This window comes from Odocoileus virginianus, chromosome 33, assembly GCF_023699985.2.
Source record: "Odocoileus virginianus isolate 20LAN1187 ecotype Illinois chromosome 33, Ovbor_1.2, whole genome shotgun sequence".
Taxonomy (NCBI): domain Eukaryota; kingdom Metazoa; phylum Chordata; class Mammalia; order Artiodactyla; family Cervidae; genus Odocoileus; species Odocoileus virginianus.
In genome coordinates this window covers 25563917-25703875 of record NC_069706.1, presented here as the reverse complement: position 1 = coordinate 25703875, position 139959 = coordinate 25563917, and the positions used below count along the sequence as shown (strand labels likewise).

Here is a 139959-nt window from a genome sequence, read left to right as displayed (position 1 = left end):
GCAACAAAAACTAAATTCTGACTTTTCCCACTCAGCTCTCAGAGCGGTGGAGAAAAGGGAAGAGGGCTCTTCTCTAAATCACTGAAATCCAGCTAGTGTGTCAGGGACTTTATGCCAAGGCTGTCAAGAAATTGACACCCTCAGGGCCAAGATGTCTCAGAAGGAAAAGCCCTAGTGATTAGGTCAGAAAGAGCACTGGACTTGGAGCCAGATAAACCTGGACACCAGTCACCCAGTCTCAATGTTCTTCTTCTTCTTTTTTAAATTTTCTTATTCTTAAATAGAGCTTCCGTGGTGGCTCAGATGGTAAAGCGTCCACCTGCAATGCAGGAGACCTGGGTTCGATCCCTGGGTTGGGAAGATCCCCTGGAGAAGGAAATGGCAACCCACTCCAGTACTCATGCCTGGAAAATCCCATGGACTGAGGGGCCTGGCAGGCTACAGTCCATGGGGTTGCGAAGAGTCTTTAAGAGGGACCACACTCCCTGCCTTCACATGGAGCGTTGCTCAGGGTTAGATGATTCCAATGAGAAGGCTGTTTTGCACCTGGATCAATGAAGAAATTCCATAAAGGTGCTCAGTTCCACAAAACTGGCATCTCTCAGGACAGGAACCGAGTTAATTTTGCTGTCAGGACGCACTCTCTGAGGCCTTGTGGGTCAGCAGAACAGAAAGAGTCGACGTAGAATCTCCCAGAGGGCGCTGACCAGTGCGGACTCCCTGCATAGTAACCTCCTGGGGACTCCTGCTGCTGATCTGAGAACGCGGCCCTCTGTCAGGCGTTACCTAGCAACAGCGTCCTGGAATCTGGCCCAAGAGGCCAATCAGCGTGGACTTCGTTATTTCAGTGATGTAAACAGTCCAATCACTGGGCGTTGTCAGAAGACAAGTCCTCTAGCTAATCTCCGCAAGCACCAATGAGGGGTAAGGAATTTTAAGAGCTGGAGCTAAATATTTGGAGCTAGCTCTTATTTGATAAGATCATCTGAAGGAAACGAATGGCTAGCTTCCGACTGCTTTTGAATGATAGTTGTGAAGGCAGTCGCCGCCATATTATCTTAGGGCATTTTCCAATACCTTTGTTCACTCTTGAGTCCGAGACCGCGACGCTATGAGTACTCTGTTTTGGCCGCAGCGTGGGCCCACGCGTAGCCAGATCCGAGCCAGCTCAGACACCGGGTCTAGCAGGGCAGTGCTCCTTGGCTCGGAAAAGAGAGTGGCCCTTGGATTGGGGATCCAGGACTTGGGGACTGGAAGAATCCAAGCGCCGCACCAGCACCGTTCCGCACTTGAAGCCCAGAGCCTGGATCCAGCCGAGGAGGCTGTGAGCTGTGAAGCTTTACCGCCGCAGCCGAGTATTTCTTCTCGGAGAAGTGAAATCGGAGGCGCAGAAGGCTCTTTACCGAAAGTGATGTAGAGACCTACGGCCACCTGGGGGCGCTCTGTGAGGGCCTTTCGTGGTCTCCTCCCTATGCATATTTTTGCTTTTTATTCGTCTATTCACAGCGTACCTAATTAAGTGAGTTCTTAGACGAGAGCCGCAGAAGAGGATTACTCAAACCCGGCAAAATGCCTGAAGGGGAGGGGAACAGAGGGCGTAGTGAGCTGAAGCTTGGGAGGGGCTGTCCTACAGTCTCTAGGAAGCCTTTTAAATTATTTACCACGATCATCTTGCTATGTCTATGACTAGGACATAGTTTTGTTTCTTTTTTAAAAGGCTTTTTTGAAATATTATTCACACACCATATAATTCACCCGTTTAAACTGTACAATTCAATGGTGTTTTTGTGTGTGTGTGTTTATTTTTAGTATATTTAGAGTTATGACTCATTGGAAAAGACCCTGATGCTGGGAAAAATTGAGGGCAGGAGGAGAAGGGGACGACGGAAGATGAGATGGTTGGATGGCATCATCGACTCGATGGACATGGGTTTGGGTGGACTCCAGGAGTTGGTGATGGACAGGGAGGCCTGGCATGCTGCGGTTCATGGAGTCGCAGAGTAGGACACGACTGAGCGACTGAACTGAACTGAGAGTTATGAAACCATCACCACAATCAACTAAGCACATTGTCATAACCCCAGAAACTCCTCAGCCATCACTCATTTTCCCCTCCCTCAGCTCCTGGCAACCACTAATCTGCTTTCGGTCTCTGTAGATGGGCCTTTTCTCGACACTGCATGTAAATGAAATTATAAGACATGGTCTTTTGTATTCAGCTTATTTCTCTTGGCATCTTTTTAAAATTCTTCCATGTTGTAGCATGAATCTTTATTTAACATTTTGAAAATAGATTTTATTTTTAAAGTAGTTTAGGGTTCACAGTAGAATTGAGCAGAATGCCCAGAGAGTTCCTATATCCCTCTGCCCTCCCCCCAGCCTCCCCCACAATCAACATCCCATACCAGACGGGTAGATTTTCTACAATCTATGAACCTACATTGGGCTTCACCACTCGCTCAGTGGTAAAGAATTCACCTGCAATGCAGGCGATGCGGGTTCAATCCTTTGGTTGGGAAGATCCCCTGGAGGAGAGCATGGCAACTCACTCCAGTATTCTGGCCTGGAGAGTCCTATAGACTGAGGAGTCTGGCAGGCTATATAGTCTATAGGGTTGCAAAGAGTCGAACACGACTGAAGTGACTGAGCACCACACTGCATGAAACTTCATTGGTTCATCATTATCACTCAAAGTTCACAGTTTATATTAACATTCACTTTTCATGTGCTTCAGAGTTTTGACAAATGCATAATGACATGTATCCACTATTATTATAGTATGTGCAATAGTTTCATTACCCTAAAAATCCTCTGTGTTCCAACTGTTTATTTCTCCTTTCCCAACCCATGGAAACCACTGATCTTTTTATTGTCTCCATGGTTTTCCTTTTTCCAGAATGTCATATAGTTGGAATCATACAGTAATCACTTAGGAACTTGCATTTAAGGTTACTATATCTTTGTACATCTTGATTGCTCATTTTTTTTAAACATTTATTTATTTGGCTGCACTGGGTCTTAGTTGTGGCATGGGAGATCTTCATTCTTTGTTGCAGGAGGCAGGATGTTTAGTTGTGGCATGTGGGATCTAGTTTCCTGACCAATGATTGAACCTGAGACCCCTGCATTGGGAGTGCAGAGTCTTAGCCACTGGACCACAAGGCAAGTCCCAATAGCTCATTTCTTTTCACTGGTAATATTTAACTGTATGAATATACCACAGGTTATTTATCCATTCACTTACTGAAGGACATCTTGGTTGCCCTAAAGCTTTGACAATTATGAATAAAATTGTTGTGAACATTCATGTGCAAATTTTTTTATGTGAACAGATGTTATCAACTCCTTTGGGTAAATACCTAAGAGCATAATTGCTGAATCATATGGTAAGAATATGTTTAGTTTTGTAAGAAATTGACAGTCATGCAAAATGACTACGAATTTTTTTTTGATGGATTTCTTAGGAGTTTTCATATTATGTAACCTACATATAACAAGTTTTACATCTTTCCAATCTGGATGCCTTTTATTTCATATTCTTGCCTAATTCTGCCTAGAACAATAGAAGTGATGAGAATAATATATTATTTATGTATATTATGTATGATATATATAAGTATATATAAATTATAAAGGGTGTTAGATTTTGTCAAATTCTTTTTGCACATCTGTTAAGATGATCCTGTGGTCTTTGTCTTTATTTTATTGACACATGATGTATTACATGAATTAATTTTCAGATGTCATGCCCACCTTGCACCCCTGGGCTAACTCCCATCCAATCATGGTATATAATCCTTTCTATAAACCCACTAGAATAACAACAAAAAAGAAAACAAGAGGAAAAAAAGAATAAAAAAACCTTTCATATTCCCCTCTCCTCAGCCCATGATAATCACCCAACAACCATTCTACTTTGTTTCTATGAAACTGGCTACTTTAGATACTTCATATAAGTGCAACTGTTGCAGGAAGGGGGACCCTTCCAGGGCCCGAAACTGGGCTGTCTAACACTTGGAAATGAATTGTCCGAGGAGACACATGTGCTGACAAAGCAAGAGATTTTATTGGGAGAGGGCACCTGGGTGGAGAGCAGGAGGGTAAGGGAACCCAGGAGAACAGCTCTGCCACGTGGCAGTCTCGGGTTTTATGGTGATGGAATTAGTTTCCAGGTTGTCTTTAGCCAATCATTCTGACTCAGAGTCCTTCCTGGTGGTGCACGCCTTGTTCAGCCAAGATGGACGCCAGAGAGAAGGATTCTGGGAGGTGGTCGGACCTGTGGTGTCTCCTTTCGACCTTTCCCGAACTCTTTCCGTTGGTGCAGGCTTATTAGTTCTGTGTTCCTTACCAGGACCTCCTGTTGTAAATCAACTAATGCAAATGGTTATTATGGTGCCTGGCCAGGGTGGAAGATTTCAGTGAGTGTGCTTCCCCTAACACAACCATACAGTATTTATCATTTTGTGATTGGTTTATTTCACTTAGTATAATGTCCTCAAGTTTCATCCAAGTTGTAGCATGTTGCAGAATTTCTTAGTTTTTTAAGACTGGTTAATATTCCATTGTTTGTAAACACCACATTTTCATTATCCATTCATTGGTCCACAGATACTTGGGTTGCTACCACCTCCTGGCTATTGTGGATAATGCTGCTATAAACACTTGTGTGCATAAATAGCTCAAGACCCTGCTTTGAATTCTTTGGAGTACATACTCAAAGTGGAGTGGCTAGGTAATAAATTCTATTTTTCAATTTCTGAGGAACTGCTATACTGTTTTTGGTGGCACAGTGGTTAAGAATCTGCCTGCCAATGCAGGAGATGCACAAGATGGGGGCTTGATCCCTGGGTCAGGAAGATCCCCTGGAATAGGAAATGGCAACCCACTCCAGTATTCTTGCTTGGAGAATTCCATGAACAGAGGAGCCTGTCGGGCTGCATGCAGTCCATGGGGTCACAAGAGTTGGACACAACTGAGTGACTGAGCATAGCTGGTTCACCTCTGGACTTGATGGCTTCTTATAACCAAGTTACAACTAGCTATACTAATCATTGAAATTTGTTCTCTTTTTGTTCTTTTCAAATTATGTATGCTTTGTGTCTCTCTGCTGTGCTGTGCTTAGTCGCTCAGTCGTGTTCAACTCTTTGCAATCCCATGGACCGTAGCCCATCATGCTCCTCTGTCCATGGGGATTCTCCAGGCAAGAATACTGGAGTGGGTTGCCATGCCCTCTTCAAGTAGATCTTCCCAACCCAGGGATCGAATCTAGGTCTCTTTCACTGCAGGCGATTCTTTCTGGAAAGATCCACAAGGGAAGCCCTGTGTCTCTCTGCTGTATTATAATCTTATTAATATTACTAGCTGTATTACTTATAGTCTATCTATTTTATAAGATTGTTGCCTCTTGCATTACCTAATGTATAATCAGGCCTCCAACAAAATTCAGTCAGTCAGTTCGGTTGCTCAGTCGTGTCCGACTCTTTGCAACCCCATGAATCACAGCACACCAGGCCTCCCTGTCCATCACCAACTCCTGGAGTTTACTCAAACTCATATCCATTGAGTCAGTGATGCTATCCAGCCATCTCATCCCCTGTCGTCCCCTTCTCCTCCTGCCCCCAATCCCTCCCAACAAAATTAATGGTGGCTAAATGTCTTGAGGCAATTGATCATATATATAACTCTATATTAAATAATTGTAACAGTGTGACTCTAGGTACAAAGAAGCAACAGAGGAAAACATTTCCTGGGCCTAATCCAAAAATAGCACATTGGGTGGCTGATCAATAAAATCCTCCCTCTGACCTAGGAACGAAAATTCCTGGTGCCATGGGACAAATTGATCATGAAATGCCTCTTAAACCTTACTTGAATTTATGACCAAGAGGGGGCCCTGTATGGGAGTTCCCCAGTGGCCAAGCGGTTAGGATTCCAGGCTCTCACTTCTGTGGCTAGGGTTCAATCCCTGATGGGGGAACTGAGTTGTCACAAGACTGGCAGGGGGGATAGCCCCCCCACCAAGAGGGGGGGGCCTATGGAAAGGGAAGATATTCTGCTATTAATGCCATAATGTTGGCATGAATAAATGAATGAATGAATAAACCACAAATGTTGCCCACCATCAAGCCAGCAGCCACTAAAACTGCCACGTCCCCCTGCCCCTGTCCTAAGGGGCACCCTGAGGGGAATTCAAGATGGAAAAATAGAGGAAACATTCTATTCTTTAATAGATACTGGGCTAGATAGTTACAATAAGTTGCATATCTAAAGAACAATTTTAACAAGTTGCGACACTTCCAACAGAGAAAAGCACAATATCATTAACTTGAAATGTTTTTTTTTTTTTTTTTGCGATCAGCAATAATCTTTTTATTTTATTATAAATAAATATATATATATATATATATATATATATATATATAGTGTGTATATTTCCAACAAGTATATTTTTTTGTGGCAATATTATTTCCAAAAATATTTCCAACAAAATCTGCTATATATACTGGCTCCTTCCTCGGAGCAGTTCCTCAGAGCTATCGGAGAGAATATAGCCCTCAGTTAAGGTCCCTGAATAAAACTCAACTCGCAAATTTTAGGCTGGTGCGTACCACAAAATCTTTGTTCCTTCTGCTTACTAGCAAGTACCCTCTGAGTTTTTCCTCATTGGTAGAACCAGGATGATAACCATCACTTCACACAGAAGTAGCAAAAAATAAATAAGTTGAAATGTGTAATATGTTGGGCGTGGTACCTGCGCAAAGGAAACGCTAACATTAATTCCCTTCCCCAAAGGGCAATAAGGAGCTAACCCACAGACCATCGGAAGAGAAAGCCAGGAAAGACAGCCCAGGGAAATCTCGGCCCCCGGTTGGCCAGAGTGACTCCGTCGCTGAAATCCTTCCCTCCCTCGGCTAGGCTGCACCTCTAGGGAACTGGGGACCGTTCCTGACCCCGGCGGGTTCGCCCCTTTCCGCCTCAAGACTCCTGGCAGTCACCCGACCCGAGGGTCCAGCTTTTCTGCCCTTATGCTTCCGTTGGCTTCGTTCAAACAGGCCGCTTTGGGCATCACCCAATCAGAATGCTCGATCTTCGGCCGCCGCCCAATGAGCGCGTGGAACGGGGGAAAAAAGGGCGTGAAGCCCAATCGCAGCGCCATCACACTTGAGGGCAAAGAGGTTAGGCAGCCGGCATGGCGCTCCGGTCAATAAAATCGATAGCTGGAAGCTGCCTGTGTTTCAGGCAAAGGCGGTGCAGTAGCGGCGCCGCCATTTTCGCCGAAGGCATCTTCCGGTGCCTTTCACCCAAGTTCGGGCAGGAGTTTCCTGAATAACAGCGAAAGGTTTCCGTTAGCCCCGCAGGCGGCTGATTCCGGTTCCCGCCGGGCCTCCCCGGCACGCTCCGCACGGGTCCGGCGGGGGCTCCCAAATCCCCGGCCCCTCCAGCGCCCAGGGGCCGAGGCTGGGAGGGGGAAGGCCGTGGTGCCGGCTTCTCGGGTCCAATGGCGCGGCCTTCGGCTCTGCTCCCTGCGCGGGGACCAGGAGAGGCCAGACCCGGCCGGAGAAGGGGAAGGAGACCGAGGGCGGTGAAGTTCGGGGACGTGGCCTTGTACTTCTCCCGGGAGGAATGGGGGTGTCTGCGGCCCGCGCAGAGGGCCCTATACCGGGACGTGATGCAGGAGACCTACGGCCACCTGGGCGCGCTCGGTGAGGCCCGGCCCAACCTGCTTCCGCGGGCCCAAAGGGATGGAGGAGCTGGGGGTGGGAGGAGGCAGGGACTCTAGAGGTCCAGGGTCGTGGCCTGCGACCAGGTTGTGTCAGGGGAGGAGGACGGGCGCTGGGCAGATGATGCCACCGGCATAGATCAATCTACCTAGCATTGTGTATGAGCTGGGCCTGACTGGTTCTCCTTCCCCCAGGGTGCGCAGGTCCCAAACCAGCCCTCATCTCCTGGTTGGAACGAAATACCGATGATTGGGAACCGGCTGCCCTGGATCCACAGGAGTGCCCAAAAGGGGTAGCAGTCCAAAGAAGTGAGTGAAAAATGCCTCTGGAGGGCTTGCAGCCTCTAATGACTCAGTCCAGAATTTTTCGGTGCCGAGGGGTAGCTATGACCCAAGCTGGAACGCTCCATTTACTGTGTTTATGTTCACCACTTCAGGATATTTGTCTCTTTGATTGGTGTCCAGTCCCTGTTGCCAATTTCTGAACTGACCACATGCAGTTGTCTGTTGTGTAAATGGATCAGTGAACTTCTAAAAAGAGTTACCACCCTCTTGGGGCTCCCCAGGTGGCTCAGTGGTAAAGAATCCACTGCCAATGCAGGAGACCCTGGTTGGATCCCTGGGTCAGGAAGATCCCCTGGAGAAGAAAATGACTCTCCATTCCAGTATTCTTGCCTGGGGAATCCTATGGACAGAGGAGCCTGGTGGGCTACAGTCCATGGGGTCGCAGAGTCAGACATGACTGAGCAACTAAACTTCCACCTCCACCACCCTCTTGCCTCCTTCCCAGGACTCTGCCTCCAGCCTGTTTTAAATTGGGCTCTAAGAGAGCCTACAGCGCTTCCCTGGAAGCTCTGAAGGTAAAGAATCTGCCTGCAATGCAGGAGACCCAGGTTCAATCCCTGGGTCAGGAAGATTCCATGGGGAAGGGCATCGCACCCCACTCCAGTATTTTTGCCTGGTGAATTCGGTGAATAGAAGAGCCTGGTGGACTGCAGTTCATGGAGTCATAGCGTCAGACAGGACTGAGCAGCTAACATTGAGAGAGCCTATACCTCTGAGTTTTCAGATTTGGATTGAAAGGCTCCAATGGGGCAGAGTGGTCTGGCGTGCACTGGCCTCTTTGCCCTTCTGGCCAGGTGACCCTGATCAGTGCAGGAATCTTTAGCCTTCAGGATGAAGCAAGGCTCTGATTAAGGCCATTCAGGTAGAAGGACCCCAGATCCACCTACAGGGGCAGATGCAACTCTGGGCTGGAGTTTCTTTGCCAGGTTCTCTAAAAGCAGGGATTTTTCTAAGTTTTGACATACTTCTTGCTTAAAACTTTTCAGTGTTTGCCCAGGCAGTTGTCAAATGGTTGGTGGTTAAATGTAAGTCAATTGGGGAATTTGGTGAAAAGACACATTTCTGGACCCTATCCCAGAACTATTCATTTACTCATATAAATGTGTGTGTGTGTGTGTGTGTATTTTCAATAGCCCCAGTTGATTTTGCTGTATGTTTAGGTTTGGTTCTCAGAGTGTGGTGTCAGACAACCACCAGCAGCAGCAGCATCGCTTGAGAGTGTATTAGAAAATGCAGAATCCCAGGCCCCACCTTAGACCTGCTGAATCCAAAACTGGGAGTAGGGCCCAGCAGTCTGTTTCATGCATGCATGCTCAGTCACTGAGTCGTGTCCAACTCTGGACTGTAGCCCACTAGGCTACTCTGTCCATAGGGTCCTCCAGACAAGAATACTGGATTCGGTTGCCATTTCCTCCTCTAAGGGATTCTTCCCAACCCAGGAATTGAACCTTCATCTCCTGAGTTTCCTGCATTGGCAGGCAGCTTTACCGCTGCATCACCTGCGAAGCCTCAGTGTGTTTCATTAAACCCTCCAAATGATCAGGATCACAATAAAATTTGAGAAGCATGGACTTAGAGGGCCTTATGATCTAGTTACTGCCAGATCATACCTCATTTGTTTTCATTTCCTGCCTTAAATTTAACCTCTTCAAAAACTTCTTAGTCTGCTTAATCTTTCCAAGAAACCTTCCCTGACTTCTCCAAGCTGGATTAGGGGCTTCGGTAATACCCTCCATATTCTGGAGCAGTATGTCTCACTTGGTTGGTTGTCTGTGTCATTAACACTCCTTGAAGATGGCGTTGAGTGTGATTGTTTTATAACCTGTAACACTAATAGGAAAGAGTAGAAGCGCAGTATTTGTTAATTTCTCCTTTGTGTCCCTGTAGAAACCAGAAAGAAAAATGAAGAGAAGGAAGTATTCCCACCTAAGGAGGCGCCCCGAAAGGGGAAGCGTGGCCGGCGGCCCAGCAAACCCCGTCTGATCCCCCGGCAGACCTCAGGAGGTCCCATCTGCCCTGACTGTGGTTGTACCTTTCCTGATCACCTGGCCCTGCAGAGCCACAAGTGTGCCCAGAATCTGAAAAAGCCTTACCCTTGCCCAGACTGTGGGCGCCGCTTTTCCTACCCGTCCCTGCTGGTCAGTCATCGGCGGGCACACTCTGGGGAGTGTCCCTACGTTTGTGACCAGTGTGGCAAGCGGTTCTCCCAGCGCAAGAACCTCTCCCAGCACCAGGTCATCCACACAGGCGAGAAGCCCTACCACTGTCCTGACTGTGGCCGCTGCTTCCGGAGGAGTCGGTCCTTGGCCAATCACCGGACCACGCACACGGGTGAGAAACCCCACCAGTGCGCCAGCTGCGGGCGTCGCTTTGCCTACCCCTCCCTGCTCGCCATCCACCAGCGCACACACACCGGAGAGAAGCCCTACACCTGCCTGGAATGCAACCGGCGCTTCCGCCAGCGCACCGCCCTGGTCATCCACCAGCGCATCCACACGGGCGAGAAGCCCTACCCGTGCCCGGACTGCGAGCGGCGCTTCTCCTCCTCCTCTCGCCTGGTCAGTCACCGGCGGGTGCACTCCGGGGAGCGCCCCTACGCCTGCGAGCACTGCGAAGCCCGCTTCTCCCAGCGCAGCACGCTGCTCCAGCACCAGCTCTTGCACACGGGGGAGAAGCCGTACCCCTGCCCGGACTGCGGCCGCGCCTTCCGACGGAGCGGCTCCCTCGCCATCCACCGCAGCACGCACACTGAGGAGAAGCTGCACGCCTGTGATGACTGTGGGCGCCGATTCGCCTACCCCTCACTGCTGGCCAGTCACCGGCGCGTCCACTCGGGCGAGCGGCCCTACGCCTGTGACCTGTGCTCCAAGCGCTTTGCCCAGTGGAGCCACTTGGCTCAGCATCAGCTCCTGCACACGGGGGAGAAGCCCTTCCCCTGCCTGGAGTGTGGCCGCTGCTTCCGCCAGAGGTGGTCTCTGGCGGTCCACAAGTGTAGCCCTGGGGTCCAGAACTGTGGCCCTCGATCTGCCATAGGGGCGCCTAGCCAGAAAGGCCAGGCCCTTTAGAAGGGGAGGGACTGTGTAAGTCCATTTCACTTCATGGAGGGGACCCAGAAAAGGGAAGGAGCCCCCTGATCATGTAGGGCAGAGTCAGAACTAAAACCCACCTCTCTTGCTCCACAGAGCTGAACTTTAGTGTATTCTACCATGCTGGCTGCCTTAATACATGTGTCTAGAACAGACAGTCCCAGTTAGGAGAGGGGACATTATGCGGTAAAAACTTTCCAACCTGCCCTGCCCTAAAGGACTTGCTGTGTGTGGGGTATCAGGCTAAAGGTTCTCCCCATCTAATTTAGGGACTGTGTTTTCTAGTTTGTGCATGCAGTCAGGAGGACGCAATTCATGGGGTGCAAGATCTTCCCCCTCCTCTGCCTCTTCTTCCTTGCTAGGTTTGAAACAAACTTGGTTTAGCCCCCTTTTGACAGTATTCCTTCCGAGTGGTCTTCTGCCCTTTAAAACCTCCCTTGACGCAGCTCACTACCTCACAGGCGGGTCCTTTCGCTCTGACCTTTAGAAGGCCCTTAAGCACTACATTCTCCTTCCCTGGAAGCCTCGCCCCGAGTGTGTTTCAAACTTGATCTACACTGCAGCCCTTCAGAAAACTTAAGTCACAGATACGTTGTCTCCATGTTTTCAGGTTAAGCAGCCTTAATTTGGTCAACCATTCCTAAAAGACAGGCTTTTGGTTCCCACACGTGATCTTTGCCCAGGCAGGTGCTGGTTTTTCAATGTCTTTTTTAAAGAGTCATACAAAATAAGCCAGCATCACAGTGTGCACTATATCCCCTTGGTCTGTAATTGTTTGAACAGGTCTAGATTGCACTGGATTTGGGGGTGGTGACAGTGTACCAGGGCTTTATTTGGTTGCAGACACCTATATACCTAAGCTTTTTCTTTTTAAACCACATGCTAAGTCTTCTGCACCCTGAGTTTGGAAGTTTGGTTCAAGGTAGGTCTGGGACATAAGCACAGTGAGCTTTGGGAGACTGATTTTAAGGAAAAGCAGGGCGGGGGAGCTGTGGTGTAGCAGCAAGAAGTAAAACTAGGACCAGCTTGTACTTTATCTGGTGGATTTGACTTTCTTGGGAACTGGGTCTCACTCCTCCCTGATTCTCATGAGAACGAGGAGACACTAGTACAGAACCTTCCTTTGATTCTTGTCAGCATCTTTCATGAAATGAGGTGAGGCCATTCAGGGAAGTTAGAAAGTTAGGTAATTGAATATGAAGCAGAAGTCTAGTCATCAAATTGTGTTCACGCCTGCCTCACAGAAGCTCCATATGGCAGCAGCATGTTTTAACCTTTGATGTGCCTTCATGGCACCCATCCCTAAGTAGGTACTCAGTAAAGCTTTACTGAATTAAATAAACAAGGCCTGCCACTTGGCCTTGGGGAGCTGCACCAAATTGGAATTTCCAAACATGATGTATAGTCCAACCCTTGAAGTCAGTCATCCTTCTACCCGTTGCTTCTTCCCTCATTTCTTCTGCCATCAGCCCCAGGGGTGTGTGCCTGGGGCAGAGTGTTTGTAATTTCCTCTGTTCTGGTCTTTAGCAAGTTGCATTGTAACTGTTTCTTCTTGGATTGATGGGCTACCCCCAAAGCAGGGGTCATATCAGATTGGGATTCATTAAAATGTCTGATGAGTGACTATGTTCCTTGTGGAATTATTGTTTATAAAATGTAAATCTAGTTCCTTGACTGAGGAGACATTTTTATAGTTCTGATGGAAACCTTGCACTTCCCTGGCAGAGACCTATTAGAATTCTGCCTCATGTTCTATTGTAGAACTGGTTCTTTACCCTACTTTTATCACCAGGCTAACCCAACTATTTCCTTTCCTAGGAATTTTAGAAATTTCTTTGGACCTCCATTGTAACTCATAAAATTTTAGAGCTGTTGGTAGGCAATCCCAGTATGTGGTCTGTGGAGGGCTGAAATGAGACAAGTTCTTAGGTTTCCTCATTAGTCCCAGGATCCCAACTTCAGCTGGTTATCTTCAACCAACTGTAGCCAGTGGGAGAGTTTTTGTTTCTGGCTGTGCCATTTAGCTTTTGGGATCTTAGTTCCTTGACCAGGAACTGAACTCATGACCCTTGCAGTGGAAGCTTGGATTCTTAAATCACTGGACCATCAGGGAAGTTCCTATAGTCAGTTGTTGATCCCAGTATTCTTCCAAGTAATTCTCTCTTCTGCTTTTGGTAGTTAAAGAGTTTATGTTACTTGTGACCAAAAGAATGAACTAATCTACAGTGCCATTATGGGTCTATCTCCCATCTGTCTTTATGCCTGTGTGTGGGCTATGGAGGAAGACAATTACAATGCTGCTGAGAGGAGCCAGCCTTTCTGCTCCATCCTCAGCTGAACTTTCAACATTACTATCTTTCATTGGTCCCAAACCACTGACTGCCTTCTCTTTCACTAAGAAAACAGAGTGTCAAATAAGAACCCCCTTAACATTCCACTCTATATTGTCACTCTGAAAGTTCTGTGTGATCACTTGTTACGTGCTGTCAGGGGAGGCCCCTCATACAGTGCTTCCCAATACAGGTATGCCTGATTTCCTCTACTTCTGCCCCATCATGGACTTTGCTCCATCTATTATTCTCTTAAGTTTTATAGTTCAGAGTCTTTTTTTTTTTTAAAGGTACAAACATACCTGTAAAAGAAAAAATTCATTATTTGGCTATACCAGGTTTTAGTTGTGGCATGTAGGCTCTAGTTCCCTGACCAGGGATTGAACCTGGGACCCCAACACTGGGAGTGCAGAGTCTTGACCCCTGGACCACCAGGGAAGTCCTACTTTCAGAGTCTCTTTTCTGGAACATACATCCCAACCTATAAACATGCTAAAATCTGTCTTTAAAAACAATAAATTTCCCTTGGCCTCTGTCCTAATCTCCTATTTTCAGCTAAATTTCTTGAAACAGTAGTCTACATTCACTGTATCCACTCTGTTTATTCTTTGGCCCATTGCAATAGTATTCTAGCCACTTTGTTGAGCATCTACGATGTGTCACGTACTGTGTTAAGCACTTTATATACATTCCTATCTAGTTCGTACAAGAACTCCATAAGGCCAGTGTTAGGAAATGCTCCTCTTTGGGGATTTCATGTTGCTACACATCTTGTTGAGTATGCAAAAATGCAAGGCCCTGTCTTCAACAAATTCTCAGATTTGTGCCAATTCCAAAGCTAGAGCCTCTTGATAGGTTGGACCCCCATGATGAAGGACCTTGTTACATTGGCAAAGACATGCTGTAAGTCTTCCTGCTTCTGCTGCTAAGTTGCTTCAGTTGTGTCCGACTCTGTGAGACCCCACAGACGGCAGCCCACTAGGCTCCCCCGTCCCTGGGATTCTCCAGGCAAGAACACTGGAGTGGGTTGCCATTTCCTTCTCCAATGCATGAAAGTGAAAAGTGAAAGTGAAGTCGCTCAGTCGTGTCCGACTCTGTGACCCGGTGGACTGTAGCCCACCAGGCTCCTCCATCCATGGGATTCTCCAGGCAAGAGTACTGGAGTGGGTTGCCATTTCCTTCTCCAGGGGATCTTCCCGACCCAGGGATTGAACCCAGGTCTCCCGCACTGAAGGCAGACGCTTTAACCTCCGAGCCACCAGAGAAGCCCGATATACCTGCACCCATTTACCAGGGTGGCTGGGCATGGGAGAAGGAAAGTAACTAGAATTTTCAAGGTTCTAATTCTTAAGAGATCCAAATAAGAGAAATTTTATTAAATAAGAGAAAATGTTCTTCCAGAAATTAACCCTAACAGTTAATGATTAATTGATTTGCAGCAAAGGTGCCAAGACCATTCAAGTCTCAGTCTTTTCAACAAATGGTCCTGGGACATCTTAAGAAAGAAGTTAGACTTCTAATCATATACAAAAATTAACTCAAAATGAACCCCAGAACTAAATGTAAAAGCTATAAGATTTCAAAGGAAACATAAGCATGTTCGTGATCCTGGATTAGGCAATGGTTACTAAGCTATGACACCAAAAGCCCAAGTGATAAAAAAAAAACTGATCAAGTGATCTTCAAAATCAAAATTTTGGGAGTTTCCTGGTGGTCCAGTGGTTAGGACTTCAGTGCTTTCACAGCTGTGGCCTGGGTTCAATCACTGGTTAGGGAACTAAGATCCCGTAAGCCATGCAGTACAGCCAAAAAAACCCCCAAATTTTAAAAACCACTTTGTGCTTCAAAGGACACCTTGAAGAGAGTGAAAAGCCATAGAATGGGAGAAAGTATTTGCAAATCACATATCTGAAATGGAATTTGCATCCAGCATATATTTTGAAAACTTTTACACTGATACCAAAGACAGGCAAAGACACTACAAAAAAAATCACAAATATCCTTTATGAATACTGACATAGAAATCTTGAACAATAGATGAGCAAACCAAAGCAGTACATTAAAAGGTTTATACACCATGACCAAGTGGAATTTATTCCTGGAATTTGAGAATGTGTCAAGACAAAAATTAATCAATGTGATATGTCACCTTAATAGAATGAAGGGAAAAAAAACCAAATCATCTCGATGCAATAAAAGAATGACAAAATTCCACATCTTTGCACAATAAAAACACTTAATGAACAAGAAACAGAAGGAAACTCACTATGATAAAAGCCATACATGAAAAACCCACGGCTAATAACATACTCCATGGTGAAAGACAAAGTTTTCCCCTAGAATTAGGAACAATGTCCACTTTTGCCACTTCTAGTAAATATTATATTAGAGGTTCCAGGCAGAGCAAGTAGGCAAGAGGAAGAAATAGGCATTCAAATTAGGAAGAAGTAAAATTATCTCCATTCACGGACAACATGATCTTATATCTAGAAAACCCTAAAGATTACACACACTAAGGTAGAGCTAATAAATGAATTCAGCAAAGTTCCAAGATATAAAATCAACACATAAAAATCAGTTGCAATGGACAATCCAAAAAGATAATTAAGAAAACAACTCCATTTACAATAGCATAAAAAAGAATAAAATACTTAGGAATAAATGTAACCCCGAATCAAAGTCTCAGTGGTAAAGCTTTGAAACTAGAGAGGTGGTGGTTATACAGCACTGTGAATGCACCAAATGCTACCTAACTGTACACTTTAAGAACGGTTAATCATGTTTTGTCCAGGCAATACCCAGCTTGCTTCTCATTCTCTTTTCCTCCCAACATTTTACTTTTAGAATTTTTCAGCGAACACCCATATACTCATCACCTAGTTTCTATCCATTAGCATTTTACTCTTCTATTCTTTACTATTCTTTGTCACATAACTACCCATCTTTCTACCAGTCCATTTTATTTTCTGATGCATTTCAAAGACATTGTCATTATCAGTACACTTCGCCCCTAAACATTTCAGTATGCATGTCATCAACTAGAGCTCAGTATCTGTTTTACATATTTTTGAGTCAAACTTACATAAAATGCACAAATTTTAAGTATATTTTGCTGAGTGTTGACAAATGTACCCATCTGTCTAACCCAACCCCCTATCAAGATACAGAACATTACCATCATCCTAGAAATTTCCCTCAGGCCCTTTCTTAGTCAATCCCAACCACACCCCACAGAGACAACTACTGTTCTAATTTTGTCCTGACCATACATTCATTTTCCATTACATAAAGCTTCATATAGTTGGTATCACAGAACAAGTATTCTTTTGTCTAAGGCTTCTGTCATTCAGCATGATGTCTTTGAGAAGTGCTTCTCTTTTAGACCTCCAATTTTTGAATTCAGAACTAGGAGGATGCTCCCAGACCCATTTAAAAAAAAAAAAAAAAAGCAGAACTATATGCGCTGAAATTGAGCAATTCACAAGACATATAAAGTGAAAGGGGGAAATAAAGCAAAGTGAAGTGTGATTCATATGGTACTTGTGGAAAAAAAAAAAAAGATGTAAGCTTTAAGATGTATGCTTAAAATAACTCAGGAAGGACACAAGAAACTGGTTATAGAAGTTGCCTCAAGGGATGGGAAAAACACTAGAGAAGAGATTTTTTTGGCAAAAAACTGAAGCATAATACACATACAAATAAGTTCACATATCACAAGTGTACAGCTCAATTTTCACAAACTGAATACATCTGAGTAACCAGCACTTAAAGCAGGAATCAGAATCTGTCAGCACCCCAGAAACAGAAAAGATAACCCTCTATCACAATTCTTTTGGGGGGGCTATGCTGGGTCTTCCATGCTCGTGGGATTTCTCTAGTTGTGGAGTATAGGGCCAGATCTCTCACTGGAGTGGCCTCCCTTGCTGTGGAGCACAGGTTTCAGGGCACATGGGCTTCAGTAGTTGCAGCTCCCGGGCTCTGGAGCACAAGCTGAATAGTTGTGGCCTTAGATGCTCCAAGGTATGTGGGATCTTCCTGGCCCAGGGATTGAACCTGTGACTCTTGCACTGGAAGGCGGATTCTTTACACTGAGCCACCAGGAAGCCCACTTCTGTTGTTTACACTCTGGTTTTTTTGGCCATGAGGCATGTGGGATCTTCTGACATTTTAACTGTGTCTTGGTGTGGGTCTCTTTGGGGACATCTTGTTTGGGACTCACTGCTTTCTGGACCTGGTTGTCTGGTTTCTTTGCCAAACTAGGGAAGTTTTAAGCGATCATCTCTTCAAATAGGTTTTCTGTCCCTTTCTCTCTTCTCCTTCTGGGACCTCTATAATGCGAATGTTCGTCTGCTTGATGTTCCCTCAATGGTCCCTTAAACTATCCTCATTTTTGTTTTGTTTCCTTTTCTTCTATAACTGAGATTTTACTGCTGTTTTGAGGATCACTGCACAGATGTTTCAATTTGTACACAATTCTAAAGGTACATACTAAAAATCTAAAAAAATCATTTAGTTGTGATTCTTTTCTGAACAGTTATTCCAGTGACTTTCCAGCTTGAAATTTAGAGGCAAGTTTTCCTTAACAGGATGTGCTTAGTCACTCAGTTGTGTCCGATTCTTTGCAACCCCATGGCTCCTCTGTCCATGGGGGTTCTCCAGGCAGGAATACTGGAGTGGGTAGCCTATTGCTTCTCCAGGGGATCTTCCCAACCCAGGAATTGAACCAGGGTCTCCTGCATTGCAGGTGGATTCTTTCCCAACTGAGCTATCCGGGAGGCCCACTCTACACTCTCTCCACTCTTTAAGTTTCTCTAACACAAGTTTTCCTATCAGGGGAGTTTACTAATATCTAACCCTTGACATTTATAGAAGAAATGCCACATCCAAATTTGCCACTGTGCAAAAAATGTTCGTTGAATGGAATTTAATGCATTGAACTCATAAAATGACTTGCTCTCATTCTGTCACAAGAAAAATGCTATCACCAGTAAGAGCGTTCCTGACCTAGGAAGCCCAGCAAATGAGTCACCTTGGAACATGATTTGCCATACATGACAAGATACAATAACCATAAAACCCTATTATCACAGTGTATTTACATGTATACATGTACTGATGATATATAATATAAACAATATACTACATGCACAATATACTATAACTGAAGTCCTAAACTATCTCCACCAAGGGGAAAAACAATACCTCATCAACAATGGCAAAGAAAGAGCAAAGCAGAAGCACAATTACACTAAAAAAACCATTAAGGCTCCTTCCATCCTTATGCTCCATGAAAAATACAACCCAATGATACTGCAAAAATGATAAATATAACCTAAAACTAATCAAATTTTGATGAACAACATTCTCACACTAATTTTAAAGATAGGATTGCTTTTATCACTTAGATTTCTTAAGATTTCAAGAGGAATAAAGACACTACATGTAATGATCGAGAGTTCAATCCGAAAAGAATATATAACAATTTTTATAAATATATACGCACCAACATGGCTATGGACGGAGGTTCGTGACATTGTACTGGAGACAGGGATCAAGACCATCCCCAAGGAAAAGAAATGCAAAAAAGCAAAATGGCTGTCTGAGGAGGGCTTACAAAGAGCTGAGAAAAGAAGAGAAGCAAAAAGCAAAGGTGAAAAGGAAAGATATACCCATCTGAATGCAGAGTTCCAAAGAATAGCAAGGAGAGAGAATAAAGCCTTCCTCACCAATCAATTCAAAGAAATAGAGGAAAACAACAGAATGGGGAAGACTAGAGATCTCTTCAAGAAAACTGGAGATACCAAGGGAACATTTCATGCAAAGATGGGCTCAATAAAGGACAGAAATGGTATGGACCTAACAGAAGCAGAAGATATTAAGAAGAGGTGGCAAGAATACACAGAAAACTGTACAAAGAAGATCTTCAAGACCCAGATAATCACAATGGTGTGATCACTCACGTAGAGCCAGACATCCTGGAATGTGAAGTCAAGTGAGCCTAAGGAAGCATCACTAAGAACAAAGCTAGTGGAGGTGATGGAATTCCAGTTGAGCTACTTCAAATCCTAAAAGATGATGCTGTGAAAGTGCTGCAATAAATATGCCAGCAAATTTGGAAAACTCAGCACTGGCCACAGGACTGGAAAAGATCAGTTTTCATTCCAATCCCAAAGAAAGGCAATGCCAAAGAATGTTCAAACTACTGCACAATTACACTCATCTAACATGCTAGTAAATTAATGTTCAAAATTCTCCAAGCCAGGCTTCAGCAATACGTGAATTGTGAACTTCCAGATGTTCAAGTTGGTTTTAGAAAAGGCAGAGGAACCAGAGATCAAATTGCCAACATGCGCTGGATCATTGAAAAAGCAAGAGAGTTCCAGAAAAACATCTATTTCTACTTTATTGACTATGCCAAAGCCTTTGACTGTGTGGATCACAATAAACTGTAAAATTCTGAAAGAGATGGGAATACCAGACCACCTGACCTGCTTCTTGAAAAATCTGTATGCAGGTCAAGAAGCAACAGTTAGAACTGGGCATGAGACAACAGACTGGTTCCAAATAGGAAAAGGAGCACGTCAAGGCTGTATATTGTCACCCTGCTTATTTAGCTTATATGCAGAGTACATCATGAGAAACGCGGGGCTGGAAGAAGCACAAGCTGGGATCAAGATTGCAGGGAGAAATATCAATAACCTCAGATATGCAGATGACACCACCCTTAATGGCAGAAAGTGAAGAAGAATTAAAGAGATTCTTGATGAAAGTGAAAGAGGAGAGTGAAAAAGTTGGCTTAAAGATCATGGCATCTGGTCCCATCACTTTATGGCAAATAGATGGGAAACAGTGAAAACAGTGGCTGACTATTTTTGGGGGGCTCCAAAATCACTGCAGATGGTGACTGCAGCCATGAAATTAAAAGACACTTACTCCTTGGAAGGGAAGTTATGACCAATCTAGACAGCATATTAAAAAGCAGAGACATTACTTTGTCAACAAAGGTCCATCTAGTCAAGGTTATGGTTTTTCCAGTAGTCATGTATGGATGTGAGAGTTGGACTATAAAGAAAGCTGAGCGCTGAAGAATTGATGCTTTTGAACTGTGGTGTTGGAGAAGACTCTTGAGAGTCCCTTGGACTGCAAGGAGATCCAACCAGTCCATCCTAAAGGAGATCAGTCCTGGGTGTTCATTGGACGGACTTATGTTTAAGTTGAAACTCCAATACTTTGGCCACCTGATGCGAAGAGCTGACTCATCTGAAAAGACCCTGATACTGGGAAAGATTGAGGGCAGGAGGATAAGGGGATGACAGAGGATGAGATGGTTGGATGGCATCACTGACTCAATGGACATGAGTTTGGGTAAACTCCGGGGGTTGGTGATGGACAGGGAGGCCTGGCATGCTGCGGTTCATGGGGTTGCAAAGAGTTGGACATGACTGAGCGACTGAACTGAGTGGGTTTCCCACATGGTTTAGTGGGTAATGAACCTGCCTGCCAATGCAGGAGACACAGGAGATTCAGGTTTGATACCTGGGTCAGGAAGATTCCTGGGAGGAGGGCATGACAACTGACTTCAGTATTCTTGCCTGGAGAATGACATGGACAGAGGAGCCTGGCAGGGAGGTCAACGGGATCGCAAAGAGTCCGACACGACCAAAGTGACTGAGCACGCACGCATGTGTGCACCCAACAAAGGAACACCTCGGTGTGTAAGGCAAATACTAACAACCATAAAGGGAGAAATAGACAGCAACACAATTAATAGTGGGGGACTTGACTATCCCACTTTCACCAATGGACAGATCATCCAGACAAAAAATGAATAAGGAAACACAGGCCTTTTGTGACACTTCAGAAGAGCTGCACTTAAATGACATTTAAAGAGCATTTCATCCAAAAGCAGCAGACTACACATTCTTCCCAAGTGCACACGAAACATTCTCCAGGACTGACCACATGGTGCACCACAAGGCGAGCTTTGGTAAATTTAAGAAAATTGAAATCATACCGAGCATCTTTTCTGATCGCAATGCTATGAGATTAGATATAAACTATAAGAAAAAAACTAAAAAACACAAGCACATGGTGGCTAGTCAATATGCTACTAAACAACCAATGGATTTCACTGAAGAAATCAAAAAGGAAATTTAAAAAAATACCTAGAGATAAAGGAAAGTTAAAGTACAGAGATCTAAAACCTATGGGATGCAGCCAAAGCTGTTCTAAGAGGGAGGTTTGCAGCAGTACAACCTTACTTCAAGAAATAAAGAGAAATGTCAAATAAACAACCTAACCTTACAGCTAAAACAACTAGGGAAAGAAGAAAAAACAAAACCTAAAGTTAGTAGAAGTAAAGAAATAAAAAAGATCAGAGCAGAAATAAATGAAATAGAGACAAAGAAAACAACTGCAAAGATCAGGGAAACTAAAAGCTGGTTCTCTGAAATGATAAACAAAATTGATAAACCTTTAGCCAGACTCATCAAGAAGAAAAAGGAGAAGTTACAACTGACTCCACAGAAATACCACGGATCCTAAAAGACTACTACGAGCACCTATATGACCAAAAAGGGATTAATCTCCAAAATTTACAAACATCTTATGACATCTACAAGCAACTATATGACCAATAAGGGATTAGTCTCCAAAATTTACAAACATCTCATGACATCTAACAGTTAAAACGAACAACCAACTCAAAAAATGGGCAGAAGACCTAAGTAGATATTTCTCCAAAGATGACATACAGATGGGCAACAGGCACATGAAAAGATGCTCAACACTGCTAATTGTTAGAGAAATGCAAAAAGAAACTACAATGAGGTTATCACCTCACGTCAGCCAGAATGGCTATCATCAAAAAACGCACAAACAATAAAGGAGAGGGTATGGAGAGAAGGGAACCCTCCTACACTGTTGGTGGGAATGTAAATTGGTATAGCCACTATGGAGAACAGTATGGAGGTTCCTTAAAAAACTAAACACAGAACAACCATATGACCCTGCAATCCCACTCATGGGCATATCTCCAGAGAAAAACATGATCTGAAAAGACACATGCACTGCAGTGTTCACTGCAGCACTATTTACAACAGCTAAGACATGGAAGCAGAGGAAGCAACCTAAGTGTCCATGGACAGAGGGCTGGATAAAGTAGATGTGGTACATATATACAATAGAATATTACTTACCAGGATACACCTACCAATATCTTCAAATGTTGATATGTTGTTACATCATAAGTCCCACTAATTCACAATTTAGTATCATATACAATACATACTCAAGTTTTGCAAGTGTTCATAGCACACAACAAAGTTACTAGGAAAATTGGACTACCATGACCCAAGATGTTACAGAGTGCACAAAATTCTCACCAGAGAGCCAAGATCAAGGAGTGGTTTGCTTTGGGAAACAAGTATACCCAAAAACAACAGGGAAAGAGCAGAAATTTAGTATTCAATGAGACTGTCCTGGCAGTCCAGTGGCTAACTCCATGCTCCCAACACAGGGGGCATGGGTTTGATCCCTGGTCAGGGAACTAAGATCCTTCATGCTGTGTGTCAGAGCCAAAAGAAAAAACTGTTTAAGATATTAAATGCACTACTGACTCCAAACTGCCATTTAATATGCTTTGTATCATAGGATATAAAAGCTAACCCATCTATGGAATATTAAGACGACACCAAACACAATCGAAACTTCCCAAATTCAATATAATAGTATTTTCTGGTTGTACCAAAAACAAAAGCAACCAACCAGCAAATAATTTCAACTTTTTTTTTTTTTAACTTCAACTCTTAAATAAAAAGTATTTACAGCAGCAACATGGATGGACCTAGAGATTGTCAAACTGAGTAATGTCAAAGAAAGACAAGTATCATATGTCACTTACATGTGGAATCTTAAAAAATGGTACAAATAAACCTACAAAACAGAAATAGAGCCACAGATGTAGAAAATAACCTTATGATTACCGGTGGGGGCGGGGGGCGCACGGGAAGGGAGGGATACATTGGGATTGACAAAGACACATACTATCTATCATATACAGACCTACTGTATAGCACAGTATACACTATAGCACAGGGAACTCCACTCAATACTCTGGCTTAGGCCTATATAGAAAAAGAACCTAAAAAAAGTGTGGATATATGTATACCTAATTCACTTTGCTTTGCACCTGAAACTAACACAACAGTGTAAATCAACTATGCTCCAATTTTTAAAAAAGTACTTGCACTTTAAAAATGAAGTAGGATTTCTACTTTATTAAAAATACTACCAGAGCTACTAAAAAACTTCACATTTACAAAATAATTGATAAAAATATTCCTCTGGATTGTATGAGAAGGTAGACAGGGGCCACTGAGAGACTAGGGTGTGTGACATTAATCACACGTAACTTCTTTCTTTCCTTGTTTTCAGTTTCTCCATTTGATGCAAGTAAATCTTGCAGTCTCTGGGGTGGCCCTCCACCTGTTTTTCCTTTTGCTCCCTGTTTCCCTTTTGTATCTGAAGATTCATCCTTTCCTGTTGCCTTCTTTGGCTTTGTTTCCATTTTGGCAGGAGGTTTAGTTGACAACCTCCCAGGTTTCCTCTTGGGCTCCTCCTTCCCCACCCTCTATGAGGAGCTGACCTTCCTCTGGGCACCCTGGCAGCAGAGTGGGCACATGCTGGGAGTGGGGAGAGGAGTCTGGAAGCTGGTCTGCCTGCCCACGGCTGCTCCTTCCCCTGCCGGAGCAGCTGGAACACCTCATAGGCCCTATTCTTGTTTTTTTTGTTTCTCTTTCCTTTTTGCTGTTCTGATTGACTTTTACTACCCTTGTCACCCAGATCACTGGTCTGTTTTTTTCCCTTCTCTGACTTCCTGATGGTTTCCACTAGTGTATTTTTGGTGTCAGTAAATGAATTCAAAAGTTCTAAATCTTTCTTTTTTACAGTTTCTAGCCCTTTGCTGAAGGAGGCTTTTTAGTGATTCTCTCATTGAATTCATCCAGTTTTCTACTGAGTCTGATGAACATCTTTACAAGTGTTATTCTGAATTCTTTATCTGATAAGTTTATCTCCTCTTCATTCAGTTGTTTCTATTCTTTGAAAGACATTCTGTAGTTCCTCCATTTTGCCTAACTCTTGTGTTTTTTCCTACATATATCAGCTTCATCACCCAGCCTTGAAAGACATATGTATGAGGTGTCCTATAGGGTCCAGTGGTGCAATCTCCCCTGGTCAACAAAGTCAGGTGTCCCGGGGTATCCCCTGCGTGGGCTGTGTGTGCCTCCTGGGTGGATGGACAGCAGTTGTTGCAGCTGTGTTGGTGGGTGAGGATGGTCCCCAAGCAGACTTAGCTGTGACTGCTGCTGATGGCCTTAGTAGGTCCAGCTGGTCCCTGGCCCAAATGTCTACAGGCCCTAGATGAAACTGCTGCAGGGAGGGGGTGCTGGTGCGTAGGCCTGGCCTCTTGAGGTCTCAGGGGAAAGCAGGGGCAGGGCACGTGGTATTAGTTAAGCTGATGAAGACTGATAGAAATGGTGCTCACCAGCACCAGGCCAGCTACATGGAAAGAAAGTAAAAATGAATGACGTCTGCCAGCACTTCCGTCCCTAGAATTCCACTGGACTCTGGCCCCTCTGGTGCATACCCTGAAATTAGTCAATGAGTCAATGACTCTCCTTCTTGTATGGCCCAGGCGCTTTTCAAGCTGCTGCCTCTGTGATGGACTTTGGAGCAAGTGAGTTTCTGTGTAAGTCCTTTAAGAGTGGAGTCTCTTCCCTTTCCTACAGCCCCTGGGCTCCCCGAGATGGGAGCCCTGCTGATTTTCAAAGTCAGTTCTTATGGGCGCTCAGCTTCCCAGTGCAGGACCCCCAGGCTGGGAAGCCTGATGTGGGACCTGGACCCCTGCTTCTCAGGGGTACCTCTGCAGTTGTGATATCTCTCCTGTTTGTGGGTTGCCCCACAGGAGTGGGGGGGGGGGGCGCGTTGGGTCTCACTAGACCAGGACTCTATGCCTCCTACCTTTCTCAATGTGGCCTTTTCCTTATACCCTGAGTTATAGAAAATCTATCATGCTGCTCTTCAGGTCGGTTCTCAGAGGCAGCGGCTCTGTATGTGATTGTAGTTTTGGTGTGTCCCTGGGAGGAGGTGAGCACAGGATCTGCCTACTCCACCAGCTTGATATGAAACTGAAAAAAATTTTTAAGAGATGGTCTGCTTCATTCCCCAGTGTTATTAATCATTTATGAGCTGTAATTTGAACACAGGTTTTCAGATCGAGGCCTGTCCAGTTAATGTTATAATTACAATAACAACTATAAGCTCCTATTTATTGAGTACTTACTTTGTGCAAGGCGCTATCCTAAGCACTTGGCTAAACTTAAGTTCGACCTAAACAAGGGCTAGAAAAGGACTCTGGATCCAGCTCTGCTGGCCCTTGAGCAGTCATTTGCCCCGTCACTTAGTTTCAGCGTCTGTAAAAGGGGAGACATCTGAGACCCTGGAGCATGGGCCAGATCAACTACTGGTTAGGAACCTATTTCCATAGCCCAAGGAGCCAGCCCTGCCCGAGTACCAGGGCACAGCTTTGGGATAGGCCTCCCTCCACTCCCTTACCTCCAGAACCCGCCTCAATCTTGCCCTTGGGCTTTTACCCACCTCCAGTTCCCGGACACACTCAGGAGATCTCAAGAGAGTAGCAGAAAGGAGTACCTTTACTCCGTCAGAACCTCTCTCTTAGATGCCAGGCCCAGAAAAGTCAGATCAAGAGCTATCCTACGGCCTTTCAATGCCGACAACCTTCAGCTCTGCCGTTACTGTATTCGGCCTTTTAAACGAACCGCCGCAGAAAGCCCAATCCGAGTCCTTCTTCCCACGGCGACACTCGTTGTCCAATCAACGCAAGTTATCTATAGCCAGGGTTAAGCCTTCCGGTTTGTCGCCTGGTACGTAGATTGAAAAAGGCCCGGATGTTGACGTCGGAGAGGCGCCATCCTAGTTAAGGGCAAGCCTGTGGGCCCTTCTGGCCTTTTTCTGAGGCCGGGCGGAAACAGCTAACAGCATTTCCACATTTCCCAGAAGCCTCTCTGCGAAGCACAGGAGAGTTTCCCGTGGTGCCGCCCCCGGTCCCGTTGAAGGTGGCAGATTTGCCCTGGGAGGCCGGGATCCAGCGGACGAGGGAAATCAACCGAGGGTCCGGGAGGTTCGGCGGGTGTGGCGGGGTACTTCTCCCGGTAGGAGTTGGGGTGTCTTGCGGCCTGCGCAGAGGGCCGTGAACCTGGACATGATGCTGGAGACTTACAGCCTCCTGGCCGCGCTCCTTGCGGCCCCGGCAACCCAGCGAGGACGCAGTGCTTTGTGGGAGAGGAGGACTGATGGTGCCCAGAGGCCAGTGGGTTGGAAGTGTGGGGCACTGGTCAAGCGTCCTCAGCTCTCCTCTCGGGTTCTCAGCGGAGCCCGGAAGTGAAGTGAAAGTCGCTCAGTCGTGTCCAACTCTGCGACCCCATAGACAACTATACCGGCCATGGAATTATCCAGGCCAGAATACTGGAGTGCGTTGGGTAGCCGTTTCCTTCTCCAGGGGATCTTCCCAACCCAGGGATTGAATCCACATCTCCCGGATTGCAGGCAGATTCTTTACCAGCTGAGCCACAGGGACGCTTTTAGGAGGTAGTTAAGACCCAACACCTGCTTCTACCCCTTGATGGAAGGGGAGGTGACGGCTCAGGAGACAGATCTCAGCTGCTGTTAGCAGAGACGAGAGAAAGATAAATGCCTCGCCTACTCCGATCCCTTGCACACATTCCCTTGTCCAGAGTCCCTCCGTGTCTCCCTGAACCTCATCTCCAGAAAGCTTCCTTTCTCACTGCACAGTGGCCAAAGTGAGTGAAAGTCCTGTCATGTCCGACTCTTTGCAACCCTATAGACTGTGTCCATTGAATTCTCTAGGCCAGAATACTGGAATGGGTAGCCTTTCCCTTCTCCAGGGGATCTTCCCAACCCAGGGATTGAATCCACATCTCCCGGATTGCAGGCAGATTCTTTACCAGCTGAGCCACAGGGACGCTTTTAGGAGGTAGTTAAGACCCAACACCTGCTTCTACCCCTTGATGGAAGGGGAGGTGATGGCTCAGGAGACAGATCTCAGCTGCTGTTAGCAGAGACGAGAGAAAGATAAATGCCTCGCCTACTCCGATCCCTTGCACACATTCCCTTGTCCAGAGTCCCTCCGTGTCTCCCTGAACCTCATCTCCAGAAAGCTTCCTTTCTCACTGCACAGTGGCCAAAGTGAGTGAAAGTCCTGTCATGTCCGACTCTTTGCAACCCTATAGACTGTGTCCATTGAATTCTCTAGGCCAGAATACTGGAATGGGTAGCCTTTCCCTTCTCCAGGGGATCTTCCCAACCCAGGGATTGAACTCAGGTCTCCCAAGTTGCAGGCGGATTCTTTACCAGCTGAGCCACAAGGGAAGTCCAAGAATACTGGAGTGGGTAGCCTAGCTCTTCTCCAGGGGATCTTCCCGACCGAGGAATCGAACCGCGGTCTCCTGCATTGCAGGCGGATTCTTTACCAACTGAGCTATCAGGGAAGCCCTAATGTCACGGAAGCTATCAGGGAAGTACAGTGGCCCAACACAACACCTAAACTGGGACTAGCAGCACTCTTGGGATCGTGTTGCAGCCATCTCTTAGGAGGGCACCTAGTGTTCAGCCTGAAGGCTGCACGCATTTCCTTTTTTTGTTTAACTTTCTACTTTGTAGTGGCTCAGGTGGTAAAGAATCTGCCTGCAATGCAGGAGACCTGGGTTCGATCCCTGGGTCAAGAAGATGCTTGGAAAAAAAAAAAAGATGCCTGGAGAAGGGAATGGCTACTCACTCCAGTATTAATGCCTGGAGAATTCCATGGACTGAGGAGCCTGGCGGGCTACAGTCCAAGGGGTCACAAAGAGTGGGACACAATTGAGAGACTAACACTTTCAGTTTCATAGCATATTAACAATGTTGTGATATTTTCAGATGGACAGTAAAGGGACTGTACATGTACATGTATCCGTGAATGCCTGCTAAGTCGCTTCAGTCCTGTCTGATTCTTTGCGACCCTATGGACCATAGCCCCACCCCCAGGTTCCTCTGTCCAAGGGATTCTCAATGAATTGGGTTTCCATGCCCTCTTCCAGGGAATCGAACCAGTGTCTCTTACACCTCCTGCACTGGCAGGCAGGGTTCTTTACCACTAGCGCCACCTGGGAAGCCCCTAAGTGTATCCATTCTCCTCCAAACTTCCCTCCTGTCTAGGCAGCCACATAACCTGGAGGAGAGTTCCCTGTGCTACACAGTAGGTCTATCTTGGTTATCCATTTTAAATACAGCAGTTGAATCCATTTTCTGAGGCTCCTGCTCACACTTGGAAACTAATTCACCTAACCTGGCTTTTCTTTCTGGATTATTTCCTCAGAGTGTTCTGCTTTCTGAACTGCAGCTGGAAATATGCTGGGGATTTTTTTTTTTTAAGGAGGAGTATATTACTTGTGATTAGAGTTGAAATCATGGCATAGTTATCTTCCATCTTTATTTTTACTGTACTGTTTGTATGTGTCAACAGTGGAGAGGTCTTTCTGACCCATTGAGATCTGCTAGCCCTACTTTAGAACAGTAAACTCTTAAAAGAATAAACACAAGGTTGGTGGGACTAAGTATGTCTGCATGTAAGGAGTGGTGCTGGAGGCTCAAATATTGGTATCTCTTGACCAAAGACTTCTCTGAATATGTTTTCCAAAAATATTAATGGGAACTGAGGGTTACTTTTACTTTGCCACATAGCCTCTTCTGAATTGGTAGACCTGGATTCCAATTTCAACTCAGTCCCCACTAGCTGTGTAGCCGTAAGCATCTATTTTTTAAACAATTTATTTATTCTTGGCTGAGCTGGGTCTTCATTGCTACACGTGGGCTTTCTCTAGTTGCGGAGAGCAGGGGCTACTCTCTAGTTGCAGTGGGAGGCTTCTCATTGCTGTGGCTCCTTTTGTTGAGGAGCATGGATTCTAGGGCGTGAGGGCTTCAGTAGCTGCAGCACATGGACTCAGTAGTTGTGGCTTGAGGGCTTCATTGCTCCACAACTTGTGGAATCCTCTCAGACCAGGGATCAAACCACTTTCCCCTGCACTGGTAGGCGTGGATTCTTAACCACATCCAGGGACATCCTGCCTTAAGGAGATTACTCAACATTTCTGAGCCTTAGTTGTCTCACTTGCCAAGTAAGACCAATGTCAACTTCACAGAGTTGTCAGAGATAAAATGTGAAAGCATCTAGGCATATCTTTATGATTTGAAGAATGAATAGCAGCAGAGCTGCCTCCTCAACATTTTAATGTGAAATTTTTTCAACATTTCTAGAGTTTAAAGAATTTATAGTGAGACTTCTCTGGTGGTCCATTGATTAAGGATCCACTTTGCCATCCAGGGAACTCCCAGTTGATCCCTGGTTGAGGATGTAAGATCCCACATAGCCACAGAGCAACTAAGCCAGAGCGCTGCAACTACTGAGCCCAGGCGCCACAGCTAGAGAGGCTCTGCGCCTCAAAGAAAGATCCTGAATGACGCAATGAAGATCTCGCATGCCACAACCAAGACTCAACACAGACAAATAAATGAATTTTATGTTAAACACTCATATGTTCATCATGGTGTGGTTGCGCCAATGACACAGGCAGGATCTTAGTCTCCCAACCAGGGATCCAACCTGGGTCCCCTTGCATTAGGAGCAGCGAGTCTTAACCACTGGACCACCAGGGAAGTCACTGTATTAATTTTTAAAAGCCACGCACGTTAATTATTTTGGAAAAACTTAAACCGAAATTTAGGGTGGGAGGGCGCTCAAGAGGGAGACTATATATTTATGGTTGAAACCAACACATTATAAAGCAATTTTACACACACACACACAATTTAAAACTTCCTAATTCCAGCTTCACCAAGCACCTTCCTACGACGACTCCAGTCCAGAGATTAAGACAGCCGAGCCGCTGGTGCAAAGGGTCGGGTGGGCCCCGCGGCGGGGGAAAGAGAGTAAACCTGTACGTGGTCTCTACCTCGGCGACCCCCAGGGTTAGGACAGGTGTGTGCGTCTTTCCGCTGCAGCCAGGACCCGCTTCAGGATCCGCGGCCGGGAAGTGTGGAGCGGGGCCGTTGGGGACACAGTCCAGGGCTCCACAAACACCGAGGTCCTGGGTGGGTTCCACAGCCGGCTCACCGAAACTTCCGGGCGAAAACGCCCCCACAACCCCTGTCTCGCGGCGCAGCCGCTTCCTGCTGTCGCGGCCAATCACCCGCCGCCGTGAGACGCGGGCAGGGAGAGTGCTGGAAGGCCCGGGGATTTCCATCTTTCTTGAAGGCAAGAAAACTACCCTTTGCCTTCCAGTCCCTTAAAAGCCCACCTGCACAGCCATTGTATTTAAGGGAAAGTGGACGATGAGAAGCCACACGGGCGCCATGTTTGATACGGTCAAAGGACGCCGCCCTTAAGGGCAGACAGAATTGAAGCCACGGTGTCGCCATATTTTCTGGAGGCACCTTCCGGGTCCCTTAACTCTGGTGTCTGTCCAAGCTGCCATGAAGTGAATAAACACCGAGGAGGTCTATTTGTCCCCATCAGAATCCCGAATCCCAGCCCTGCTACTTCGGTTCCCTTGGCTGCGTACGGAAGCCGAGGCTGGGCGGGGCCTCGGGCTCGGGAGCCCTTCTTGTGGACGACGAGAGCTGAGGCCGGGCGCGGGGGCCAGGCGGCCGCTGCTCGGGGCTGGGAGGCCCCATGGCGCCGCCCCCGGCCCCACTCCTGGTGCTGAGACCGGGGGAGACCGGGCCCGGTTGCAAGAAGCCCTTGGCCGTGAGGTTCGCGGACGTGGCCGTGTACTTCTCCCCGGAGGAGTGGGGGTGTCTGCTGCCCGCGCAGAGAGCCCTGTACCGGGACGTGATGCGGGAGACCTACGGCCACCTGGGCGCGCTCGGTGAGGCCCCGGGTCAGAGCCCCCCTCCTGCTTCATTGGGATTCAAAGGGGAGATCAAATAAGGACCCAGAGGATTGTAAGCCGTAATCCCGCCCTCTCCCACCAACAGCACCAGCCACCTCCCATCCCTAGTGCTTCAGGTACCCCCTCGGGAGTCCTTTCACCCCGCATCCGCTTCCTTCTGGAAGGCGCACTGCAGACCCAGTCCAGATTGAGCCTAAACTTGGAGGAGATGCCCTCACCCTGACGCGGGGGGCGCCGTCTTCCCAGGGCAGCCTCTCAGGCCAGCACCGTGATCCCTGTTCTCTCCCAGGATTCCCAGGCCCCAAACCAGCCCTCATCTCTTGGATGGAACAGGAGAGTGAGGCTTGGAGCCCCGCCGCCCAGGATCCTGAGGAGGGGGAAAGCCTGGGAGGAGCTCTGAGAGGTGAGGGATGGTCCCAGGTCTTCCCTGCCTGGCGTTCCAGAGCTTCCCATCTAGCAGTGTTTCCTGTCAGATCCCCACCTCCGGCACCCCTAAAGGAATGAAAGAGCCAACCGATGTTGGATACTAGCTAAGGGAAAAAGGCAGACCTGATACAAAGTTTTCAGAACTTGGGACAACTTGAGACCAGAATAAGAATCAGTAGCCCAGACTCCCTCTCCTAGAAACGCTGCTCATTCTCTCATTTTCAGGAACAACTAAAACTCCGTAAGAGGTAAAGAACCTGCCTACCAATGCAGGAGACATGAGATAGGGGTTGGATCCCTGGGTGGGGAAGATACTTTGGAGGAGGAAATGGCCACCCACTCCAGTATTCTTGCCTGGAGAATCCCATGGACAGAGGAGCCTGGTGGGCTACAGACCATGGGGTCTCAGAGTTGGACACAACCGAAGCAACTTAGCATACAAGAATGAAAAAAAAAAAAAATAATGAAAACAGCTTCAGGTCTGCCTTTTACATTTCTCAAGCAAGGCAAAGTGGTACAAGAGAAAATACCCATTAGTTGACAGCTTGGCTCTTCACTCCCCACTGGCCCTCACCAGAATGCTCACCAGCAAATGTCTTTCCTCCTCTGTAAATGTCTTAACCCTACCAAAAAAAATTTTGAGAAACCATAAAAATAATAGCCACTGCTTATTAAGCATTTACTAAGTGATGCTTCTACTCATTTAATCCTCCCAACAACCCTGTGAAGTAAAGAAAGCATTATGATTCCCATTTGACACATGAGGAACCAAGGCCCACCTAAGAGATTTGAACCCTGCTTATGGTTTTTCAAAGCCTGTGTGTTATTCACGGGTAGTACCTTTTTGACACTTCCCTGAGGAAAAGCATCCTATAACCTGAGACAATAAAAGCAAATGTGTTTTAAAAAGGAACTTGATTCCTGTTTCCTAGGAGCTACCCCCAACAAAAGGGAAGAGGAATCTGAAGCAGGACTAGGAGCCCAAGCACCGAGAAAGGCTCCTGGGAAGGAGAGGCCTGAGGAGCTGGTTAAACACAACCCTGGCACGACCGTCAGCAAAACCTCAGCCAGAGCACAGCCACCCAAACAAGCTGCCTGGGACCAGGGTGCGGGTCCTCAGCCCCCGGCCCCCCTACCGAGTGCGGATGCGCAGGCCAGCCAGCGGCGCCACGTGTGTGCAGACTGCGGCCGCCGCTTCACCTACCCCTCGCTGCTGGTCAGCCACCGGCGCATGCACTCGGGTGAGCGGCCGTTCCCCTGCCCTGAGTGTGGCATGCGCTTCAAGAGGAAGTTCGCCGTGGAAGCCCACCAGTGGATCCACCGCTCCTGCTCTGGGGGGCGGCGGGGCCGGAGGCCCGGGATCCGGGCTGTGCCTCGGGCCCCAGTCCGAGGTGACCGGGACCCTCCGGTGCTATTCCGGCACTACCCAGACATCTTCGAGGAGTGCGGGTGAGCGGCTTCCGCTGGCAGGGTTTGAGCCTGACCTCGGCGCTGAGGACTCACTGGGTCCCGAGGGAGGCTCCTGAGTCAGGGCTTTGGGACCCACAGTTCATCCCTTGGACTTTCCTCAAGGATCCCTCAACTTTCCAAGCTTGTAAAAAGAGAAGTGCCTGTAAAGATTCAAATAGATTAAACTCAACACTCCTCTCCCCCGATCTTTCTAAAAAAAAGAAAATGAAGAGAGTGAGATGCTGGACTTTTCTCAAAGTGTTATCTCAGTGGCAGGTGCGACTAAGATCAAAACTGTCTACAGAAATCCCCCCTACTCATCTGCAGCAGAGGTAAATGCCGAGGGGGTCTACGGCTGAGGAGGAGGTCTCAGTTGGAGGGCCTGGTCAAGCCCTAGGTAACTGAACCAATAGGAGGCCCAGGCGGTGAAGTGGGTGGAAAATGTACAGAAGCACCAGATGCAGACCTCATCTCTGTAGCTTGCTCTCTAGGCACAGCTGGTTAGTCACCCACCCTCCCTGAGCCTCAGCTCCCTCATCTGTAAAATGAGGATCAGTAATATCTACCTCAAAGGGTTACTGTGAAGACTGACATTGTAACAAGATAATATGTGTGGCAGAGTAAATGTGCAATAAACATTTGTTGAAAGAGTGAAAATGACTATTGCTATTTCCCACTTCAGATCATGAAAAGAAGTCTGCTAAGGAGGCAGGGATGGGTATCAATAGCTGTGTTTCCAGATGAGTCAACTGGGGCTCCAAGTTTCACTGCTACAAGGCAGCAAAGCCGGAAACTGGCACTGCCCACATATTCCTACCACTTCCTATGAGCAGTCAGATCTGGGCAGAACATAGATCAGGGGCTCAGGTAAGAGTGAAGTGAGGGAGCCAGCCTTGCCTGTCGGGCAGCCTCAGCAGGAAAGTGAGAGCCCCGCCATGGCCAGAGACCTTTCACTGAGAAAGGGTAGTCAAGGGACTTCCCTGGTGGTCCAGTGGTTAAGACTTTGCCTTCCAATGCAGGGTACTCAGGTTCAGTTCCTGGTGGGGGAACTAAAATCCCAGGTGCCTTGTAGCCAAAAATCCAAAACATAAAACAGAAGCAATGTTGTAACAAATTCAATAAAGACTAAAATTGATCTAAATAAAGAAGAAGGTCTTAAAAGAGAAAAAAAGTCAACATTCAGTGACCATATTGAATGACTTTTGTTGGAGACACTGCCAGGTGATAAAGGAATATCATGATGAGGAAGACTAATTTCCCTCATTCAGCAACCATCTGAAGCCTCTGTGGGATTTTGTGCAGGGCTCCAGGGACACAATGACTCAGGTCCAACATTCAAAAGATTGATTGGGGCTCTAATGGAGGAGTCCAGAGGCACCACCATCCTGGTTGGTGATATGCCAGGAAATGCAACTTGGAAGAAAAGGAGTGGTTGTGCTTCCCATAGCATTATGTAAGAAATGGTTGTAGTGAGATTTTTCAGGCAGAGGAAGTAGCAATGGAGGCCTATTTCCTAGAAAGGATAAAAGATGGACACAGTGTGGAGTGGAGCTTAGAAGCATGGGCCCTGGAGTCAGACTGTCTGCCTTCAGATCCTGACTCAGCTGCTTTATAACTGTGAACTTGGGCAAGTCACTTCTTGCTCCAAGTCACCTCTCTATGCCTTACTTTCTTCATCTATAAAACCTGAATAATAATAGCATCTACCTCATAAGACTGATGCAATGATTAAATAATACAGGATGATGCCTTGTACATTAGAGTTTAACAAACATTGGTTATTGTTGTTATTCAGTTCAGTTCAGTTCAGTCAGTCAGTCGTGTCCAACTCTTTGCAACCTCATGAATCGCAGCACGCCAGGCCTCCCTGTCCATCACCAACTCCCGGAGTTTACTCAAACTTATGTCCATCGAGTCGGTGATGCCATCCAGCCATCTCATCCTGTCATCCCCTTCTCCTCCTGCCCCCAATCCCTCCCAGCATCAGAGTCTTTTCCAATGAGTCAACTCTTCGAATGAGGTGGCCAAGTATTAGAGTTTCAGCTTCAGCATCAGTCCTTCCAATGAACACCCAGGACTGATCTCCTTTAGGATGGACTGGTTGGATCTCCTTGCCATCCAACGGACTCTCAAGAGTCTTCTCCAACACCACAGTTCAAAAGCATCAATTTTTCGGTGCTCAGCTTTCTTCACAGTCCAACTCTCACATCCATACATGACCACTGGAAAAACCATAGCCTTGACCAGATGGACCTTTGTTGGGCAAAGTAATGTCTCTGCTTTTTAATATGCTACCTAGGTGGGTCATATCTTTCCTTCCAAGGAGTAAGCATCTTTTAATTTCATGGCTGCAATCACCATCTACTGTGATTTCAGAGCCCCAAAAAATAAAGTTTGACACTGTTTCCACTGTTTCCCCATCTATCTCCCATGAAGTGATGGGACCAGATGCCATGATCTTAGTTTTCTGAATGTTGAGCTTTAAGCCAACTTTTTCACTCTCCTCTTTCACTTTCATCAAAAGGCTTTTTAGTTCCTTTTCACTTTCTGCCATAAGGGTGGTATCATCTGCATATCTGAGGTTATTGATATTTCTCCTGGCAATCTTGATTCCAGCTTGTGCTTCTTCCAGCCCCGCGTTTCTCATGATGTACTCTGCATATAAGTTAAACAAGCAGGGTGACAATATACAGCCTTGACGTACTCCTTTTCCTATTTGGAACCAGTCTGTTGTTCCATGTCCAGTTCTAACTGTTGCTTCCTGACCTGCATACAGGTTTCTCAAGAGGCAGGTCATTGTTATTCAAACACAACACAGAATAGTATGTGAGCAGGACCATGTCTCCGAGCAAGTCTTCTGGATCAAGGAAGTCTTCCTAGAGGAGGTATTTCCAACTGTCCTTGAAGGATGAGAAAGATTTCAACCAGGATGGGCATGTATAGGGAATGAGCAGCAGCTCCACTTGATTGAAGCATAAAGACTGAAAGTAAAGAATAATGGATACCAGATGCAATCAAGAAGTGGGACCTATCTGGGAGGATCACAGATCCTAGTGGGGGATCTTGAGGTTCACCCTGTAGGCACTGAGGAGCCATAGAAAGTCCCTGAGTAGGAGCAGAGCTCCTGCTGTCAGAAACAGTCAGAAAATGTCTTTGTCTGGACTTCCCTGGTGGTCCACTGGTTAAGACGCCAACTTTCCAATGCAGGGGCTGAGGGACTGATCCCTAGTTAGGGAACTAAGATCCCATATGCCCTGTGGCACAGCCAAATTTACATATATACATACATATACATATATATATATGTCTTTGTCAAACAGTGTGGAGTGTGACCCATGAGAGGAGCCTGGGCATGAGACATGAGAAATCTGCTGGGCATCTGCTCCCAGGTAGAAGCAGTTAGTAGTGGGACCAAGCTAGAAAGCAAGACTTTTTTTTTTTTTTTTTTTTTTGTAGTTGCCCTCGTCTGCTGACCTTGGAAATGGAAAGAAAGGTATTCCTGAGAGATTTCTGTCATAGAACCTAAATGCTTCAGTGAACTGACCAACATGATCTGTGAACAAGTAAGTCCCAGAGGTTTCAAGCATGGAGAGCTGCAACAAGGGAGCCCAAGCACCGGGGGAGGGTGTGAAGGTCCAGGGGTGACCATGATGGGGTGAGTCATGGGGGGCAGGGGGAGAACTGAAAAGAGGAGGAGCCACCAAAAAGGAGGGGGCAGAACCAGGCATAATGTGTCGAGCAGAACTGCCCAGGTCAGCACTTGGCACAGAGCAAGTGCTGTCTACTCTTTCTCGTTTATCCAGTTAACACACATCTACTAGGCATTTAACATGTACCATAACTCCCAAGCACTCAAACAACATACTCATTTCCCATGACTTGACCCCTAAACATAACCCTATTATGTACTTTTGGTACAGAATCCACCTGCAATGCAGGAAACCCTGGTTTGATTCCTGGGTCAGGAAGATCCCTGGAGAAGGGCTAGGCTACCCACTCCAGTATTCCTGGACTTCTCTTGTGGCTCAGCTGGTAAAGAATCTGCCTTTGATGAGGGAGACCTGGGTTCGATCCCTGGGTTGGGGAGATCCCCTGAAGGAGGAAATGGCAACCCACTCCAATATTCTGGCCTGGAGAATTCCATGGACTACACAGTCCACGAGGTTGAAAACAGTCAGACACAACTGAGCAACTTTCACTTTTTCTATTATGTACTTTTAATATTTAGGGTCCGTGTTGATGTTTGACAGAAAACCACAAAATTCTGTAAAGCAATTATCCTTCAATTAAAAAATAAATTAATTTTAAAAATATTTCAGTTCAATTCAGTCACTCAGTCGTGTCTGACTCTTTTGTAGCACACCAGGCTTCCCTGTCTGTCACCAACTCCTGGAGTTTATTCAAACTCATGTCCATGGAGTCAGTGATGCCATCCAACCATCTCATCCTCTGTTGGCCCCTTCTCCTCCTGCCTTCAATCTTTCCCAGCATCAGGGTCTTTTCCAATGAGTCAGTTCTTCACATTAGGTGACCAAAGTATTGGAGTTTCAGTTTCAGCATTAGTCCTTCCAATGAATATTTAGGACTGATTTCCTTTAGGATGGACTGGTTGGATCTCCTTGCAGTCCAAGGGACTCTCAAGAGTCTTCTCCAACACCACAGTTAAAAAGCATCAATTCTGGAGAAGGAAATGGCAACCCACTCCAGTATTCTTGCCTGGAAAAATCCACGGACAGAGGAGTCTGGCGGGCTGAAGTCCATGGGATTACATGACTGGGCATGTGTGCACGAGGGTGGAGGGAGATGGGTTGGTAGCAATAAACTGGTAGAACTAAAAAAAAAAAAAAAAAAAAAAGCATCAATTCTTCCAGACTCCGCTTTCTTTATGGTCCAACTCTCACATCCATACATGATTACTGTAGCTTTGACAAGATGGACCTTCGTTGGCAAAGCAATGTCTCTGCTTGTTAATATGCTGTCTAGTTTGGTCATAGCTTTTCTTCCAAGGAGCAAGCATCTTTTAATTTCATGGCTGCAGTCACCATCTCCAGTGATTTTGGAGCCCCCAAAAATAAAGTCTCACTGTTTCCACTGTTTCCCCATCTATCTCCCATGAAGTGATGGGACCATCAGATGCCATGATCTTAGTTTTCTGAGTGTTGAGTTTTAAGCCAACTTTTTCACTCTCCTCTTTCAATTTCATCAAGAATCTCTTTAGTTCTTGTTCACTTTCTGCCAGAAGGGTGGTGTTATCTGCATATCTGAGGTTATTGATATTTCTCCCAGCAATCTTGATTTCAGTTTGTGCTTCATCCAGCCCAGCGTTTCTCATGATGTACTCTGCATGTAAGTTAAATAAGCAGGGTGACAATATATAGCCTTGAGGTACTCCTTTCCCGATTTGGAACCAGTCTGTTCCATGTCCAGTTCTAACTGTTGCTTCTTGACCTGCATACAGATTTCTCAGGAGGCAGGTCAGGTGGTCTGGTATTCCCATCTCTAAGAATTTTTCACAGTTTGTGTGATCCACACAGTCAAAGGCTTTGGCATAGTCAACAAAGCAGAAATTTATATTTTTCTGGAACTCTTGCTTTTTCTATGATCCAAGAGATGTTGGCAATTTGATCTCTGGTTCCTCTGCCTTTTCTAAAACCAACTTGAACATCTGTATGTTGATGGTTCATGTACTGTTGAAGCCTAGCTTGGAGGATTTTGAGCATTACTTTGCTAGCGTGTGAGATGAGTGCAGTTGTGCAGTAGTTTGAACATTCTTTGGCATTGCCTTTCTTTGGGATTGGAATGAAAACTGATCTTTTCCAGTCCTGTGGCCACTGCTGAGTCTTCCAAATTTGCTGGCATATTGAGGGCAGCACTTTCACAGCATCATCTTTTAGGCTTTGAAATAGCTCAACTGGAATTCCATCACCTCCACTAGCTTTGTTCATAGTGATGCTTCCTAAGGCCCACTTGACTTAGAATTCCAGGATGTCTAAATAAAAAAATATTTAGAGCCCATCATTTTAATTTCTTCTCTCTACGTTTAATACAACAGAATGGAATCGTATACCCACTCCATTATTCTTGCCTGGGAAATCCCACGGATAGAGGAGCCTGGTGTGCTAAGATGCCTGGCATCGCAAAGAGTCAGACATGACTTGGTGACTACAGAACCACAGTGGAATGGCATAGGTTACCTGAAGCACTTTTTCTGACTTCCAGGTCCCTGATTCTTGCCTTACCCACATCCAACTGCTTCTTCGTAACCTGGCCTAAAACCATACCTCTCTCTGGTTGCTGAGATTGTGTCTTCAGTAACCCATCGTGTCATGGGTTCTGGAGTCAGAACCCTCACTAGCTGTGTGGCCTGGGGTAAGGTCATTCCCCTGGGCCTTGGTCTACTGATCCAGAATGGTACTTACCTCTGAAGTGTTCGGAGGGATTAAATGAGTTAACAGGCAGATGCACTTAGAACAGAGTCTGGCATGTATTAATAGTAAGTGATTGATCAAGGTAAGCTAATATTATTGATGTCTTAGTCACATCACAGAACCAACTGCAGTTCTTGTATAATTGGCCACTGTTCTGTTAGGAGAGCTTGGAATTGGAAGCACACAGAGATGGAGCATTGAAAGCAAATGAGTCACGTCATCTCTTTGTTAGGTAGTTAGAATAGGGAAAAAGAGTCCAAAATGGCGGTGGCTAAAAGACCTGGAAGGGAAAGCCCCTGAAAATAGAACAAAGGACTGGAGAGAGAACCTCAGGTAAAACAAACAACGCTCCTGCCTAAGCCCAGTTTGCATAGGACAGGCCCAGGGGGAACAAACAAACATATAAAAAGAGGAGCCAACGCCCTCTCTCTCTCTCCCCTGCACGATGGAGCGATCTTCTCTTCACGTCTTTGGATCGACGTGCCCTCATGCCTCGAAGATGGATTTTCCTGCTATTATCTAAATAAATAGAGCTGTAACACTGAGCTGTAATACTGATTTATTTAAGAGCTATAACACGGTCTGTTTGAGACCTGAAAGCTGTAACACGGTCTGTCCTCGAGTGCTGTGACCCGCCAAGAGGCTTTAACGTCCGTCACTCCAAATTTTTGTTGTGACGAGACAAAGAACCGAGGCGCAGACACTCGCGTGACACCTTAATTCATCTCACATTTTTAAACTTTTTTTTTCATCTAACTTTTTTTTACTTCAATCCTGACTTAGTAACTTGAGAATTCAGTTCATTTCCACAATGTCAGCAGGGGCCTGTAAATTTGAAGCGTTAATATTGCATTTCTGGAACATGTCTGAAGGAGGCAGAGCCAGGAGGAAAGGCTGGATGGATTAGGAGTCTGAAGACCCAGAGTCACTAATGGGCTGCCTGACTTTGGGTCTTAACTGGGCTTCAGTTTCCTCTTCTGTAAAATGCCTGAACTCTAAGGCACTGAGAAGCATGCGTCCCAGTGTCTTCAGTAAGATCCAGTAAATGCGTCAAAATATGACAGATATCTCTGTAGGGCGTAGACAATCACTGTAGGAATATTTAAGAAACCGTTAGTAGAGGTATGGTGTGGACTGAGGTCGAGGACAGTAACTGAATATTCTTGTGTAGCCTTCTAAAAGAAAAATAAACAAAAATCTGAGAAATGAATTAGTTTGCAAAAAAAAATTTTTTTTAAACACCAAGTCACTGGACGGGCCTTCTTTCGGGGACTGAGAAGAGGACGTTTGTCCGCACCGCCCCTGATTCCTGGCCCTGTGGCCCACTCTCCAGTGTCCCTCTCCGCCGCGCGCCCGCGCACCCGCCTCACCTTTCACCCGCCAGATCGGAGCGCGGACGCCGAAGCAGCTGCGGCCATCTTAACTATGGGCAAGAGGCCCTTGCAAGGCCACCGGCAGAACAGCAAGAGAAGACAACTCGAGGGGGGAATAAACCAGATCATCAATGCCTTTCTCTAAAATGGACGGTAGAGTGCCACGGCCTCTTCTGTGGGCGCCTTCATTTCTCGGCCCACGGACCAATGAGTTCGCTTAACGGGCCGTTTCCCGCCGTCCTAGAGGGGCCCCACCACAAGCTACTTCCGGGCGCCTGGGCCCGAAGGGGCCCACCCCCGCCCTGCACCGGAGGCTGAGTCGCTAGAGTCTCTCCCGGGAGAAGTGTGGGTGGCCGTATGACTCCACCCCCGGCTCCCGATCTGGGCTCCCAGCGGTGTCGGTGAAGACCCGGCGGGAAGAAGGTGAGAGAAGGCCGCAGGCATCGTCAAAGTGGCCCTATATTTCTTCCCCGAGGAGTGGGGTGTCTGCGGTGAAAAACCTCCACCTGGGCGCGTACGATGACGCCAGCGTCCCGCATCTGCCTCATGATAATTGGTTCCCGAGATCCTCGCCAGATCAGCCTGACTGAAATTAATGACTTACCCTCCACTGTCAGATACCCGCACTGGCTCCCCAAGACTTGTGCAAAAACTAGAGAACCTGTACCGGCCTTCAAGGCCCATAGCACTCTAACCTCTTCCTCTGTCTCTACCTGCGCGCCATCTCATTGGCTCCTGCCAAGCAGAATCTTCATTCTTTGGACATGCTTCTAGCTTACTTGAGTCTTTGTTCTTGCTATTCTGCTCTGTTACACCCTGCCCTCCAACTCTCACACCCTTCACTGCCATCTTCAAGAAGTTTCTTGGGAGAGGGATGAATTGGGACACATACACACTGCTATATATTAAATAGATAACTGGAGCTTCCCTGGTGGCTCAGTGGTAAAGAATCTGCCTGCCAATGCGGGAGACATGAGTTCAGTCCTGGTCTGGGGAGATCCCACGTGCCAAGGAGCAAGTAAGCACAGGTGTCACAATTACTGAAGCCTGCACGCTCTAGAGCTTGTGCTCTGCAAAGAGAGGCCACCACACTTAGAGGCCCTGGCACTGCAACTAGAGTAACCACCACTCACCGAAACTGGAGAAAAGCCCTCACAGCAACAAAGATGCAACACAACCAATTCAGAAATAAAAAGTAAAAAATAAATAAAATAGATAACTAATAGGGACCTACTACAGAGCATAGGGAACTCTACTCAATACTCTAATGATCTATATGAGAAAAGAATCTAAAAAAGAATCAACCTATATGTAACTGATTCACTTTGCTGTACACCTGAAACTAACACAACACTGTCAATCAACTATCCTCCCAATACAAATTTATAAAAAAAGAAGTAAAGAAAGAGGGTAAAGAAATTTCTTCTGGAGCTCTTCTGGCCTGTACTGGAAGTCTCCAAACGGCGGCTCTGTGTCCATCTCTAGCCCTGAGCACAATCTGCCCAGAAGTCCTGTCTGCACCTTTGCCAGCAAAGCTCCTATCTGGAATCTCTCTTAAAACATCTAGAACAATCCCTGGCATATATGAGGTGCCCCGTGTGCTGTGTGCTTAGTCGCTCAGTCGTGTCTGACTTTTTGTGACCTCATGGATTGTAGCCTGACAGGCTCCTCTGTCCATGGAGATTCTCCAGGCAAGAATACTGGACCAACGTGCTGTGCCCTCCTCCAGGGGATCTTCCCAAACCAGGGATTGAACCCAGGTCTCCCACTTTGCAGGCGTATTCTTTACTGTCTGAGCCACCGTGGAAGCCAAGGTGCCCAATATATTTTCATTAAATGAATGAAATGCACCTTCATCCCCACGCCACTGAGTGCAATCACGGTTTGCCTTTACCTACAACTTGGCCCAGTGCACTCCCTCTCTCTCTCTTTTAAATGTTTATTTTATTTGGGTGCTCTGGGTCTTAGTTTTGGCAAAGGGATCACATGGACTCCAGTTGTAGCTCACAGGCTCAGTGGTTGTGACTCAGGGGGCTTAGTTGCTTCAAGGCTTGTGGGACCTTAGTTCTCCAACCAGCGATCAAACCTGAGTCCCCTGCATTGCAAGGCAGATTCTTAACCACTGCACCACCAGGGAAGTCCACATAGGTAGTCTTAAGAAATGTTTATTGAATGATTAGCATTCTGCCCAGTTTTGTGAAAAATGAAAGTGTTAGTCACTCAATTGTGTCTGACTCTGTTGTGACCCCATGGACTGTAGCCAAGGCTCCTCTGTCCATGGAATTCTCCAGGCAAGAATACCAGAATGGGTTGCCACTCCCTTCTCCAGGGCATCTTCTTGACCCAGAGATTGAACTCTCATATCCCACATTATTTCTGGCAGATTCTTTACCATCTGAGCCACCAGGGGTCCCCAATTTTGCCAGACCCCAAACCAGCCCTCATCAAATGGGTGGAACAGGAGACCCAGCTGTGGGGTACAGATACTCAGGATTCCCAGGAGTAGGAAGTCTGAAAGAAAGCCAGAAAGATGAAAAGTAGAAGCAATGTCCCAGTTCCACCTGGAAGGGAAAAACGTTTGTTGAGTAAGAAACACCGTCTGCATGTTCTTTACCACTGACATTACTAGTTTTTGCTGATCTGAATTTATGACACCCACTGGAGATTGCAATCTTGACCTTCTCTTTCTCACTTAATTGGCTCTGAGGCATCCAAGTGGTCCCATGATTAGGTCATACTTTATGAATCATCCAAAGGTCAGTGGCGATGTGTGAATTCAAGTTTAGGAGGGAGGCAGTTTGAGACTTCCCTGGCAGTTCTGTGGTTAAGATTTCATGCTCCCAAAGCATGTCCCACAGCATGGCCAAAAAATAAAAGTTTAGGATGGAGGCAGTTTATCTGTCTCTCAGGTCCCTGGGCCCTATAACAGCTGCTCCTCTGGTTGAGATTATCTCCTCTGTTGACCCTGGAGTGGGTGGGAATGTCCCTGACCTGCAAGCCCTCAACTGGCCAACACAGTCTAGAAGGGGGCTTCCAGGTCCTGGGTACCCACTGAATGCTTCTGTCTTCCTGAAGTTTGATTCTATCAGCCTGAACATAAGTAGGCCTTGGAGAGTTCACAGGGGAAAATGTAAGTTTTGAATCTGTTTCCCAGCACTCATTCAGAAAAGTGATACATTTGGAAGGGGTCAGCAGAAGGAGTCTATCTGGGAGTTGTCATGAGGCCCTGGAGTCAGAGACACTGATGTGGTCTTTGAGCCTGTGGCCAAGGCTTCCGTAGTCGGGGTTTTCCCAGGCCCTCAGCCTGTGCCCAGCTTCAACACCTGGCACTGAGGATTTACCTTCATCCCCATCTGGAATGCAATTATGCTTTACCTTTACCTTCAACTTGGCCCAGTGCACTTTTTTTTTTATTTATTTTATTTGGCCGCGCCAGGTCTCAGTTGTGGCATGTGAACTCTTCTTTGCAGCACATAGGATCTAGTTCCCTGACCAAGGATTGAACCCAGATCCCCTGTAGTGGAAGCATGGAGTCCCAACCACTGGACCACGAGGGGAGTCTGGGCCCATTGCATTCTGGAGAGGACCCTTCACCTAGTGCCATACTTCTCAAGCTATTTGCTGACTCACTACTGTCCCCACAGTGGAAGGTGCTGCAGCCAAAGGCCACTAGGAGACCCACCAGCCTGGTGCCATGGCCCTTAGGGTCCCATCTAGGGGAGCAGACTCTGCCCTAGGCTCTTCTCCAGGAGGGTCCAGACCCCCCTGCAAGTTTCCAGCACTACCCAGGACTCTCTTCCAGGTCTATGGGGATGGGCACTGACAGGTGACCAAAAGCCTTCACTCTTAATGGAAATTTTCTATTGTCTTTTTTGTCTTTCAGGGGGCCTGAGAGGTGAGGAGGACTAGGGTCCCTAGGCAACACTGTGCCCTTAGTCCTTGTCCTCTACTAGCCACCCTCCAACAAGCCTCTCTCTTTGGCCAGGCTGACCCCTCCCAAGTTTATATCTTCCCCTTTTCTTCTGTTGAGATGATGATGATGATGATGATGATGATGATGATGATGATTTGGCTGTGCTGAGTCTTAATCGCAGCACGCAGGATCTTTGATCTTCATTAGCAAGCGGGATCTTTAGTTGTGGCACGCAAATTTAGTTGCAGCCTGTGGGATCTAGTTCACTGATCAGGGATCAAATCGGGTCCCCCTGTACTGGAAGTGCAGAGTCTTAGCCACTGGGTCACCAGAGAAGTTCAGAGATCAGTTCTTTACTTGCCCAGCTTCCCTGGGGAGAAGCAGCCACCAGATACAAGGAGCCTGTGAAGGTCTCAGGGATGCCTTTGGAAGGAAGGAGGCAAACAGACCAAAGCTCCAGAATAGCCCGCAGACCAGCAAATGCGAAGCACATGTCCATGAAGTGTGTAAAATGCAGTGATTGATTTATCTGGCCAAAGGAAAAATATCAAGGCTTCTTAGGGCAGGGTATATTTATGAAGGCGTGTGGGAAGCACTGAGTAGGCAATCAATAAATGTGTCCAGTGAGAGAAAGAGCTTGGAGGTAAAAATGATGAAGAGAGTTGGTGCCATTTGCTAAGACAAGACCCCAGGGGCGGCAGGCAGAGGGGGGGGGAAGGATGAGTTCAGCTTGAGCCTGCAAAATCCGAGGTGTTCATGGGCCATCCATCCCAGGGCACGGTGGCAAGTGGCTCTGGGACCAGGAATTCAAGGAACTCGCCTTGAGCTAAAGCTAAATGGATGTTCGGGAGGCGTCCTGAAGGGTATGTGGGGAGGGGGTAAGCTTACAGAAAGGGGGTCCTTCCCACCTTTCTCAGACCTCATCTTACCCTCCCCCGGCTGCCCCCACGATCTCCTGAAACTGAAGTTCCCAGAATTTCAATAGCTCGATCAAGTTTCTTTCACCCGCTCCATTCTTTTACCCTCAACACTGGGGGAAGCGTGAGGTCACCCAGCGATGGGCCAGCCACGAAACCTAACGTCTGAAATCACCGCGCGGAGCGGGTCCAGGGTCGGGGCTGGAGGTCGCTGCTCCAAGCCTGGACCGGGCCGCGGCGAGGCCTCCAGCGCGGCGGGCGCGGGGACCCGGAGGGGAAGCCCGGCCGCCGCGCCTCCGAGGCCTGGCGCCGCGCTCTAGAGAACGCCGGCCCCCCCGCCCGGGCCGGTGGCTGCGCCTTCCCGGGCGCCTGTAGCCGCCGCGGCCATGTTGGCTGAGGGCTCGAAGACAAAGCCACCTGGAGACAGCCGGGTGGCGTCATCCGGGCACGATGGCGCGGGAGCGAAATGCATGGGTCCGCGTGGCCGCCATCTCTTAGGAGAGCGCCTTCAGCCACCTGCCCTCAGTGTTCAGCCACCCCCGTGGACCCTCGAGGGGCCGTTCCTGCTCTCCTGGCCTCCCGACCGCGCCCCGACTCTTGACCCCGGCCGGGGAGCGTTCTGGATCTCCGAGGCTCCGCGGACCCCGGCGGGTAGGGGTGGCGCCGGCCCGTCGCCAGGGTGGCATTTACAATGGCGCCGCCCCCGGCCCCGCTCCCCGCGCGCGAACCTAACGAGGTCGGGCCCCAGGGGGGGACATCCGAGCCCGTGAGCTTCGCGGACGTGGCCGTGTACTTCTCCCCGGAGGAGTGGGCGTGTCTGCGGCCCGCGCAGAGGGCCCTGTACCGGGACGTGATGCGGGAGACCTATGGCCACCTGGGCGCGCTCGGTGAGGCCCCACCTGCTCGCCTGTGCTCACACCCCAGTCCACCCCGCCCAGCCTCTGGATCCTGCACGTGGAATGGGAGGCCCCAGGAAGCCGGGACCGTGGGCGGCGGCCTCCCCCGCAGCGTGGGCTTTGCGTTCTCTCCCCCTTCCCTCCAGGCTTCCGAGGCACCAAGCCAGCCCTCATCTCCTGGGTGGAGGAAGAGGCAGAACTGTGGGGTCCAGATGCCGGGCCGCCTGAGATGGGAGAGTGTCTTACAGAAGCAGACACAGGTGAAGCAGTGGGGACTTTGTCCCCTGGGGACTTCCTCTGGGTCCTACCCATCATGTTACCCTCTGCTAACTCCTTACCTGCTCATCAGTTTCCTGCCTGAATTGCTTTCCCAGCTAAGGTTATTATTATGCCTGATCCCTGCCTAGCTTCTGGATTCAGCCTAGAAAGGGCCCGAGAGTGTGACCCAGGCATCCCTGCCTCTCCACTCCCCAGCTCCTCCAAACCTGAGCCTCTGACCTCTAGCTGGTCTCTAAGTTCCTCTGAGCGCCACATCACCCCACCTGCTGTTTGCCTGTTCTCTAGCTCGTCCACCACCTCCTGTGTTCACTTTGTTTTTGTTATATTTTTATCACAGCCTCCTTTCTCTTGGCTGGTACTGTTTTGTTCCTCTGGTTCATCCTGTCCTCCTGTTGCACTTGTGCCCAGCCCCTGTGAACTTGGCAGTGGCCGCCCCCTTCATGCCTCTCTGTGCTGTTCCTGCTGCTGGCTGCATACTTACATCCACTAATGCTCTGTGATCTAGCTTAATTGTTGTCCTCCCAACCCACATTTCCCCAGCCCCCAGAATGTACCGTGCCCCTGTCCTTCCTTCTCTTTTTGTCTCTACAAGTTTTTCTTTCTGTCCCCTGCTACTGAGGGTAAAGTGTAACTTCTAACTTCCCTGGCCTGTACCGAGCTGAGTCCCAGAGGCAGCTGTATCTAAGAGGCTTCTCTGTCCCCATAGTGAGTGTGGGCATCAAGGACCAGGATAAGCTGAGGTCTGAGGTCTCCCCTTGTCTCCCAGCAGGTTCCAGAAACCAGACAGAAAAAGGACAGAGACGAGGGAGGGAGGCACTGGGGAAGATCCTTTCTGTGGACGCTCAGCTTCCCGGGCTGATGGCTCTCAAACCCCTCTCTGCTGGCTTTCCTTACGGTTGCCAGAAGCCACCGAAGGTGCCTCGCCGGGGTCGCCCGCCACTCTCTGCCCACCCCCCGGTCCCCAGAGCCGACCGGCGGCATGGCTGCTACGTGTGCGGGAAGAGTTTCGCCTGGCGCTCCACCCTGGTGGAGCATCTCTACACCCACACGGGCGAGAAGCCCTTCGGCTGCCCGGACTGTGGCAAGGGCTTCAGCCAGGCGTCCTCGCTGAGCAAGCACCGGGCCATCCACCGTGGGGAACGGCCCCACCGCTGCCCGGACTGCGGCCGGGCCTTCACGCAGCGCTCGGCGCTCACCACCCACCTGCGGGTCCACACGGGCGAGAAGCCCTACGCGTGCCCAGACTGTGGCCGCTGCTTCAGCCAGAGCTCCGCCCTCTACCAGCACCAGCGGGTCCACAGCGGGGAGACCCCCTTCCCCTGCCCGGACTGTGGCCGCGCCTTCGCCCACGCCTCCGACCTCCGGCGCCACGTGCGCACCCACACCGGCGAGAAGCCCTACGCGTGCCCAGACTGCGGGCGCTGCTTCCGGCAGAGCTCGGAGATGGCCGCCCACCGGCGCACCCACAGCGGCGAGCGCCCCTACGCCTGTCCTCAGTGTGGCAGGTGCTTCGGCCAGAAGTCGGCCATGGCCAAGCACCAGTGGGTCCATCGTCCAGGGGCGGGGGTGCGCAGGGGCGGAGGTGCCGCCGGGCTGCCTGTGCCCCTGGCCTCTGCCCTAGGGGACCTGGATCCCCCCGTGGGCTTCCAGCATTACCCAGAGATATTCCAGGAGTGTGGGTGATGGCTTCACGGGTGACAGGGCCAAGGGTGAAGATGTAGACATTGGCTGAGGCCCAAGATGGCCTCAGGGGCCTCAAACTCAGGCAACTCCGGGGAGGTCACAAAATTCCCAGAGGGCACTGGACCTGGGGGTGGGGGGTGAGGACCAGTTTATCTTAGGCCTTCATCAGTTTCATCTGCTAGACCTTGTCCTCTATGGTCCCAGACTCAAGAGACCCCTTTGCTGAGTCAGGTTAGAGGTAAGAACCCCCACTAGACTTCCACTATGGGGAAAGGCTGTTTCTCAGCTTAGATATAAGAGGATTGAGGTGGAGAATTTTGTTTTATCCACTGACTTGACTGCAGAAGTTAAAAACTGATGGCCAGGTACTGAATCTGGTCTCCCAACAGCCTTTTGCAATACATGTATTTTTAGACCAGCCAGCATTTTCAAGTGTTATGAATTATTGGTTAAGATGTAAAAATCAGGCTATTTCACACAACAAACCAAGTTTCTGGCCTCTTGAAAAAAATCCAAAGATTTGGTGACTTGACCTGAGCTCCCACAAAGCCACAATTGACAGGAGCTGAGAGGCCCATTTGAATGGAGCCCAGGCTCTTCAGTTCAGCCCACCTGCCAACTCCTTAAGCACCTCCTGACCAGTGTCAGCTGCCACTTGTCATGGCTGTCTCTGGCAAAGCAGAGATGCCTCTCCATCTGGCATTTTCTACTCATTTACATGACCTGTTGGACTCCTGTAATCATTTTTTAAAAATGTATTTTTAATACATAAAAATATGTATTTATTTTATTTATTTGGCTGGTCTTAGTTGCGGCATGCAGGATCTAGTTCCCCAATCAGGAATCGAACCCGAGCCCACTGCATTGGGAGCACTGAGTCTTAGCCACTGGACCACCAGGGATACCCCTTCCTGTAGTCATTTGAGTTTACAAACTGTAGTCTATGGCATTCAGTTGTTCTTGAATCAGGGATTCGGGTAGAGAGCACATTTGTGAAAGGGCAGCAGGAGAGAAGTAAAAGCAGGCTTTAATTTAGATCTTGGCTCGTATTGCGTTTTATGGTTTACAAAGGACAGTCTTGTCCATCAACTCAATTCACCCTCATAATTGCCTATGGAAGGAAGCATCTGCTTGGAGAGGACAGATCATCAGAAGAGACAGTTAGGACTGAATCTTTTCAATATTTATTTATTTGGCTGCATTGGGTCTAGTTGTGGCACACAAGCTCAGTAATTGTAGGGTGCAGGTTTAGTTGCCCTGTGGTATGTAGGATCTTTGTTCCGAGGCCAGGGATTGAACCTGCATCCTCTCCATTGGAAGATGGATTCTTAACCAATGGACCACCAGGGAAGTTCCAGGACTGAATCTGTTGCCCCAAACAAGTGGTGTCTCCACCTCGGCACCCCTCAGCTGCCCTGCACTTCCTATTTTTGAAGGAGTAGGACCCAAGAGCCCCTGCGATATGTCGGATCTTTGTTCCCTTCTTGGGCCTCCCTGGGAGAGCCCTATGGCTTAGGCTTTGCCACTTTAGGCTCAGTTGGGAAGGCCTCATTACATTTTTTTTTAATGGCTTTATTTTATTTAATCTTTTGCTCTATGGCATGTAGGATCTTTATTCCCTGAGCAAGGATCAAACCTGTGCCTCTTGCATAGGAAGCGCAGAGTCTTTTTTTTTTTTTTTTTAATATTTATTCATTTATTTGGCTGCACCAGGTCTTAGTTGCAGCATGTGGGATCTAGTTCCCTGACCAGGGATCAAACCTGGGCCCCCTGCATTGGGAGCTCAGAGTCTTAACCACTGGATCACCAGGGAAGTCCCTCATCACATTTTTGAACTGAAAGAGATCTTAGGCTTTCTATCCTTTTGCAGTTGGGGACACAGACTGGGAAAGACTGAGCAACCTGCCCAAGACCTCACACAGGGTGAGAGACACTAGGATTCTTGGTTTCCTTCTGTCTTTACCACACCACTCCTGAGTTCCTTGCCAGTGTCTCAGCCAGGGTTCTGGAGGCATCTCCCAGACAGGGATAGAGCAACCCAGTGTGAGTGAAGCCCAGGTACAGGATGAGTGACAAAGCCAACAAGGCAAGGGGAAAACCAGCGTGAGAGGAGAGTTCCAGGGCCAACAAAATCAAAGCTTGCATCTTCACTCTCTAGATCTCCCATCACCAGCAAAGGGGGACCAGAACAGGAACATCTGGGGTCAGTAGCCAGAGGGAACTGTGCTTGTCTATATTCCCAATCTCTGCACAGAATCCCTCCCCCATCACCCTGCGACTCCATTATTCATCTACCACTCATTTCTTTGTGGTCAGAGTCCAGCATTGCCCAGGTGATGGAAGCAGCCAGCCATGGACAGACAGACTTTCCTGCCACTGGTCAGGACAACCTTTCACCTCAAGTAGGATTAGCATGGGCTTATGTCCTCGGTTGCCTTCTGACAGCTCAGCCCTGTGTCTGGCCTAACTTAGGAAGAAACCAGATTTGTCAACCTAAAGGAACTTCTAAAGGAAAGGTTGAAAATTTGGGGGAAAGACACTGTTTAGGTAAACTGATGAACTGCCTTGATTCCAACCTAACTGGCTCCACCAAAACCTCTCTTAGCCTTAAGTTCACTTGGAGAATTTGCCAACTGTCACAAGGGAGATGTGGGAGTGAGGAGAGGCACCTTGGCAGTAGTATCTGCCTTTTAATCCCCTAAAGAAGCCATCCTTCTGCCCTTCAGCACTGCCTGAGGAACGCACAGCCTGCAATACCAGTTCTCAGCTCAGCCTCAAAGCCAGATCTAGACCCTGCCCTGAGCTTGCAAATTAAAAGTATTGTAATTACTACTTTCTGTTGAGTACTTTGAAGTTTTCAAGACTTGCTTAGGGCCCCCAAACCAAATCCAGCTCCTCTGCTTCCTGCCCTCCTGACCCAACTTGCCTCCACTTAATCAATTTTTGAGTGTCATGGAACACCTAAAGCCTCAGTCTTGCCGCCTTCTTAGCTCCTCACTCCTTGGTATAGATTCTTCCTGCCAAAGATAGGGCTCCTCTTTAATTATTGGCTACACTGGGTCTTCACTGCTGTGCATAGGCTTTCTCTAGTTGCAGCAAGTGGGGGCTATTCTCTAGCTGTGGTATATGGGCTTTTCATTTCAGTAGTTTCCCTTGTTGCAGACCACGGGCTCTAGAGCCTGCAGGCTCGGTAGTTGTGGCTCACAGGCTTAGATGCATCCGAGGCACGTGGATCCTTCCAAGACCAGGGATTGAACCTAGTTCTCTGAATTGGCAGGCAGATTCTTAACCACTGGACCACCAGGGATCTACCATAGGTCTTTGAGGCTCAGTCCGCAAAGCAAGTTAAGCCAGGAAGAGGGTTTTTCTAGGGCTTCTTTGATGCATCAGGAGAAATGCTTGTCTGTAGCAGTGAAAACCTGAGCCCTATCCACATGGCCTATCCCTAATGTAAAGGGTATTGATTTGAGCTCCAAAGACCCCCTAAGTCCGGGCAGGGGGGTGGGGGGGCTGATATGTTTATGTATATCTTTCTAGGAACAGTATGTGCAAAGACATTTATGATTCAGAGGCTAAAATCTGCCCCAGACCAGTATTTTTCAAAGTAAGGCCTTTCTGCTGCAGAATTACATGCAGTATCTTTTCAGAAAGCAGCTGTCTCCCTGGGCTCTGTCCCTAGTCTGTTGAATCAGTATTTCCAGGAATGGAATCTTATGCCTGCTAAAGTTTGAAAGGACGACTGCTCTGAACAGAAAAACTTATTTTTCTGGCTCCTCTTAGCTTTAAAAGTGTGGGGGTTGGTCTCTGGGCGTGTTCCAAATGTGTCAGGCCAGCTGATGACCTTGCCATAGACACAGACTCCCATTTCCTTTGTTCTTCCCAAAAGGGCCTGTGCCATGACTGGTCTTTTCCTGGGTACCTTAAATCTTGAATATACCAGGGCATTGCTTTTTAAGGGTTTTTTTTTCTTTTTTTTTGACTATTATTTATATTTGGCTGCACTGGGGCTTTGTTGCTATGCTGAGACTTTCTCTAGTTGCAGCAAGTGGGGGCTACTCTTCGTTGCGGTGTGCGGGCTTCTCATTGCTTCTCGTTGCAGAACATGGGCTCTAGGGCACCTGGGCTGCAGTAGTTGTGGCACACAGATTTAGTTGCTCCTCAGCACATGATCTTTCTGGACCAGGGCTCGAACCCATGCCCCCTGCAATGGCAGGCAGATTCCTAACCACTGCACCACCAGGGAAGCCCCAGAAGGCCTTTCAGAGGGTTTGTCCGTTGCATGCAGGGAGGAAGCAGATCATGGAGGAGCCCCTCTCACAGAGATCCTACCTTGAATGTGGGCCAAGCCACCAGAAACCGAGGCTGCCCACTGAATATCTCTGCCCCAGTGCTGCTGCACACCACGGGATGATTCTGTGGATAAAGTGGTTGCCCAACTCAGGACACACACGCTCAGGGTCAAGTTGGAACCCTCATCAGAGGTTTCCCTGTGCTTCTAGCTTGTCAATGCTATGGATGGGTGGCAGGCAGAGGCTGGCTGCCTCTCGAAGGCCCACTGATGGGAGAGGACAGGTGCTGGAGGAGGTTGCCTGGCAGTCGGTCATGTGCTAACGAGACTGAATTTCCACGTGGAAATACTGGTGCCAGAGCTGACTGAAGCCCTGGCCCCACTCCTGCTACTCATGGGGCTTGAGGCCTGTGCTATGAAGAGTGCAGGCAGTAGACCATGTCAGAGCTGGGGCTGGAGGGCTCACTATACACTTTGCAGGGGATGGCTGCTCTCTGGTGTGAATTTCCTGGTAGGTAAGAAGGTTGGAGGTCAGAGAGAAGTGTCTCATGAAGGTCCTTGGTGTGCTTTGGCGATGATCAGAAGGTGCCCCAGGTCCCACTCTTCCCATAATCACTGCACTTGTAGGCTCTTCTGCCTGCGGACCCTCTAGTGCAGGGTGAGCTGTTCTCCACAAAGGTTTTTGGACAGACATCGGGATGGGAGAGAGGTATGGAGCTGGAAGCTGATCCCTTTTGGAGGGCAGAAAAGGACTTCTGCTTTATTAGTAGGAAGGTGTCTGTGATTGTAAGCCTCTATTGAGAACTGAGATTGCTTCTCTCCAGCCTTTGCCCATTTGCAATTCTCATTCTCATCTCTTTTCGGGAGAATGGAAGATGTCATCTTTCCTCCCAACCAGTTTCCTTCCTTCCTTCATCTGAGTAGGCAACAGAAGAACAATCTATGGTTCTTGCATCATTCACAAGGGAGAATTTGGTTCATTAGTTGTCAAGAACAATAGTTTTAGCAGCAAGGGTAGAAAAAGGTCAAGAACTGGATTCTATTCAGTTGTCTTTCCAGGGTCACTTTTCCTTTGATTCAAAGCTGCACCTATGTTTCTCAGGTTCCCTTTCTCTAGAAGCCTGTGTCCAAGTCAGACAGGTCAGACAGGAGTGGAAAATTCTTAACTGCCTTAAAGGCCAGATGGTTCTCTATCCACTTCCCCTCCTGAACTCTATTACTCTCACCTGAAGGAATTCTCATAGGCTCCTTGCCTCCCTGTGAGAAAATCCAGGAACCAGGGACTAAGGCTTCGGAGCAGGTGGAGGGGAGAAGCAGGGTAACCGAAATGGAAGCAACCTTCTTTCTGCAGCAGGATTTCCTCCCCCCTCCACCGCCAACAACCTCCTCTGCCCCGGACTGGCCCCTTTGGGAACCTGGAACCTGTGAGAAAAAGAGAACTCCTGGGAAGGGGAGAGAGGGGAGCCAAGGGAGTCTGTCCTCAGATCCCTGTCTTTCATTCTTCAGGAAGATAAAATCTAATGAAAGGTAAATAAGGGCGGTAAAAGCCCTGAAAGTACAGGTCAGAGAAGACCAGAGACGCCAGGACCTCCCTCGCACTCCTCCCGGGGGCACTTCTGGAGCACGGAGGAGGTGGAACCGGCCTGCGAACCCTGCAACCAATCAGAAAGGGGCCTCGCGTTCCCTGGCGACCCTTAGCGCTTAGCAGTTGGTGTAGTGGGAAGAGGCGGGATGGTGAGAGCACGAGCTCCACCAACCAATCGCGGAGCTCTCTGGGAAGGAGGGGCGGTGCCTCTGGAAACTGGAGGCGGGGCTGTTTCCTTGGCAACGATCCTAGCCCTCCCAGAGCGGGGGAAGGGTGGAGATTAGGAGAAGCAGCGAGGTGCGGGGGAGGGGTCGACCAGCAGTGAGGGTGGGAGCGCCCGTATGGGGGAGTGGAGTTCAAAGAGGGGTGTCCCGGACTCAGGAGCCTCGATGAGCCTAAGTCGGGGGTGAGGGTAGGGGGCAGGTCTGTCCAGGTTCCCGAGGCGCGGCCAGAACTGACCCCAAGGCCTGGGAGGGGAGGGGAGCTAGACACCGCCCCCGCTGGCGCCGGGAAGCGTCGCTCCTTCTCGCTGACCTTGGTCTCGCTTGTTGCCTCGCCCTTGGCCACAGGCACTGACGGCCGCAGGGCACAGGAGACGGACACAGAAGCCCTTGGGCGGACGGAGCCCTATGACATAGGCACATAAACTGTCTCAGCCTCTCCCGCAGCCTCCAAGGCGCCCAGTCTTCCCCCTACCTTGACGCCGGGGCCATCCTGCCCAGGGTTAATGCCAACGAGTTTCCACCTCCAGCCGCTCCTAGAGAGGCCGCGAAGCTAGCCGGCGGGGGAAACTGGCCGCGGACGGACACTTCCTGTGCGGAGGGGAGGGGGTCGGCCAGCCGCAGCCCAGCCGGGGGCTGGGAGGCCAGACGACGGGGTCTCGGGTGGGGAGCGGTATCCGGGGGCAGCAAGGCGAGCCGTGAAGCCCCTCACCTCCGAAGCCACGACGCTTGGGGGCCTGCGAGGACCCCAGGGCAAGCTGAGACCTTGTGGGTGGGGGCGGGGCCGCGGGTACGGGAGGGGCCCGGCGGGCCGGAGAGGCCCAGGGTCAAGACGTCCGGCCTCAGGGGCCGGGGCTGGACAGCCGGGTCCCCTGGCCGGCGCTGAGCGGGCGGGCGGCGAGGGCTTGGGTCTTGGGGCACTCAGACCGAGTCGCAGGATCGTCCACCATCGCCCCCGCCGCCGCACTGGGAGCCGGCGGGGATGGAACGGGAGGCGTCGCCGTGGGGCCTCGAGCCCCGAGATATGCAAAGTCCTGATGAAATGGGGAGCCCTGAAGGGTCCCTCAAAGGTGAGGGAGGGAGCGCCCCTCCGAGGAGTGTGCTTGGGAGCGGGAGAGGGGGCTGTAGTGGGTGGGAGGGGAAGAAAGCAGGGGGCTTGGACACCTGGGACTTGGAGGAGGCGGGGTCGGGGACCCGGTGGCCTGGGTTTGCTGAGGGGGAGGTGGGAATTTCAGCACTTGCCCAAGGGCCAGCGACCCTGATTGAGGAGGAGGGAAAGGTTTGTGGCAATTAATGGTGGGACCCAGTAACCTTCCAGGTCCCACACAATCTGGGTTTTTTGTAATTCTCTGATCCTGCAGGCAACTTGAGTGAGAATGAGGAAGAGGAAATTTCTCAGCAAGAAGGCACTGGGGACTATGAGGTCGAAGAGATATCTTTTGGGCTTGAACCCCAGAGCCCTGGTTTTGGGCCACAAAGCCCAGAGTTTGAACCCCAAAGCCCCAGGTTTGAGCCTGAAAGCCCAGGTTTTGAGTCGCGAAGCCCTGGGTTTGTGCCCCCAAGCCCTGAATTTGCACCCAGGAGCCCTGAATCAGATTCTCAGAGCCCCGATTTTGAACCTCAGAGCCCTAGGTATGAGCCCCAAAGCCCTGGGTATGAACCCAAGAGCCCTGGATATGAACCCCGGAGCCCTGGGTATGAACCCAAGAGTCCTGGGTATGAACCCCGGAGCCCCGGATATGAATCTCAAAGTCCCAGGTATGAATCCCAGAGCCCAGGGTATGAACCCCAGAATCCGGAGTTCAAAACCCAAAGCCCTGAATTTGAAGCTGAAAGTTCCAAATTCCAGGAAGGTGCAGAAATGCTTCTGAATCCTGAAGAAAAGAATCCCTTGAGCATCCCCTTGGGAGTCCACCCCTTGGACGCCTTCACCCAGGGGTTTGGGGAACAGCCTGCAGGGGGCATGCCCCTGGGGCCCCCATTTGAGATGCCCACAGGGGCCCTGCTGGCTCCACCCCAGTTTGAGATGCTCCAGAATCCCCTGGGCCTGACGGGGACCCTTCGTGGTCCAGGCCGCCGGGGTGGTCGGGCCAGGGGTGGGCAGGGCCCAAGGCCCAACATCTGTGGCATCTGTGGGAAGAGCTTTGGGCGGGGCTCCACCCTGATCCAGCACCAGCGCATCCACACAGGTGAAAAACCCTATAAATGTGAGGTCTGTAGCAAGGCCTTCTCCCAGAGCTCTGACCTCATCAAACACCAGCGCACCCACACGGGCGAGCGGCCCTACAAGTGTCCCCGTTGCGGCAAGGCCTTCGCTGACAGCTCTTACCTGCTTCGCCACCAGCGCACGCACTCTGGTCAGAAGCCCTACAAGTGCCCGCACTGCGGCAAGGCCTTCGGCGACAGCTCCTACCTCTTGCGGCACCAGCGCACTCACAGCCACGAGCGGCCCTACAGCTGCCCCGAGTGTGGCAAGTGCTACAGCCAGAACTCCTCCCTGCGTAGTCACCAGAGGGTGCACACTGGGCAGAGGCCCTTCAGCTGTGGCATCTGTGGCAAGAGCTTCTCCCAGCGCTCGGCACTTATCCCCCATGCCCGCAGCCATGCCCGCGAGAAGCCCTTTAAGTGCCCCGAGTGCGGCAAGCGCTTTGGCCAGAGCTCGGTGCTCGCCATCCACGCCCGCACCCACCTGCCAGGCCGCACCTACAGCTGTCCCGACTGCGGCAAGACCTTCAATCGCTCCTCCACGCTGATTCAGCACCAGCGCTCGCACACGGGTGAGAGGCCCTACAGGTGTGCCGTGTGTGGCAAGGGCTTCTGCCGCTCCTCCACGCTGCTGCAGCATCACCGGGTCCACAGTGGGGAGCGGCCCTACAAGTGCGATGACTGTGGGAAAGCCTTCTCTCAGAGCTCCGACCTCATCCGCCACCAGCGGACCCATGCGGCCGGCCGGCGCTGACCTGGGGCCCCGTCGGGGTTGGGGAGCTGGTGGGCAGAAAAGAAGCGGATAGGAAGCTAGAGCAACCTTGCAAGAGAATAGTGGAGACGCTGGAGGAGAAAAGAGATTCTAGGAGGTGAGGGGGCCAGGGTGGAGGAAGTGACATGCCCTGGAGAGTTGTGGGAAATGGGCTATGAAGAGGGGTTGGAGGGAGGCCAAGCTGGCAGCCGGAGGCTCTGGGAGAGATCGAGAAAGAGGTCAGCCGAGAGCTGGCCTCAGCAGCAGCATGCCCCTTGGTAGAAGCCTGGCTTGGCAAAGTGCTAGATGGGGGTGGGGGGAGGGGGGGGCTGGGTTACTTAATTAGATTGGGTAGCTTAGACTGGTAGCTACTGAGACCCTCATTGAATCAGGAAGGGGTGAGGGGAGGGGGGGCCCAAAGTGGGGCCTGGCCTCTGAACGCAAATCCCTGCCTCTTGTCTTCCTCAGGCTTTGGAGCCCCTGAATTTGAGTTCAATAAAAGCCTATATGTGGTAAAAGAGACTTGTCCTTAAATTATGTGTGTGGGTAGTGCCCTGGGCATTGAGAGATGCTAGGTCATAACAGCAGCCAACGAAGCCATAAGGCCTTGTCTGGGAAGTCCTTTTATATTCAGTGTTTCACTGGAATCCTATAATCCGAAGCACAGGAGACATGACTTGCCCATATCTGCTCAAGTTCATGTCCTGTGCTTTGAATCCTGCACAAATGCGAAGGGGGTTCACTGTTGGTGTGAGAAAACTCTCAACTTTGTTCACAAACACAGAGGGTCTGTCCTTGGGCCAGAAAACAGACCCTGATTCTCATATCCAGGCCTAGAGCCTGCATTCCAGCATTCCTGGGCTCCCAGCACCCGGCTGGGCCATCCCCTCCCCCTCCCAGTTGGAACCTCTAGCCACCCTTCTGTACACACACTCACTGACCGTGTGTCAACTACAGGGAGTGTCTCCAGTTCCAACCCCACCCACGAGGGTACATACCGGATCCAGTGTGAAGGTTAGACAGCTTCAGGCTTTAAGACCTTCCCACCAGGCTGGTCTTTTTCAGGACCACCTTGTTACCACCCCACCTTTCTCCTCCTTTCCTTTCCTGTCTGAGTCTCAGCCCTCCCAACACTCGACTTCTCAGGAAATGATGGGGAGTTGGTGCCATCAGTCTGGGGGATTCTGGAGTGTAGCCAGTCATGACCTTAGTTGGGGAGGCCAGGCTGCACCTCAGGGAATTACCCAGCTGCCGGACACATCTTGAGATGAACACGTGCTGAAGGCTGGGCAGTGCCCTGGGAAGGAGACATTCAGGACACGTCTGACTGCCACCACCTGCCCCCAGCAGCTCAGCCTCACAGGCAGGGGGGGAGTCCTTGCTCCATGAGGCCTCTAGGGCCCCAGGACCCTGACATCACCCTCGGCCCCACGCCCATCTTCACAGCCGCCTTAGAACTTGTCAAAAGCAAATAACCTCTCTAAGTACGTTTCAATCCAACCTCTCGTGATCTACAAACTCTGGAAAGGGGCCCTAGACACGTAGTTGAGTATAGTTTGGTATGTTTAGTGGTTTCCAAAGTTTAGATGATTTTGGAGACAGAACATTACTTTGCAAGGGAAATCTCAGTTTCTTAAAGACCTTTGTAAACTGTATGCATATTTCTGTACAGACACCCTACTACACACAATTTCAGATAGTAAAATCTCCAGTTCTCACATCTAATATAGTTCATATATGTTGAACAGAACTGCATTTGAATATCTGACATGATATCCCATTAGTAGACATTTACTGCAATATTTATTTTAATTATACAATTCAATCTCCTTATTTTGGAGGTGGATTTTTCTTTGGCTCGAAAATGTAGGTGCTTGAAAGCTAGAAGGCCTGGGCACAGTGCCTGTGGTGTTCAACTGCAGCACCACAAAGTAGCCTTGGTGTTTTTGTTTTTGTGTTTTTCTTTTGGGTCATGTCGTTCATGCTGGATCTTAGTTCCCCAACCAGGAACTGGATCTGTGCCCTTGGCAGTGAAAGTACTGAGTCCTAACCATTGGACTGCCAGGAAATGGCCAGTAGTCTAGGTATTTAAAATCGGTTCAAATGAGGATGGAGATGTAGATGCTCGGCTCCTACCCCTCTCTTCGTGACAGCTCCTGGGATACCTTCAGTTGCCAGGTGGTGCAGACCAAACCCAGAAAGGACATGTGTGTTCTCCAGCGTCAAGGCAGAAGCAATAATGGAAGATCTAGGTCTCCAGCACCAAGTCTCTTGACTCTTGGTCAACCTGTTGCTTTTTTTTTTTTTAATGATCATTTTGTTTATTTATTTACTTACAGCTGTACTGGGTGTTTGCTGTTTGCATGGGCTTTTCTCTAGCTGCGGTGAGCGGGGCTTCTCTTTGTTGTGGTGCTCAGGTTTCTCACTGTGGAGGCCTCTCTTGTTGAGACATGCGGAATCTTCCTGGACTAGGGATCGAACCGGTGTCCCCTGCGTTGGCAGGCAGATTCTTATCCACTGTGCCGCCAGGGAAGTCTCAGCCTGCCGCTTTTACTACGCCCTCCTGCTTCCCTTGTGGCTCAGCTGGTAAAGAATCCTCCTGCAATGTGGGAGATCTGGGTTCGGTCTCTGGGTTGGAAAGATCCCATGGAAAAGGGAAAGGCTACTCACTCCAGTTTTCTGGCCTGGAGAATTCCATGGACACAGTCCATAGGGTTACAAAGAGTCAGACACGACTGAGCAACTCTCACTTCACTTCACCTGCACAACAGACCAACCACTTCTGTCCACCACCATTAGTGCTTACATGCTAGGAATAGTGCTAAGCAGTTTGCACATGTTACTTAATGCTCAGAGCAGCTCTGAGCTATTATTCCCATTTAGCATATGAAGAAATGAACCCCAGAGAGGATAAGGAATTTGCTCTACATGACACAACTAGGAAGCTGAAGAGCCTGATTCCATCCCTTCCTAAGGATACTAAGGGCTTCCCTGGTGGCTCAATTGGTAAATAATATGTCCACAATGCAGGAGACTCAGATTTGATCCCTTGGTTGGGAAGATCCACTGGAGGAGGAAATAGCAACCCACTCCAGTACTCTTGCCTGGAGAATTCCATGCACAGAGGACCCTGGTGGGCTACAGTCCATGGGGTCGCAAAGAGTTGGACAAGAGTGAGCAACTAACATTAATAATACTAAGAAGTTATTTACTTTTTTCACTCTCTTTCTCCCACAAGGAACAGTTTTCTAGAAGCTGCTTGACATATGATAACATACATCATAACTTTGATGGCTTGCATGGAATGTGGACTTGGGTGTTCTTATGTTTTAAATTTTTCTCCATTTTAATTTCTAATTGGATAAAACCAATAGATTTAATCCATATACACTTAGGGTCACTGAATCAAACCATTATGGAATGATAGCTTATGGTGAACAATGTCAGATTTGTGATCTCCGAAGATTTAGCTTTGGGATCAGGGACCAGGCTTGATCACTCAAGAGCTTTTGTGTAACAGAGTTTTATTAAAGTGAAAAATGACAGAGAAAGCTTCTGACATAGACATCAGAAGGGGGAGGGAGAGTGTCTCCTAACTAGTCTTATCAAGGCCTTATATACTTTAACAGACCCACTCCCACAACATAAATCTTAAATTAATGAGATTAGAACTAATAATAGAAAAACCTTACTAGACCCACTCCCACAATATGCTTTTAAACATAACAAGTTTATTCAGAAGGCTCTTAGAAGGAGAAACATGTTCTCGAGCAGGATACATTGTTGTTATTTAGTTTAAGATGAGTTGTTTTGTGTAATCATTGGCTCTGGGCTTAAAGAAAACAACATTCTATGTGACTTAGACAAAGCAATGTAGAAAAAAACAAAAAGTTTGTCCTTTTCTCCTCCTCCATCTAGTCAAGGCTATGGTTTTTCCAGTAGTCATGTATGGGTATGAGAGTTGGACTACAAAGAAAGCTGAGCGCTGAAGAATTGATGCTTTTGAACTGTGGTGTTGGAGAAGACTCTTGAGAGTCCCTTGGACTGCAAGGAGATCCAACCAGTCCATCCTAAAGGAAATCAGTCCTGAATATTCATTGGAAGGACTGATGCTGAAGCTGAAACTCTAATACTTCGGCCACCTGATGCAAAAAGCTGACTCATTGGAAAAGACTGATGCTGGGAAAGATTGAAGGTTGGAGGAGAAGGGGCCAACAGAGGATGAGATGGTTGGATGGCATCACCGACTCAATGGACATCAGTTTGAGTAAACTCTGGGAGTTGGTGATGGACAGGGAGGCCTGGTGTACTGCAGTCCATGGGGTGGCAAAGAGACACAACTGAATGACTAATACTTTTCACTTTGGATGAAAACATGCACTTTTTCCCTCATGTCACATCATATTGCCTCCTCAGAGAGACTTTCGCGATCAACTATGTAAAAGGGCCCTTTCCTTCACCCCCTAACCCCTTACATTGCTTCATTTTTTTCATGGCCCTATGCCTACCTGGAGTCACATTTCTACTTTTCGCTCTATTCTCCCACTGGAGTGAAGCTTCTTGAGGGCAGGGACTTGTCTGTTATGTTTACTACTATGTCCTCAAACTCAGCCCAGGGCCTGAGACAGAGTGCTCAGGAAATCCTGAATAGAACCTGACTCCTGCTTCACAAGGCTTATAGATCATTCCATGTACTTTTAGCAGTTCTGTGATACTCCTTTTTTTTTTTAACTTGATATGATGAGATTTCCCTGGAGGAGGGCATAGCCATCCACTCCAGGCAAGTTGCCTGGAGAATCCCCATGGACAAGGAGCCTGGTGGGCTTCAGTGCATAGGGTCGCACAGAGTCGGACACGACTGAAGCGACTGAGCACGCACAAGCATGATGAGATTTAATTTTAATATTATTTTTTTGGCCATGCCACATGGCATACAGGATCTTAGTTCCCTGACCAGGAATGGAACCTGTGCCCCTTGCAGTGGGAATGTGGAGTCCTATCTACCAAACCACCAGGGAATTCTCCTGTGATACGCCTGGTCAAAACATTTTTTCCCCTCTTTGGGAAAACGAGCCTCACTTCTTCATTCTTTATGTCTTTGCTTTGGAATCAGCCCCATGGCTCCTTGGGGGCTGGACCAGAAGGGCATTGATGAAGTGGAGAGGCTGGCAGGCTTTGAAAGAGTGTTCTGGGGTTTGTGTGTCTGGCTCAGGAATGCCCACTTACTCTGCTGTAGAAAGAAAGGAATCATCGAAGGTGACTGCTTGGGGAACAGAATGTTGCTTGTTGCTTGTCACCTCCCAAGTCTGGACAGGAGCTGGCTGTACTCAATATTCCCCTGGAATCCTACTGACCACAAGAGGGCAGCAGTGGCCAGTTCCCTCTGTTCCTTCTGAAGGTAGAGGTGGTTTCAGGGTCAAGGCCCTACAACTGATTGCTTTTTTAAAAAAAGAGGGTGGTGGGCATAAATCGACAATATCTCAATTAAAAAAAAATTTTTTTTACAATTTCCCTGGTAGTACAGTGGATAGGAATCTGCCTGCCAACGCAGGGGACATGGGTTCAATTCTTGATCCAGGAAAATCCAGCATGCCTTGGAGCAAGTAAGCCCACGTGCGGCAACTGCTGAGCCCATGCTCTAGGGCCCGTGAGCTGCAACTCCTGAGCCTGTGTGCCACAACTACTGAAGCTCACGTGCCTGAATTCTGTGCTTCTCAACAGAAGAAACCCCAAAATGAGACGCCTGTGCACCGGAAGAAAGCGTAGCCCTGATTTGCTGCAACTAGAGAGGGCCGATGTGCAGCAACGAAGACCCAGTACAGACAAAATAATAAATTAATACATAAAATTTAAAAGGGTGGCTGTCTACCACCCCTGTTTCCCCAAAGCCGACCTGGGATACTGGTGAGGTAGCTTCTTTTTTGGGAAGCCTGCTCTCCCACTCATGGCCGTCGAGCACTTGGAATCTGCCCAGGATCCACTGGCATTATCACCGGTGACCTGGCTCGGGAAGCCATGGGGAAGTCGCAGCCTGGTGGCCAGCCTGGCAAAACCAACTGCAGCTTCCAATCCTGAGTGACCAGCAGCAGCCACCAGGCTTCCTTCCAAGGCACAGTCTCATCAGAGACCCCTCCTCTCCCCTTCCCTCTCCAAGACTAAGCAGACTGCCACCCGCAGAGACAGCTGGGCTTTTAATATGAAAACAGAAAAATACCAAGAAGGAAGTTGAGAGAACCCCCCCTTTACCTTCCAAGTCACACAAGAGCCTTCCTGATGTCCCATAACCCTTGCCTTGTACCAAGTGGAAAATAATCTCCAAGCAACAAGTAAAAAAAGGTGGGGTGGGGGGGTAACGTCAACAAAGGTCTATTGTCACAGCTTAATAAATGTTCAGTGCCTCTCCCTAACCTGTTCTCATTTTCTGTGCCTCTCTCACTGCTTCTTCTTTTTTAAAAAATATTTATTTATTTATTGGGCTGTGCCAGGTCTTAGTTGCAGCACACAGGATCCTTAGTTGCGGCATGTGGGATCTGGTTTCCTGATCAGGGATTGAACCTAGGCCCCCTGCATTGGGAGTGCAGAGTCTTAGCCACTGGATCACCAGGGAAGTGCCTCTTGCTGCTTCTCTTCAATTAACTCACAATATCAGGCACAAGTCAGTTTCTGAGGGTCATCATGGCAAAAAAGAAGAAGAAGGGGAAGGAGAGGAAGAAGCGGAAGAAGGGGAAGAGGAAGGAGGAAAAAGAAAGGAAAGAAAACAACAACCAAAAAAATCTGACTGTTTTGGGCCCACTTAGTGGAAGGGTTGAGGAGGAAATCTTCATTTAATTGAGTCAGGCTGGAATGTTACACCAGTAAAAAACATCACAAAATTGGCCAGAGTTTCACGTTTATTTGCTAAATACATACAAGCATTGTGGCTGGCACTGGGAGCCAAGTCATTGGACATAGTTTCCATCTTTGAGCTCACTCTCTCACAGCGGGGGCCACGGTGGGATGTGATGGGGTCCTGGGGTGGGGGGCTGTGGAATGAGGAGGCAGGAGCCTAGGGAAGGCTGAGCCTCGATGGATGAGGTTGCCAGGGGGCCCACCCAAACTTTTTTTCCTGTCTTCCCACAGGCACCCTCACTAATGCAGTAAAACTATGTCAAGCACCTACTATGTATCCGGCTCTGTGATATCACCAGGAGTCCCAAGGTGAACAAGACAGCTACGATCCTCACCCTCGTGGAGTTCATCATTTAACTTCAGAGACAGATATGAAGTAAATCATTTAACAATTAACAAATATGATCAGTGCTATGCAGAACAAGTACGGGCTGTGTAAGCGTGTATAACATGGGAGCCCAGCTGAGCTGGGGCTGGGGGTTGGTGCTGCTCTGTGATGTGTGAGCTGAGAACCGAAGGCTGAGAGTTAGGCAAGAGGAACTCGAGAAGAGTCTGAAGTGAGAAGTGAGAAGAGGCTGGGTGAAGGCAGTAAACCAAGAAGGAGCCGTGCAAGTGAAAAGGCTGGTCACCTCAGGAAGGAAGGTGGGACATTTCTAGAAGAGTCTGGAAGGGAAACAGGGGCCCAATTTTGCAGATTTTGGAAGGCATATTAAGGAATTTGGTTGTTAGTCAAAGGCCATGGGGTTTGCAGGAACAGGGTAGTGACATAGATGAGATTTGCTCTGGCAGGAGAATTAAAAGCTGACAGGATTCCAGGGCAGGCAAGGCAAGGTTCTGGGGAGGAGGGCGTGGTCTGAGGTCTCTGAGGACATCCAGGCACAGGTGGGTATGACAGCCTAGAGTGTTACTAGGTCCTGAGATGACCATTGCTCCAAATTTAGATCAGATGTTCTCTTCCAGGGGTGGAAACTAACAGGGGCTGGTGGGAACCGGGACATGTGATGATTACAAGGCCTCACCTCTGTGGCTTTCCTGGTGCATCCCTAAGTGGGTCTTTACCACAAGCCTGAACAGGAGGCAGGAAAGGGCCCATGTTCAAGATAGGGAAAGTGAGGCTTACAGAGGGGCAGTGACTTGTCCAGGAACACACAGTGAAATCCAGGTAGAGGTAGGCTGGTACCAGGCACCCCAAGTTCAGTCCTGGGCCCTCTGCATATGGGCTGCACCTCAATCTCCACCACTTCCCTCCTCATCTTCTGGACACGCATCATTCTTCTGGAGGGGCTCCAGGCAGCTTGGGTCCTTCAACTCTTTCTCAATCTCCGGCTGCCCAGCATCTTCTCCAGGGATTTCACTGGAAGCATCTACATTCGCCTCCATCTTCTCCTTCAGGTTCCGTTTGAAGAAACCAACCTGTAGGAAGACAACACTGGAGTGAACAAAGAGTCCGCAGAACCCTAACTTCTGTTCATGCTTCACATCCCAACTCAAAGGCCGCCTCCCTTGAGAGGCCTTCCTGGACTTCCCCGGCCTAGGTCAGGCTCCTGTGTTACAGGATGCAGAGCATGTTCGTGTCTGTCTGCTCTAGAGACTGGGAGCATCTCAGAGGCATGGACCATGTGTGTGGTCTGTGCCTCTGTATCCTAGCGCCTGGCCCTCAATACGTGGGAAATTCCTTTTTCTCCCTGGGTACCCAGGTCTGGCTTTGCCAGTGCTTATCGAGGGATGGGGGCAAGTCTTGCTTGCTCTTTGGGCCTCAGGGGGCTTATCTGTAGAAGGAGGAGTAGGCTGAGGCCCCTTCTGGCTTTAATACCCTCTCATCTTGGTGTTCTGCTCTCTGACTCCACTCAATTCTGCTTTCCACAGCCTGGTTGGGTGCCCGTTCTTCCCAGAAGTTCCTACCTTGTACAGAGCTATGAAAATCAGGAGCAGCAACAACAGCCCCCCGATTCCACTCAGCACGTAGAGATAGAGCATCTCTTTCTCATATACAAGGTCCACCTTCATGACGACCTGTGGGAGAGGAGAGACAGAAATGCGGGGAGGAAGCTCTTCCCATCCTGGACGCAACGTGTGAATCTGGTCTCAGACCCTAGGTCTCAGCTTTTCCCATCTGGACTGTGTCACGCAGAGCACGGGGCTCCAGCCCAGACCCTCCCTCTCTAGTACATCTCCCACCACAGCCACTGGAATGAACCGGCAAACCTGCACCTCGGGCCCCCCCTTAGGCCCTTAAAGGGCTTCGCTCAGCCCCAGGATGAAATACCAGAATCCCAGCTCAAAGCCTGCCGGAATCTGGCTTCTGTTTACTTTTTCAGCTATCCCTTCCCTTCTGCTCTGAGCTCTCTGCTCTTATTTTTTTTTTATATTTTTTATTTTTTAATATATTTTATATTTTTTATATTTTTTATATTTTTATTTTATTTTTCCTTTATTTTGGCCATGCAGCCCAGCCTGTGGACTCTTCAGTTCCTAGACCTGGGGTCGAACCCGCGCCTCCTGCATCGGCTGCGCAGAGTCTTAACCACTGGACTGTCAGCGAAGTCCCTGAGCTTCCTGCTCTTAAACCCGCCTTGCCTGCTCTCTCAAAGCTGGGCCCTGCACGTGCTGCTCTCTCTGCCCGGGGTGCCTTCCCATCATGCCCTGTCTGCGGGGTGGGGGGCCCCTTGGCTGAGCTGCTGTCAAACTCATCCTGACCTTATGGTTGGTCTGTCTGCCCCAGCGGTGGTGGGGAGCTGCGCCAAGGCCCGTGCCTCTGGCTGAGAGGAGCTTCTTACGGCGCTAAAGCCCCAGCTTTCTCCTCCATGGCTTCCCACACTCCCGGCTTCTGCTTTCCTAGCTCTGCCCTGGGGCTCCTCCCGCCCCTCTGCTCTCCCCTGCTCCCGGGTCTTCTGAGGCGGCAGAGATACCTGGGCCATGGAGGCATTGCTGCCATAGAGGTGAAAGTGCTTGCTGCTGTTGAAGGAAATGGAGAGGGAGCTGCAGAGGCTCAACGTGGAGGAGGCCTGCGGGAGGCGGGGGTGCAGGAGGGGCAGACATCAGGCCAGAGGGAAGGAGGACTCAGGGCCCCCGACCTCTGCCCCCAGCGCAACTCAAGGGGCAGAGGCAGCGGAAGGGTCCTGGTGGGCACGCTGTCTCTACCCCGTTCTCTCCTGGAGTGTCCTAACGTGCTGCTCGTTACTGTGGGGAGGAGGTTTTTCCTACAAAGAACTTGTAAGAACCATCTGTGAGCGAGTGAGTGATAGTCACTCAGTCATGCCCGACTCTTTGAGACCCCATGGACTGTAGCCCGCCAGGCTCCTCTGTCCATGGAATTTTCCAGGCGAGAACACTGGAGTGGGTTGCCATGCCCTCCTCCAGGGGATCTTCCCGACACAGGGATTGAACCCGGGTCTCCTACATTGCAGGCAGATTCTGAGGGAAGCCCTGAGAACCATCCATCAGCCTATGAAAACAGTCCTGCAAATTTTAAACAAATCTTGGTCCTCTTTCATCTGCAACTGTGTAAATGTTGGGGACATTTCCTCAAGACAGAACAAAAAAAGGCAGGTCTGCTGGGAGAACCCACCCCCAACTCTTGAGCCCATTCCCCCAACCATTTGGGGTCTGTGGTCGGCGGGTGCTTGCTACCTTGATCGTCCCCCTCAGCTCCACCTTCCCGATCATTTGGACAAGGATCTCCTGTCTGAAGTCGACTGGGCAGCGGAACTCGGCTCCAAACGAGCAAGGCTGACAGGAAGAAGGAAAGCAGAGGGTCAGGGAGGTCTCTTTCCACCTGCCCCCTGCCCAGACCCTGCCCCAGTTGCTGAGGTCATGGCCGGTACCTCAGCCACATCCGATGGACTCTCCAGATTTTGGGGGCTGCAGTTGACTGGAGGCTCCTGAGAAGGACAAGGCAGGGTCTTCAGTTAGTCCAGAGCTGAGAGGATGCCAGCCCCTTGAGCCCAGACCCGTTATTCCTCCCTACCTCTCAGATACCACCTTGTCTCCCAGTTCTCTCCTCTTGGTTCTTGGCAGCTTCAACCAGTCTCACTCCCATCCCTACCCATCTGTTGCCCCTCGTTCCCGTCAGGAGCTCCCCCTCCCCGCCTCTGGGCTGACTCACCATCTGTATGCTCCATTCGTGGGTGATGAGCCCCTCACTGTGCAGCCGTGGCACCCTAACCAAGGCCTCCAGTGGGGGCACGTTGTCGTAGTTAGTAGGCTGGATCCTCACCTGGTACAGAGGACAAGGGACTGCAGAGCCCTGAATGCCACCCCAACTGCCACCCCAGATCCAACCCTCCTTGGCTGGAGCCCAAGAACCCCCTCTTCATTAGGCAGCGGGCCATGGTCAATTACACCCTTAGAGCCTGGGTTCCGTGTGCTTCTCTGCTTCCTCCATGTGGCTAACCCTTGCCCATCCTGCAAGATACTGCTCAGACATCCCTGAAGGTCTGGCTGAGTCCCTGACGCACTTTTGTTCCCCAGCAAGATGGTAAACCATCTGCTTGTGTGTGTGGGTATCCCCACTAGACTGTGAGCTGCGAGAGGGCAGGAGCCAGAGGTCATTTCACATGCACTTCCCTACAGCCATGACACAGTACCCAGCACATAACCAGCCTCTCAAGAAGTCATTTTCTGAATGAGTGAAAGAGGAAGGACGTTTAACACAGACAGATGCGAAAATTATTTGCACAATGCAGGTTGGCAAGGATATTCTGGCAAGTGCACTGCATTTATTTAAGAAACATTTCCAGGACCGGAGATCTAGCAGCAACTGAAGCAGCATGGCCAAGCCTTGTGGGGTGCGCCTGAGTGGGGAAGCCCGCAAACAGGTGGATGTCCTCAGGCAAAATCTTCTCCAGGAGGCTGAGGAATTCCTCAACAGATTCTTACCTCAGAAAATCATATACCTTAATTAGCTCTTGCAAGAGGACTCTTTCAATGTGACTGACCTGAATTCTCTCCGGGCCCCACTGGACATCCCCATTCCAGATCCCCCACCCAAGGATGATGAGATGGAAACAGATAAGCAGGAGAAGAAAGAAGTCCCTAAGTGCAGCTTTCTCCCTGGGAATGAGAAGGTTCTGGCCTTGCTTGCCCTGGTTAAGCCAGAAGTCTGAACTCTCAAAGAAAAATGCATTCTGGTGATCACATGGATCCAGCATCTAATCCCCAAAATTGAGGATGGAAATGACTTTGGGGTGGCAATCAGGAAAAGGTGTTGGAGAGGGTAAATGCAGTCAAGACCAAAGTGGGAGCCTTCCAGACAACTATTTCCAAGTACTTCTCAGAACATGGGGATGCTGTGGCCAAGGCCTCTAAGGAGACCCATGTAATGGATTACCGGGCCCTGGTACATGAACGAGATGAGGCAGTCTTTGGGGAGCTCAGGGCCATGGTGCTGGACCTGAGGGCCTTCTATGCTGAGCTTTACCATATTATCAGCAGCAACCTGGAGAAAATTGTCAACGCAAAGGGTGAAGGGAAGTCATCTATGTACTGAGCCCAGGGTTAGAAGGGGAATAAATGACCTATACTTTGTTTAGAAAAAAAAAAGAGAGAGAAACATTTCCTGGGACTTCCCAGGTGGCTTAGTGTTTAGGATTCCAGGCTTTCATTGCTGTGGCCCAAGTTCAATCCCTGGCTGGGGAACTGAGATCCTATAAGCAGTGCCTTGAGGCAAAAACAAAAACAATCAAACAAAAACCCAGATTCTCTCTGAAAGACATGAATCAGATTCTGTACCTAACTGAGAACACAATTAGCAGATCAAATGTCTACATAATCGAATCTTAAAATAAATGTGAATTTTCTATTTCAAAAAACAAAAAAAGCAATAAAAATCAATTATGCATGAGCACGTGCTAAGTTTTGGACCCTATGGACTGTAGCCCGCCAGCCTCCTCTGTCCATGGGGATTCTCCAGGCAAGAATACTGGAGTGGGTTGCTGTGCCCTCCTCCAAGGGATCTTCCCAACCCAGGAATCTAACCTGTATCTTTTATGTCTCCTGCATTGTCAGGTGGGTTCTTTACCACTAGTGCCACCTGGGAAGCCCATATCAATCATACTTCAGTAAAACAAATACAAAAACCACAAACCAGTGACTTCCCTGGTGGTTCAGTGGTTAGGACTTCGCCTTGCAATGTAAGGGGTGCGGGTTGATCCCAGGTCAGGGAGTTAAGATCCCACATGCCTCAGGGCCAAAAAGCCAAAGCATAAAAAACAGAAGCCATATTGTCACAAATTCAATAAAGACAAAAAATGGTCCATATAAAAATAATTTTTTTTAATATAAAAACAAAACTCAAAAAACTAGGTTCTTTCTCAAGGTACTTGGGTTCTAGAGTTCTGTGATTCCAGAGATAATTTATCCGGGGTGGAAAGGCGCCGATGAGTATGCTGTCACTGGGAGCATTTTAGGAAAGGATCACAGAAGGTGGAGGACTGGGGTTCTTTAGGGACAGGATCTAACTGGTCTCTGCTGCAGACTTAGTTCTTAGGATGGGGCTGCACCTGGCACCTCTAAGGACTCTTTCACATTGAGGTTCATACCTGGTAGATGTGCTTGACATACTGGGTCTTGGGACTCTCAGGGGTAAAACTGATATACAGCGTGGAGTTTTCCTGGCTGTGGAGAGAGAGGAGCAGCTGGAGATGGTGGAGAAGACAGCAAACCAGTCACGCGGGGGCTCCGGGGCCAGGGGAAGCCTTGGAGTTGCCCGCCACTGTTCTAGAAATAGCGCAGGCTCGGTCTCACATCATCCCAACACTGCTCTGCTGTTGCCCTTTGTAAATTCAGGCTCACGGAAGGGGTCAGTCTTACTCAGAGTCCTGCAGTGGGGGACCAGGGCTGGATCACAGAGGGGCGACCTTTGGAGCTGTGTTCTCCCCACTAGACGCCACTTCGCTGGGGCCTCCATTGTCCTCTGGACCCCACTGCTCATCTCCTAGAGAACTACACCCACCTCTGGACCACTTCCCACTCCCTCCTTCTAATGACCTTCCTAATCTTGTCATGCATCTCCTCTGAATCCATCAGTGGTTCCCTGGTGCCCACAACGAGTCAGGTCCAGTGTTCCCCCGTAGCCAGACCTGCTTGTTTCCTGGTCTGCCTGCTGACTGCTCCCCGCTCATACCTGCCACCTCTGGGCCTGCCCACTCCTTGCTCCCCGGATCGGCCCCACTGTTTGCTGCCTCCATGTTGTCCACTACACTTGTTTCTCTGATAACCACAGATGCCTTCCTTCCTGGCCCATATCTGAACCACTTCCACCCCCATCCTCCAGACCCTAGTTCAAGCCCCTGTTCCCCACCAACCCTTCCTTCCAAGTCTCCTCCAATCCACAGCATCTTTCCTGACTCTAATTCCATATCACGCCTCAGACAACATCATTGTGTGTGGCATTTATGTTCAAAAGCACCAGGGACGCCAGCTCAGACACCATCCTCGTCCTTATCTCACTCAGATGGCTTAAAAATGCCACTTCCCTTTTCTGGCTTCCTCCCCTTTTTGGTAAACGAGAAAATTCAACAAGTGAGCCCCATGGGTCCTTCCTACCACCACATTCTGACACTCACTTACTCTGCGTGGACACGAGTTTGTGCTCTCCTACCTGACCATAAAGTCTCTGTGGGCAAGGGTCATGGTGAAAACTTTTCTATCTCTTCTAGCTCTGCTGGCCCCGGGGAAGAGGGAATCTAGCACAGCTGGAAGTAGTAAAGAGCTTGGCTGGGGTTTGAAGTCAGACAGACTCAAGTTCAGATCCTGCGGTCAGTACTTCCTAGTTGTCCACTCTGGGCAAGTTCCTCCCTTCTCTGGGCCTTGTGGTTCATAAGTAAATGGGACAGAGGCAAACGGCTGCCCCACGAGGTATCAAAAGCTCCTGGGAAAGTCCCCAGCTGTGCATCGCAGCTGGTGCAGAAGGTGACACCAGGTCAGTAAGTTTCCATCTGACTCAGAACTCTCCAAGGGCCTTCGCTCTACTGAGTGCTGAGATGTGCTGGGGTTGTGGCTGGAATCAGTTCTCATCACCCCTGGGCCTCTAGGAGGTGGAGGGAGGGGCGGCCCCGGGAGGAAGGCTGGGGCCCTGGGTGGGGAGGCTGAGGCGGGAGGAAGAGGCGGGATGGCTGCTCAGGACTCACTCCTTGGTGAGGATGTTGATGGGGTACATGACGGGGATGCTGGCAGTGACCGAGTTGTCCTCCAGAAGGCTTAAGTTCTCATTGTTGCTGCAGGGGGCAGGACAGAGGGCGGTGTTAGGAGATGGCTTGGCCAGGACGGGAGACAGCCCGAGGCCAAGGGCGGGTGGAGACGTGGGTGGGGGTCTGCTCACCAGCTCACACTGGCGTCCAACTTGATAAAATCCCCCCAAGAGTCTTTCTGCAGCGTATGAAACATCACCTGGATATCAACCTGGCAGGAGAGGAGAGGGGTATGAAGAAGGAGGGGGCCTGCGCCTCAGGGGACTGCCTTGGCCCCTCCCAGCCCCGCGCCCCCACTGCCATAGTCATCGGAACATCCCTGGGCTGGATGCTTCATCCCCACTGTAGAGGTGGGGATACCAAGGTTCCAAGTGCTTAAGTCATGTGTGTATGGTCACAGTACAGATGACCCAACCCTGGGTTTCTCCGATTCCAAAGTCCAGCCTCTCAAACACGACACAGGACGCCTCTGCACACACTCTCTTGGGGGTAAGGGGTGGGGTACACCTGGCCTTGTCAATCACCTTCCCCTCCCCACCTGAGCTTACAGCTTCTGGCCCCTGGGCTCCTGGGGACCGGAGGCACTCACCACGCTGTCTGCTCCAAAGATGGGAGAGCTCACGTTGCAGGAGAGGGCCCTGCTCTGCAGCATGATCTCCTCAGGAAGCTCCTCGCAGCCCACAGGTACATGGCTGTGGGGCTGGGGGTGAGACGAGAGAGAAGGAGCTTTTTAGTGGGCAAGGCTAAGGATTCCCCAGAGGCCACTAACCTCTCAGGGCCCTCCTCCTCCCTGCCAGGGCACATGTAGAGAATGGTGGGACCAAAGAATCAGGGATTCAGTACAAAGATGTTCACTGTAGTGACTTCCCTGGTGGTCCAGCATTTAAGAATCTTCCTGCCAGTGCTGGAGACGTGGGTTCGATCCCTGGTCCGGGAAGATCCCGCTTGCGGAGGGGAAACGAAGCCTGTGCATCACAACTACCGAGCTGGCGCTCTAGAGCCCACGTGTCTCAACTACTGAAGCCCGTGTGCCCTAGAGCCCGGGCTCCACTACAAGAGAAGTCACGGCAATGAGAAGCCTGAGCACCACAACTACAAAGTAGCCCCTGTCTGCCACAACTAGAGGAAGTCCACACACAGCAGTGAAGACCCAGTGCAGCCAAAAAAATAAATAAAAATTTAAAAAGATGTTCATAAGTGTATGGCTGAGTCCCTTCACTATTCACCTGAAACTACCATTAATGTTCATTGGCTATACCCCAATACAAAAAAAAAAAAAAAAAAAAAAGTTTAAAGTTTGGGAGAAAAAATAAAGGTACAGAAAAATTTTTTAAAAAAGTACTTAAAAAAAATGATGTCCGCTGTAATACTATTTATCCTAGGGAAAAACTGGAAGCAATCAAACAAGCCAAAGAGATAGGAATGGTTCCGTGAATTGAGGTACAATCACAGGAGAATTAAAATGCTGCTACATCCATACATTCAGCAACCATTTCCAAAATGCACTTGATCCTGGGCTAAACAGAACAAAACCCTTTATCTTCATGACTATCTTGGAAGGGACAGATTTCAGCTTAGATTGGAAAGAAAGTTAGACAAGAAATAAGGGTTCAGGCAAGTCGAGTGACTTTCCCACAGTCTCATAACTAGGCAACCTTGGCAGGAATCTGGTAGGAACTTGAACACAGGTCTGTTTAACTCCAGATCTCAAGTTCTTAATCACTCTACTACGTGTCCCTTAAGGAAGCATTCAGAACTTCCATCGTGGTCCAATGGTTAAGAACCTGCCTGCCAAGGCAGGGGACATGAGTTCCAACGCTTGTCCAGGAAGATTCCACATGTGGAGGAGAAACTAAACCCATGCACTGCCACTACTGAAGCCTGCACGCCCTAGAGCCTGTGCTCCGCAACAAAAGAAGCCACTGCAATGAGAAGCCTGAGCACTGCCACAAAGAGGAGTGTCTGCTTGCCGCAACTAGAGAAAAACCCATGCGCACCAACAAAGACCCAATGCAGCTATTAAAAAAAATAAACAAAAATTTGCAAAAAGAAGCAGTGAATGTCGCTGTATAAGAATAATTCAAGGGTCCATCCACAGATGAACAGATCAGCAAAATGTGCTATATCCTTGGATAAAATATTAGCCTTAAACAGGAATGAAATTCATATGCTATCCCAGGGATGAACCTCAAAAACATTAGGCAAAGGCAAAGAACATTATGCTAAGTGAAATAAAACACAAAAGGACAAATACTGTATGACTCAAGGTATATAAAATATCTAGAGATGGCCAATTCATTGAGACAGAAACAGATTAAAGGTTACCAGTGGCAGAGAGTGGGGAATGGGATTTATTGCTTGGGGGTACAGAACTTTTTTTTGAGCTGATGGAAAAGTTTTTCAGATAGATAGTGGGGATGGTTGCATGAACTGTGAGTGTACTTTTTTCTTGTTGTACACCTTCCACTTATACAGTGCTTTCTGTCAATTATATCTCAATAAAACTGGAGTAAAAAAAAAAACCCAGGCCATTCCTCGAAAACATGTTGGTCACATTTAGGAGGAAGGTGGTTCCATCTCCCTGAATCTGTGAACATCTTTTTGGTCCCCAGGTCCTTAAGCCTCTGTCACGCTCTCCATCTCACGCGACCTTCTCTTTAATCCCCTGACATCCCCAGCTTCACCTTTTTTTAAAATTTTTATTGTAGTGATTTTTGCCATACTTTGACATGAACCAGCTTCACCTCTTGTTGGCAAATCTGATGCTCACAGAGCATGAATCTTGTATCTCACAGTTCATGGGTGGCCATCAGGCTGAGAAGCCAGACGTGGTCTGAAGACTTCCACCCACATCTTCAGGCTGTCCTGGCCACCTGGGGCCCCAGGAGGCTGCAGATGCCACAGGACTAGCCTGGCACCTGGTCTGTGGGCAGGCCCTGCCCTCTCACTCACCTTCAGCGTCTCCACTTTGCGGAATGAGAGTCCCTGGGGGAAGGTCAGGGTGACCTGGACCCAGTAAGCATCTTCTGCTGTGTTCCTCAGTGTCAACCCCACAGATAGACTGGCGGAGGGGGTTAGACGCAGGATTTTGGATCTGAGGGGAAATCAGGGCAAAGTTATGGGAGTCCATGAAAGAAACAGGGTCAGAGGTGGAGGCTTTCAGAACTGAGGGATCCGGTAGGTCAGAAAAAAGAAACAGCAAAATATGCTCCTATGCACAGGTTTTAAGTTTTGCTATCTCCTCTATTCCTGATAGGAGGGCTGCAATGAACTAGCATTTCTCAGAGGAGGAATCTAAGGCCCAGATGACAAATAAGAGTCAGTGTCCATGGAGGTCTTCTGACCGTCACTTCATACAAATACTATTTATTTCTTTTCTTTTAAAAAATACTTATATATTTATTTATTTTTGGCTGCATCATTTCTTGGTTGTGGCACGCAGGCTTAGTTGCCCTGAGGCACATGGGATCTTAGTTCCCTGACCAGGGATTGAACCCACATCCCCTGTATTGCAAGGCAGACTCTTAACCACTGGACCACCAGGGAAATGCACCCTGTGTTCCTTCTATAGCCAGGAGCTGCCTTGGGAAAACACTGAGTGAAACAGGAGGGCCCGGGGGTGGGAAGCCTTACAGACCCCATGTCGGAGAAGGTCAGCTTCAGGTCTGCCTCACAAGTCTTGTCCTCTCCGCAGTTCTTCTCAAAAGGAATCTGAAAGGCCAAGAAGAAAGGACCTGGAGGCTCAGGTCCCCACACCCAGGAGGGCTGGCCCCCCACCTCTCTATCTGCCCCCCTGCCCCTCTTACCTCCTTGGTCTCCGAGTGTGGTGAGGGTTTCAGGATGGGCGGGATGTCCCTGCCCTGCTGAGCATGGAGGAGGGGAACACAGGAGAGGGTGGCTGAGGCAGCAGAATTGACGGAGGAGAGCTGGAGCGGCTCAGAGCTGGGGCTCAGCTCGGGGGGCTGTGGTTGCATCCCTCCCAGGAGCCAAAGCCTTCCCACTGTGGGCCCCACCCTCCCAACTCCGCCCAAGGCCATCTGTGCTGCCCGCCTCTGGAAGCAGCTCCTTGAGGAAGGCTCAGCATGTGAGTCCACTTCCCATCCTGGCCGGGAGATCTGGGCCTTGACCAAGTACTCCCCCAGTTTCCCCCAGCCCAACATCTCTGCTCACAGGAAAACCTGACTGCACAACTTCTAGGCTCTTCTGCTGGGGAATAGCTCTTCCTGGAGTCCCACTTTCCTTCTAGAATAGCTCTCCAGCTCTTATCGGATCAAGGCCAGTTTTTTCAATGTTTCTAGAATTTCTGCTCTGGACCAGACTCCCATGCATGTGCGCTCAGTCGCTTCAGTCATGTCCGACTCTCTGTGACCCTGTGAACCGTAGCCCTCCAGTCTCCTCTGTCCATGGGATTCTCCAGGCAACAATACTGGAGTGTGTTGCTATTTCGTCCTTCGGGGGATCTTCCAGACCCAGGGATCAAACCCGAGTCTCTTATGTCTCCTGCCTTGGCAGGTGAGTTCTTTACCACCAGCGCCACCTGGGAAGCCTCCAGACCGCCCCACCCCCCAAACCAGAGAACAAAACAGACACCCTGCCGTTCCTCTCAATCTGGTGAGAGAAACAGCCAAGCACCCTCAAGTGTGAGGGTGGGACAAGTATAGGATGTGTTTAGAGGGTGTAGAAGGGGACCCTCCCATGCTTGGAGATCAGGGAAGCTTCCTGAAGGGATGGCATCACAACCGAAATATAAAGGATGAGGAGGAGGGAGCCAGGTGAAGAGGATGGAGAGAGAGGAAGAAAGAACAATTTACACTGAGACCAAGGCAAGAGAGACTGCCCATGTAAGGTGTAAGGAGCAGAGAGGGGCTCAGACAGGCTGGGGTGCCACCTGTCAGGAGGTGTCCAGATGCAGGGTCCAGATTGCCCCTGGCCTTGCAATTCATATTAGGCAGTGGAGGGTAATGGGGTCACAGAAATATTTTATGGGTGATCAACTCTATGTTCTAGAGAAGACTCCAGGCTCCTTGACTTCTGAGCCACCTGCCAAGCAGCCTCTGACTCTTCCTTAAAGGCAGAGGTCCTGGCAGTCTCTGCTGAGGGGTTTAGCCTACCCTCAACATTCACGCGTAGATTATTCCCACCACCCACCAGAAACCACAGTAGGTCCCCAAAGGCGCATCGAGGGCCTCTGCCTTGCTCAGTTGTCCTGACAGAAGCTAAACCCATCTTCCCATTGTCTCCAGAATTAAAACCATGCCTCTCCTCCCCACAAAGTCCATTCATTCTGTGAGATCCAGAACCAATGATAGATCCCCCAGGAAGCCTTTTCGACAACCATGACCTCAGGTCTCTTTTTAACCCCGAGTTGCCACCCTGCAGTTTGCCTTTTTTTAAAAAAAAAAATTAGTACCAGTGGGAGAAACTGCTGGTTTTCCCTATACATCCTGACTGAATGGCAGGTTGGGGAGTGGGGCACTGGCAAAAGCCGCAAAAAAGAGTCACCATTTGCTTAGCAGTCACTATGCTCTGGCTCTGAAGGGGCTTCACAATGCTGGGACTCATTTCAGAGAAGAGACAGTCCCGGAGTAAGGCAGAACCTTCTTGTGCTGGAGGAAAAAAAAAATCCTTGGCTGGTGGCTCAGTGGTGAAAAATCTGCTTGCCAGTGCAGGAGACAGGGGTTCGATTCCTGGTCTGGGAAGATCCCCCAGGCTTCGGAGCAACTAAGCCACAACTATTGAGCCTGTGCTCTAGAGCTTGGAAGCTGCAACTGCGGAGGCCCACATGCCCGCGCCCCGGAGCCCATGCTCTGCAGTGAGAGAAGCCACTGCAAAGAGAAGCCTGGGCATCACAGCTAGAGAGTAGCCTCCACTCACTGCAATTGGAGCGAAGCCTGTGCAGTGGCCAAGACCCAGCACAGCCATAAATTTAAAAAATAAATAGCTTTGGCTGGGTCTGTAACCAACCAAGAATATTCCTTAAAAAAAAAAAAATCCTCATCTTCAGGCTTCCAGGCCCAGGTTCCTTCCATCAGAAGGTGAAGTCGCTCAGTCGTGTCTGACTCTTTGTGACCCCATGGGCTGTAGCCTGCCAGGATCCTCCGTCCATGGGATTTTCCAGGCAAGAATAGTGGAGTGGGTTGCCATTTCCTTCTCCTTCCATCAGAAGAGATGGAAGTCTCCTGCTCCCTTCCAACAGAAGCTAAACCAGCAGCTGAGTGTCAAGGATTTCAGAAGAGGAAATCAGGCTTTTGATGCTGGGCGTGGAGCCTGTGATCAGGTAGACCAGGGTAGAGAGGTTTTCCTCTTCTTTTTCATAACAAGGGCACCCCAGTGAGGCTCTGTGGGAACTACCTGCTCTCAGTGGAGTACCCCTGGGCAAGGCTGATCAAGGTGCCCTGTTCTTCCACAGATAAGGGATGGTCCTAGGCCTTCTGGTGTTCTCTCCCTGGAATTTGCATCTTTCAGAAACTTGCCTCCTGTTAGAAGCCTAATGGGGCTTCCCAGGTGGCCCAGAGGTAAAGAATCTGCCTGCCAATGCAAGAGATGTAGGTTCAATCCCTGGGCCGTGAAGATCCCCTGGAAGAGGAAATGGCAACCCACTTCAATATTCTGGCCTGGGAAATCCCATGGACAGAGGAGCCTGGCAGGTTATATAGTCCATAGCGTTGCAGAGTCAGATATGACTGAGCAAGAGAAGCCTAATGAAGTCTGAAGCTGATGCGCTGAGGGGCTGGGAGAAGAGTCACAGAAGGGATCATGCCCTGGGCAGTCCATCCATTGTTTCTTCCTCTTGAGAGCCCCTAGAGCCTCTACCCACTCTGGTCCCCCATCTTGCCAACCCCAGGTTTCCAAATGTCTTTTAAGTACAAAACTCCCATAGACTCCTTCCTGCTTAAGTAAGCATATTTCATTTCTACTGCTTGAATCCAATATAATACAATCTTGCCAAATCGAATTTCTATTCTCCCCTGTTTACTATCATTTCCCCCAACTGATCTGTTCTTACCGCCCTTGGGTCCCTCGGTGTCCCTTCTTCCTCCCAGAGAGAGTAACTTAGGGAGACGTTGATGGGAGAGATGAGATCTTGAATGCATAACTGAGGGCAAAAAGAATACACTCCTTGTCATGAGTTTAACCTTTACCACACTTCCAGTGAAAGATACACCTTGTCCATACTTCATAAATGATGGAATTCCAGCAGCTAGTTGTCTGAGAACTTACCAGTCATGGGAATACGTCTACTACACATCGGGTGTTTGTGAAATGCCCGACTTGCTTTTCTGCCAGTGTTCATCCCTCAGCCCCAATGCCAAGGCAGATATCAGCCATCAACCACAGCACTTTTCCTCCCTGAGTCCTAACAGAAGCCCCCAGATCTTTGTCAGACTCCTCTAGGCAACAACTACCAAAGCGTGCACAAAGAAAAAATACTCCGGAATCACCAGAATATCTTAGGTCCTTGAGAACAGGAGTGGGTCTTAGTCTTTTTAAGAAATTAATTTGGTCACCTTGGGTCTTAGTCGTAGCACCTAGGATCTTTACTTGTGATATGTGGGATCTTAGTTCCCGGACCAAGGATTGAATCTGTGTCCCCTGCATTGCAAGGGGGATTTTTTTAAAAATTTGTTTAATTGTGCACTTTATTTCTATTATTATTTTTTAATTGTTTATTGAATGATAATTGCTTTACAGAATTTTGTTGTTTTCTGTCAAACCTCAACATGAATCAGCCATAGGTATACATATACCCCTTCCCTTTTGAACCTCCCTCCCATCTCCCGCCCCATCCCTCTCCTCTAGGTTGATACAGAGCCTCTGTTTGAGTTTCCTGAGCCATATAGCAAATTCCTGTTGGCTATCTATTTTACATATGGTAATGTAAGTTTCCATGTTACTCTCTCCATACATCTCACCCTCTCCTCCCCTCTCCCCATGTCCATAAGTCTATTTTCTATGTCTGTTTTTCCATTGCTGCCCTGTAAATAAATTCTTCAGTACCATTTTTCTAGATTCTGTATATATGTGTTAGAATATGATATTTATCTTTCTTTTTCTGACTCACTTCACTCTGTATAATAGGTTCTAGGTTCATCCACCTCATCAGAACTGACTCAAATGTGTTCCTTTTTATGGCTGAGTAATATTCCATTGTGTATATGTACCACAAATTCTTTATCCATTCATCTGTCAATGAATATCTAGGTTGCTTCCATGTTCTAGCTATTGTAAATAGTGCTGCAATGAACAATAGGATACATGTGTCTGTTGCAATTTTGGTTTCCTCAGGGTATATATCTGCAAGAGGGATTCTTAACCACTGGACCACGAGGGAAGTCCAGAATCTTGGTCTTTTATGTTATTTTTAATACTAGTGCTTGACACTTTGGACACATTCAGATTGTACTTATGTAACATTTACCCCAACTCAAAGAGGTAGGTGTCATTACCCTCAAATTAAACACAAGGAAAATGAGGTATAAAAAGGTGACACAATTTCCCTAAGGACCAGAACTAGGGAGTGAACCCGGACCCTTCCAACTCCCAAGTCTAAAGTCTTTCCATGATGTCACAATGCCTCTTCTCTGGTAAATTTCTGTTTAAAATGTCTAAATTCTATGGTGGGGATTTGTGGTATGAGACAGACAGGCTCTGAATGAAGTAAGTTTGTGAGCTGATAATTGTTGAAACCAGGAGATGGTATTTGGAATTTCACTGAACTACTTTTTCTGCTTTTGTATGTCCAAAATTTCCCTTAATAAAAAATTAAAAACAAACTTATACACCAATTTTATACTCAGTCTCTTATGAAATTCTTAAGAGACCAGGATAAAATTTAGTATCAATCCTATTTCACACAGGATGGTTGTCAGCAAACTGAATTTGGATATACTGGCAGTTATTTAAACTAATGATAACTTAAAATTCTTTTGGGGATGGATGCTAATAATGAATGACCATGTATACCTGGAAAATAGTGACACACCACCTTGCCTGAATATTCCATAGGACTACATATTCTCTAGCCATTAAAAATAATCTGGGGATTTCTCTGGTGGTCCAGTGGTTAAGACTCTGAGCTTCCAATGCTGGGGGTGAGAGTTCGATCCCTGATTGATTGGGGAACTAAGATCCCACATGCTGCTCAGTGTGGCTCCCCCGAAAATCAATAAATCTGAAAGCTAGACTGCAAATTGATATACAATATGTGAAAAGAGTATGGGAAAAACGGTAAGTACTTTACAATTGTAGTCATGTCAAAAATGCCTGTGGACATGGATTAAGGACTCTAAGAAAACATGCTGAAGGTGTTGTTACTACTGTGGTTCCGAGAGGAAATGGTAGGGCTGGGAGATCAAGGTGACCTGTGACCCTCGCTGGACAACGAAGGAGCTGAGCCTGGCACCGGGGCTGCCTCCTGCTGCGGTCAGCTCGTCCACCCCTCCCCTGCCCCGAGCAGCCTTGCTGGCTCCTTACCGGAAAGTGGAACCAGAACATAAAGCAGGACTTGACGGAGGTGACAGCTATGTTCCTAGTGAGTTCGTGTTTCCCTCCTGGGAACAACCCCCGGCTTCGGGTCCGATGGCCGTCCAGCTGCAGAGTGTAAGTGAGGTTGGCAACCAGATGCCCTGGGCAGGGTGGAAAGGCGAGAGGTGAGTGTTGGTGGATCCTGCGGCCAGGGGCTGGGATTTGGGGCCACCCGGAGGACAGTACTGACCTTGGAAGGTGGAGATGAGAGACTTGACCTGGAAACAGACTGTGATGTTAACACCTTCCTTCTTCTGGTTGCTGGTGGAATAGGAGCACTCAACTTCATGCACTGGGATCTCAGCTGGGGAGAAGGACATGTTTGTGATGATGTCCACCACAGGCCGGGAGCTGCAGGGCAGGAAACAACACTCTCCCTCAGCCTCAACTGCCACCCCCAATCAGACCTGGGGCTCCAGCAGAGTCCAGAGGACTTCCCTTCCCTAGAGCAGACCTCGGTGCCACTGTCTCTTTGCAACAATAATAATAATGATCATTCATTAGGGCTCCTCATAATAATTCATCCTATCAGCCTTCCAACATATTTTCCATACAGAAGAGTGAGTTTTTACAGACAGGTCAGGGAAATTCCTGGTGGCTCAGTGGTTAGGGCTCCAAGCTTTCACTGCCAAGGGCCAGGGTTTGATCCCTAGTTGGGGAACTAAGATATTGTACTACTTTAATGCCAAGTAATCTTGCAAGGATGCTCCATGATATTCAGAATAAAATCCAAACTTTTCACTGTCTGTGTCACCTGCCTCTCCAGTTTTACCACCTACCACACTGACCCTCTTTCAGTGCCTTATACGTATCATACTTTTTTTTAGTATTTTTTAAAATATCTTGGCCCAACATATTTATTTATTTTTACATTGTGGCCTCAAGGCACATGGGATCTTAGTTCCCCAGCCAGGGATCAAACCTGTACCCCTTGAAGTGGAAGCTTGGATTCTTAACCACTGGACCACCAGGGAAGTCTCGACATGTCATACTTTTGCCTTCCTTAGAGCCTTGGCAACTCCTGGGCTTTTGACATAAAAAGCTCTTATCCCAGATTTCTGCAAGCCTGCTTCTTTCTTTCAAGTCCCAGATCCCCAAACAGGCCTTTCTTGGCCACCCAACTATAGTAGTTCTCCCCTGCTATTCTGTCTTACAGAACCCTGTTCATGTCCCTAGTGGCACTTATCACAATTGTAATTATCTATTTATTTTCTTTTTTTATTATATGTCCCCCCACCCCATATACTCTCCAGTCAATGCCTGTTTCAGTACTAAAGACAGTAGGTGCTCAATAAATAAATATCTATTCACTATATGATGTTACATGAGGCTTCCAGTGACTCTAAAACAGGTGTCAGGCAGGAAATGCCATCACCATTTCAAAGATGACTAAAACCTTGAGGTCCTGAGAAGCTAACTGGCTGGGATAAGATGACCCAAGATGTCAATAGCTATCTTCGACTTGAACCCAAATGACCAAGTTCTAAAGCCACCACAAGCTTCAGTAGGAGGTTTTAGTGTCAGACAATTGTTTAGTTACTAAGTTGTATTCGATTCTTTGAGAATCCATGGACTTCAGCCCACCAGGCTCCTCTGTCCATGGGATTTTCCAGGCAAGAATACTGGAGTGGGTTGCCATTTCCTTCTCCAGGAGATCTTCCCCACCCAGGGATCAAACCCGCGTCTCCTGTGTTGGCAACTGCATTCTTTACTACTGAGCCACCAGGGAAGCCGGTGTCAGACAGACGTGGGTTCAAACCCCAATCTGTCACTGGACAGCAGCTGTGTAATCTGGAGTAAGACAAGAAGATCCAGACAAGAACAGGAGAACAGGCTTGGGCTGAAGACCAAATGCGCTGATGGTGACAGGCATTTAGCATGACGCCTACTACACTGCAACTGCTCAACAGATGAGAGCTGCAACTATCCGCAGGTAGGACTCTGGAGTCCTGACTTACCTGAGCACGATCACCTGGCCCTCAGCCCCCACAGCCACATCTGCCAGGCCATCCCCGCTGAGGTCCTTCACCCCGTGGATGGAGCGTCCAAACCATTGAATTCCTGAGGACATCTGGGTCCCTTCTATCCGCTGAAGCCAAGAGAGAAATTCATGCTAAGCTAGCGGAGAGGACAGGCAGAAGGGTGGGAAGAGCGGGACTGGGGAGTAGGATCGGGATTTGAAGGCTTCCAGGGGCCTGGGAATGGGTTTTGATTGGCAGGTCGGGGTCCTCACCTGACTGGGCCGGGGGCTCAGCCCCCCTTGCTGCCCATTGAAGATGTACACGGCCCCCTGCTCCTCCAGAGGGGCTCCCACAGCCACGTCCGTCAGCTCATCCCCGTTGATGTCCGTCAGGGCAGCGATGGCGGCTCCAAATCGCCCGAGGGGGTAGCCGGTCTCCCCCTGCAGCTCTGAGACCATTTGGAACCCCAGCTGGGAAGGAGCAAGGCGACAGGTTCCGCCTCAGTCACTCAACAAGCTTTCACAGGGGGAGGCACTGGATCTGGAGTGTGTGTGCATGCTAAGTCGCTTCAGTCGTGTCCAGTCCTTTGCAACCCCATGGAACGTAGCCCACCAGGCTCCTCTGTCCATGGGATTCTCCGGGCATGAATACTGGAGTGGGGTGCCATTTCCTTCTCCACTGGACAGGAAGAACACTACAGAAATACTGGGTGTGGTCCTTTCCAGAACTGGAACAGCGCTGTCACATCAACCTGGGTTCAAGTGCTAGCTCCCCCTTTTTAATCTGGCAGAGGTCTAACTACTGGACCACCAGGGAACCTCCCATCTTTGCTGTTAGTGTGACTTTGTGCTTTTGGAAAGTTGCCCAACTTTGCTGAGCCGCAACATGTCCATTCATGAAGCTCACAGTGTCCCAGAAACTGATTATGAAACTCAAAAGGGATAGCCTACATATAAAAAGTTTGGCACTGGGCCTGGCACACATTTTAGCCACCCCTGCATACTAGCTATTGTTTGTCATTGTTCTAAAGGTCTGATTAACACAGGGTCAGACAGGGAACTTTCAGAATAATTGAGACCCGAGAAAGCCTGGGAGTCTCTTTCTCGCACATTCTGTGCTTAGTGTTCTGGTCCCCACCTGTTTTTTCTGGTAGATAAACACCCGGCCTCCTCTCTGCTCCCCATAGTACAGGGGGGCTGCAATCAGCAACAGCTCTGTCTCCCCATCTCTGTCCATGTCAACGCCACACAGCTCGCCACCAAAATAAGAGCCAACCTGCAAGGAGAGGAAGACGTTTGAGGAAGAAATCCAGAGCCACACACCTCCTTCCTCATCAGCTGCACCACATCCATCCTACTCCAGGCCCTCAAATAAAGGATCCTGAGACAAGCTGGGACCTGCGGCACCCTGTGCTGCAGTGTTGCAATGCTTGCACCTGGACACATCTCTTGTGAGACTAAAAATAACTGTGTATACACCCGCAGTGAGGTCAAATTCTGGACAAATGATTCAAAGAGACCAAAACACCTAACTGTGGCTTTTGAAGAGCCTGGAGCAAAAACGGGGGGTTGGGAGCAAAAGCAGGGGATTGCACATGCCCCCTGCACCCACCACCACCTAAGGAGTGGGCAAACCACCTAAGCCATCCCTCCAGCCTGACCTCTGGATGCATCCCTACCCTCACCTCATAGAAGGAACAAGTATGCCCCCTCTCATGGAGCAAGCCGGCAAGGGAACCTGTTGTTCTTGATCTGCCCTGCTGCATCAAGGACCCCAATAAAGCCACGCCTGAGTTTCCTGTCTGGCCTCTGATCAATTTCAATTGATGAAGGAGGCCAAGTAGCAATCCAACTTAGAGTCCATATGAATTTAGACAAGCGGATTCTTTTTGTTTGTTTGTTTAGTTGTAGCCCATGGGCTTAGTTGCTCCATGGCATGTGGGATCTTCCCAGATCAGGGATCGAACCCATGTCCCCCTGCACTGACAGATTCTAATCCCCTGTACCACCAATGAAGTCCAAATTGGGTTCTTAAATTGGCAAGAAAGTGAAAGTGTTATCTGCTCAGTAGTGTCCGACTCTTTGCCACCCCATGAACTATAGTCTGCCAGGCTCTGCTGTCCTGGGATTTCCCAGGCAAGGATACTGGAGTGGGTAGCCATTACCTTCTCCAAGGGATCTTTCTGACTCAGGGATTGAACCTGGGTCTCCTGCATTGCAGGCAGATTCTTTACCATCTGGGCCACCAGTTCAGTTCAGTTCAGTTGCTCAGTCGTGTCCGACTCTGCCACCCCATGGACTGCAGCATGCCAGGCTTCCCTGTCCATCACCAACTCCCAGAGCTCACTCAAATTCATGTCCATCGAGTCGGTGATGCCATCCAACCATCTCATCCTCTGTCATCCCCTTCTCCTCCTGCCTTCAATCTTTCCCAGCATCAGGGTCTTTTCCAATGAGTCGGTTCTTTGCATCAGGTGCCAAAGTATTGGAGTTTCAGCTTCAGCATCCGTCCTTCCAATGAATGTTCAGGCTGATTTCCTTTAGGATGGACTGGCTGGATCTCCTTGCAGTCCAAGGGACTCTCAAGAGTTTTCTCCAATACCACAGTTCAAAAGCATCAATTCTTTGGTGCTCAGCTTTCTTTATAGTCCAACTCTCACATCCATACATGACTACTGCAAAAACCACAGCTTTAACTAGACGGACCTTTGTTGGCAAAGTAATGTCTCTGCTTTTCAATATGCTGTGTAGTTTGGTCATAACTTTTCTTTAAAGGAGCAAGCGTCTTTTAATTTCATGGCTGAAGTCACCATCTGCAGTAATTTTGGAGCTCCCATTCCCCCCCAAAAAAGTCTCTCACTGTTTCCATTGTTTCCCCATCTATTTGCCATAAAGTGATGGGACTGGATGATCAGCCACCAGGGAAGCCCCTAAATTGGCAAGAGGGGATGACAAAACACCCCAGATGCTTTGTGGGGAACTAATGTAACAGTGCTTGGCACAGGGGCAGCACACAACGAGTGAATGAGTGTTCAGAAGACAACAGAGAGCATAACTAGTATCACGCCAGCCCCTCATCGCCTGAAGCCACTGCAGCCACGCTCACCTGGCTCCCGTCTATTTCCTGGATCTGGCTCCAGGGTCCTCCTCCCTTTGGCTGTTGGAACAGCAGCACCCGCCCCACATGCTGGTATCTGGGGGCTCCAGCGGCCAGCAATGACGTGGTCCCTTGGGAGGGCAGCCAGGTCACCGTGTAACCTGAGGAGAGAGAGAGCGAGGGGCTTGGAGTCAGAAACACAAGGGCTGCTGAAAGAAGGTAAAACCCCAGGGGAAACGGTGGTGGAGATCCTGGGAAGCTGGGTTAGCGGCAAAGATGCACTGAGATAGTCGGAAGACCTTCTCCTGAGAAGAGCAGTCATGTACTCTGAGGGGTACAAATCCTGGCGCCGTGGTCCAAGACTATTTCTCAAACTGTGGGTAACACGCATGCGCAGACAAAGCAGCCACGTGCTACGGGGTAAACATCTCCCGGAGACTCAGTTCACCAGAGGGTTTGTAAAGGAGACGACCTTCTTTTTAAAGAATGAAATAAAATGGGATATATTAGTAAGAAGAAGGCAAAGTTTGCACGAAGGTTAAAAACCAGGCAAGAGAGGCCTCAAGACTGCCAGCCTTGCCCTATGGATTTCAGACTTGGCAGCGCTCACACTGCATGACTCAATTTCTTTCTTTCTTTTTTTTTTTTTAAGAAAAAATATTTATTTATTTTTGGCTGAGCTAGGTCTTCATCGCTTCCCTTGGGCTTATCTCTAGTTGCAGCAAGTCGGGGCTACTCTCTTGTGGTGCAAGGGTTTCTCACTCTGGTAACTTCTCTGTTACAGGCACAGGCTCTAGAACGTGGGCTTCAGTAGTTGTGGTGCATGGGCTTAGCTGCCCCACAGTATGTGGAATCTTCCTGAACCCAGGATAGAACCTGTGTCCACCCCACTGGCAAGCAGATTCTTAACCACTGGACCACCAGGGAAGTCTCCAGCTTCTTAAAACCAATCTCTTTATAGATAGATAGATAGATAAGAAACGAGACAAAAAGAATTATGTATCTATATAAAGATACAGACCTAGATATATCTTGTTGGCTTTGTTTCTCTGGAGAATGCTGACTGCTAAAATAATATACATATGGTATATTATTCTTTGCATATATATGTGTATATATGTAAAGAGAGATAAATCAAAAGTGGCAAATGTTAACTGATAAATTAAGGTGAAAAGTGTATGGGTGTTCACTGTACTGTTAACTTTTCTCAAAAGTTTGAAAATTTTTACATAAAAATTTAATAGAAAAGGTTGAAATGAAAAGATTATACAGATCAATCAGCCTGGAGACATAGCCTAATAAAAATACTGAAATGTAAACTTAAAGAGTTGGGGTAACAGAGAATGAGATGGTTGGATGGCATCTCTGATTCAAAGGACAGGAGTCTAAGCAAACTCCGGGAGATGGTGAAGGCCCCGGAAGCTTGGCATGCTGCAGTCCATGCGGTCCCAAAGAGTCGGACACAACTGAGTGACTGAACAGCAAGCACAAAGAGTAGTGATTGTACAGCACAGAGAATATAGTCAATATTTCATAATAACCATAAATGGAGCATAATTGATAAAAATTTGAATGCCATCTTGTATACCTGAAACTAATATATTATTGTAAGTCAACTATACCTCAAGAAAAAAAAGAAAAGCAGGCGACATGAAAACATTTCCTGCTTCAAGATATCACGGAGGTTATCTTCATACTTCACAGCTTTTGTGGCGAGGTTTCCTGCCCTCTGTTCCTACTCTGACAAAATGCTGGAGCAAATGCTGCAGGAAATCAGATTAGAGATTGTGTGAGAGCCAAGAGCCAGCTTATCAGAATGCTCTGAAGATGGCTCACTAACCCAACTTGATCTTCTTTGCTTATTTTTTTTTTGCTTAAAATTAACTTATGTTGCAGTATAGTTGATTTACAATATTGTGTTAGTTTCACGTATATAGCAAACTGATTCATATACATATATCCACTCTTTTTTAGATTCTTTCCCCATTTAGGCCATTACAGAGTATTCAATAGAGTTCCCTGGGCTATATACTGTATGTACTTCTTTTTTATATATAGTAATGTGTATATGTCATTCCCGATCTCTCAGATTATATCTTCCCTGCGTGACCTTCTTTGCTTAGAGCAGTTCAAAGTGAGTGAGACAAAGAGATGTCTGAGATTCTATAGCCCAGGAGAGGAACGGTGAAGAGGCCGAACCACTCTCCTGGTTTCTTCATGTATATTCCTGAAGCACAGGGATTAAGAGCTTGATCTCTGAAATTAGAGAGACTAGGTTTTAATCCAAGTGTTACTTCTTCCTGGCTGTGTAATCTTGAGTAAATTACTTCATGTGTCTGAGCCTCAGTTTTCTTATTAAAAAAAAAAAAATGAGGCAGTACCAATCTTACAGGGTAGTTTTGAGGATTAAATAAGATCATGGATGTAAGATGCTTGGCACCATGCTAGTGAAATATAAACTAAGATCTGAAGGACGGTAGCATAGCAGGCAATCAAAAATATATTTACTTCTACATATATATAAACACACACACAGACATCTATGTGTGTGTGTGTGGGGTGTGTGTGTACTGTGGGGTGGGTGCCTAACTAGAGATTCAACTTTGGCATTATTTCTTCTTATTTAGGGAGCCACCTTGCCAACTATTTTACAGTACAGTTGTCCCTAGGAATCCACAGTGGGTTGGTTCTAGGACTTGCCCTAATACCAAAATTCACAGACGCTCAAAGTCCTACGATTGGCCCTTGATATCCCCGACTTTCAAATCTGTGGCTTCAACCAACCTTGGATCATAAACATGGAACCCGCAGCTGCGGAGAGCCAGCTGGATACTGAAGCACAGAAAACCTCTTTGAAGGCAGCAGTGTAGGTGCTGTGGGGTAAGTGAAGTGGTTACCAACCATGGACCCTGGGTTCCCCCTACTAGTTCTGTGACCCTGGACAAGTTATTTAAAATCCCCTGGGCTTGAGACTTTCCTGGTGGTCCAGTGGTTAAGAATCCGCTTTTCAGGGCAGAGGATGTGGGTTCAACCCCTGGTCGGGGAACTAAGATCCCAAGTGCCGAGGGGCAGCTCTGCCCATCTGCTGCAACTAGTGAGCGTACATGCTCTAGAGCCCAGACACCACAGTGCAAGAAAGCCTGCAGGCTGTAGTGAAGACTCAGCGCAGCCTAAATAAAGAAATAAATAGGCTGGTCCGAAGGTAGTGAGTTATCTCAATTGACTGTTCACAGTCAGTTACAGATCGAACTCCTCGTTCTACTCTTCCCCCTTCTCACTACTGCACTTGACTAGTCTAAAAAAAAAAAAAGAAATAAATAAAGTCTCCTGGGATCAATTTCTTCATCTGTAAAATAGAGATAATAAAAATACCTACTTACAGGGTTGCTGGGAAGATAAAATGAGGTCAAAGAAGTTAATAGGTGTCACGTGCTTAGAACAGTGCCTGGCTCATGATACTCGCACAAAAAAAGAATGTGTGAGTGCTAAGTCGCTTTAGTCGTGTCTGACTCTTTGAAACCCCATGGACTGTAGCCCACCAGGTTCCTCTGTCCATGGGATTCCCCAGGCAAGAATACTGGAGTGGGTTTCCATGCCCTCCTCCAGGGGATCTCCTGAACCAGGGATTGAACTGGCGTCTCCTGTAGCTCCTGCATTGCAAGGAGATTCTTTACCACTGAGCCACTGGGGAAGCCTTCATAAAATAAGAATACTTGTCACAAATACTTGTCAAAAAAAGAAAAGGAAAAAAATCACTGGGGGCAGTCTCCCTTAGAAGGGTAGATGCGTTATGAATAGCACCAATTTTCCCATAGATAGTATTTAACAAGATCTTTGTGTTCTGAGAGTTTAATAATAATAGTCTTTGCGTTCTGAGCCCACCCCTAAGCAAGGGTCATAGGTGAGGAAGGGAGGAAGGTGTTGGTTTTGATCTATGAGGATGTAGGACCCGGAAGCAGTCCTATCCCAGGGCTCTTGAAGTCAGTTTATGCCTAGAGACTGGTTGAACATGAACTAGAAGGGCTATAACCCTGAGTGCAAGGGCAAGACTCCTCTGTTCCTGAGACTGGCATCACCTTGGATGAACAGCATCCCCAGGACTGTGCAGGACAAGACATCACGAGGCAAAAAGAAGCAACAACAGTTGTGGGTTGACCAGATGCATTTCCTCTGTGCTTGGCATCTGGTGAACTCTTGAGACTCAATCAATCCTGGAGTTCCTGGACCATTCTAGAAGAAGAAACCTTGCAGAGGAGTGGCTGGTCCTCCTATTAGTGAGCTAGATTGTTTTACACTGTACTCAGGGGCTTTCCTGGTGGTCCAGTGGTTAAGAATCCACCTGCCAATGCAGGCGACGTGGGTTCGATCCCTGGTCAGAGAAGATCCTACATGCCATGGGGCAGCAAAGTCCGTGCACCACAACTACTCAGCCTGAGTTCTCTAGAGCCCATGCTCTGCAAAAAGAGAAGCCACAGTAAAATGTACTCAGGATTTAATGCACAGGTGTGACTGAATGACAGCAGAGAGGTCCGGCCTCCCCGGTGGCTCAGAAGGTAAAGAATCTGCCCGCAATGCAGGAGACTTGGGTTTGATCCCTGGGTCAGGAAGATCCCCTATAGGAGGAAGTGGCAACCCACTCCAGTATTCTTGCCTGGAGAATTCCATGGACAGAGAACCTGGCAGGCCATAGTCCATGGGGTCACAGAGTCATACACGACTGAGTGGCTAACATACACACACACACACACACACACACACACACACAAGACTGGGTGGTTTGAATAACAATGGTAGGCTCTGAGCTATAGGGAAGGTCTTCAGTTGTCTAGTACCTGGGCCAGGGATGATTTAGGTCAGGGCTGATACTAGCCTGGTGCATGAAAGTTAGATAAAGGACTGATCAGAGGGCAGGCTCTGGATTGGCTGGTTGGCCTATGGAAGGCTTCCTCCCAGGCAAGCAGTTTTCTCCCTGTAGAAATTAACTACCCCTGGGAGGAGCCAGTCTCTCCAGGACTAGCGAGGCCATAAGATGTCAAAGCATCATAAGATGCAGAAAATAAAAATGTGATTAATACCTAGGTGAGAGGTTATTAAGGAAAAAATAAAGACTGTTATGACCATATTTGGGGCTTCCCTGGTAGTTCAGGGGTAAAGGATCAGCCTGCCAATGCAGGAGACTCAGATCCCATCTTTGGGTCGGGAAGATCCCCTGGAGGAGGAAGTGGCAAACCACTTTGGTATTCTTGCCTGAAAAATCCCATGGACAGAGCAGCCTGGTGGGCTACAGTCCATGGGGTCAAAGAGTCAGACATGATGAGCAACTGAACATGCACACACACACAAGGGGTTGTTAAAGAAAAATGAAGACTATTATGACCATATTTAACTAAACTTCTTCATACTGTTGCTTCATTGCTTTCATTATGATTTTGAAAGTCAATGTGAGTGATTCTCTGGTTCCCCAAACCTGAAAGAACTCAGCAGAAAAAAAAGAAGTACTTACCCAAATATCCACCCTTCGATTCTACTGTCAGTGGTTCATTCCCAACAAATGTACTGCTCTCCAGGTCTGCCTTCAGGTCGAGAAAGCCCCCAGCCCAGTCCTTTGCTCCAACGGCCCCCACAACGCCATGGCCCTGCCAAGAGCGGGAGACGAGTGGGATCAGCTTCATTCTCGCCACTTTCCTCTGCTGGTTGCCTCAGGCCCATCACTCACCTCGCTGAGGTCCACGCTGATCCCACTGGAGGACAGCTCCATGTTGAAGGACGTCAGGTCCTGTTTGCTTGTGCCTGAGGATGAAGCAGGGAGAATGGACTGAATCTCAACGAGCAGTGATGCTCATGAAAGGACTGAGAAAAAAACACGCAGCATCTACCCATAGGCAGGGTAGAAAGAGCATGAACTTTTTGGGGGGCTGTGTCACACAGTTTATGGGATTTTAGTTCCCCCACCAGGGATCAAACCTGGGGCCCTAGCAGGGAGGGCACCATGTCCTAAACACTGGACCACCAGGGAATTCCCAAGAGCATGGACTTTAGTGTCAGACGGAGAAGCCGCTTATGCCCTGAGTCTCCCCTAAGTCTCCACGGGATCCAAATGTGGATATTCTGTTATCCAACTTAGCACATCTAAAAGGCAGCTCTTGATTTCTGTTCCTCCTCAGGCTTCGCCTCTTCAATGAATGCCACTCCTGTCCACCTAGTGACTCATGCTAAAAACCAGGAATCAACCTTGATTCTTCCCTTTTCCTTCTGTTCTGTTTAATTTCTTTTTGACTCTGCCTCAAGGCACATGGTGGAGGAGGCGATGGCAACCCACTCCAGTAGTCTTGCCTGGAAAATCCCATGGACGGAGAAGCCTGGTAGGCTGCAGTCCATGGGGTCACAAAGAGTCGGACGCGACTGAAGCGACTTAGCAGCAGCAGCAGCAAGGCACATGGGATCTTAGTTCCCTGACTAGGCATCGAACCCACATCCCCTGCAGTGGAAGCACAGAGTCCTCACTACTGGACTGCCAGGGAAGCCCCTTTGACTTCATTTTTTCCTTTTTCTATGCCTTTTTCCACAGAGCAAGTTAATTCTTTTTTTTTTTTTTTAATGTGTATCAGATCCCATCTTTCACTTTCTTAAAGCCCTTCACAACTTCGCATTGGTCTGAAGACTAAAAATCAAACTCGTTATGAGGAACTGGGATGCCCTCCCTTCCTCTCCAACCCTCTCTGTCCCTTACTCCCCACATTCATGACACCAACCTTTCCCCCTGTTCCTCCATGTCCATCTCTGCCCTGTCTCTGGGCCTTTGCACTTGACCTTGTTTCTGACTATAATCCTCTTTGTCCACTCTCTTCCCATACCTGTCTTATTCTCATTTTTCATGCCTCAACTCAAAACTCATCTCTGAGTGAATTTTATCTCAATTAAAAAAAAAAAAAATAGAAAGCATCTCATAGGAGTTCCCTGGTGGCTTAGTGGTTAGGATTCCAGGCTTTCACTCTGTGACCTGAGTCCAATCTCTGGTCGAGGAACTGAGATCTCACAAGCTGGTCAGTGTGGCCCCAAAAAACATCTGTATCTCAGAAAGGCCTTTAAAAAGCTTCCTTAATGTGGCTTCTTCCAGCTGAACCTGTATTATCTCTTTATTCATTTCCTTTACAGTGCCTGTCAAATGAGTCGGTTCTTCACATCAGGTGACCAAAGTATTGGAGTTTCAGCTTCAGCATCAGTCCTTCCAATGAATATTCAGGACTGATTTCCCTTAGGATGGACTTGTTTGATCTCCTTGCAGTTCAAGGGACTCTCAAGAGTCTTCTCCAACATCACAGTTCAAAAGCATCAACTCTTCGGCACTCAGCTTTCTTTATAGTCCAACTCTCACATCCGTACATGACTACTGCAAAAACCATAGCTTTGACTAGACGGATCTTTGTAGGCAAAGTAATGTTTCTGCTTTTCAATATGCTGTCTAGGTTGGAGAAGGAAATGGCAACCCACTCCAGTGTTCTTGCTGGGAGAATCCCAGGGATGGGGGAGCCTGGTGGGTTTCCATCTATGGGGTTGCACAGAGTCAGACACGACTGAAGAGACTTAGCAGCAGCAGCAGCAGCAGGTTGGCTATAGCTTTTCTTCCAAGGAGCAAGTGTCTTTTAATTTCATGGCTGAAGTCACCATCTGCAGCGATTTTGGAGCCCCCCAAAATAAAGTCTCTCACTGTTTCCATTGTTTTCCCATCTTACTATCTTTCTTTGTATTTATTTGGTTTTGGCTGTGCTGGGTCTTAAGGGCTTTCTCTAGTTGCCACGAATGGGCTTCTCATTACAGTGGCCTCTTCTGTTACAGAGCACAGGCTCTAGAATGCTTGGACTCTGGGGTGCAGCGCCTGTGGGATCCTACTGGATAAGGGATTGAATGCATGTCCCCTGCATTGGCAGGAGGACTTTCAACCACTGGACCACCAGGAAAGCCCCCTTTCTTTATTCAACCTGAACATGAGTTCTGTGTTGACACTATCCCTGAGAGTCTGATTCACAGTGCCTGCTCCATGGTTGCTGCCAGCATTAATCAATAAAATGAAAATAATACCACCAGCCTGGCAAGGATACTAAGAAGAATGGATTCAGTGATACAGATAAAGGGCCTGTGACCTATAAGTTTTCAAGAACCATAGCCATTATTATGAAGATGTGTTCATTCACTGAAGAAATATTTACAGTCACTAAATATTTGGTGCCAGGAATACAGTGGTGGAAAAGCAGGCACAATACTTGCTGAGATAGACATCTCAGTATAGTGTGGGAGACAGACATCTAATAGAGAGTTCTTTCTCTCTTTCAATTTTTTTCAGTCCAAGTTTTTGTGTTTTAAATTTTTATTTATTTGGCTGTGCCGGGTCTTAGCTGTGGCATGCAAACTCTTAGCTGCAGCATATTCCCTGATTAAACCTGGGCCCCCTGCATTTGAAGCACAGAGTTTAAGTCACTGGACCCACAAGGAAGTTCCTATTTGTTTGTTTTTTAATTGAAGTATGGTCGTTGCACTTTCACCAATGATTTTCCAATGTACTCTTTTTTTTAATGTATTTATTTATTTTTGGCTGTGCTGGGTCTTCATTGTTGTGCAGGCTTTCTCTAGTTGTGATGCTTCTCACTGTTGCAAAGCTTGGGCTCTTGGGCACTTAGGTTTCAGTAGTTGTGGCTGCCAGGCTCTGGAGCACTGGTTCAATAGTTGTGGAGCATGGGCTCCGTGGTATGTGGGATCTTCCCAGACCAGGGATCAAACCTGTCTCCTGCATTGGCAGGCAGATTCTTTACCACTGAGCCATCAGGGAAGCCCTCAATATATTTGTGACTCCATGGCTAGAATTAACAAACTTGAACTTCCCTGACCAGACATCAGACTTATGCCTCCTGCAGTGGAAGCTCGAAGTCTTAACCACTGGCCCCCCCAGAGAAGTCCTAATAGAGAGTTCTAATACAATGTATATCACAGGGGTGTGATGGGGAACAAACAGACAGTGGTTAAAGCAGCACACGGGATCCCAGACTTGGGATCAATGAGAAAGTATCAGAGAAGATGACATTTAAACTATGATCTGAAGGATGAGTGAGGACAGGGGGGATAGAAGATAAGAGCTATGACTTACTTAGAGCCTACAAGCTACTGAGCACTTTCTAAACAGTCATTAGGCTTGAACTGTGTACCCTAAAGAAAATATATTGAAGTCTTAACCCTTAGTACCTCAGAATGTGAACATACTTGAAAACAGGGTCTTTACAGAGGTAATCAAGTTAACAACTTACTGACCAGAGACATAGTTATACATCTTCTGTTACTCAGACATTATTGACAGGAGTGTTTCAATATTCCCTCTCATAACAAATTGCCAGCCACAGGCTTTAGCTTATGATGTGTTAAAACAAGGTCATTAGGGTGGGCCCTGATCCAATATGACTGGTGTCCTTATTAGAGGGGCAATTTGGACACAGAAGGACAGACACGGAGAAAAGATAATGGGTAGACACACCGGGAGAAGACAGCCAGGCAACTAGAATGATGCAGCTACAAGTCAAGGAATGCCAAGGAATGTTAGCAAACACCGGAAGTTAAAAGAGGTGGGGAGGGGCTAGTGGCTAAGACTCCACACTTTCAATGCAAGGGGACACGGTTTGACCCCTGGTCAGGGAACTAGACCCCACATGCTGCAACTAAAGATCCTGTGTGCCCCAATGAAGATCAGAGATACTGTGTGCCTCAACTAAGACCCAGCACAGCCAAATTAATTGATTATTTAACTTTAAAAAAAAAGAGGCAGGGAAGGATCCTCTCCAAAACCATCCCAAGGAGCACGGCCCTGTCAAGCTCATGAGTATTGATTTCTAGGCTCCAGAACTGCAAGACAAAACATTTCTCTTGCTTTAAGCCCCCTCATTTTTGGTGCAGTAGCCCTAGGAAACGAATACAGTGGTTAAACTTTACCACCTTCTGAGATAGCTATTACTATCCCCATTTGACAGAGCAACGAGCCTCAGAGACGGAAAGTGACCTGCCTAAGGTTACATAGCACATGCAGAGTGAATTCTGCTTGGTCCCATTATATATAACACATTGCCTCTTCACATGATGTGAGCACCAAGGCTGTGTCCTAAGCGAAGAGGCTTCCTGGGGGAATCATGTATCTTTTAGCAGACTAGCCCACTTGGGGAAATACTCTCCCATAGGCAGTGCTCCGTCTGACAAGTACAACCAAACCTTCTCTTACTCTGGGCCAAGAAAGAGGGCCTGTGGGCTCCTTGCCCACGGCCCCTACCTGCTTGCCCATCTCAAATAATTTGAAGCCCAGGATGAAAGACAGTGAGGGAGCTGAGTGATGGAAAAAATTATAGTCATTCTACAGGACACAGCTGACACCAATAAGACACAGGTCAGCTCGGAACCCTGTCCTGGACCAGGCTGAGCTTCAAGAGGAAGACAGAACTTCAGAGGGAAATAGAGACTGCTCCGATATCACCCTTCCCTAAGTTCCGACCTGAGGTCTTTTATCCAGAGAACTCTTAGCACAGTGACGCATGCTTTGTGAGTGCCCGTGATTATTATTCCACGTGTCTCAAATCTAACGTCCTAGGTGAGGTTCTCTATACAACCCCCAAACCCTCTCTCCCAGGGTCTGCTACTCACCCTCAATGGCATAGATCTTTTTTTGCAGTTCAGTGAATAGATCTTTCAGCTTCTCAAATGTGTCCAGGATCTTTACAAACTCCTCCGCAGGTTTGGAGGCAAACTGATGGAGCGCCTCCTGACTTTCCTTGGTCTGAAAATTCTTTCCAATCTGGAAGAAATGAAGAGTGTAGAGCTGGCATCTCCAGACTTGCAAAACAATTTTCTACTATTATCACAAGACCCTGGCCCCAGGGAGAAAGGGAGTGGGGTTCAAGAATAGGAGAGGGAAGACAGGTCCTAAGAAGTAGCAGGGACCTGGGGCCCATACCCCAATGATGTAGCGGATGATGTCTTTGGCCGCATCAATGTTGTGTTCGTCAGTGGCTTCCCCATCAGTGATGATGATAAGCACTTTGGTGGCATCTGGCCGGGCCCCCAGCTCTTGCCGGAACACTTCTTTCCTGTACCAAGGAAGAGGGGGATGTAAGAGACTCCGGCCCAAATCCTCTGAGGCTCCGCCTCACCATGTTAAGTTACTGCCCTGCTGATGATGACAAATCCCTCTTCACAATCCCCAGGCAGCTATTTCCAGCTCTCAAAAGCTCTCTTCTGAGCCTCCTTCCTCAGCCCAGGTTGCCATATCTCTCCTCCTGGACCAGTGGTCTTCAACTGAATTCTAGGTAAACACAAGGTTGTCCCAGAGACTGTGGGCAGTGAGGTGAGACTCTGGGCTTCCTACTCCCCATTTCAACCACATGGCAACTGCCCTTTAATCGGTTAGATATGCTGGTGATCTAGGTGAGATTCCAGTGGAAGGATGGGTTCCACAGCCAAAGAACACTGGAAAGGCCCTCTTTTGGAGAAAGCTCATTCAACACCACCTCTGCATCCCCGACCATCACCAGGCTGCCTGTACATCTCTGCAACAGCAAGTTTCCTGGGGAATCAAAGAGACTTGTTTCCACATCAATTTCCCCCACAAAGCATGGCCTCCTGAGGAAAGAGCCATGTTTGTTTTGCTGCTGTATCTCTGGCTCCTGACTCAGAGTAGGTGCTCAGTCATGTGACAGAAGAGAAAGAGGGGAGGACTAAATTCTGGACAGGTCCAGGCTGCAAATTCCTGCCCTGCCCACAGCCTCCTTCTGAAGCAAGACAGGCTGCCCACAACTTCCCCTGGGACAACCACTCTATCTGAACCATCCTCCTCTCCTCACCCCACAGCTAACCAAAGATAGACAATTTATCCAAGAGTGGCCATCCCACCATCCCTGACTTAGGGCATGATCTGCTTTAGGCACAGAAGTGGAAAGTCACCTGGAGAGGCCACAGTGTGAGGTGAAGAGATATGAGGGGAGAATGGGAGAGCTATTAACACTTGCAAGCTGCCAAAGACAGCAGAACCTGATGGGTGGGCTGGATCAAAACCACTTGCCGCCAATATCTCTGGTTCTATCTTGGATGTAAATGTTTCCCCAGCTTCCATCCACCTGGACACGGCCTATCATGGATCCTGTTCAAGGATTCCCGCCCTGGTTTAAGTCACCATCATCTCTCTTCTGGATTGTTCGAGAGCCTGCAAACTGGCCTCCCTGCTTCCACCCTTGCCCCTTCCACAGTCTGATCACAACTCTGCAGCTGGAGGGATCCTTTTATTTTATTTTTTCCATTTATTTTTGTTAGTTGGAGGCTAATTACTTCACAACATTTCAGTGGGTTTTGTCATACATTGACATAAATCAGCCATGGAGTTACATGTATTCCCCATCCCAGTCCCCCCTCCCACCTCCCTCTCCACCCAATTCCTCTGGGTCTTCCCAGTGTACCAGGCCCGAGCACTTGTCTCATGTATCCCACCTGGGCTGGTGATCTGTTTCACTATAAATAATATACATGCTGTTCTTTCAAAACATCTGGAGGGATCCTTTTAAAAACATAAGTCAGATTATCACTCCTCTGTCCAAAATCACCAATGAGAGACTTCCCTGGTGGTCAGGTGGCCTAGACTCTGAGCTCCCAGTGCAGGGGGCCCAGGTTTGATCCCTGGTCAGGGAACTAGATCCCACATGCAACAACTAACACCTGACACGGCCAAAAATAAGTAAATTTTTTTGGTAAAAAAAGATTGTGAGAGCAACATTGAAACATATACATTACTATATATAAAACAAATAGCTACTAGGAAGTTACTGTATAACTCAGGGAGCTCAGCTCAGTGCTCTGTGAGGACCTAGAGAGGTGGGATGGGGTGGGAGGTGGGAGTGAGGTTCAAGAGGGAGGGAATGTGTATATACTTATGGCTGATTCACGTTGCTGTCTGCCAGAAACCAACACGACATTGTAAAGCAATTATCATTCAACTAAAAATAAATAAATAAAAGGACCTGAACTCAAATTGCCCCACTTGAATTCTTACAATAACCTGTTCCCTTGCTGGATCTACCAGTCGAGTTCCTACACCTTGCAACCTGAAGAAGCTAGTAATACGCAGACCAACCAATGGATGGGATCTTTCCCAAAAGGGAACTCACGCGACATAGTTGATGGCACCAAAGGTGTTGGTCAACAGACGCATGTGTTTGACTCCAGCCAACAGAGAGTCAGGGTCCTTCTGTCTAATGTAATCCAAGAAAGTAAATTCTGTTTTGAAATCTGTAGAAAACTGAACGGCTGCAAACTAGAAAAAAGAAGGAAGACATGAAACTCTTTACACAGCCCTTCCCACTTATCTGCTCCAATCTCAACTTCTTATCCAAGACCTGGGCAACCCAACTCCACATTCCTGCCTCAAATCGTTCTTTTGAAAATGAGGCTGTATTTTAAAAAAAAGAAGAAGAAAATGAGGTTGTATATAAACAAACACAGAAATAAATACATTTGAATCCCTTAGAGAATGCTGTCTGCTGGGCTCCGGTTCTCTGGGTGTGCCCACCTCACCAACAGAGATAGTTTTCCTAGCAGTCGTATTTCTGCTAAGTATGAATATGACCCTGCTAAACTGGATACAACTAACTGGGCCGAAGTTGGCCACTGTACTGAGGCAAGGCCAGTCAAAATCTTTCCTGTGTGAAACTGGAATTTACAGAGGGAGGAGTTGCTTGAGAAGATGATTTAAAAAATAAAAAAAACCCAACAGCCCTCCTGCAACTGGAACATGTGACCTTGGGCACTTTCCACCAGCCCACATGATCCACAGAAGCTGAGAGCCAGTCTGCAGAGAGAAACAGAAAGAAAGAGAAGAGGGAAGCAAGAGCCAACATGAAACAGAAATAGGAATTAGGGAGAATTCTGGAAGCAAAGGTCCAGTAATAATCATGCCCTTAGGTTATAGAGACACATTGGATTAATACTAGATTTTCTCCTTATGCCTTTAGGTAGCTATTGCCTACCACCAGGAATCCTAACTACTATATTTACCTGGTAGGAAGAGTTGCTGAGTTTCTTCATCACATCCTTCATGAAGTCCACAATTTTCTCAAATTCATCTTGCTGCAAGCTCCTTGAGCCATCAAACAGAAATACCAAGTCTACGTTGCCCTTTATACATTCTACAGAGGTCAGACACGGAGGGACTTGGTAAAGGGTCTCCAGGGGTTGGCCTGCCCATGCTCGTTCCCATGAAAGGGCAGCCACTTGGAGGTATTGCTCCCTTCTGGGCCCCCCACTCCTTACCCTGATAACCAGGGTGCCCTTGCAGCACCGGACCCCTCAGGTTCTGGAGGATGAGGTAACACAGACCACTTAGATAGATGTTCTGGTCACATGTTCGAGACAGTCCAGGATCACAGGCCTGAAGGAAGCAAAGAGTTTCAAAAAGGTTGAGGTGGACTTCCCTGGTGGCTCCGGGTGATAAAAAATCCACTAGCCAATGCAGGAGACACGGGTTCAATCCCTGATCCGGGGAGACCTCACATGCCTCAGAGTAACTAAGCCATGTGCCACAATATTGAGCCTGTGATCTAGAGCCCAGGAGCCGAAACTACTGAAGAGCCTGTACTCTGCAACAAGAAAAGGTGCTGTAGTGAAAAGCCTGCACGCTACAACTGGAGAGTAGCCCACTCAGCAATGAAGACTCAGCACAGCAATAATAATAATAATAATAATAAATTAATTAAATTATTAAAAAATAAAACGGGTTGGGGCTTCCTCTTGCTGTGTGTCTTTTGCGCATCATCAACCAATAACAAAAACCATCACATCTTTCATGAAGTCCATAATCTTCTGAAATTCATCTTGCTGCAAGCTTCTTGGGCCATCAAACAGAAATACCAAATCTACGTTGCCCTTTAGCATCATTATCCCTCGACTCTCATTCCTTATATCCAACTGGTTACCAAGGCAAGGTAGTTCAGCCTCCAGGTCTCTTGTATCAGTCTCTTCATCCTTACTACCAATGCTATATGCCAGTGGATGCTTGCTGCCTCCAGGATGAAATCTAAACTCCTTAGTTTGGCATTCATGTTGTACTAATGTACATTTCCAGGCCCATCTGTTTCTATTCCCAATGACACATTCTGTGTTTACACCAAATCTAATGACTCTCTATTCCTAGAATCTTCAATGCTGCTTCCTTTTTGATGACTATCTTTCCTGCCAGACTGTAATTTTTGAAAGGTCTGGCTCGTGTCATAGTCATCTTTGTATCTCATTCCCATTTCCCCCATCAGAACCCAGTACAGTGCCTGGCGTGTAATCATAGTTAAGTAACCAAACTCCAGTTAAATACGGGATAAATATTGGGTTGGCCAAAATGTTTGTTTGGATTTTTCCATACTGAACCCAAAGGAACTTTTCAGCCAGCCCTTTACTTCACTCACTTAACCTTCTGTCTCTCCTACATCTGGGTCAGAAGGATACTGCTGAGACGAATTGTGAAGAACAATGGATTCCAGCTCAGACAGCAATTTGATTCAAATCCTGGCTCTGCCTCTTTAAAACCGTGTGATCTTGATAAAGTCTTTTACCCTTTAGGTCCTGTTTCTTCCTGTGTGAAATGTGTATACTGATCCCTATCTCACCTCTGTCCTAAGGATTGGAAGAGATATCGCAGGGTTTCTCAAACGCATTTGTGTATGAATTCACAATTTCTGCCATATGGGCATATCATACATACTATTATTTATTTAATATTTCATTTAATTAAAATTTATTTTTTTAAAAATTGAGGTGCAGTTGATTTACAATGTTGGGTTAGTTTCTAGAGTACAGCAAAGTGATTCAGTTACATAAATATATATATATGCATTCTTTTTCATATTCTTTTCCATTATGGCTTGTGACAAGATATTGAATATAGTTCCTTGTGTTATATAATAGGACATTGTTGGGAGAGAAGAGATAGGGGAGGAAAGGATTGGGAGTTTGGGATTAGCAAATGCAAACTATTATATATAGTTATCCTATATAATGTATATTATACATAGGATAAACAACAAGGTCCTACTGTATAGCACAGGAAACTATATCCAATATCTTGTCATAAGCCATAAAGAAAAGAATATGAAAAACCATGTATAACTGAGTCACTATGTTGTACAGCACAAATTAACACAACATTGTAAATCAGCTAGACTTCAACAGAATTAAAAACAAAACAAAAAAAACAGGACTTTGTTGCTTAAAATGTAGTTTTTAAAACTTTAGCCTCATCCTAAGCAATGCAATCCAAGAAATCATGAATTAGAGGGACTTGTTGTATATTTTTTCTAATAAACCATTAAATCAATGTATGACTATTAAAACATTAAAGTTTGGAGAAGGAAATGGCAACCCACTCCAGCGTTCTTGCCTGGGAAATCCCACAGACAGAGGTGCCTGGCAGGCTACAGTCCATGGGGTCACTAAGATCAGACACAACTGGGCGACTAACACACAGACATAGAATTTTTAGGGTATTGAATATACTCTGATACTATATGGATATATATCATTATATGTTTCTCCAAACTCAAAGAGTGTATAACACCAATAGTGAACCCGAAGGTAAACTATGGACTTTGGGTGATTATGATGTGTCCATGTAGGTTCACTTTGGTTTAACGAAAAAAGTACCACTCTGGTGAGTGATGTTGATAATGGGGGAGGTTATGTATGTGCGAGCACAGAGGAAATATGAAAAAATAAAAATAAATAAATAAATAAAACATTAAAGTTGTGTACCACCATAAGTCATCTTGTGTATGAATGGTCACAGATATTTCACATTTGGGAAAAAAAAAAACAACTGAGGTAGCTAAGGTCTTAAAAAGAGCTGATAGTTGGGTCTCAATAAATGCTAACTGAATCCAAATCTCTCTGGTGCCTTTAATCTTCCATAGGATCTTTTTTTTTTTAATGGAAGAATATTTTGAGCTTCCCTGGTGGCTCAGAGGTTAAAGCATCTGCCTGCAATGTGGGAGACCTGTGTTCGATCCCTGGGTTGGGAAGATCCACTGGAGAAGGAAATGGCAACCCACTCCAGTATTCTTGCCTGGAGAATCCCATGGAGGGAGGAGCCTGGTGGGCTACAGTCCACGGGGTGGCAAAGAGTCGGATACGACTGAGTGACTTCACAAATATTTGCTTTACAGTGTTATGTTAATTTCTTCTGTACAACAAAGTGAATCAGCTCTACGTATACATGGACCTCTTGGACCTCCCTCCCACTCCCCTCATCTCACTCCTCTAGGTCATCACAGAGCACTGAGCTTAACTCCCTGTGCTGTACAAAAGCTTCCCACTAGCTATGTGTTCTACACACGACAGTGTATATGTGTCCATTCTAATCTCCCAATTCGTCCACCCTCCCCTCTCCAATTGTGTCCACACATCCATTCTCTCTGTCTGCGTCTCTATTTCTGACCTGCAAATGGGTTCATCTATATCACTTCTCTAGATTCCACATACATGTGTTAATATATGATATTTGTTTTTCTTTTTCTGATTTACTTCACCCTGCATGCAGACTCTAGATCCACCCACATCTCTACAAATGACCCAGTTTCGTCCCTTCTTATGGCTAAGTAATACTCCATTGTAGGGTTTCCCCAGTGGCTCAATGGTAGAGAATCCACCTGCAATGCAGGAGACTTGGGTTTGGTCCCTGGATCAGGAAGATCCTCTGGAAGAAGAAATGGCAACCCATTCCAGTATTCTTGCCTGGAGAATCCCATGAACAGAGGAGCCTGGTGGGCTACAGTCCATGGGGCCGCAAAGAGTCAGACACGACGTAGAGACTAAACAACACCAATATTCCAGTGTATGTATGTACCACGTTTTCTTCATTCATCTGTATAGGATCTTTAATTCACTTTTTTCTTTCTTTTGTCTCCCTTTCCTAGCAAAAGCTTCATAGGTGCTGACATCACACTATACAAAAATCTTACCAAAACGTTGCCACTTGTGGGGTCTGTCGCCAAGGTCATTCCCAAGTACTTGGAGGTATAGTTGGAACCTGTGGGCACCAGAAGATTCACCTGGAGAAACTTAAGCAATGCAGGTGTGATGGGGCCAGCCTCAATTTCCTGAGCACATTCCTCCCAAACCAGTTACTCACTCAGTGTGACTTGCAGACATTCTCCAGTTTCTGGCTGGCATTGATACAGGTTTCCCCTGCTGTTCCCTTCACTTGGAGCTCCCACGACAACCCTGATATGAAATTCCACCTGTGAGATGGAGTTGCCCAGGTCTTCACCCAACCACTCTGACCTATTAAGGGGGTTCAAATCTCCCAAAAGTTTTCTGGAAGCAATTCAGCCACTCCCTATCCAGGTGGATGCTAAGCTCCCATCTCTTCCTTATTGGATCCCAGAAAAATAATCCAATATGCCAGAATTCTAGAAAGTTAAGGATCTTTTCCATTGACAGTACAGAAAAACAGGCCCAGAGAATGATCTGCCAGAATGTGACATTGTGGTTTCATTCAATCAACAATCAATTCAAAAGTCATATATGGCTTACCTGCTATGTGCTATGTACTAGAGATAGAGAGGGGATTTGAGAGAGAAACAAAATCTCAGCCTTGAAGGAGTTCACTGTCTAGTTTGGGAGAGAGTCTGAAATTGAGAAAGTGTGGCAAAGCATTTTAGGGGTTGTCATATGTATTCCCTCCTATTTAAGCACTTATAGGGCTTTTTTTTTTTTTTTTTTTCCATTTTTCACACTGCCATGTGGGATCTTACTTCCCTGACCAGGGATTGAACTCTGCCCCCTGAAGTGGAAGCCTGGGGTCCTAACCACTGGACCACCAGGAAGTCCCGGGTTTCTTTAACGATGGATGGTTCTCATCCTACAATTGGATGGCCTTGCTTGGATCCCAACACGAACTCCTCGAAACAGGAAGGTCCTGGTCAGGGCAGGGAGGGCCTGCGGCAACAGCTCACCTGCTTCCAACTTGCAGAACGCGGTACCCAAAATGCCTCCCGGCAAGGGGGAAGGAGAAGTTTTGCACATGTCGAACATCCAGGTTGTAGCTCCAGGCTGGGGCTGAGAGAGACCAGAAGAAGGTCAGCCACTTCCGACCAGGGGCTCCTCCTCACCTCATAAGCCCCCACAGTGGCGGGCGCTGATCAGCCACCACCCACACGCCCCCAGTGTGGTCAGGCCTCCCACGCCTAGGGCAGGACTAGAAACTGCCCTCCTAGACCTCTCCTGGGGGCCCGGACTGCCGGACATATGGAAGCAGCGATTCCTGCTACCCAGAGCTCTAAAGGACACACAACTTCCGACCGGCCTCTCAGCAAAGGAAGGATGAGGAGACGGTGGTGCCTAAGACAGGAGCAATCTGAAGGGGCCCCCGTGGCGATGGGGCTGCTGCAAGGGTTTGCATCTCCTCACACACCCACTTCTCCCTGGGACATGGGGCTCAGTCGCCCTGAAAACTCAGATCATTAGCCTCAGGCTTCCTCGCTGTGAAAGTTGGAGATCCCCTGATTCTGTGAGGCTGCCTCCTTGCTCAGGTAACGCTCCCTAACTTCCCCCACCCCCATGGACCAGTCTCTGCCAACCATTAGATCTCAAATTCCGCTATCACCTCCCCAACCTCAGTGATCCTTGGTGTTATCTGAAAGGCCCCAAACTATCCTTTATCAGCCCTGCTTTCCTTGGGCTTGGGCTTATTCCACATGTCTTAAGATGTCAGAGATGCTGGCCTCATTTACTCAGATGAAGAAACTGAGCCCCAGAAAGAGGGAAGGGACTCGTCCAAGATGACGATCAGAGGTAGAAACATGCATAGAACCAGATCTTAGGCCAGACCCATGTATGCATTAACCATTCCCCCCAAAAGCATGGCACCCCACTCCAGTATCCTTGCCTGGAGAATCCCATGGACAGAGGAGCCTGGCGGGCTACAGTCCATAGGGTCGCACAAAAGTGAAAAAGTGAAGTCGCTAAGTTGTGTCCAACTCCTTGGGGCCCCATGGACTGTAACTCACCAGTCTCCTCTGTCCATGGGATTTTCCAGGCAAGAGTACTGGAGTGGGTTGCCATTTCCCTCTCCAAGGGTCACACAAAGTTGGACACAACTGAAGCGACTTAGCTCGCAGGCACATCCCCTTTTTAAGGGCCCCTCCCCCGTCTCTCACTGCTGTGACCTTTTTCTCCCTCTTTTGCCTGAAAATATCTTCAGATCCTGCCCGTAGTTTGTTTGTCTGACTTTCTTTGTTTTCCTTCCCCTCTCTCCAGGATTCCCCTGGCCCCCGCATTACCTATGGCCCATGCCACCCTTAAATCAGCTGCTCATTTACTCTACAAAGTCCTGTTGTTTCCCTCAGCACAGAGGCATGCCCCTTCCCCTCCCCATCTCCCTTGCCTACCAAACAGAAAAGGCCCAGACAGCAGCAACCTCATCACGATGATGCAGGAATTCATCTTTCAAGCCGGCTGGAGGGAGCCAGCCCAGGTATAGTCTCAGAGGGCTCTTGGGATTTACCGGCAACCCGGACTGGGTGAAAGAGGGAAATGATAAAGCCCCAGGGAGCCTTGCAGTGGAACTTTCTCACAGAGGCGCCAGGCTGGTGACAGAGTCCGGGGGAGAGAGGGTTGTGCCTAGGCTGGTTGTGAAACCGCATCATGGGCTTCAGAGAGGAAGTGCTCAGCAGGTTAGACACTTCCTGTGCCTCTTGCATTTTTATATTATCCTGGGGAAGACAGCACAGTGGTGCTGCCCAACAGCTGCGGTGTCTCTGTCCTTCACCAACACAAGAACTTAAGATTCGTTAAAGCTCAGGGGAAGATTGGTCAGATAACTGTGGTACAACCGTCATGGAATGCTATGTAGCCACAAAAAAGAAGAAGGAAAGAAAAAAATAAGATGGGGGTGGGGGGAAAAGGATGAGATAGCTTTCCCTTGACACTGAAAGATGCACTGTTGAAGAAAAAAAAAAGCAAGTTAGAGAACAGTGTATTTAATCATTCATTTTGAGTCTAAAAAATAACAACAAAAAACTAATTTCCACAGAATGGGAGATATATGATTTGTAAATCATCTGGTACAGGACTTGTATCCAGAATATATAAAGAACTCTGGTGAGACTTCCCAGGCAATTCAGTGACTAGGATTCCAAGCTTCTAATGCAGGGGGAGTGGATTTAATTCTTGTTTTGAGGACTAAGATCCCACATGCCGTGAGGTGTGGCTGAAAAAGGGGGGAACAAAACAGAATAAGTGAAGAACTCTTATAGCTCAATGATAAAAAGACAACCCAGTTTTTTAAGTGGACAAAGAATTTTAAGAGACATTTCTCCAAAAACAGTATATAAAATGGCCACTCAGCACATGAAAATGTTCAACATTATTAGTCACTAGAGAAATGCAAATCAGCACTCAAAGATACCGCTTCACACCCACAAGGATGGCTAGACTAAAAATGAAAGAAAGAAAAGAACTAAGGGTTGGTGAGAATGTGGAGACATTGGAACCCTTCTACTTTACCAGTGGGAATTTAAACTACTGTGGAAAACAATTTGACAGGTCCTCAGAAAAGTTAAACACAGTTTCCTTGTGACTTAGCAAGTCCTAGGTCTAGATCCAAAAGAACTGAAAACACGTGTTTGCAAAAAAACTTATACAGGAATGCTCAAATCAGCACTATTCATATTAACCCAAAATTGGCAACAATGCAAACGTCTACCAACCGATGAATGGGTAAGCAAAATATTGTCTATTTGTACAATGGAATATTACTCAGTCATAAAAAAGAATGCTATGACATCCCCTCCATGTGGAATCTAAAAAGAAATGGTACAAATAAACTTAACTGACAAAACAGAAAGAGACTCACAGACTCAGAAAAGGAACTCAGCCTGTCCCCTGGGGGCAACTCAAGGGATAGTTAAGGACTTCCGGAGGGTCAAGAACATACTGCTATCTTTGAAATGGATAACCAACAAAGACCTATTGTATAGCACATGGAACTCTGCTCAAGCTTACGTGCCAGCCTGGATGGGAGGGGGTTTGGCAGAGAATGGATACATGTATATGTATGGCTGAGTCCCTTTGCTGTTCGCCTGAAACTATCAGAACATTGTTAACCGTCTATACCCCAACACAAAGTGTTTTTGGTGTTAAAAAAAATTTTTTTTAAAAGAATGAAATAGGTACCTCCCCGGTGGTCCAGTGGTTGACCTTCTGTGAGTCCACTGTAGAGGTCTTGGGTTCAATCCCTGATCGGGGAACGAGGATCCTGTATGTCATGCAATGTGGCTAAAAAAATAAATGAATAAGATAAAAAATAAATTTTAAAAAATTAGGGACTTCCCTTGAGGTCCAGTGATTAAGAATCCTCCTTGCAATGCAAAGGACCCAAGTTTAATTCCTGGTCTGGGGACTAAGATCCCACTTGCCTCAGAGCAACTAAGTCCAAGCCACAACTACTGAGCCTGCAAGCTCTGGAGCCTGCGAGTCACAACTAGATAGTCCATGTGCTGCAACGACAACTAAAGATGCCCCTGCCAGAGCGAAGACCCAAGGCAGCTAAGTAAATAAATAGACACAAATTGTTGAGCTTGAAAACCAAAGATTTTGAAAAGGATGAAATATTAGTGCATGCTTCAACATGGACAAGCCTTGAAAATCATGCTATGTGAAAGAAGTCAGGCACAAAAGTTCAGATACTGTATAATTGCACTTAGGTGAAATGTCCAGAACAGGCAAATCTCTAGGGACAGAAAATAGATGACAGATGGTTGCCAGGATTGGGGATTGGAGAAGGGGAGAGATTGCTATTGGGAATAGAGATATTTTTAGAATCAGGAAATGTTCTGAAATTAGTGGTCATGATTGCTTTGTGAATATATGAGAGAACGGTGAATGGTGTGTGATTTATATCTAAAAAAAAAAAAAGGAAGGGAGGAAAAAGAAAGTTGAAATCATGACTGTGTAGAAAAAACAATAATCTGAAAGGACACAACCAAACTCCAAACAGTGGCTACCTCGGCAGAATACAGATTACATATTTCTGGAAGAAATTTTTTTTAACAACAAAGATGTAAAACTTGGGTAGCTTTAATTTTATTTACTCATTTATTTTTGGCTGCACTGGGTCTTCGTCGCTGCGAGGGCTTTTCTCTAGTTGCGGTGAGAGGGACCTGCTCTCTAGTTGTGGTACTCAGGCTTCTCATTGCAGTGGCTTCTCTTGTTGCGGAGCACAGGCTTAGGGCACGTAGCTCGGTAGTTGTGACTTGTAGGCTCTGGAAAACAGGCTCAGGAGTTGTGGCGCATGGGCTGAGTTCCTCTGAGGCATGTAGGATCTTCCCAGATCAGGGATTGAACCCGTGTCTCTTGCATTGGCAGGCAGATGCTTTACCACTGAGCCACCAACTTGGGTAATTATATTTATATATATATATATATTAAAAACACAACAGAATAGAGGAAGTGTATTTGTTTATGGGAAAGCAATGCTGCTAAACTTCAGATTATCTTCCTGTTGTGAGGAGATCTTGCTCAACCAGTAAGATCACTTCCAGTATTATTGCCCTGAGGAAGGCTTTTTTGTTTTTTTGGCTGCACCACATGAAGTGGGATTGAACCTGCACCTCCTGTATTGGAAGCATGGAGTCCCAGTCCTAACCAGGGAAGTCCCCTGGGGAAAGCTTTTGCAGGCAGATTACCTGTAATCTACTGCCAAGAAGTTACAATGTGACAAACTAGCTCTTGATAATGAGATGATGTTAAATAGTCTTTTTCAAATTCAGTTAAAATCAGGTAAATTAGACTGATTTTGTCAATTCTCTGTACAGCAGTTCCAATTTACAGCTAACCAAATTCTTTCATTTTTTAATTACAAAAAGAATGCACATTTTAAAATTCAAACATCACAGAAGTATATAAAGTAACAGAATAAAATCTCTAGAATTAACCATGGGCATCACGGACTCAATGAACATATGTTTAAGCAAACTCCAGGAGAAATTAGAAGACAGGGAAGCCTGGCGTGCTACAGTTCATGGGGTCGCAAAGAGTTGGACGTGACTTAGCAACTAAAAAATGACAAAACCATTTGGAGTTGTACATTCTTCATGACAAAAAAATTATTCTAGTAGTTAATGCATACAGATTTTATCTGTTTGGAAAAATTATAATTCTCCTCTCGCCACGGAGCATCTGTTGTTTAGTTGCTCAGTCATGTCCAACTGACTCTTTGTGACCCCATGAATTATAGTTCACCAGGTTCCTCTGTCCATGGGATTCTCTAGGCAAGAATACTGGAGTGGGTTGCCATGCCCTCCTCCAGGGAATCTTCCCAACCCAGGAATGGAACCTATATCTCCTGCGTTGGCAGTTGGATTCTTTACCAATGAGCCACGAGGGAGGCCCACGGAACATCTAACCCAGAATTAATAGTCAAATTAGCCATCTCCAGTGTGAAGGTTTTCCTATACAATCCAGCAGTCCCCAAACTTTTTGGCACCAGAGACTGGTTTTATGGAAGACAATATTTACTTGGACAGGGAGTCGGGGGGATGGTGATGGTTTAGAATGATTCAAGAGCATTACATTTATTGTGTACTTATTTCTATTTTTATTACGTCAGTGCCATCTCAGATTATCAGGCATTTTAGATCTCAGAGGTTGGGAATCTTTGCTTTACACCAGCTTCAAACTTTAGATGCTTGAGTTAGGGCTTAAGTTTATAGAAACTTCAAATGTATCAGTAGCAATGAATAGAGCACCTGGGATGAAAGGAATTCAGGAAAAAATCTCAAAGTCTCCACTGTTTGGAATATAGTTTATGTGTATGTTTCAGCAGGTGGGTATACTCCTTTGTATATTTGTCAGGTTCTGGTTTTCAGTTTGAAAAAAAAAGAATCACTTGCTCTCCTCTCCATTGGACCTCTGACTTCCCAGAATCTGGGGGGTGGGGGGTGGGGTGGGGTGGCTTGCTTGTACTTTGTAGCTTCAGGAAGCTACAAATGTCTCCTCAGTGTTCAAATAGACCAAGTATCTAGAGAAAAATGGATGAAACTCACATAGTGTTGGTCATACTTGCACCTCCTTCTAAGGAAGCAGCTTCAGCAGCCAGTTTCTGTTATGTCATCTTGGCTGCATCACATGAACAGTGTGAAACAGATCCTGTTGGCATGGTGATGGCGGATGGGACCTGAGGTCAAGCCCAGGGCAAAGATGGCCATGGATAGATTGGACTCAACAGATGCAGCTCTCTCCAGGATGGCATGGTTGTTCCACTTAAGAATTGTCCCATACAGGACCATGGAAATGAGCTCAAACTTATCAGCTCACAGAGGAATGACAAGTGAGATCTCAGATTGGGAAGTTCCGGGTTACACAAAATCCATGAAACTAAGACTGAACCAGTGGCTTGGATGCTTCAAGCCTCTGTGCCCTCTCTAGGGTAAAATGATTTTCATTGTCTTATTTTTCTGTAGGTTCATCTGAAAACGATGAGAGAATTTTCTCTTGCTCCACCCAAGAAAGCAAACAGGACTTTGTATCATGCTTTTTTTTTTGGCCACACCTTGCAGCATGTGGGATCTTTCCCAACCAGGGATCAAACCCATGCTCTTGCACGGGAAGTGTGGAGTCTTAACCACTAAACTAGCAGGGAATTCCCTATGCTATGTTCTTTTGTACCTTCATCATTGATCATTCCATGGTTCAAGTCATCATTATTTTGTGCATAGAATTTTTTTTTGCATCAGATTATTCTATATTTTTGGGTAAGTGTATCAGTACAAATAATACTGTAATCCCCCCGATGGCCCCTCTTCAAAGCAATAATTATAATTGTTTGAAGGTAGTGATGCTTTTATATTTTAGTATATATAAATATCACAATATATATTTTGTGATATTTATGATTTTTAATTGACATAAAATAATCTCCAAACTGTATAAAATGTTCTGTACTTTACTTTGTTAACTCAGTGTCTGCGAGCCCAATCAAAGTAGATATGAATGCATGTATGTGTGCTAAGTCACTTCAGTCGTGTCCAACTCTTTGTGACCCTATGGACTGTAGCTTGCCAGACTCCTCTGTCTATGGGATTCTCTAGGCAAGAATACTGGAGTGGGTTGCTATGGCCCTCCTCCAAGAGATCTTCCTGACCCAGGGATCGAACCCACATCTCATGTCTCCTGCATTAGCAGGCAGATTCTTTACCACTAGCATCACCTGGAAAGCCCAGATATGTATAGCTCTGGTCTATTCATTTTGACAGCTATATAATATTCTATTATTTGAATATGCTCACATATAGTCTTCCTTTTCTTCTTTCTTTTTTTATTCTTTTTCTGATAGATATTGAGTTGCAATGCTTCAATAAAAATTCTGGTATATGTCTTTTTGTATATTCTTTATAAATTTCCTTATGATATATCCATAAGAATTAAACTCACAAGGCATATACATCTTCAAAAACAATACATAATAATACATAATAATAAACTGTCTTTCAGAGGAGTTACGGCAATTCTACCAATTCTCCTTTTCTTTACTTGTCAATATCTCACCTTTTTTTTTCTTGGTGGTCTTGTCAACTGAAAAAAAAAAAAGAAAAGTGAAAGTCTCTCAGTTATGTCCGATTCTTTGAATTCTCCAGGCCAGAATACTGGAGTGGGTTGCCACTTCCTACTCTAAGGGATCTTCCAGATCCAGGGATTGAACTCCTGTCTCTTAGTCTCCTGCATTGGCAGGTGGATTCTTTACCACTAGCACCACCTGGGAAGCCCATACATCTTGGTAAAAGATTACTAATCTAATCACAAAGCCAGAGATCTTAAATTAATGATTTTACTACTTTTCTACGTATGAGACAATGCAAGCATCTGGAGTCACTGACACTCTTCCTTAGACATGCATCTTAATTATCTACATCCCAAACGCAGAAAGCGCCACCTATTTTTCTTCTGGAATTCCCTGCTCTGTCACTGGGCAACTGCTGTGGTTTGCAACTTAATCCTGTAGAACAGGAATGGTGAGCAACATTGTTTCCATTGTAATGTCTAGGTGTTTTTAAAGTATTTATTTATTCAAAAAGAAAGGCAAAATGGTCATCTGAGGAGACCTTTCAAATAGCTGAGAAAAGAAGAGAAGTGAAAGGCAAAGAAGAAAAGGAAAAATATACCCATTTGAATGCAGAGTTCCAAAGAATAGCAAGGAGAGATAAGAAAGCTTTCCTCAGTGATCAATGCAAAGAAATAGAGGAAAACAGTACAATTGGAAAAACTAGAGATCTCTTCAAGAAAATTAGAGATACCAAGGGAACATTTCATGCAAAGATTAGCACATCAAAGGACGGAAGTGGTATGGAACTAACAGAAGCAGAAGATATTAAGAAGAGGTGGCAAGAATACACAGAACTATACAAAAAAGATCTTCATGACCCAGATAACCACGGTGGTGTGATCACTCACCTAGAGCCAGACATCCTGAAGTGCAAAGTCAAGTGGGCCTTAGGAAGCATTACTACGAACAAACCTAGTGGAGGTGATGAAATTCTAGTTGAGCTATTTCAAATCCTAAAGGATGATGCTGTGAAAGTGCTGCCCTCAATATACCAGCAAATTTGGAAAACTCAGCAGTGGCCACAGGACTGGAAAAGGTCAGTTTTCATTCCAATCCCAAAGAATGCTCAAACTACCGCACAATTGCACTTATCTCACATAAGATCATGGAGAAAGCAATGGCAACCCACTCCAGTACTCTTGCCTGGAAGATCCCATGGATGGAGGAGCCTGGTGGGCTGCAGTTCATGGGGTCACTATGAGTCGGACACGACTGAGCATCTTCACTTTCACTTTTCACTTTCATGCATTGGAGAAGGAAATGGCAACCCACTCCAGTGTTCTTGCCTGGAGAACCCCAGGGACGGGGGAGCCTGGTGGGCTGCCGTCTCTGGGGTCGCACAGAGTCGGACACGACTGAAGCGACTTAGCAGCAGCAGCAGCAGCAGCAGCAGCACATGCTAGCAAAGTAACGCTCAAAATTCTCCAAGCCAGCCTTCAACAGTATGTGAACCGTGAACTACCAGATGTTCAGGCTGGATTTAGAAAAGGCAGAGGAGCCAGAGATCAAGTTGCCAACATCCAATGGGTCAAAAAAGCAAGAGAATTCCAGAAAAACATCTACTTCTGCTTTATTGACTATGCCAAAGCCTTTAACCGTGTGAGTCACAAGATACTGTGGAAAATTCTTAAAGAGATGGGAATACCAGACCACCTGACCTGCCTCCTGAGAAATCTGTATGCCCGTCAGGAAGCAACAGTTAGAACCAGATATGGAGCAACAGACTGGTTCCAAATTGGGAAAGGAGTACATCAAGGCTGTATATTGTCATCCTGCTTATTTAACTTATATGCAGAGTATATCATGAGAAATGTTGGTCTGAATAAAGCACAAGCTGGAATCAAGATTGCCAGAAGAAATATCAATAACCTCAATAATACGCAGATGACACCACCCTTAAGGCAGAAAGCGAAGAACTAAAGAGCCTCTTGATGAAAGTGAAAGAGAGTGAAAAAGTTGGCTTAAAACTCAGCATTCAGAAAACTGAAGATCATGGCATCTGGTCCCATCACTTCATGGCAAATAGATGGGGAAACAATAGAACAGTGACAGACTTTATTTTCTGGGGCTCCAAAATCACTTGTGGATGGCGACTGCAGCCATGAAATTAAAAGATGCTTGCTCCTTGGAAGAAAAGCTCTGACCAACCTAGACAACATATTAAAAAGCAGAGATATTACTTTGCCAACAAAGGTCCATCTAGTCAAAGCTATGGTTTTTCCAGTAGTCATGTATAGATGTGAGAGTTGGACTATAAAGAAAGCTGCTCGCCGAAGAATTGATGCTTTTGAACTGTGGTGTGTGGAGAAGACTCTTAAGAATCCCTTGGACGGCAAGGAGACCCAACCAGTCCATCCTAAAGGAAATCAGTCCTGAATGTTCATTGGAAGGTCTGAGTTTAAAGCTGGAAGTCCAATACTTTGGCCACCTGATGTGAAGAACTGACTCTTTGGAAAAGATCCTGATGCTGGGAAAGATTGAAGGCAGGAGGAGAAGGGGATGACAGAGGATGAGATGGTTGGAAGGCATCACTGATTCAACGGACATGAGTTTGAGCAAGCTCCAGGAGTTGGTGCTAGACAGGAAGGCCTGGCACGCTGCAATCCATGGGGTCACAAAGAGTCGGACACAACTGAGTGACTGACTGAACTGATGATTCAGAAACAGCCAGAAGGAAAAGATGGACAGGGCAGGGTGTGAAGAAAGAGCTTCCTTGTCCTCTCCAGGCATCACCTTCTCCCAGCACCTCCACCTGTTCACCAACGCAGAAGCTCCTTGTACCTAGATTTTGTGGCAGTCCCCTAACTAACTGGTCCTGCTTCCAACATTGCCTCTGCTATAGCCAGAAGGGTCCTTTGAAAATATGTCAGACTTCCCTGGTGGTACAGTGGTTAAGACTCCAGGCTTCCACTGGAGGAGACATGGGTTGGATTCCTGGTTGAGGAACTGGGATCCCACGTGGCACATGACTCAGCCAAAAATAAATAAATAAAAATAAAAGATCACGTCACTCTCTTGCTCAAAACCCTCCAACGTCTTCTCATTTCACTCAAAATACCAGCCAAAGTTCTCACCATTGCCCATGCAGCTTTAATCCATCAGACATCTCATCATCTGTTTGAGCTTACCCTCCTCATATTCACTCATTTTCAGCCTCTCTGCTCTCCTGGCTCTTTGATCACCCTTTGCCTCCAGACACTTGTTCTCTTGCAGTCTTCTTCTCTCATCTCCTTGAGGTTCTTGTTCCTTAGCACTAACAAACTACTTCTACGACCTAATTTCCTTAGTCATCCAGTTGATTGTACATCTTCCCTGTGCTGTTCTGTGCTTAGTCGCCCAGTCATATCCAACTCTTTGCAACCCTATGGGCTGTAGCCTACCAGCCTCCTCTGTCCTTGGGGGATTCTCCAGGCAATAGCAAAGTGCATTGCCATGCCCTCCTCCAAGGTATCTTCCAGACCCAGGAATCGAACCCTCATGTCTTCTGCACTGGGAGGCAGGTTTTTTTTACCACTAGTGCCGCCTGGGAACCCCTCACTGCTGTGTGCCCAGTACCTAAAACAGTACTTGGAGCAGAGTGAATAAATATTGAATCAGTAAGTATTTACTGAATGAATGAATGCTTGGGGCTACCCTTTTCTCTAAGGATAGTTAAGAGGCTTTTGCTTTCCAGGATCTAGGCTCTTAAGAAGCAAAAATCGGTATCATCCTAAAGGAAGAGGTTGAAGGAGTTTAAAGAAAAAAGGTTGAGTTCCTAGAACCAGGAATTTACTTAATGGCTGTATAATACAAAACAATACACTGGTGGCAGGTAAGCAATCCATTGGCTTCTGCCAGAATATGAACTGGGGAACAGAAAGAGGATTGGCCAGTTATGAGTGAGGAGAGGGCAGTGCAAATATGCAGAGAAATATGTGTCATGAGAGATAGAAATATGAGCTCCATGAGCCAGGCACAGCGATAATGTAGAAGGTGCCTTCCACTCCTAATGGCCTCTCGTGTCCCAGTCCTCTCGGACTCTCACACTGAGCCTTTTCTTTCCTGTGACTCATTTTTTTTTTAAAGCTTACTTATTTATTTGGCTATTCTGAGTCTTAGTTGCAGCATGCAGGATCTAATAATGGTTCCCTGACCAGGGATCGAACCCAGGCCCCCTGCATTGGGAGAAGAGACTGTTACCCACTGGACCAGAAGAGAAGTCCCTTTCCTATGGCTCTTGAAGGGATGAAATATTGACTAAGCAAGGTTGTGGCAGGAGGGAGACTCCAGTGTGCAGGGGCCAGCAGGCCTCTGGTTGATGTAGCTGGCAACAGGAAGGGGCTGAGGCCTCCCTGCCACACCCACCATCCACCAGGTCCAACTGCCTCTAAACCCAGGAAAAATCAGGGCAGAGTTCTCTTTTTAGATTCACACAGCAGATCTGCTGGTGTAAATGCCACCAGCTGCCATCAACTGCTATTTCCCAGCCACGGGCTCCCCACCCACTACTTCCTCCTGGGTGTCTTGACACAAGCTGCTTTGGTCAGAATGGTTATGACACAAATATCTGGGTCACCACAAGATTTCTTTCTCTTCTTCCCAGCTTCCAGGAGGTTAGAAGGTGGAACTCCCCAGAGAAGGAGACAGAGCCTCAGGGGAGATGAGTTTACTAAGTCCATCACCCTCTTCCAAGGCCCTTATGATGTCACGGCTAAGTGGACCATGCATTCTAAAGTTCTAGAAACTCAACCTCGGTTTTCTGTCTACCTGGAGGGAGGGCTGAGTGGAACATACCACAGGTAGGGATCCCCTAAAGATGGCACCCCTTGGGCATTCACCTGCAATCCATGGACCCCCATGGTCCCTGGGTAACCTCACTTCAGTGGCTCCATTCCCAATCTCTAGATGTAGCACTGATTTTTTTTTTTTGGAGGGGGGGGATTGATTTTTGTGGCCAAAAACGCATATAGTTCAGGGCCTGTGATCTGGGACTCAGTTGGGGGCCTTACTGTCTTGCCATGTTGTGCCGATCAATCTCTTTACCTCTCTGGGCCTTGGTTCCTTCTTCTGAATGTAGCTCAGAGGACAGGACTCAACCTCTATTGTTGGGGTCCAGCCCCAGCGGGATCCAGGGGAACCCTCAGGATGAACGGCATTGGCGAGTGAGAGAGAGAGAGAGAGAGAGAGAGAGAGAGAGAGAGAGAGAGACCAGACCGGGGTGTGCAGCAGAGTCTGGCAGTTGCTTTATTTTTCACCATAGCCTTTATACCCTAAGTTGGTACATTTCTAAGGGAGAGATAAGCACACAGACTTAGTTTAACATTACGTCAGCTTGTCCTTCATGAAACCAGATGTTCTCTGTATATTTTTTGTTTATGAGAGTCTTTTCCCATAGATTTTTTTGTACATTATCTTCTGGCCTTGAGCTTAGCAGAAAACAGAAAAGTGGCAGTTCTCACGATACAGCAGGTTGCAACATAATAGAAATACAATCCTGTTAACATAAAAGTCAGTCTTTTTGCAGAAATTCTCAGCTAAATTCATCTAAAAAGTTTAGCACACAAAGACTCTGCGGCTCCGGTGAGGCAGCCCCTGTTTAGCACTCCTGGTTAAAATTAACGATTATCTTATTGTTTTTACACTAGGGCTAAACTCTTATTTTTCTAGATCTCCAACTATGTTAACAATAGTTTTCACTGCACAACCTCAACACAGTAACATCAATCAAACGTTGATCCAATCACTTTTAAAACAATATTTTTTGTGTTCTCTAATAGGGCTTCCTCACCCCCAAAGGGCTCTGTGCCTATTAGGGCCTTTTTTATGGTTAATCTCTATGTATAGTATCTTTTGGCTTTCAGGCCTGTTGACAATTTATGTCTTGCACCTGGTGTAACTTTAAGCAACTTCAGTAGCCGACCCTGTCTTTTTTGTGGTTAATCTATTTTCTTTCTATTAGGTGTCATCTCTGTGGGAACTAGATAGGATTACATTATTATGGAACAGAAATGCAAAGGATTGCAAAAACAGCAGGTATAGCACAAAACAGGCTCTTAGTCTAAAAGTTAACTACCTGTAAGAAATCACCAGCTAATCTCTTGCAATGGGAGCACACATTTATCAAACAAGCCAGAACGCCAGCAAAAGGGTTTGAATTGAAGCATTTCTTTCATCCCTGGCCCCTTCATAGGGTACCAGCGTCTAGGAGATTTATTAATTAGGGTTTTAAGTTGGTCTTTATTCAATGAAGGAGGAGCAGGAGAGCTCTAGGCAGGCAACACAAGAATCTGCAGCAGGGCAAACAAGAACAACAGCAGAAAAGGGGGGAGGATACAGTGTGGGGTAGAGGCTGGGGCCAACCTGGAGGGTCCCTTGTATCCTGAACGGCCTTGCGTGTCAGGTATTTTCTTCATGACCTCGTCATGGGTGGGATCTCCCACAACGGCTCCCAGCACTCTGTGAGTTCAAATAGGATCACGTTCCTCTTTATCCTCCCATATGCTGTTGCTTTCTGAACCCCACCTGCTAGTACTAGGCCTCCAGCTTCCTGCAAGTCTTCTGTGCTATTTCAGAAGGCCTCATGTACCAGTCCCTGGTGTGTGAGCTGCTCCAGGCTTTCTACCTTGGCTTCTAGAGCCTAGACCTGAGGCAATTAGCCCCAAGTCCTTCAAATGCCAAAGTTGACTCCAGGGGGGTGATAGAATCGGGAGAAAATCTGTCTCTACTCCGAGTTTACATCATGGTAGAAGTGTCCCCAGGCTCCACTGCTTGGGCTCCAGTGCGTTCAGCTGGTGAAGCAGTTCTTTGAGGTTTTACTTAGGCTCCTTTCTCAACTTCTCTTGTTCTTGAACCCTAAATTATGCTCAGGGGGCTGAGCCATGTATATATACATACTTAGATAGTGTATCTATCTGTTTCCCACTGTGTATAGGAAAGATCTCAACTCCCCTCTGGCAACTTCATTCCTGGGTCAAGTTCATGAGTCTCCCTCACCTTCAGGAAACCTCTCTACTCTCTCTTGAAAAGGTTTTCTGTAGGGTTACCTCGAAACTTCTCTGGGCATTCCCAGTCATTCTTGAATTTCCAAAGTGGCCACAACACAAGTTTGGCCTGAGTCATGTATACTGAGGATATCAGTAACATCACCCTGTTTGATTTGTTACAGCAAAGAAAGTGACTCCCTACCTCTATGGGAAAAAAGAAAACATTTCCCATTTTCTGATTAGAAGGCTTGAGTCCACCTAGAAAACAGGTCAGGGAAAATTCCCTGGTGGTTCAGTGGTTAGGACTCTGTGCTTTCACTGCTGTGGGTCAGGGTTTGATCCCTGGTCAGGGAACTAGGTCCCACAAGCCATGCTGTATTGTCAGAAAGAAAGAAAGGAGGGAGGGAGGGAAGAAAGGAAGGAAGAGAAAGCAGGTCAAACAGAAAAACAGAATCTGGAAGACTGGTTATTGTACAAGTGTTTGCACCATATGAAGTGTTTGAGGGGATATCTAAGTGATCAGGGAGGCCTCCTCTCAGGTCTCATCACTTATCCGACTGTCCTCATCCTCTCTGCCACCCCTCCTCCAGATGAATATTCCCGAAACTCCTTCAGGAACTATGGATGACTCCCTTCAAAGCCTTGGTTAACTCCTTACGAAAGAAAGTATTGGCCAAATCTCACATTGTGGCAAGTACCAGGAGCCCATTTGAACTGGCTAAAATTAAAAGAATAAATCTGTTTAAAGGATATCACAGAGCCCTCAGGGGGACCTCAAAACAACTTAGTCTTCCACGTTGCTAGAGCACACACCCCATCTCCCCCCATCCTTCGCTTCCTCTCTGCAGACCACCTTTCTCTACCTCTTCAACAAAGCTCAAAAATGGTTGCCCTTTATTATTTTTTAAATATTTATTTATTTGGCTGACCTGGTCCTAGTTGTGGCATGAAGGATCTTTAGTTGTGGAATGCAAACTTTTAGTTGCAGCTTGTGGGATATAGTTACATGACCAGGAATCGAACCCAGGCCCCCTGCCTTGGGAGCGCAGAGTCTTAGCCACTGGACCACCAGGGAAGTCCCAAGTTTGCCCATTATTGACAACCTCATCCCAAAGGAAAAGACCATGGGGCCCAAAATCTCTAAATGTCCACACTCTAAAAAGGGAGAAGCTGACTGGGCCAGCTACAGTGCCAATGCCTATTCTACAGTAATCAGCTGAGGCCAAGGGAACAGGGTCACATTTGAAATATAAACCAGCCTATGAACCTGCATCTGGCCGTCTCATCCTCAATCCCTGGGAGGGGCAGTAATATTCAAATAGAAGTTGTGAAGCTAGGGCAAGGCAGAAATGCCAAAAGTTTTTTGTTATTTGGGGTAAATTTCAATCTTATGACATAACTTGGCTGAAACTTCTTTAGCTTCATGTCCTACTCTTTCTTCCTCAGTCTCTCATTGGCCCATCCCTTTTGCCTGAAATGTGCACTCCCCATCTCCATGTGTCAGAATCTTCCCAAGGTGATCTCGAAGGCTTCATGCCAGCTTCTCCATGAGGAAATGGCAACCCACTCCAGTACTCAGGCCTGGAAAACCCCATGGATGGAGGAGCCTATAAGATACAGTCCATGGGGTCGCAAAGAGTCAGACATGACTGAATGACTTCACTTTCACTTCTGCTAGAAGTGTAATAAGAAAACTAATTTGAAAGAACTCCTGAATTACCTAATCCAAGCTTCCTTACTTCACATAAATCTGCCATATTTTAATTTCCACCAAATCTTCAACCAGGGGCCACTCATATACCTCCAGAGATGGGACACACATGACTTCTCAAGGAGATTCACTGTGTCTCCAGCACTGCTGCCTTCAGGAAAATGCTTTCTTGTATTACATGCCAATGTGCCTTCCTGTGACTTCTATTCTTCAAACTTTTTTTTTTTTTTTTGCTGCATGGCATGTGGGATCTCCATTTCCCAACAAGGGACTGAACCTGTGCCCCATGCATTGGAATTGCAGTGTCCCAGCCAATGGAAAGTCAGGGATGTCTCCCATGTTTTAGACTTGGTTCTGCCCTGGGGAAATGCTTGTGTGTGCATTCCTGTGTGCTAAGTCGCTTCAGTCCTGTCTGGCTCTCTGCAACCCAATGGACTACAATCTGTCAGACTTCTCTATCCATGGGATTCTCCAGGCAGGAATACTGGAGTGGGTTGCCATGCCTTTGAGAGAGTCAATTCCTAGGCAGGTTGATGAGAAGTCTGGGGTCCCCAGGGAGGAGAAAGGGGTCTGGAATTCTCAAGGAAGAGGAAAGGGCAAACATCTTTTTTTCTCCACATTCCTTAGTCTTAGTCACATAAAACTTAAAGTCACATAAAAGTTTTTTCAGCTGGGAACTGATGATTACACAACAAACAACTCTTGAAACCCTGTACTAAGGATTACATAACAACAGTGTATCCTGCTTGAGGACAGATTTTCCTTCCTGGAAAACCTTCTGGCTAATCCTATTATCTTAAAATGTAAATTGTGGGAGTGGGTCTAGTTAAGATCTTTACAACCTTGTGACATTCTTTTGATATATTGTCAATTCAGTGCAGTTCAGTAGCTCAGTCTTGTCTGACTCTTTGCAACCCCATGGACTACAGCACGCCAGGCCTCCCTGTGCATCACCAACTCCCAGAGTTTACTCAAACTCATGTTGATTGTGTTGGTGATGCCATCCAACCACCTCATCCTCGGTCATCCTCATCTCCTCCCACCTTCAATCTTTCTCAGCATCAGGGTCTTTTCCAATGAGTTGGTTCTTCACATCAGGTGGCCAAAGTATTGGAGCTTCAGCTTCAGCATCAGTCCTTGCAATGAATATTCAGGACTGATTTCCTTTAGGATGGACTGGCTGGATCTCCTTGCAGTCCAGGGGACTCTCAAGAGTCTTCTCCAACCCCACAGTTCAAAAGCATTAATTCTTTGGCGCTCAGCTTTCTTTACAGTCCCAACTCTCACATCCATACATGACTACTGGAAAAACCATAGCTTTGACTAGATGGACCTTTGTTGACAAAGTAATGTCTCTGCTTTTCAATATGCTGTCTAAGTTGGTCATAGCTTTTCTTCCAAGGAGCAAGTGTCTTTTCATTTCATGGCAGCAGGCACCATCCACAAGTGATTTTGGAGCCCCAGAAAATAAAGTCTGTCACTGTTTCCATTGTTTCCCCATCTATTTGGTATGAAGTGATGGGACCAGATGCCATGTTCTTGGTTTTTTGAATATTGAGTTTTAAGCCAGCTTTTTCACTCTCCTCTTTCACTTTCATCACTTTAGTTCTTCTTCAGTTTTGGCCATAAGGGTGGTATCATCTGCATATCTGAGGTTACTGATATTTCTCCTGGCAATCTCGACTCCAGCTTGTGCTTCATCCAGCCTAACATTTCACATGATGTACTCTGCATATAAGTTAAATAAGCAGGGTGACAATATACAGCCTCGATGTTCTCCTTTCCCAATTTGGAACCAGTCTATTGTTCCATGTCTGGTTCTAACTGTTGCTTCCCAACCTGCATACAGATTTCTCAGGAGGCAGGTCAGGTGGTCTGGTATTCCCTTTCATTTAAGAATTTTCCACAGTTTGTTGTGACTCACACAGTCAAAGGCTTTGGCATAATCAATAAAACAGAAGTAGATGTTTTTCTGGAACTCTCTTGCTTTTTCTATGATCCAACAGATGTTGGCAACTTGATCTCTGGCTCCTCTGCCTTTTCTAAATCCAGCTTGAACATCTAGAAGTTTTCAGTTCACATACTGTTGAAGCCTGGCTTGGAGAATTTTGAGCATTACTTGGCTAGTGTGTGAGATGAGTGCAATTGTGCAGTAGTTTGAGCATTCTTTGGCACTGCCTTTCTTTGGGATCAGAATGAAAACTGACCTTTTCCAGTCCTGTGGCCACTGCTGAGTTTTCCAAATTTGCTGGCATGTTGAGTGCAGCACTTTCACAGCATCATCTTTTAGGATTTGAAATAGCTCATCTGGAATTCCATCACCTCCACTAGCTTTGTTCGTAGTGATGCTTTCTAAGGCCCACTTGACTTTGCATTTCAGGATGCCTGGCTCTAGGTGAGTGATCACACCATCATGATTATCAGGGTCGTGAAGATATTTTCTGCATAGTTCTCTGTGTATTATTGCCACCTCTTAATATCTTCTGCTTCTGTTAGGTCCATACCATTTCTGTCCTTTATTGTGCCCATCTTTGCATGAAATGTTCCCTCTAATTTTCTTGAAGAGATCTCTTGTCTTTCCCATTCTATTGCTTTCTTCTATGTCTTTGCATTGATCACTGAGGAAGGCTTTCTTATCTCTCCTTGTGAAGCCACTCAGTCGTGTCCGACTTTTTTCGACCCCGTGGACTGTAGCCTACCAGGCTCCTCTGTCCATGGGATTCTCCAGGCAAGAATACTGGAGTGGGTTAACGTTTCCTTCTCCAGGGGATCTTCCTGACCCAGGGATCGAGCCCAGATCTCCTGCATTGGAGGCAGATGCTTTAACCTCTGAGCCACATTCTTTAACTCTGCATTCAAATGGGTATATCTTTACTTTTCTCCTTTTCCTTTCGCTTCTTTATTTAAAAAGTATATAACTCCCTTGCTAATATTAGAGAGGGGGACACTCTCCGTCCCCCTTCTGATGTCTATGTCAGAAGCTTTTTCTGTCCCTTTATATACTTTAATAAAACTCTGCTATACAAAAGCTCTTGAGGGATCAGCCCTGGTCCCTGGTCGTGAAATTAAATCTTTTTCTTCGGAGATCACAAATCCAACACCATTCACCACAAGTTGTCATCTTGGGAGATTGTCTGGTATCTTCAGGACAAGGTAAGAACACTCAGGGCTCTAGCCTCTCTGCTTTCTCAGTATGCACACTTTCTGCTTTACTTTACTAACTCTATGGTGTGCTTGTGTAAATGAATGACATGCCCTGCGTGAAGCAAGTGATGAGCCCTGCTCTGTGGTTTCATGGTGCCTCGTAGTGACTGAAGACAGTCCCAAAAAAGGGAGCCTTGTCGGGGGTTTATACTGACCTGTCAAGGCCAAGAGACACCCAAGTTTCCTGCTAAGGGAGCGGCCAGAGATGGGCAAAGTGTGTGGACAGAACTTTGCTTTCTTGGTCATCTTTTCCTGGTCTCTTTGACCATTTCATAATTGAGTAGGAAATTATGTGAAGAAAGCCGAGTGCCAAAAAATTGATGCTTTTGAACTGTGGTGTTGGAGAAGACTCTTGAGAGTCCCTTGGACTGCAAGGAGATCCAACCAGTCCATCTAAAGGAGATCAGCCCTGGGTGTTCATTGGAAGGACTGATGCTGAAGCTGAAGCTCCAGTACTTTGGCCACCTCATGCAAAGAGTTGACTCATTGGAAAAGACCCTGATGCTGGGAGGGATTGGGGGCAGGAGGAGAAGGGGACGACAGAGGATGAGATGGCTGAATGGCATCACCAACTCGATGGGCATGAATTTGAGTAAACTCCAGGAGTTGGTGATGGACAGGGAGGCCTGGCGTGCTGTGATTCATGGGGTCGCAAAGAGTCGGACACGACTGAGCAACTGAACTGTAGACTTTCAAGGGAATTGTGATCCATGCTGTTACTATGTACTTTTACTTAGACCCCATATATGGAAGCGCTTAGCCTTGCTAGACTAGGCAAGCCTTGCTAGAAAGTTACTAGGAACACGGAACTCTAGCTCCAGCAGCATGTTTGGGGAACTAGGCGGAGCTCGAGCTCCAGGAACGCCTCTCAGGCTGGAGGTTACTCCCTTGGCTACCTGCCTCAGGGGCCAGCAACCTGAAAGTGAGTCTTTGTCACAGCTGTGTCTCCTCTCTATATGGATAGAAGCCTTGCTGGTGACCATGTGGTTTTTGAGGACACAGATCAGGAATTACAGGATCTGGTCAGATTGGAAAGCAATGGGCTTCTTCCTTTGATAGCGCTTGCTCTTATTGGGCCAGAGGAGACTCTCTGATGGATTTTATCTCAATTCCTTAGATACTTCTTTCTGTGTAATCTGTGGAAATGAACTGGAAGGCTTGGCCCTAGTAGCTTGAGGACAAAAATCACTTTTTCCTCGCTGGCCAACCCTCCACCACCTCTTTTGCTGTCACATGTACTGGCATGGTGACACACAGAAGGGACATCCTGGTTGTTGTTCGTCCCTTTATAACTCACCATTTCTACTGCGGTCAGGACTGTACTCAGGAATGTACATGGGCACACGTAAGATGGATGCTTCCGCCTAGTAGTACTAGCTTGGGAAACATTCCGAGAAAGCTACTCTGTTACATTCTGGCTGGCATCAGAAGAAAAGTGGAAATCAAATAAAGGTCTTGGCAGTATGCAACTAAGTCAATCTGGGATGCCATCAGAGCTATCCCCAGTGCATCTCCACCCCGCCTCCGTGGTAGAACCAGGAGGGACGAGTAAGATGGCTGCGTCAGTAAGGAACAGACTAAGTCCGACCAGGGAAAGAAAGCTGCGGTGGAAATATGTCTACACCTCCATCTAGAGCAGGGAAGGACACTTCCAGTGGAAGAAAGCCACGGCTGTGAATGCCGCTTTTTTCTCTCTTACAGATGGGAGCTAGCAGGTCCAGAACCACTTCTTTAAAATGTATTTTTAAAAACTGGGAAAATTTGATCCCCAGAGTTTTTAAAAAAACACCCCTGATCTTCTGTGATACTGAATGACCACAGTATCCTTTAGAAGATGGGGAATGCTGACCTGTTGAAGGATGTCAATTATTACTGTTATACAACTAGATCGGTTCAGTTGAAAACAAGAGAAATGGGTAGAAGTGACGTATGTGTTGCTGTTTATCTCTCTGAGAGACATGTCAGACTTATGTCCTAAGGGTGCAGATTTGGGTGTGAAACCTTCAGTAGCTCCTTCCTGTCCTCTTACTTCGCCCCTGTATCAGGGGCTCCCAACTGAACAGGCTGAGAATCAGGGCACCCTTCCAGGAGGGGTTGCTCAGTCTTGGTAGAAGTTCAAACAGTACCAACTGCTAGAGAATCCAGAAAAATACACAGAAGTCTTTATGGGGCTAACTTTACTTTAAGACCTTACTTGGAAAGATGTAATGTATGTCTTGGGACAGACGCTACTACTTTTGGAGATGAATGGCTTGAACATGAGACAGGGGCAAAGAGATACCAAGTAGTTCCTATAACAGAGCCACTTTGTCAGATGTATTCTTGAAGGACTCAAGTGAGCACATGCTAAGACTTTAAATTATGCTAAGTTTGCTGACATAGAACAGTGAGAGAAGGAAACTCCTGATAAACTCCTAGTATAGACTACGGGAGGCTCTCCACAAGTTTACCAATGTCGATCTTCAAAGTGCAGAAGGAGGAAAACAGAAGGAAAAAGAGAACCAGGCAAAAGACAGAAGCCCCAACAGTGGCTGTTAGATCTGCTCTGAAACATCCTCAGGAAAACGCCCAGAGGATCCCAGGTGAAAAGGGACAGCCTTGCTATTACTGTGGAAACGAGGGGCATCTCGAGTGGGATTGCCCTCAGGCATCTAAGCCGCCCCGGCTCCATGTCCTGTCTGCAAAGGACCTTACTGGAGAAGAGGCTGCCCTCCGAGGTGTAGGCCCCAGGGGTCAGGCTCTCAAGACAACAATTGGGACCGAAGGTGCCCAGGGGTCCCCACACAAGCTCCCGTCCTAGTAACACCTGAGGAACCCCGGGTATTAATAACTGTGGAGGGCCAATCAGTCTTTTCTTTTGGACACTGGGGCAACTTTCTGCTCACTAAAGCCCCTGGTCTGCTTTCTTCACGATCCACTACTGTAATGGGGCTGTCTGGACAAGCCAAATATTTTTCAATCATTGATTTGAAGGATGCTTTCTAGAGTTTACCTCTGACTTTAAGACAATTGAAAGGATTCTTGGGCATTGCCACAGGCTATTGCCACTTTTGGATTCCAGGTTATGAGGAACTTGCCTGGCCTTCATATAAACTTATAACAGACTCAGCAGGCCCAAACCGACAGGCTAGTTTGGTCTCTAGTTACTCAAAAGGCTTTTGAGTGAGTGAGTGAAGTCTCTCAGTCGTGTCCAACTCTTTGCGACCCCATGGACTATAGTCTACCAGGCTCCTCCATCCATGGGATAAGGCTCTTCAAATTGCTCTCTTGCAGGCTCCAACTTTGAGCTTGCCCACAGGATCAGAGTTTGTTTGTTACTGAAAATAACGGCTATGGCCACATTGTTTAAGGGTAATTGTTACTATTGTTTTATTAATGCCTAAAGCTCATAAGTTTACTAATGGGCAAAATCATACTGTATTGACTTCTCATGATGTAAGTGGGATCCTAAATTCTAAAACTCAGAGCAACAATGCTCCACCTTTAAAGCTGCTGTAACTCAAGGGTTGTCAAAAGCTCTAGGAATAGAACATCACTCACACTGTTTCTGGAGATCCCAATCTTCAGAAAAAGTTGAAAAGGCTAATGACATTATTAAAAGACACCCATGTAAGATAACTCAGGAAACACAAGACAGCTGCTTTAGCACTTTACAGCTGCTTTTCAACTGTTCTAACCATAGCTTTAATGAGGGCTTGAACTGCCCGCCCCCTGCAAAGAAAGGACTGTCTCTATGACAGACTGTTTTTGTGCACAGATATTGTCATAGATCCTGAAGCCTTAAAATTAACTGTGTAACTCAGCTTTTAGCTCTTCAACAGACATTACCAGGAGGTTAACTCCTGACCCAGCCTTTGAGGCAAACAAGACAGTGTTTGAGCCAGAAACCGAGATGGGCCTGAGAATCTATGTGGGCTTGCTTCTGCTGACTCCAAAAGTCCTGAGTCTGCCGTTTGACCCTCAAGACAACACCTTCCTGTCCTGGGCTCATTCATATGCCACATAATTGCTGGGTCTGTGGAGCGCTCCCCTCTTCATCAACTGAAGACTTCCCATGATGAGTTTCTCTACTTCAAGGAGAGGACTTTCTTCGATTCTGAGAATACATTCACCAACAACAATCACATATGACTCCTCTTCTTGATCTGATGACATCTAACAATCTTAAGATGGACTGATGTAACTATGGGCATAATGTAACTTTTAATTTTGATTATGTTTTAACTTGGTTTAATGACTATTTTGCTGCACATAAGAAGATAAATGGGTCTAGATCTGGTGGTTTTCTACCTGATGTTTATCAAATATGGGATGAGGTAATATGGCTAACTCCTAAAATGGGACGCCTACTAATTAATGCTCCCATATGCTGGAAACAAATAGAGCCATCCCCAGAAGTTAGCCAACAACTTAATTACAATGATTAGAAACAATTGGGATTTTTGCCTCAAGAAATATGCAATGTAATCATTCCTGTGTTTTCCAATCCAAGTTCAGGTCCTCCTTTTGCCTGGCCAGGCACTGATGGGGACTGGATCCCTCAAGTCATACTGGCTTGCTCCAAACAGGACCTACTGGGTATATGGCTCTTAACTAAGGGCGTGGCCTCCCCCTGGTTGGATAGGGAGATGCACCCTAGGTCTAGCTTTTACTCTTGGCTTCATATTTTCAGAGCTTCTGGAGAAGCCTTACTAATCTGCCACACGTTAATACTCAGTGGGCAAGGTAAGTATTTCACTGGTGTGATTATCCGGCTGCAATATTCGTTCCCTCTCTGGGAACTACAGATAAGATGTTACGCTACAAGTGGATACTCTGACTAAGTTTTAGCCTTTAATGATGAACAAATACAAATTAGAAAGGTGGTTTTACAAAACAGATTGGCCTTAGATATGCCAATGGCTGCACAAGGAGGAACTTGTGCTATTATTTATACCCAATATGAGCACTAATGTTACTCACTTTACTAAACACATGAACAAGATGATTCAGGCTATGGATTCTCCTGAAGCCTCAGTCACCTCACTTTGGGAAACGTTAACTAGCTCCCCATGGTGGAAAACTATCTTAATCATAATAATTCTAATTGTTCTGTTTTTACTGTTTGCTCCCTGCATCTGTAACTGTATAACTGGGTTTGTTTCTAACCGTCTGAAAGTTTCTAGGTTACAAATGGTTGTCCAGGCTCCTACGAGTGTCACAGCCTCCTCCAACTATTACTTGGGGCCCCTGGATCAGAGACCCTCAATATGAGGATTAAGGGAATATGTTGCCTCAACAATTTAGGGACCACGCCCCTCAACAGCAGGAAATAGTCATGGAATGAAAACGACACCCCTTTCCCTTGGCAACATAATTCTAAAAGAAAAGCGGGGAATGAGAGAGTCAATTCCTAGGTAGGTTGATAAGAAGTCCAGGGTCCCTGAGGAGGAGAAAGGGGTCTGGGGCTCTCTCAAAGCAGAGATAGGGGTCTGGAATTCTCAGGGAGGAGGAAAGGACAAACATCATTTTTCTCTCTACATTCCTTAGTCTTAGTTGCATAAAACATTTTTTTTCTTTAAGCCCAGAACTGATGATTACACAACAAACAACTAAATTTAAACTCTGTACTAAGGATTATATAACAACAATATATCCTACTTGAGGACAGTTTCTCCTTTCTAAAAACCTTCTGACTAATCCTGTTACCTTAAAATGTAAATTGTGGGAGTGGGTCTTTACAACCTTAAGCCATTCTTTTGATTTATTGTAATAACCAATTAAAAAAGTATATAACTCCCTTGCTAACACTAGTGAGGGGTGCACTCTCCATCCCCCTTCTGATGTCTGTGTCAGAAGCTTTCTCTGTCCCTTTTTATACTTTAATAAAACTCTGCTACACAAAAGCTCTTGAGTGAGCAAGCCTGGTCCCTCGTCCCGAAGTTAAATCTTCTTCTTTGGAGACCACAAATCTGATCTTTCACCATAAGCTATCACCTTCCTCCGGGGGATCTTCCTGACCCAGGGATCAAACCACTTCTTCTGGGGCTCCTGACTTGCAGGTGGATTCTTTACTGCTGATCCACCGGGCAAGCCCGGGGAAATGCTTGGAACTAGTCTATTCATTTTCCCACCTGGAAGCCTTTTGAGAAATGTGAACACGGCTCAGATCAGCCCTTAGTCTCTTCCTGGCTGAACATCCTCAGTTATATCTAATAGTCACATAAGACCAAAACCCAAGTCCTAAAAGCACCACAGGAGGAACACATGTTTCAAATCTGCGTCTAAAATCTGGTGTCTCAAGGGAGACTTCCCTGGCGGTCAGTGCAGGGCACTTGGGTTTGCTGCCTGGTGGGGAAAATAAGATTGCCACGGCATTGCATGAGGCGATTAAACCCAAGAGCTGCAAGTAGAGAAATACCCTCATGCCGCTATGAAGACATGGCCCAGCCAAGAAAAAGAAAAAAGCTGATGTCTCAAAATAAATACAACAAAGATATCCAAAGAAATCTTTACATTAAAAAAAGAGTAGAAAATAAGTTAAATATCCAACATGAATAAGAATTTGCTTATATTGCTTAAAAAATCCATTTTACAGAATATTGTTCAGTCTTTTACCAAAAAATGGTAGATTTTTAGCAAAGAAAGATTGTCATGATAATGCGAGTAGAAAAAAAACAAGTCACAAAACAGTGTGTGTCACATCTATTTGTCTGCTAGGCAGGAAGTCTCTCTTTCTCAGCTTCTCTCTCTCCATTTCTCTCTGCCTCTTAAACATTTTGTTTTTTAGTGTATCTATATACAAATAGGGGGGAGAATGTTTCCTGAACTCTGCATAGTTATTTCTAAGTACTAGAGATGTCTTGTTTCTAGAGTATAGAGGATGAGGTTTGGGGGATCATACATGATATGATTGATATCTGTAACATTTTTTATAAACAGCACATATTACTTTCATAATCAGAAAACAGCTACAACAATAATAAAGGATTCTCAGTGCATTGGTGAGCTCCGAATAGCATGGTGTTGATCTATTTCCTCCTTCACATTCTTTTTGTTTATTCATTCAACAAATGTTCTTTAAGGCCTTCTCTGCACCAGACCTCACGCTGGGCCTTGGGCTCTTAGAGCTTACTGAGGTGTGATCCCCGTTGTGAGAAGCCCACAGATATCAGAGAAAACCTAGCATGACAAATGCTAGAACAGAGGAAATCACTGTGGGAGGGACTCCCTGAGTCTTGAAGATAATAGCATTTGCCAACCATAGGCAGTTTTGGGGTGATTGAGAGCAGCCCATGCAAAGGCCCATAGGCAGGAAGAGCTGTGCTGTTTTGCTTAACCCTCCACCTACTTCCTCCTAATCCAAGCTATCACCATCCCTCACTGCCCTCCGCTGCATTCTTCCCTTCCAGGCTATGTCTGACCTAGCAGCAGAGTGATCTTTCAAAAACACAAAGGCAACCTTGTCAACCCCCTGCTCGAAACCAACTTTGTGGCTTCCTCTTGCTACTAGGAGAAAAAAGCCCAAATGTCCTCCACCCAGCAGATCCCGCACCCAAGTCATCAGCAAATCTGTTGGTTCTACTTTCAAAAAAATGTTCTGACTCCGACCACCTCCCACCATCTTCAGTTTAGCCATGGGTGCAAACCACCATCGTCTCTTCCCTGCGTTTTCGTAGAAGCTTCCTCACTGTCCTTCTGCTTCTACCTCCCAAACCCATCTGCCCCCAGCTCAGCCAGAGTCATCATGTCAGGCATCTGGTCTAAAGTTTCCAACATCTGTTTCACCCAGAGCCAAAGCCAAAGGCTTCATGGTGGCCCACAGTCTTTGCACGTCAGGCTCTTCATTGCCCCTCTGACGTCACCCCTTCCGGCTCTTCTCTTCTCTCACCCACTTGTCACCTCTCACAAAGGCCTCCTGCTCTTCCACCCATACCAGGCTTGCTCTGGCTCAGGGCCTTTGCTCTAGGGGTTTCTCTGTGTGGAATTCTGTGCACCTAGATGATCACATGACTTCCTCTCTCACCATCTTCAAAGCCGCTCTCCTGATTTCTATCTTTATCTCAGAAGCCTCGCTTCCCTGAGTACCATTATCACGCCCAGCCTCTTTCTCTCCTTGCTTCTCTCTCTTTCTTGCAGCAAGCGTTGACTCACTAGGGCTTCTCACGTTTGCCCCAGATACAGAGATGAAGCTTCCTGCCATTCGGGATGATGGCAGGTGGTTAAGAGTGTGATCGCCATGTGGCTGTGGGTGTCATTTCTCAAATTTTCTGAGGCAGGGGCTCTTGCTAGATGTCCCACAGTGCAAGTTCAGGTGAGGTGAGAATTGGGAACTAGGGTTGAACATGGCCAGGGTCAGGTCCAAATCAGGGACCAGCAATGAGGACCCTGACCTGGGTGTCAGGCCAGAGCAGGGGGCTCAAGCCAATGGGAAAAGTTTTGAACCTTTGGGATTTGACTGAAGATTAAAAGCTTAAAAGTTAGGTTATATCAACCCTACAAAGACCTGTGAAACCCTGTGTCCTGTGCTTGCTACGCTGTGCCCATCTGTCTGACTTCATCTCCTCTAACTCTCCCCACTCACTATGGAGCAGGCACTCTGGCCTCCTTGTTGTTCCAACACCCCAGGTGCACTCCTTCCTGCCCCAGGGCCTTTGCAATTGCCATTCTCTCTTCCTGAAACACTCTCCCCTAGGTGTCTGCATCCTTATTCTTTTTTTCATTCAGATCTTCACTTCGAGGTCACCTTCCCTGGCCACGATCACACAATACACACTCACATACCAGACTTCCTACCCGCCTCTCTCCAGATTTTACTTTTTCTTCTTAATATCTATCCCTAACTAACAAATTAGAGATAGAACTGGACATGGAACAACAGACTGGTTCCAAATCAGGAAAGGAGTACATCAAGGCTGTATATTCTCACTCCACTTATTTAACTTATATGCAGAGCGCATCATGCGAAATGCCAGGCTGGATGAAGCGCAAGCCGGAATCAAGATTGCCGGGAGGAATATCAATAACCTCAGATATGCAGATGACACCACCCTTATGACAGAAGGTGAAGAGGAACTAAAGAGCCTCTTGTTGAAACTGAAAAAGGGGAGTGAAAAAGTTGGCTTAAAACTCAACATTCAGAAAACAAAGATCATGGCATCTAGTCCCATCACTTCATGGCAAATAGATGGGAAAACAATGGAAACAGTGACAGACTTTATTTTCTGGGGCTCCAGAATCACTTGTGGATGGTGACTGCAGCCTTGAAATTAAAAGATGCTTGCCCCTTGAAAGAAAATCTATGAGCAACCTGAAAGAAAGTGAAAGGCGCTCAGTTGTGTCTGACTATTTGTGACCCCATGGACTGTCCATGGAATTCTCCAGGCCAGAATACTAGAGCGGGTAGCCCTTCCCTTCTCTAGGGGATCTTCCTGACCCAGGGATCAAACCCAGGTCTTCAATGCAGGCGGATTCTTTACCAGCTAAGCCACAAGGAGTCGGACACGACTGAGCGACTGAATTGAACTGCGGCATGTGAAATCTTAGTTCCCTGACTGGGGATCAAACCCAAGACCCCTACAATGGGGGCACAGAGTCTTAACCCCTGGACCACCAGGGAAGCCCCAGTTTAAATTAAAAATTAAAAAAATAAAAAGAGGATCATCCTATTTATTTCTAGCAAGAAATAAAAGAGTGGTTGGAAAATATCTGGCATGTAATAGATGCTTGAGACTCCCCCAGGTTCACTCACAAATATTTTTAGAAGACCTCCTTTGTGCACTGGCTCTTAGAGATATAGCAGTGAGCAGCAATCCCTGCCATCAGGCTGTTGACAAGCTAATGGAGAGAGAGAGAACAATAGATAAGGGCAATCATTTGTTAGTTCAGTTTAGTTCAGTCGTTCAGTCATGTCCGACTTGTTGTAACCCCATGGATTGCAGCACACCGGCCTTCCCTGTCCATCACCAACTCCCAGAGCTTACTCAGACTCATGTCCATTGAGTCAGTGATGCCATCCAACCATCTCATCCTCTGTCGTCCCCTTCTCCTCCTGCCTTCAATCTTTCCCAGCATCAGGGTCTTTTCCAATGAGTCAGTTCTTCGCATAAGATGGCCAAAGTATTGGAGTTCCAGCTTCAGCATCAGTCCTTCCAATGAATATTCCAGACCAGTTTCCTTTAGGATGGACTGGTTGGGTCTCCTTGCAGTCCAAGGGGACTCTCAAGAGTTTTCTCCAACACCACAATTCAAAAGCATCAATTCTTTGGAGCTCAGCTTTCTTTATAGTCCAACTCTCACATTCATATGTGACTACTAGAAAAACCATAGCTTTGACTAGATAGGCCTTTATTGGCAAAGTAATGTCTCTGCTTTTTAATATGCTGTCTAGGTTAGTCATAACTTTCCTTCTAAGGAGTAAGCGTCTTTTAATTTCATGGCTGCAGTCACCATCTGCAGTGATTTTGGAGCTCCCCAAAATAAACTCTCTCACTGTTTCTATCGGGTTTTTTTTTCACTTATTTTTATTAGTTGGAGGCTAATTACTTTACAATACTGTAGTGTTTTTTGCCATACAATGACATGAATCAGCCATGGATTTACATGTGTTCCCCGTCCTGAACCCCCCTCCCTCACTGTTTCCATTGTTTTCCCATCTATTTGCCATGAAGTGATGGGACCAGATGCCATGATCTTTGTTTTCTGAATGTTGAGTTTTAAGCCAACTTTTTCACTCCCCTTTTTCAGTTTCAACAAGAGGCTCTTTAGTTCCTCTTTACCTTCTGCCATACGGTGGTGTCATCTGCATATCTGAGATTATTGATATTTCTCCCAGCAATCTTGATTCCAGCTTGTGCTTCATCCAGCTCGGCATTTCCCATGATATATTCTGCATACAGGGCTTCCCTCATAGCTCAGTTGGTAAAGAATCTGCCTGTAGTACAGGAGACCCGGGTTCAATTCCTAGGTCGGGAAGATCCCCTGGAGAAAGAAATGGCAACCCACTCCAGTATTCTTGCCTGGAGAATCCCATGGACAGAGGAGCCTGGCAGGCTACAGTCCATGGGGTCACAAGAGTCAGACATGACTTAGCGACTAAACCACCACCATTCTGCATATAAGTTAAATAAACAGGGTGACAATATACAGCCTTGATGTACTCCTTTCCCGATTTGGAGTACGGTACAGCCACATGCTGCAAGGTACAGCCAAAAAATAAAAATAAGTAAAATAACAATAAAAATAATAAAATAATTATTAAAAGTTTAAGTTGATATGTTGTATTTTCATTCAGTTCAAGATTTTTTTTTTTTTCTTTTTTTTGGCCAAGAGGCATGCAGGATTTTAGTTCCCCCACCAGGACTCAAACCCGCCCCCCCTGCAGTGGAAGCGCAGAATCTTAACCATTGGACCGCTAGGGAAGTCCTCCATCTCTGTGTGTGTGTGTGTGTGTGTGTGTGTGTGTGTGTGTGTGTGTGTGTGTGTAAGGTTATGTAATGCACCAAATGCACAGTATGCTGCTCCACACAGCCTGGAGGGAATGACTGGGCGCCCCCTAGGGCTCGGTGTGAAGTGGTGGCTCTCCACGTAGCACAGGAAGAAAAACTTAGCGGCGCTCCACTAAGGGGTCATTAACAGCCTCTCTGGGGGAAAGGATTTCAAGTTCTTTTAAAACTTTTTTTCCTCCTTACTAAGTTGCAATTCGTGACTTTTCTACAATGACGTGCATGCCAGGTCGCTTCAGTCGTGTCTGACTCTGCAACCCGGTGGACTGTAGCCCATCAAGCTTCCCTGCCCATGGGATTCTCCAGGCAAGAATACTAGAGTGGGCTGCCATTTTCTCCTCCAGGGGATTTCCCTGGCCCAGGGGTCAAACCTGCATTTCCTGTGGCTCCTGCATTGCAGGCGGATTCTTTACTGCTTGAGCCACCCGGGGAGCCCTCAAAAAGCAACCCGTCCTTGCGACCGTGACAGGACTCGAACCTGTAATCTTCTGATCCGAAGTCAGACGCCTTATCCATTAGGCCACACGGCCACCTACAATGACAATGACAAGACAGTGATCTTGTAACAGGAAAAAAATGTAATGGAAAGAGCCTGCTGAAGTGTTTTAGTGATCTGAAATTGTACAGAATGTCTATCTTCCCACAACAACAACAAAATTTTCCAAGTGTATGGAGGAAATTCCTTCGTGGTCCAGTGGTTAAGACTCTGTACTTCCAGTGCAAGCGGCATGGGTTCAATCCGTGGTCAAGGTACAAAGATCCTGCATGCTGCTCGGCAGGGCCAAAAAATATGTATATATTGAGTTGGCCAAAAATTCATTTGGGCTTTTCCATAAGATGGTACAGAAATATCCAAACAAACTTTTTTGCCAACTCAATAAAATAAATAAAATGAAAAGTGCACTGAACCCTAAAGTGTAGTGTTATGATTCTGAATGATTATAACTGGAAATAACTATAAGTAGCCCCAGCCCCAAGGCTTTTATTGCATATGAAAAACAAATGGGGGGAGTGCGGGGTGACAGACAAGGGTAAGGGATTGAGGTACAACTACTGATACCATGTATAAAATAAGTAAGCTACAGGATGTATTGTACAGCTCTGGGGAAACATAGCCAATATTTGATAATAACATTAAGTAGAATAAATTTGTAAGTTTTGAAGCTCTATGCTGTATACCTGAAACTAATATCATATTGTAAATCAACCATATACCTCTATTTTTCTTTAAAATGATGGGCTGGTTCTCAGATTATCTTATTCTTTAAATTCCCTCTTTCTTCTCTTTTTCCTGCTCTCCCAACTCCACCTCCAGGTTTCTACCTTGCAGTCTTTGACCCGAATGGCAAATGTAGTTTAATGAATCTCTCAGTGAAAAAAAACAAGAAAAAGATAAACAGGATGCTTTCGAAAGTTCATGATGCAATCACAAGGATCCACCCAGGTGGACTGTCTGCACAAAGGCACGTGAACTTGTTCTGGCCCAGATGGTTGTTCGATGGCCAAGGAAAACTCATAACTTTCTTTGCACTGGCCCCAGTGAACATTGCTCCCAGACAGAAGTGGCAGGAAGTAATATGGATACAAACTTTCCCCCAAGAGTCCCTGGGGGTGGGGGAGGAGAGGGTGGGACAAATGGAGAGAGTAATGTTGACATACATACTCTATCATGTTTAAAACAGATAGCTAGTGGGAAGCTGCCGTATAACACAGGGAATTCAGCTGAATGCTCTGTGATGACCTAGACGGGTGGCGATAGCGGAAGGAGTGGGAGAGAGACTCCAGAGGGAGTGGATACATGTATGTGCTGTGCTGTGCTAAGTTGCTTCAGTGTCTTACTCTTTGTAACCCCATGGACTGTAGCCCGCCAGGCTCCTCTGTCCATGGGATTCTCCATGCAAGAATACTGGAGTGGGTTGCCATGCCCTCCTCCAGGGGATCTTTCCGACCCAGAGGTTGAACTTATGTCTACTGCATTGGCAGGTGTGTTCTTTACCACTAGCGCCACCTGGGAAGCCCAGATATATACATACTTATTGCCGATTCTTGTTGTACAGCAGAAACTAACATAACATTTTAAAGCAGTTATACTCCAACTAAAACTAAATTTTAAAAAATTATCTTGGGACTTCCCTGGTGGTCCAGTGGCTGAGACCCCTGTGCTCCCAAGGCAGGGGGCCCAGGTTCAATCCCTGGTTGGGGAACTAAGATCCCACATGCCACAGCTAAGACCCGGCACAGCCAAATAAATAAATATTAAAAAAAAAAAAATTACCTTAAGTACCTATAAAAAGAAAGACTCCTGTTTTCTTGAGGGGTGTGGTGAGGGTTACTAGTATTTTCAAAGGGCCCGCCAAAATGAG

At 47.1% G+C, this 139959-nt stretch overlaps 4 protein-coding genes, 3 long non-coding RNA genes, 1 other non-coding gene and 1 pseudogene across 11 annotated transcripts; 5 read left to right on the top strand and 4 right to left on the bottom strand.

Moving 5' to 3' along the window:
- The first annotated feature begins 7345 nt into the window (after nt 1-7345).
- On the top strand, nt 7346-12775 carry ZNF689 (zinc finger protein 689). The gene is made up of 3 exons (XM_020901609.2): nt 7346-7703; nt 7916-8029; nt 9953-12775. Exons 1-3 carry the CDS (start codon nt 7499-7501, stop codon nt 11128-11130), a joined length of 1497 nt encoding a protein of 498 aa, XP_020757268.1. The 5' UTR covers nt 7346-7498; the 3' UTR covers nt 11131-12775.
- Nucleotides 12776-30414: 17639 nt separating this feature from the next.
- On the top strand, nt 30415-49906 carry LOC110142441 (zinc finger protein 764). Its single transcript, XM_020901610.2, has 10 exons — nt 30415-31483; nt 31797-31910; nt 32866-33384; nt 41144-41272; nt 41577-41606; nt 45067-45078; nt 46389-46444; nt 46669-46900; nt 47056-47169; nt 47955-49906. Exons 1-10 carry the CDS (start codon nt 31288-31290, stop codon nt 48869-48871), a joined length of 2319 nt encoding a protein of 772 aa, XP_020757269.2. The 5' UTR covers nt 30415-31287; the 3' UTR covers nt 48872-49906.
- On the bottom strand, nt 37576-41677 carry LOC139032878 (uncharacterized). Its single transcript, XR_011485511.1, has 2 exons — nt 41181-41677; nt 37576-39371 (listed from the first exon to the last, which is right to left on the bottom strand). It is a non-coding gene; the product is annotated as an uncharacterized lncRNA (long non-coding RNA).
- Nucleotides 49907-55024: 5118 nt separating the features above from the next.
- ZNF768 (zinc finger protein 768) lies at nt 55025-58439 on the top strand. Its single transcript, XM_020901618.2, has 3 exons — nt 55025-55041; nt 55314-56035; nt 56327-58439. Exons 2-3 carry the CDS (start codon nt 55948-55950, stop codon nt 57922-57924), a joined length of 1686 nt encoding a protein of 561 aa, XP_020757277.1. The 5' UTR covers nt 55025-55041; nt 55314-55947; the 3' UTR covers nt 57925-58439.
- A 6354-nt stretch (nt 58440-64793) lies between these two features.
- On the bottom strand, nt 64794-108263 carry ITGAL (integrin subunit alpha L). 3 transcript variants are annotated; one of them, XM_020901619.2, is made up of 31 exons: nt 108025-108263; nt 106591-106693; nt 105765-105856; nt 105595-105662; nt 101903-102020; nt 101648-101778; nt 100762-100907; nt 98562-98694; nt 98252-98402; nt 93297-93370; nt 93084-93216; nt 87590-87741; nt 85622-85759; nt 84757-84954; nt 84482-84612; nt 82714-82874; nt 82473-82624; nt 80005-80094; nt 76805-76861; nt 76636-76709; nt 75951-76092; nt 73588-73698; nt 73130-73209; nt 72939-73025; nt 71349-71424; nt 68915-69025; nt 68634-68690; nt 68440-68538; nt 67719-67814; nt 66712-66822; nt 64794-66222 (listed from the first exon to the last, which is right to left on the bottom strand). In XM_020901619.2, the coding sequence occupies exons 1-31, from the start codon at nt 108077-108079 to the stop codon at nt 66037-66039; spliced, it is 3513 nt and encodes a 1170-aa protein (XP_020757278.2). In that variant the 5' UTR covers nt 108080-108263; the 3' UTR covers nt 64794-66036. The 3 variants fall into 3 exon arrangements, with proteins under 3 accessions (XP_020757278.2, XP_020757279.2, XP_070317301.1); XM_020901620.2 differs by having other exon boundaries at nt 76805-76858; XM_070461200.1 differs by lacking the exon at nt 108025-108263 and adding an exon at nt 107644-107735.
- On the top strand, nt 69493-70342 carry LOC139032877 (proteasome activator complex subunit 2 pseudogene; annotated as a pseudogene).
- Nucleotides 108264-109709: 1446 nt separating the features above from the next.
- LOC139032876 (uncharacterized) lies at nt 109710-118881 on the bottom strand. The gene is made up of 3 exons (XR_011485510.1): nt 118792-118881; nt 114182-114208; nt 109710-109912 (listed from the first exon to the last, which is right to left on the bottom strand). It is a non-coding gene; the product is annotated as an uncharacterized lncRNA (long non-coding RNA).
- Nucleotides 118793-130387, top strand: LOC139032875 (uncharacterized). 2 transcript variants are annotated; one of them, XR_011485509.1, is made up of 3 exons: nt 118793-119014; nt 125939-126062; nt 129917-130387. It is a non-coding gene; the product is annotated as an uncharacterized lncRNA (long non-coding RNA). The 2 variants fall into 2 exon arrangements; XR_011485508.1 differs by lacking the exon at nt 125939-126062.
- Nucleotides 130388-138053: 7666 nt separating this feature from the next.
- Nucleotides 138054-138126, bottom strand: TRNAR-UCG (transfer RNA arginine (anticodon UCG)). The gene has a single exon. It is a non-coding gene; the product is annotated as a tRNA-Arg (tRNA).
- Nucleotides 138127-139959: the final 1833 nt, after the last annotated feature.

Coding starts and splice junctions, on each gene's coding strand:
- ZNF768 (XM_020901618.2), top strand. CDS start 55,948: ATGGAACGGGAGGCGTCGCCGTGGGGCCTCGAGCCCCGAGATATGCAA. Junction 56,036..56,326: donor CCCTGAAGGGTCCCTCAAAG/GTGAGGGAGGGA, acceptor CTGATCCTGCAG/GCAACTTGAGTGAGAATGAG.
- ZNF689 (XM_020901609.2), top strand. CDS start 7,499: ATGGCGCGGCCTTCGGCTCTGCTCCCTGCGCGGGGACCAGGAGAGGCC. Junction 7,704..7,915: donor CGGCCACCTGGGCGCGCTCG/GTGAGGCCCGGC, acceptor TCCTTCCCCCAG/GGTGCGCAGGTCCCAAACCA. Junction 8,030..9,952: donor AGGGGTAGCAGTCCAAAGAA/GTGAGTGAAAAA, acceptor GTGTCCCTGTAG/AAACCAGAAAGAAAAATGAA.
- LOC110142441 (XM_020901610.2), top strand. CDS start 31,288: ATGGCGCCGCCCCCGGCCCCACTCCTGGTGCTGAGACCGGGGGAGACC. Junction 31,911..32,865: donor CCTGGGAGGAGCTCTGAGAG/GTGAGGGATGGT, acceptor CCTGTTTCCTAG/GAGCTACCCCCAACAAAAGG. Junction 33,385..41,143: donor CATCTTCGAGGAGTGCGGGT/GAGCGGCTTCCG, acceptor CCCACTCTCCAG/TGTCCCTCTCCGCCGCGCGC.
- ITGAL (XM_020901619.2), bottom strand. CDS start 108,079: ATGAATTCCTGCATCATCGTGATGAGGTTGCTGCTGTCTGGGCCTTTT. Junction 82,875..84,481: donor GGCCAGGTGATCGTGCTCAG/GTAAGTCAGGAC, acceptor CCTGCCCTGCAG/CTCCCGGCCTGTGGTGGACA. Junction 67,815..68,439: donor AGCTGAGGGGGACGATCAAG/GTAGCAAGCACC, acceptor CGCCTCCCGCAG/GCCTCCTCCACGTTGAGCCT.